Source organism: Cervus elaphus, chromosome X, assembly GCF_910594005.1.
Source record: "Cervus elaphus chromosome X, mCerEla1.1, whole genome shotgun sequence".
NCBI lineage: Eukaryota > Metazoa > Chordata > Mammalia > Artiodactyla > Cervidae > Cervus > Cervus elaphus.
The window spans coordinates 174,441,204-174,585,382 of record NC_057848.1 but is presented as its reverse complement, the minus strand read 5'-3'; the positions used below and the strand labels follow the sequence as shown (position 1 = coordinate 174,585,382).

Sequence of the window (144,179 nt, the reverse complement as noted above, 5' to 3'; positions counted from 1 at the left end):
CAAAAGACAACATTGAAAGAGTGAAGTGAAGCGAAAGTCGCTCAGTGGTGTCCGATTGTTTGCCACCCCACGGACTATACAGCCCATGGGGTTCTCAAGGCCAGAATACTGGAGTGAGTAGCCTTTCCCTTCTCCAGGGGATCTTCCCAACCCAGGGATTGAACCCAAGTCTCCCACATTGCAGGCGGATTCTTTTCCAGCTGAGCCACCAAGGAAGCCCAAGAATACTGGAGTGGGTAGCCTATCCCTTCTCCAGCGGATCTTCCCAACCCAGGAATTGAACACAGGTCTCCCACATTGCAGGTGGATTCTTTACCAGCTGAGCCATAAGGGAAGCCCCTTAAAGGAAGCTCACTTAAAGAAGCCCCTTAAAAACCCCTTAAAGAAACTCACTTAAAGGAGTGAGAAATATAAAAATTAATATATATATAATATGTGTATGTATATGCATACATACATACATACATACATATATATATATGCTGGATGTAAACAATATATGTCAGTATCAAAAATGTAGAAAACTCTATTGAAATATGGGCCTGAATAGACACTTTTCTTTCTTTCTTTCTTTTTTTTTTGACTACACCAGCTGGGGTCTTAAATTCTGTAACCAGAGCATTGACCTGTGTCCCATGCAGTGGAAGCACAGAGTCTTAACCACTGGACTCCCAGGGAAGTTCCCGAATAGACACTCTCCAGTCAGACTGTTTAGGGAATCCCTTTAGCTGTCCAGTGGTTAGGACTCAGCTCTTACACTGCCGTGGGCCTGGGGTTCAATCCCTGGTCAGGGAAGTTAGATCCCGAAAGCTGCATGGTGCACCCCAAAATAAAACCAATAATAATAAAAATAAGAAGAGTGTCTAAGTGAAAGTCACTCAGTTGAGTCCGACTCTTTGCGACCCCACAGACTATACAGTCCGTGGGATTCTGCAGGCCAGAATACTGCAGTGGGTAGCCTTTCCCTTCTCCAGGGGAATCTTCCCAACCCCAGGGATCGAGTCCAGCTCTCCTGCATTGCAGGCGTATTCTTGACCAGCTGAGCCCCAAGGGAAGCCCAAAGAGTATCAAAATAACCAATAAACATTAAAAACTTCTGAAGTTTATTAGTCATCAGGAGAAGGCAGATTGAAAACACGGTGTGATAGGACTATATAACCACCAGAATCTAAAACAAACAAACAAAAAAATGAGACAGCATCAGGTGCTTGTGAAGGTGTGGAGCAACGGGAACTCTCTCACGGGGTATAAATTGGTCAGGAAGGAAAATTGCTGAGCCATCCCCCCCTAAAGTAGAACGTATACCCTAAACGCTAAGCAATTCCATGCTTAGAAATCCACGTTTCATCCACATTGACATGGAAAGGAATTTTTTTTAACAGCACTATTTATAATCCCTTTAAGATCCCCTGGGGAAGGGCATGGCAGCCCACTCCAGTATTCTGACCTGGAGAACTCCATGGACTGTATAGTCCACGGGGTTGCAAAGAGTGGGACAAGACTGAGTGACTTTCACTTTTAAAGAAGAAGCCCACTCAAATGTCCATCCATGGTCAACGAAATAAGCAAATCTTCAGGAGATATCGATGAAGGAAGAGTCTTAAGGGCTAAGTGATGATGAGTTGAATTTCATCCCTGGAGTGGTATCAGTTGGCGGCTGTTCCTATTAGCATCATGCACGTTCCTTTAGTATAAAATGAGTATATCCTTTTGAGCTTGCATGTTTATCTACCAGCTTATTCATCGGTGTATATATTTGTTTTCCGTGGGCTTCTCTGGTGGCTCAGCGGGTGAAGAATCCGCCTACAATGCAGGAGACCTGGGTTCAATCCCTGCGTTGGGAGGATCCCCAGGTGAAGGCATAGGCTACCCACTCCACTATTCTTGGGCTTCCTAGGTGGCTCAGCTGGTAAAGAAACCTCCTGCAATGCGGGAGACCTGGCTTCGATCCCTGGGTTGGGAAGCTCCCCTGGAGGAGGAAATGACAACCCACTCCAGTGTTCTTGCCTGGAGAATCCCATGGGCAGAGGAGCCTGGCGGGCTACATACAGTCCATGAGCTCACAAAGAGTCGGACACCACTGAGCGACTTAAAGTACAATACGTATTTTACGTGCCAAGCCCAGTGCCTAGCACAGAGCGGTTGGTGTCTGTTGAACTGTCTTGAGTGCACGTCGGCTGGGAGGAAAGTGTTACAAAAGCAATTTCTCAGATGGTGGAAGCGTAGCCTGCTGCTTTCTTTCCTTGGAGCTATATTCAAAGGGTCCTTTAAACACTTTAGAAGGAGGTTTAATGACAAGAGAGAGGATCTGCCAGTGAAGTCGCTCACACTTATGTTGACTAATTGGCTTTCCCAACGGTACAAGATGAATGAGTTGTGGGGAATGACAGTTGAAGGTCTCTCGTCCCCCGTATTAAGGGACGCTGTAAGCTGGTGGTAAGAGGCAGCTCAGATAGTGAAGTCCTTGGCTGGTGTCCTTGACCTCTATTTACTGCTTCTTGGAGGGGAACTCTTCAGTGGAGGACCCTTGTCTCTGGAAGCGTCGCTGTCTGGAAGGCAAGCCAGCTGTCTTTGAGAGGAGGAGCTGATAACGATCATTGTTTGTTAAATAATAATAATAGTATGCTAATTTGGAGCTTTGAAACTATCTTCCCTGGAGTCATGGAAGCCACAGTCCTGGTACACAAAAGCTACTTATCAAGGCATCCTTGCAGAGAACAGGCGTGCTTAATTTGAGGTATAAAAATGCCTCTTTTTTAAAAACGTGTTTTTTCATTTTCTGGCCACACTGCAAGGCCGGTGGGATCTTAGTTCCCCGTCCAGTGATTGAACTCACACCCCGCTGTGTTGGAAGTATGGACTGTTGACCCCTGGACCACCAGGGAAATTCTGTTAAAAAAAAAAAAAATTTGCCTTTTTTTTTTTAAGGCAGACAGATTTATATATTCAACAGTACGTGAACTGAAAAATTCCAGACGTGCAAGCTGGATTTAGAAAGGACAGAGGAACCAGAGATCAGATTGCCAACATCCACTGGCTCATCAAAATATTTACGTGTGTGTGTGTGTGTGTGTGTGTGATTTTGTTTATTTATTGGCTATGCTGGGTCTTCATGCTGCCTGAGCTTTCTCTAGTTGCACTGAACAGAGGCTGCTAATTGTGACGGGTGGGCATCTCATTGAGTGGCTTGCTCAGAGCAAGGCCTCTCAGGTACACGGGCTTCAGTAGTTGCGGCATCTGGACTCAGTACTTGTGGTCCCAAGCCCTGGAGCAGAGCCTCAGGTAATAGCTGTGGGGCTCAGGTTTAGTGGCTCCATGGCATGTGGGATCTTCCCGAGCCAGGGGTCAAACCCATGTCTTCTGCGTTGGCAGGCAGATACTTTACCGCTGAGCCACCTGGGACGTCCTAAAAAATGCCTTAAAAAAAAAAAAAAGAAAAGAAATCCTTACATAGAAGGCTTGTGTATAATGTGAGGTATCACCACTGAAGCTGGAGATGCTGACATGTATCTTGTGATAGATTGAGTCCTCATTCTTGGATTTCCAGTCTGTCCATACCCTCTGATGTGGTCGGCGTTGTGTGATGTCTCCTTCAAAGATCTCCCAGCCCTTGAATGTGCCTTTCAAGATCTCACCTGCAGGGGAGATCAACAGCAACACTTTGTTATTCTCCTGATCTTCCCTGAATGGAAAGTTGGCACAAGCTTCAGCTGGGGCCCAGGTTGTTAACTGTTGTTCAGTCACTCATTCATGTCCGACTCTCTGCGACCCCATGGACTGCAGCACGCCAGGCCTCCCTGTCCTTCACCAACTCCCAGAGTTTGCTCAAACTCATGTCCATCGAGTCGGTGATGCCGTCCAACCATCTCATCCTCTGTCGTCCCCTTCTCCTCCTGCCTTTAGTCTTTCCCAGCATCAGGGTCTTTTCCAATGAGTTGGCTCTTCGCATCAGGTGGCCAACGCATCGGAGCTTCAGCTTCAGCATCAGTCCTTCCTTGAAGCCATCAGGTGGTCAAGTCTGATGCTGGCTTGTTTCTGGAGAGGTTGGCTTGACTCTTGATCCCTGGCAACGAGGTGAATCCTTGTGCCTCAGTTACTTGACTTGCATGAAGGAGGCACTCTGCAAGTCTTTTGCTGGTGGTCCAGTGGTCAAGGCTCTACGCCTCCAGTGCAGAGGGCGTGGGTTTGACTCCTGGTCAGGGAACTAAGATCCCACATGCTGGACAGTGCAGCCAAGATGAAATTTAGAAAAAGCACTTTGATGAAAAGTTGGCTCGACTGTTCACATTAGACCGCTGACCATGTTCAGGTCCTCTTCTGTCCACACCGGGGCAGGCTGATGACGGGGCTTAAACTATGCAGGCAACCACCTGTGTTCAGGACCCCTCATTCCAGACTCACCCCCTAAGCTCCTAAAAACTGTCCTGCCTTTTCCCTCCTCCCTGCTTCAAGCCTTTCTGTATCTTCTCTTGGAAGCTTGCCCTGTTCTCCCTAGCGAAGTCTCACCATGTGAGACATTAACCTTTTCATGCATTCCTTTTTTTTTTTTTTTTTTAAAAGATTTACTTACTTTCTTTTTGGACTGTGGTGGGCCTTTGTTGCCACGCACAGGCTTTCTGTAGCTGCGAGCAGGGGCCTCTCTCGAGTTGCTGTAGGCGGGCTTCTCATTTCGGTAGCTTCTCTTGTTGCCGAGCCCAAAGTCTCCTGGGCGTCAGTAGTCGTGATGCACAGTCTTACTTGCCTCATGGCATGTGGCTTCTTCCCGGACCATGAATCAAACTGATGTCCCCCACCCTGCATGGGCAGGTGGATTCTTGACCACTCAGCCACCTAGGAAGTCCTTCGTGCGTTCTCAATGCACGTAGCATCATCTGTCTTGACCACTAAACCAGCATGAAGGGGAAAGGATATCCAGCCCACCCCATGGAATGATTCTAGCGGTCGGTTTCAGACCCCAAGAAAAGCACGGAGGAGCCCAGTATCATTTTGCAGAACAAGCAGAACGTTACCGCTCTGAGCCAAATAAGGCACTTGCCCGTCGATAATTTGAGTAACTTGCTCTTTATTGACTTTCCAATAGCGATGCGTTTTGTTTACCGCCCTTTCCTTAGTTAGATGACCTCAACGTGGGATGTTTCAGCCTGAAGTGACCCCCTTTACCTACGAGCTCCTTGGTGTCCTATTTGTCACTCTCTTAAACAGTTAATCGGGCTTCAAAGGTGGCACTAGTAGTAAAGAAGCCTCTTGCCTCGTTAAGAGATGCGGGTTCAATCCCTGGGTGGGGAAGATCCCCTGGATCTTGACATTGACATGCATGATTGTGCCTGTCAGTGATAGGGTAACAGGCAGGAAGGCCAAGGGTCTCCAAACGGAGGACACAGTCTGCAAGTGTCAGACATTTGTTATCTCTCTCTTAAGCAGTAGGGGGAAACTAGTGTTTTATTTTTTCCCTTTCTTTGTACAAACTTAAAAAGAGGTGTCTCTTAAAATTCTGTGTTGCTAGGATGACACCTGGTCCCACCTGAACTTAACTTGTCTCAGACCTTGAGCTCACCAATGCGTTTTTCTTATGGACGTGTTTGTCTGAAGCTATGTTAATGAACTATGTATTTGCCCTAGACTCTTGTCTTCAAGTCGGTTCTGCCTAAGATTCAGAGCCGACTTGACAAACCAGTACGTTTTACTCCTACATGGCTCTCCTAATCTATGTTCGTGAAACGATATATTTGCTTGGAAATCTGCCTTTCCTCAAGATTCATGTCCATCGTTTTATGGCCCGGGATGGCTCACCAGTGTTATCCCCAAATGCACGTTATGAGTGAGGGGCCTGGTGCCATCCTCTGAGTTTTGAGACATTTCTTTTCTTTAATTAGGAGACGGCTGGTAGCTATATAGCATCTGGCTAAAGACTAGAAGGGGGGCACTCTTTCTGCCCCCTTCTGGGGTCTATGTCTATGTCTCTCTCTCTTTTATACTTTAATAAAACTTTATTACACAAAAGCTCTGAGCGATCAGGCCTCGTCTCTGACCCCGGACTGAATTCCTCTCATCCGGAGGCCAAGAATCCCAGTATCTCTTGTGGTTCAGCCTCAACCTTTCAGCAACCCACTCCAGTATTCCTGCCTGGAGAATCCCACGGGCAGAGGAGCCTGGCGGGCCGCAGTCCACGGGCTCGCAAAGACTCGGACACGACGTTCGCTTTCATTGCAGTCATATACTGAAGTGGATTGCATGTTTCTTTGATTACTAATACTGGCTGAAAGAGAGAATGGGCCTTGATTATAGCATCGCCAAGCGTGTTATGGACTTAAGGGCAGCGCTAACCTCTTATTTATGGAACAATTGATGTGTTCTGGCCATTTGGGCAGACTCGTGGCATGCAGTTATTCAAACGACTGTCATAGCAACATTATAGAGTATATATACCATTAACAAAATAGTTTTATCAGAGTACAGTTGATTTGGAATGTTGTATGGTTTAGAATGGTTTCAGGTGTATAGCAAAGCGAGTCACTTACACATATACATATATTGACCCTGTTTTAGATTCTTTTCTCATATAGGTCATTACAGAGTATTGAGCAGAATTTCCTGTGGTATACAGTAGGTCCTTATTAGTTTTCTCTTTTGTATGTAGTCGTGTGTCTGTGTCTATCCTGGGGCTTTCCAGGTGGTGCTGGTGGTAAAGAATTCACGTGTAAATGCAGGAGACACAAGAGACGTGTGTTCGATCCCTGCTTTGGGAAGATCCCCTGGAAGAGGCAATGGCAACCCACTCCAGTATTCTTGCCCGAGAAATTCCATGAGCAGAGCAGCCTGGCAGGCTACAGTCCATGAGTCTGCAAAGAGTTGGACAAAATATCCCAATTTATCCCTCCCCACTCCTTACCCTCTGGTAACCATAAGTCTCTTTTCTATATCTGTGACTCTGTTTCTGTTTTGTAGAGGGGTTCACGTGTACCTTTTCTTTTAGATTCCATATATATGTGATATCATGTATTTGTCTTCCTCCGTCTGACTTATTTCACTCAGTATGGCAATCTCTAGCTCCATGCATGTTGCTGCAAATGGCATTATTTCATTCTTTTTCATGGCTGAGTAATATTCCATCGTCTGTTTGGACCATATTTGCATACCCACTTTTTTCTTTTTAATTTATTTGTTTATTGAAGGATAATTGCTTTACAGAATTTTGTTGTGTTCTGTCAAACCTCAACATGAATCAGCCATAGGTACACATATGTCCCTTCCCTTTTGAACCTCCCTTCCATCTCCCTCCCCATCCCACCCCTCTAGGTTGACAAAGAGCCCCTGTTTGAGTTTCTTGAGCCACACAGCAAATTCCTATTGGCTGTCTATTTTCCATGTGGTCATGGAAGTTTCCATGTCACTCTCTCCATACATCTCACCCTCTCCTCCCCTCTCCCCATGTCCATACGTCTGTCCTCTATGTCAGTTTCTCCATTGCTGCCCTGTAAATAAATTCTTCAGTACCATTTTTCTAGGTTCTGTATATGTGCATTACAATATGATATTTATCCTTCTCTTTCTGACTCACTTCACTCTGTATAATAGGTTCTAGGTTCATCCATCCCATCAGAACTGCCTCAAATGCATTCCTTTTATGGCTGAGTAACATTCTATTGGGTGTATGTACTACAACTTCTTTATCCATTCATCTGTCGACATCTAGGATGCTTCCACGTTCTAGCTATTGGAAACATCTAGGATGCTTCCACGTTCTAGCTATTGGAAATAGTGCTACAGTGAACAATGGGATACATGTGTCTTTTTCAGTTTTGGTTGCCTCAGGGTCTATGCTTAGGAGTGGGATTGTTGGGTCATATGGTGGTTTTATTCCTAGCTTTTAAAGGAATCTCCATACTGTCTTCCGTAGTGGCTGTATCAATTTACATTCCCACCAACAGTGCAAGAGCCTTCCCTTTTCTCACTAGCCTGATGTGAGATTATTAGACTCTAAGCTGGCTTCCAAAGCCCTCCCCCTAGAATCTATACCCGTCTCTCTTTGTGTATACGGGCTCTGTGACTTACGTCCAATCAACAGAATACAACGCAGGATACGTAGGCTTGCTGCCTCTTCTGTGATTATGTTAGATCCGGCTGTGCGTGCTAACTCAGGCCTGTCCGACTCTTTGCGACCCCAAGGACTGTAGCCCTCCAGGCTCCTCTGTCCTTGAGATTCTTCCAGGCAAGAATAATGGAGTGGGTTGCCGTTTCCTCCTCCAGGGGATCTTCCCAACCCAGGGATCTAACCAGCATCTCTTATGTCTCCTGCATTGGCAGACAGGTTCTTTACCACTAGCACCACCTGGGAAGCCCTAAGAACAGACTGTAGGTCCGCTGTTCCTCACCGCCTTTCTCCTTTGCTGCTTCTGTGTAAGTAAGCTGCCATGTTCCAGGGACCCACGTGGCAAGAAACTCAGGCCCTCGGTGCTCAGCCTCACAAGGATCTTAATTCTGCCAGCCGCCACAGGAGCTTAGAAGTCGGTCTTTCCCCGACTTGATCCTCAGATGAGAGCTCAGCTGCGGCCGACCCCTTGGGAGCAGCCTTAAGGGGAAGACCCACCCAAGCAATGCCCGGATTCCACCCAAGCAAGTCCCACAGGAACCGGGACTTAATAATATATGTGCACAGGGTGAAGTCGCTAAGCTTATGTTAATTTGCTGAACAGATATAGATAGCTAATGCCAGAGGGTTGGCATATTTAGAGAACAGCATGATTCCTACAGAGTCTTCTATCATTTCTATCAACTTCATGACTGATCCTTTTTTATGTTTTTTTTTTTTTCTTCCCTCCCTATTCATCTTGGGCTTGCCAGGTGGCACAGAAGTCAAGAATCAACCTGCCAATGCAGGAGATGTGGGTTTGATCCCCAGGGTTGGGAAGATCCCCTGGAGAAGGAAATGGCAACTCACTCCAGTATTCTTGCCTGGGAAATCCCACGAACAGAGGAGCCTGGAGGGCTACAGTCCGTGGGGTCGCAAAGACTTGGGCATGACTGAGAGTCAGACGTGACTGAGCAATTGAGCACGCATGCACACACACACACAATTCACCTTAAAACATTGCTTCTTCAATGCACTTGATTCTCAGAATAAACTGGGGGGTTCTTGTGACGTGTACAGAATTCTAATCTTTTAGAACTCAATGAATTTGGCCAGGAGTCTGGGATTGCAGTGTGATGCCTGGGGTCTTCTTTTGTTCAGACAAAGTTGCCAAGCACTGTCATAGATTTGGGCGGTTGGTCTTGGTCTTGGTTGAGGGCAGGATTTCTATAGCACTTGGAGTGCTTTGTCTCTGGTAAAATGTGGGACCTGGGATCATTTTTATTTTAGAGGCAAGAGCCCGGTGATTTTTTTTTTTCAATATGTCTGTGCAGGTCTTATTACGGCACATGGAATATTTTAGTTGTAGCATGTGGGATCTAGTTCCCTGCTCGGGAATTGAACCCCGACCCATTGCATTAGGAGTGTAGAGCCTTAGCCACTGGACCCCCAGGGAAGTCACTGCCCAGGTTATTTTAATGTGCAGCCAGATTTGAGAAGCGACAAACTCGATGTCAACAACAGGCAAAAACTCTGTCAAGGATGCTTGCTAGTTAACCTGATGGGGATGAGGATTGGAGAAAATTAATGTTGTAGCAAATACATACTTTCCTACAAAACTGACTTCCTGAAAACAAGATCCATCCCTCCTCTTTCAGGTCCATCTTGTTAAAGTGACTCCTCGACAGGTAAAACATAATTGTACAATGTTTGCTTGCAAGATTTTGAGTATCCAAGTGAAAAAAACAAAAGCTGCTAGTGAAGAGAGTGAAAAATTTTTTTTACGTGTCTAGATTCTTCTAGAAACTTGGATGAACTATGTGAAGAATAGATATGCAGAAAGAGTTAACTACGTAATTTGTGGTGTGTGTGTGTGTGCTTGGTCATATCCAAGTCTTGTGACCCCATGGAATGTAGCCATCTAAGCGCTTCAGTCCATGAAATTCTATCGGAAAGAATACAGGAATGGGTTGCCATTTCCTTCTCCAGGGCATCTTCCCCACCCAGGGATCGAACCTGGGTCTCCTGCATTGGAGGCAGATTCTTTGCTGTCTGAGCTACCAGAGTCTTGCTATGCATCATTTGTGGAGCCCTTTTCATGAAGCAGGGAAAATAATGTTGTTAGAGGCTTGACATAGAAAGCTTTTTCTTTTGTTCCACACTCTCTGTCGTTGACTTGCCATGGTGTTTTGTATTTGCTATTTAATGTTGTTGTAAGTACAGGAAAGCTATTAGCACAAATATTACCATTCATTTTCATGTTGTACAGTGCCAGTTTTTAAATGCAAACGTTAACAGCTTTTAACTTACATACAGAATCACTGAAATGACCCAGTGTATATTTCATGGCTGGCACATGCATATGTATTTTTTTTCTTATCAGAACGATAGAAACACTGCATATCCCTACACCAGCTGTTTTTATATTGCTTCTTTCTTTTTATGCATTTATTTGGCTGGTGTCACTTGCAGCACGTGGGATCTCTGTTGTGTCATGTGGGGTGTTCATTGTGGAGCGTGGGTTCTCTGGTTGTGCTGCTCAGGATTAGTAGTTGCAGGCTTAGTCACTACATGGCATGTGGGATCTTAGTTCCCCAACCCGGGATCGAAGCCTCATCCCCTCTATTGCACGGTGGATTCTTAACCCCTGGACCACCAGGGAAGTCCCAGTTTTGCTTCTTTCTTTGTGCACATCCAACCGACATGCTCTACCACTATTTCACTGATGAGTAGAAAGGATAAAGGGCTTCCCTGTTGTGGCTTAGCAGCAAAGAATCCGACTGCAATGCAGGAGACGTAGCTTTGATCCCGGGTCGGGAAGATTCCCCTGGAGAAGGGAACGGCAGCCCACTCCAGTCTTCTCGCCTGGGAAATCCTGTGGACAGAGGAGCCTGGCGGGCTATACAGTCCATGGGGTTGCAAAGGGTCAGACACGACTTAGTGACCAAACCACCACCAACACCACCACCAGGAAGGATACAGAGACAGGAATTCTGGGCCGGCCTCTCTGTGTCTTTCCTTCTGGGTAGTCATTTTCAGCCTGAGCAGCTGGCCAGTACAAGACAGGATGTGATAGATGGGTTCCTTCATTGCCTCTGTTTCTTAGAATCTCACTGCAGCAAGTTGCAGATGGAAAGCTTGGCCCAAAGGCCTGTTAGCCTCCGTCTGTCTCCCCTTACTGAATTGCAGACTTTCCCTGCCCACCTTGCAATCACTTTGCTTCTCAGCTGTCTCACACGGTCAGTCCAGTGGAAATCTCTACTCACCATGAATCATGTGAACAAGGCAGGGATGAACGTGGACCACACAGTGTGTATTTCATTTCCTCCCGTCAAATTTCGCTTCCAAGATGCAAGTGCGTAGATGACAGTAAGAATTTCAGTGTGGGGGGCATAAATTGAGAGAGAAGCATTGATATACACACACTGCTGCTGCTAAGTCGCTTCAGTCATGTCCGACTCTGTGTGACCTCGTAGACGGCAGCCCACCAGGCCCCCGTCCCTGGGATTCTCCAGGCAAGGATACTGGAGTGGGTTGCCATTTCTGTCTCCAATGCATGAAAGTGAAAAGTGAAAGTGAAGTCACTCAGTCGTGTCCGACTCTTAGCGATCCCATGGACTGCAGCCTACCAGGCTCCTCCGTCCATGGGATTTTCCAGGCAAGAGTACTGGAGTGGGTTGCCATTGCCTTCTCCGGTACACACACTACCATATGTAAAATAAACAGCTAGTGGCAAGCTGCTGTAGAGAGCAGGGAAATCAGCTCGGTGGTCTGTGATGACCTGGGGAGGGGGGGTGAAGTGTGAATCAAGAGGAAGGGGATGTATGTGTACTTATAGCTGATTCCCTGGGTTTCAGTTGGTAAAGAATCCGCCTGCAATGCAGGAGACCCAGATTCGATTCCTGGTTTCAGGAAGATCCCCTGCAGCAGGGATAGGCTACCCACTCCAGTATTCTCAGGCTTCCCTTATGGCTCAGCTGGTAAAGAATCCGCCCGCAATGTGGAAGACCTGGGTTCGATTCCTGGGTTGGGAAGATCCCCTGGAGAAGGGAAAGGCTGCCCACTCCAGTATTCTGGCCTGGAGAATTCCATGGACTATACAGTCCACGGGGTCACAAAGAGTCAGACATGACTGAGCAACTTTTACTTTCACTGTAGCTGATTCATTTCATGGTGCAGCAGAAATGAATACAACATTGTAAAGCAGTTATACTCCAATTAAAAAAAAGGTCAGCGATGACAGAACATGATGCCAATTGTGGAGTCACACAGCCAGGAAGCCAGCCCTGAAGCTGATGTCACTGTCATGAGAATCAGGAAACAGAGGAAAGATGATGGAGGCAAAGATCGACATGGCCATCAACAGGGAAGACTTGGCTTCTGGACTTTAAGACTGCAGAGCCGAATGGATGGTGGCTACATGGGTCCCTCTGACCCTGTCTCTCAGCAGAGACTTTTGCTGTTATGGTTATGGAGTGCAGGTTGAATCAGTGGAGATTTGTGGCAAAATGCAAAGCATTTTACATGACAGTGGAGATGGAGAGTAAGGGAAAGAAGCCATGTAAACGCAGCTAGAGAAGGCAGTTAGTTCTGGTTTTCGCCAGGTCTACCTGGAGAGAAGGGCAGGGGTGTGGTCCTCCAGCAACAGCTTCGTAATAATACCTGGGAGCTTGACGACCTCTGTTGTTCAGTTTCTTAGTCATGTCCCGACTCTTTGCGACCCCACGGACTGCAGCACGCCAGGCCTCCCTGCCCATCACCAACTCCCGGAGTCTGCTCAAACTCATGTCCATTGAGTCGGTGATGCCACCCAACCATCTCATCCTCTGTCGTCCCCTTCTCATCCTGCCTTCAACCTTTCCCAGCATCAGTCTTTTCCAGTGAGTCAGCTCTTTGCATCAGGTGGCCAAACCATTGGAGCTTCAGCTTCAGTCCTTCCAATAAATATTGACCACGTCTGGCACTGCATAATCAATCAGCTCCCTTCCCTTTCTTTCTAAGCTTTAGAGCCCTGCCAATCCTGAGACTTTGTTTTTTTTTTTTTGTTTGTTTTTGTTTTTAATGCATCATTGCCCAGAACAGTGTATCCATTTGGGCACCCTACCTGATCTTGGCCCATGCATCCAGCGTAACAGACTGTGGACCATTTCTTGATGCATCTGTGGTCAGCCACAGACGTGCTTCCCACAGGACTTTGAGGCAAGGATGGTGGAGGACAGTTCACAGTCACCCCAGGCCCCTGATCTATGCAAGCGGCAGGCTCCTTGGACGCCAATTGGAAATACTGCCGAGTGAAGAAGGAATTACCCTAGGACCTGTCTGCCTTAGAGGGGCGCAAAATAAGTCAGGACCCAGCAGAGACCCTCTGACATCTGGATGCTCAGATGCTGAGGGTCGTCCCTGGGGACGGAGCATGGGGGGGCCGCTCTTTCTGCCAGGACTGTGCACTTTGCCTGCCGCCAAACACATGCTAAACCAGATCCTCACTTTTTGCTTCTTTAAGATTGAAAAGCTTGTTTGGATTTCTTTGGGCTGGCAGAAACAGATACTAGAGTCGGCCTTTTGTAAAAGCAAGGTGGCATGAAGCGCCCTTTGGAGGACTCGCCTGGTGGTTCCGTGGCTTAGACTCTGAGCTTCCCTTGAAGTGGGCCCAGGTTTGATCCCTGGTCAAGGGAACTAGGATCCTCCATGCCACGGGGCACGGGCAAAAATAAAAATAAAAATTTGATAAAGAAAGAAAGCAAAAATAAGAAGAAGAAAGAGAGCAAACTTTGGAATAAGCTAGGAAAAGGGGAGATACTGGCGTCTCATTAACTCACATCATTTTGTTCAAATAGTGTCAACCATTTATATACTGACCCTAAGCTCTTAAGAGGGTGAGATGGTTGGATGGCATCACCGACTCAATGGACGTGAGTTTGAATAAGCTCTGGGAGTTGGTGATGGACAGGGAGGCCTGGCCTGCTGCAGTCCATGGGGTCGCAAAGAGTCGGACACGACTGAGCGACTGGACTAAGCTGAAACTATTAAGACCTTTTCCTCTCTCTTGTATCTTGGTGCTTATATAAATTTGTATAAGTGTAAACTCGCTCTGAGGCTATTATATGAGAGAACATTTGATAATCCTGCAAACTCCCTTCACACATCTGACCTTCTTTTATTGCCTGGTCTTTAAAAAACCCAGGTCATTGTATTCCATTAGCAATAGCTTTTGTTATTTTGAACTCCTAATAATTAGATTTTCTTCATTAACCTGCATGTCTTAGACCTTCTGTTTTTTGTTGTTTTTTTTTTCTTTAACTATGAATTCTGCATTTGCTCCTGCCCAGAAAAGAAAATGCAAACCTAAAACTACTCTCCTGCAAGCACCTAGATTTCATTTTCTTTTCCGATTTCATTTTTGGGGAAGAAAAACTTTTCGTCTCCCCTCTGAAGTTCGTTACCTGAAAGTGTGTGAATTAAACTATCTGAAGAAAGAGGAACAGGAGAAAAGGTGCACAATTTTTATGCATGTTTGTGCGCACAGAAAAGTAGTGAAATGCAAAGAAATAGTTAAACTCAGGGGCTTATATACCCTTTTAAAGATAGCTTAGGTTTCAAGGGATGATAAAACGTGGAGACTAGGATATGGGTCAAAATGTGGTGCTGGAGAAGACTCGAGAGAGTCCCTTGGACTGCAAGGAGATCCAACCAGTCCATCCTAAAGGAAATCAGTCCTGAATATTCACTGGAAGGATCGATGCTGAAGCTGAAACTCCACTGCTTTGGTCACCTGATGTGAAGAGCCGACTTATTGGAAAAGACCCTGATGCTAGGAAAGATGGAAGGCAGGAGGAGAAGCGGGTGACAGAGGATGAGATGGTTGGATGGCCTCATCAATCAAACTGACACGAATTTGAGCAAACTCCCAGAGATAGTGTAAGACAGGGAAGCCTGGCGTGCTGCAGTCCATGGAGTCACAAGGCGTCAGACACGACTTAGTGATTAAACAGCAAAGGATATAGGTGGGGAAAGAATGCAAGATACAGGTTCTTTTAGGAAGGTCTGCTGAGGCAGACTCATCTTGTGGTCCACTCTCCTCTTGGGTGAGAGGAGTTGGCCCTCCCTTTCTGAGGGGAGGGGGTGATGAATTTTCTAAAAAGATGTATGCCCACTTCTTGGCAGATAAGGAGAGGGAAGATAAATGTTTCTGTATCTCTCTGAGCCAACATGCAAAAGTGTTGGCTCCCAATTGCCTGTAGCGCAAAGTGATCCTCAGGCTATATCTGGGTGCTGCCATATTCTGACCCCCTTCACTTAAAAAAAAAAAACAAGTATTCGTTATTTATTTATTTGGCTGCACCAGATCTTAGTTGCAGCATGTTTGATCTCTTAGTTGTGGCCTGTGGGATCCAGCTCGTCAACCAGGGATGGAACTCGGGCCCCCTGCATTGGGAGTGCAGCGTCTTAACCCACTGGACGTCCTTCCTTCTCCCTCCATCTCTATCTTCCTTCTATCATCACACAATGGGGCTTATAAACTGGGTATTTCTATCTTCATTGTGGTTTGGGTACCATACTGCGAAGCCTGAGGTCCCCAGCCAGTGCCTTCTGCTCTCTTCCATGGTTAAAGCTTCCATCTAAGTAAAGAAGGCTGAGTGCTGAAGAATGGATGCTTTTGAACTGCGGTGCTGGAGAAGACTCTTGAGAGTCCCTTGAACTTACAGGAGGTCCAACCAGTCCATCCTAAAGGAAATCAGCCCTAGGTGTTCATTGGAAGGACTGATGTTGAAACTGAAGCATCAATACTTTGGCCACCTGATGTGAACTGACTCACCGGAAAAGACCCTGATGCTGGGAAAGATTGAAGGCAGGAGGAGAAGGGGGTGACAGAGGATGAGATGGTTAAACAGCATCACTGACTCAATGGATATGAGTTTGAACAAGCTTCCAGGAGTTGGTGATGGACAGGGAGGCCTGGCGTGCTGCAGTCCATGGGGGTCACAAAGAGTCGGACACGACTGAGCGACTGAACCGAACTGAAATCTGGATCAACTCCCAAGCTCTCTGCTTCACTGGCTTGTCAACTTCTTTCGCTGTCTTGAGTAGACAGTGGGTGCAGATACGTCTTTCCTATGTCCAGTGCCAGTCTGACTTATATACGCCATGACTAAGAATGAAGGAATGCACGTTTTCTGCAGTTGTGTTCATAGCACATAGTAGGTACTGAAATAGTTCTGTACTGGATCGATGTGGTATTGAATGGCTCAGGATTTCGGGTCTTCACATAAATAATGCGTTTCTTCCTAATTGGAGAAGGGAGGGGACACTGCTCCCTGCCTGGTGCCTCCTTCGGAGGTGGGTATATCACCTGCTATTTCTCTTGCCTCCCACTTACCGCCTGCCTCCCTCCCTCTTCCCTGAGAGGCAGACTGACTTGTCTGAGTCTTCAGGAACATGCTTTAACCAGCTTCCATCTTTACCCCTTTGTCCTGGGAGTCAGCAGCCAAGAGGAAGGAGACATCCTTCTCTGTTCTGATGTGTTGTGTGTCTCAAGGGGGCGGTCATAGAGGGAAGCCTAGTTCAGACCAATGTTGGCTGGAGCCGAGTGGCTGAGTTGATACTAAGGGCTCAATACTTCATTTTCAGCAGACAAAAGCAGTGCATCCAAAAGACAATTAACCCCGAATAATCACTGCAAGGATTGCTGCTGAAGCTGAAACTCCAATACTTTGGCCACCTGATGGGAAGACCTAACTGATAGGAAAAGACCTTCATGCTGGGATAGATCGAAGACGGGGGGAGAAGGGGATGACAGAGGATGAGATGGTTGGATGGCATCACCGACTCCATGGACTTGAGTCTGAGCAGAATCCAGGAGATGGTGAAGGACAGGGAAACCTAACATGTTATAATTCAGGGAGTCGCAAACAAAATCGGACACGACTTAGCAAGTGAATAACAAGAAAACCCATGTGATCTACCATAGCAGTGACAATAAAGGTAGCATTTTGGTTTCATGTGCCTCATTTTTTTTCTTCTTAGTATTTGTTTGTTTGACTGTCTCGGGTCCTTAGCTGCGGTAGCACTCGGGATCTCTCTTGCGTCATGCAGGGTGATTCAGATTCTCTGGTTGCGGCCCTCGGGCTCAGGAGTTGCAACCTGTGGGCTTAGTTGCTCTGAAGCATGTGAGATCTTAGTTCCCGGAACACGGATGGAACCCATCACGTCCCCTGCACTGCAACGCAGATCCTTCACCACTGGACCACCAGGGAAGCCCCACTTTTTTTTTTTTTCCTTAATGACCTCAGAACTTGGATGGGGAAGTATGTGTGCTGTTCACTGCTGCCCTTTGACACTCCAAGAAGAAGTGTGGTTTCATTTCATTTTTCTAAAGAACCTTCTAGTAGGTACCCTGTAGGCATAGCAAAGCATACTTGGCATCCCCCAAACGGTACGTGTGTATCTAACGACACAAAGTTGCGTGTTTGTGTGTTTGCACACACAAGTAGGTCTGGGTAACTGTGTATTTCATTCCTAACAAGTCTAACGCTCATATTGTAAAGCTTATCCAATGAAACAGTCATCCACACATGTCCCAGACATGAAACTCTCACTGGGGTCTTACTTAGAATGCTAGTTCTTTCTTTATTTTCTCTTCTGTTGTTAAGAGAGTCAAGGAAACTGCAACCCGTGGCTTTCTTCGCTTTTCACCTTGTTACATTTATTATGCATGCGTCCCGTCCTTAAGATTCAGTAAGCCTCAGACTTAAGAGTAAATTATATAAACTTTCCTGACTGACACAAAGCTTTGTGTGTATCGGTCAAAATGTCAGGTATCTGAATAAAGCATGACCCTCAAATTGTGTTTACATCGAGGGCCACAAGCCAATAGCTCAGTTTGGAAACCCAATTTGCTTCATAGAATCAGCTGTGATGATGAATACACTTTATAATCTGCAGCTTCTTGCTGTTTTGTGGGGAGTGACTTTTGGAAAAATGTTTTAGATTAGGCAATTATGGGTTTGAAGAATCGATGCTTTTTGAACTGTGGTGTTGGAGGAGATTCTTGAGAGTCCCTTGAACAGCAGGGAGATCCAACCCCAGTCCATTCTAAAGGAAATCGGTACTGAATATCTTTGGAAGGACTGATGCTGAAGCTGAAACTCCAACTATGGCCACCTGATGCGAAGAACTGACTCATTGGAAAAGACCCTGATGCTGGGAAAGATTAAAGGCTGTGGGAGAAGGGGACGACACAGGATAAACCGGTTGGATGGCATCACTGGCTCAATGGACATGGGTTTGAGCAAACTCTGGGAGATTGTGATGGACAGGGAGGCCTGGTGTGCTGCAGTCCATGGGGTCGCAAAGAGTCAGATACGACCAAACAGGTGAATGAGTTGATTGGGTTCGAAAATTTCCAAATGTTGCAACTCTGGAGGATATACTACCAGGTTAATCATTCTGAGTGTTGATGAGATTACAGAGGTTGAGGATTATAGGATCTGATTTCTCTTAATAAGCGAGAGGTGACTGGCCTTCTTATTAAGATGCTGGAAAATAATTTGCAAATACGATCTTACAGGGCAGAAAGTTAATTGCTTCCTCTCTTTTGAGAAACCTCTCTTGTACACACATTTCTCTGTACGGATAGACTTCAGGTTTGTATTTCCTTTGATAGAGAGACTGTAGAGACTTCCCTGGTGGTCCAGTGGTTAAGACTCCATGCTTCCACTGGGGCGGGGTGGGGGGGCCACGGGTTCAACCCCTAGTCAGGTAACTAATATCCCACAGGCTGAGCAGTGCAGTCAAAGGAAAAAAGAGAGACACTCTAGGACTTAAGTTGTTGGAAATGGTCTTGTAAAACAAAGGAGGAAACAGAACACGGGCGTAGCTTGCACTGATGAACTACATACCCCAAATCACATATATGAAAATACATTCCCAAAGCTGAATTCTAAGTCAATCAGCTCTCCCTGATCTTTGCTGATGAGGAGATAAAATGCTAAGGAGGCATCAGGAGAAACTGGTGACCGTGGTTTCACAGGAGTTTTATGTTTAATTTTGGATTTAAAATCAAGTTCCCAGGGCTTTCTTTCCCCGTGGTCCAGCGGTTGAGAGTGTGTGCTTCCCATGTAGGGATCAAGGGTTCCATCCCCGGTTAGGGAACTAGGATTCCATATGCCACAAGGTATGGGTCAAAAAATACACATAAATTAACAATAGCGGTAGGAATGATAGTAATTTTTTTTTAAAGTGAATTAAATGTGATTAAAAAAAAGTTTTAAAAACTCAAGTTCCCAGTTATACTCCTCCTAAAGTGACATAAAATTTATTTTTAGTTTTTCCTACCGAGAACACATTTAACTGGGCAGAAGTGGATAAAATTCTCAGAGGCCGGTGTGCAGTTTATTGGCACTCAGACAGGGCCGAGGTTAGTCTTCCATACGTTGAGAAAATCAAGTGGCTTGATTATTTTCACTAAATAAGTATTGTCTGGCAGACAGGTTTTACACAGTGGCTTTCTGACAAATAATGACTAGCTGTCCTCAGAGAATTATAAGGAAACTAATGTCAATTATTTACCCATCAACCTACGTATTCATCATCCATCCATCCATCCATATATAGAATGAGTATCTAGCATCTGAAATAATGGAAACTTACAGACACGGTTGCGTCTTTATTATTGCATCTTTATTATTTCCCCAGACATTTCCATCCTGCCTCTACCATGACCCCCCAAAATAATTCTGGATCCTCAATTTGGTATTTATTTTTTGTCTGTTTGTCTTTAAAATGGTGCTGTGAATTAGGTATCCAGAAACAACATATAGACTTCTTTTGCATGGTTTAAAATTTGACATCAGTGCTGTTATATTATACATATCCTTCTGTTTTGTTCACCATCCCCTGCTATTTTTGTTAGAGACTGTTGTCCGTTCACGTATCTGTGGTTGGCTCATTTGATCTCCTACACAAGTCTTTCGTTGCATGACTATCCAACCTGTGATTTTGTTTTTTTCTCCTGAATGGAAAATTGAGTTGCTTCCAGTTTTATCCTGTGATAGGAAATGCCGTTAAGAAACCTTCCTGAACATGTCATGTTTAACACAGATAAGAGTGTTTCTTTAACTTGTATAATTAGGAATGGAATTTTTAGCCCAGAGGGCAGGTATATACCTATAGTGATCTCCAGGATAGAGTTTGCACAAACTCCTGGCATTTGAGATCGGCAAACTTTTTAATATTTGCCAATGTTGTGGTTATAGAGTGGGTTTTCCTGGTAGCTCAGTGGTAATGAGTCCACCTGCAGTGAAAGAGCTTCAGGAGACTCGGGTTTGATCCCTGGGTCGGGAAGATCCCCTGGAGAAGGGAATGGCAACCCAGTCCAGTATTCTTGCCTGGAGAATCCCATGGACAGAGGAGCCTGGCGGGCTGTGGTCCTTGGAGTCGCAAAAGAGTCAGACATGACTGAAGTGACTTAGCATATGCAAGTACATGGCTATGAAATAATACTTTATTATTGTTTTAATTTACATTTCTCTGACTACTGGTGCAGTTGAATACCTTTTCATATGTTTTTAACCACTTATCTCTCCTTTTCTAAGAATTTACTGTTCCCATTCTTTGCTTATTTCTTTGGATTTTGCTTTTATCAAAATTTGCACACATGTGGACAAAGATAGATATATATATGTAGTTGATACAAAATATTTTATGTAATATGTATTTTACAGTGTGTGTCCCATAATATGGATTTGTATGTTTCCTAATTACATATTACTGCTACAAAAGTCATCAGTTTTGTTCGCAGAAATCCAGTAGGTGGTTTATATTTGTGTATTTTGATTATTATTGGTTGCTAAGTTATGACTGGTATTTCCCCAGTGGCTCAGTGGTAAAGAATCCGCCTGCCAATGCAGGAGACGCGGTAGATTTGGGTTCAACGTCTGGATGGGGAAGATCCCCTGGAGGAGAAAATGGCAACTCTCACTCCCGCATCCTTGCCTGGAGAATCCCTGGAGAATCTCCTCCTCCCACAGAGGAGCCTGGCGGGCTACAGTCCGTGGGGTTGCAAAGAGTCAGTCACGACTGAGCGAATGAACAAGAAAGCCATGACTAAAGCATTTTGTTGTAGTTTTGAGGTTATCAGAGTACTAATCCTTTTCTTCTTGATTTGCCTTCTTTCTCCCAGTGATGAAACCTCTTGCTTTCAAAGCCATAACATTTTCATATATGTACTTCTAGAAGTTTTCAAGTGTTGCTTTTCACACTGGAATACAATGGATTACATTTTCTTTCAGAGTGACACTCCTTGGAAACCGCCTGGCTTCTGAAGTCTTTGATAACCCTACACTCAGATAGTTAAGCTGTGAGAAACACTGGAGGAGTTGAGGAATGGGAGATGAAATGGCCATAGCACACTCAGGCTTCATCGCTAACCCATGTGAAGATGATCACTGTGACTCTGAATTATCATTAACAGTCTGAACAGGAGGAGACGTAGATGTGAGGCAGAGTTGACGACAAGGAGAGCATTTTGATGTCAGCAACCTGCCATTTTGCAAGCAACTCGCACTCCACAGGGCTTCCCAGGTGACTAGTGGTAAAGAATTCACCCTCCAATGCAGCAGATGCGGTTTTGGTCCCCGGGTCAGGAAGATCCCCCAGAGGAGGAAATGGCAACCCACTCCAGTATTAGTTAGTTCAGTCGCCCAGTCATGTCCGACTCTTTGCAACCCCATGGACTATACAGCACGCCAGGCTTCCCTGTCCATCACCAATCCTGGAGCTTGCTCAAGCTCATGTCCATCGAGTCAGTGATGTCATCCGACCGTCTCATCCTCTGTCATCCCCTTCTCCTCCTCCCTTCAAACTTTCTCAGCGTCAGGGTCTTTTCCAATGAGTCAGTTCTTCACATCCGGTGGCCAGAGGATTGCAGTTTCAGCTTCAGCATCAGTCCTTCCAATGAATACTCAGGGTTGATTTCCTTTAGGATGGACTGGTTGGCTCTCCTTGCAGTCCAAGGGACTCTCAAGAGTCTTCTCCAACCACCAGCCCAGTAATCTTGCCTGGAGAATCCCATGGACAGAGGAGCCTGGCGGACTCCAGTCCGTGGGGTCGCAAAGAGTCGGGCATGACTGAGTGGCTTAGCACACAGGCACACAGCTCTTCACAGGAGGGAGCCTGGAGAAAGGGATATTTCCAGCCTCTTCCACATGCAAATCCCTCCTGTTTAAGGGTCTAGGACGTTTACGCTGCAGCCTCCCTGGGATCTTTCTTAAGTCACTTTCCTCTCATTCCAGCAGAAGATGCCATCGTATCCGATATCTCACTCCCCAAGCTCATCAACTCCTGCAGAGCTGGGCTGAGCTGAGCACATGACTAAACTCAGTTTCTTTCTCTTGGCTATTCTGCACACTGACATTTTTGTTTCATAACTTATTCCGTCTCATCATCATTCTGAATCAATTTAGTAGGGCCTGATCGATGCTGCCTAAATAGATAAAAATTGTATTTTCCAGCCAGTTCAGACAGTATCGATCTGAGAGCAGAGGTGATCGTATTAATCAATGGAGGCACTACCCTTTTCCCCATCTCAGTCACCGGTCAGAACCAGATGGAAGCATCTGGTGATTCAGAATGATCGGTGCAGAGAATTCTTACAATGACTTGTAAGAAACCCACGTCACCTTACCCACGAGATGGCTGGAAGCCAGTCTGGAAAGTCAGAGCGAGTGCAAACGATTACAGTTATCATTGTTCCATACCTAGCCTGTGGTTCTGTTACTGCAGTTGTGGGGTGCATTAGCTGGAGATGTTTGTGTACGGTTACAATGGCAGGGGGTGTCCAAATAGGTCAGTGTAGGTTCCTGGTATATGGAGGTGCAGGCAAGCTCCTGAGAACTAGCACAGGGCTGTCAGCTTTGAAAAAAAAAAAAAAGGACAATGTGAGTTATGAGTCTGGTTTTATTTGGGGGCAAAATGAGGACTATAGCCTGGGATAGAGCACCCTAGATAGCTCTGAGAGACTGCTCCAAAGAGGCAAGGGGGAATGTCAGTAGATACGTAATTTTGGTGAAGGGATACGACATGGTATCAAGCATGTTTTTTTTTTCCTGGAAAGTTTCTGCTAGTCTTATGAGGGTTATTGCTCGTCCTGAGGAGCAGACATCACCATGAAGGATTTTAGTGCATTTCTAGATATGAGGCGATGCAAGAATGCACGCATAAAATCAGCTCCTGAAAATATCTAACTCTCTGAAGACCTGTCCTCCCACTTTTTCCGAGAACACAGATGCCTCCTGTCTGCTCTCCATCGTGAGCTCCTTGCAGGGGGTGTTGAAAAGGCAGCGGCTGCAGCGAGCGACTGATTTAATCCTTGTAGAGGCAGATGGCAAGGGCTCTTGTTGTTGTTTAGTCGCTCCGTTGTGTCCGACTCTTTGTGACCCCATGGACCGCAGCACGCCAGGCCTCCCTGTCCATCACCACCTCCTGGAACTTGCTCAAACTCATGTCCATCGAGTCGGTGATGCCATCCAACACTCTCATCCTCTGTCGTCCCCTTCTCCTGCCTTCAATCTTTCCCAGCATCAGGATCTTTTCCAATGGGTCGGTTCTCCGCATCAGGTGGCCGAAGGTATTTGTGGTTGACAGTGCACAGGTTCCCTTCCCCACAGGCTGACCCGGGATGAGGAATCTCAGGACCCCAAGGAAGGGAAGCCAGCTACAGGAGGAGAAGGCAGGGCAGGAAGGAGGGGAGACCAAAAGGGGTGATTTCTGCCAAGTCCCAGCCTCAACCCGATCTCTGTAGCATGCTGGGATGTAAACAGTATCTTAGGGGATTTTTGTGTGTGTGTTTGCCTAAAGGCCAGGGAGCTGGGCGTGTATATTTGCCCCTCTTCAGTCATCAGCTACATAGTTTGGGGCTTGAGGATGTATTGGGGGTGGAGATTCCCAGTGGGAAGGACTTGTGGACTCCTAGCACGTCTCTCGGTTCCAGGAGCCCAAAGCCAGGAGGCCTCCTGATGGAGACACTCCAGCAAAAGAGCCAAGAGGTGCGCGCAGAGCTGGCCTGAAGGATCCGCTGGGGATGTGGCAGAGCATCAATCACATTGGCTGGAGTGGTCACTCAGGGATTGTCCGGCTGAAGACGCAGTAACCTACAGGCTCTGCGGTGATGCGGTCCGTTGTGAAATCAAAGGCTTCAAACAGAGAGGGAGGAAGGGATGGAGGGAAGGTGGAAGGAGAGAGAAAGAGGAAGACATAAAAAAGAGAAAGAGAAAGAAAGCGACAGAAGGAGGGAAAGAGGATTGATGGGAAAAATAAAAAAAAAAAGAAAGAAGCAAAGAAATAGACCAGAAATCCATCTTCATCTCAAACCTCCGTCGCGAGGAAAATATTATTGTTGATGGTTTTCTCAAGCAATCATCCTTGAAGGAAATTGCCTAGTCCAAGAAAGTCCTTTTCAAAACAGATTCTAGCAGACGTGTGCCTGATGGTGTCTGGAATTTGAAGGAGGAAAGTGAGTTGATTAGAAGAGACGGATGGGACTTAATTTCGGGGGGAATTACTGCAGAGATTTATGTCATGGCTGAAATGGTGGTAACTTGGAAGGGCTAGTCACTCAGTTGTGTCCAGCGCTTTGTGACCCTAGGCTTGCCTTGTTGCTCAGCTGGTAAAGAATCTGCCTGCAATGCAAGAGACCTGGCTTCCATCCCTGGGTTGGGAAGATCCCCTGAAAAGGGAATGGCTACCCACTCCAGTATTCTGGCCTGTGCAGTCCATGGGGTCGCAAAGAGTTGGACACGACTGAGTGACTTTCACTTTCCCTTTGTAACCCCATGAACTGTAGCCCACCAGGCTCCTCCGTCCATGGGATTCTCCAGGCAAGAATCCTGGAGTGGGTTGCCATTTCCTCCTCCAGGGGCTCTTCCTGACCCAGGGATCGAACCCAGGTCTACTGTATTGCCAGAAAAATGCTGAGTAAGAACATTTTGTTGATTGTAATGTAATCAGTATTCCAGTACACAGGTTGACCCAGAAGATAATAATATTCTGTGAAACGTGGCCCAAAAGCAATGATAGTGTTTCACTTTGAAAAGAATTCAGAAGCCCTGTATTTTTTCCGATGAAAACTTTTAACAGTTGATTATTCAGTCATTTCCCCAGATGGATTTTTACCTTGATGCTCTTTTATAATCAATCATTAGTATTATTGCAAAACTGAAACGGATCTGGCAATTAGGTACAAGTGCTATTGCATTTCTGCAGATTTATTACCTGTTCATTTCTTATCAGCATTTGGCACTGCAGGGCAGTAAGTGGAAAATAACAGCTCAGGGACTGAATCCTGTCCGCCGCCTGCTTCTGTAAATAAAATTTTATTGGAATACTCTTTCCTTGATGTATCATCTCTGCTCACTTTTGTACACCACAACAGAGATATGTAGTCATAACAAACACCTTATGACCCCCTAAGACTAAATTATTGACATCTCTCCCTTTATAGGTAAAGTTTGCTAACCCCTGCATGAGTGTATGGGCAAGTTTCAAGACCTTCAGCAGTCCCTTCCTTCCTCAACTGCTTGTTTCAATATCCTGGGAAAGTGTAAAAGATCGGAATTGATTTTGAGAAAGACAGCATGTTCTATTGCCTAATATTTTCTTTGCATGCATGTGTGCTGAGTCAGTTCAGTCGTGTCTGACTCTTTGCTCCTCTGTCCATGGGATTCTCCAGGCAAGAATACTGGAGTGGGTTGTCATTTCCTTCTCCAGGGGATCTTCCCCGACCCAGGGATCAAAATTTCATGGTGAAAGAAAAAAAAAAAAAAAGGAAAAGAAACACATCCAACTATAAATAGTGATTTACCTCTGGGTAGTAAAGTGATGGACGGATTTTACTTCATTCTTGGTACATGTATGCATTTTCCGCATTTTAACAATAAGTTTGCAAGAATGTGTGCTTAGTCTAACAGTTGTGTCTGACTTTTGCGACCCCATAGACTGTAACCTGCCAGGCTCCTGTGTCCATGGGATTTTCCAGGCAAGGATACTGGAGTGGGTTGCCATTTCCTTCTCCAGGGGATCTTCCTGACCCAGGAATCGAACCCAGGTCTCCTGCATTGCGGGCAGACTTTTTTCCTGACTTGAGCTACAAGGGAAGCCCATAAACTTGCAAGAATACCTTCTCTAATAAAAATCTGTGTTTTTATTTTAATAATTTTTCTTGGAGTATAGTTGCTATAGGATGTTGTGTGAGTTCCTACTGTATAAAAAAAGGGAATCAGCATGTATACAAATGTATACAAACAGATGTGTATGCAACATGTATACCAATATCCAACGTTTTTTAGGTTTCCTTCCCACGTAGGTCATCAGAGTGTTGGGTAGAGTGCATGTATGCATGCTAAATTGCTTCAGTCATGTCTGACTCTTTACAACCCCATGAACTGTAGCCCACCAGGCTCCTCTGTCCATGGGGATTCTCCAGCCAAGAATACTGGAGTGGGTTTCCATGCTCTCCTCCAGCAGATCTTCCCAAGCCAGGAATCGAACCTGTGTCTCTTAGGTTTCCTGCACTGGCAGGCGGGTTCTTTGCCCCTAGCAGCACCTGGACGCCCCCTGGAAGGAGTAGAGTTCCTTGTGCTACGCAGTAGGTTCTTATTAGTTATCTGATTTATACATAGCCGTGTATATATGTTAATCCCAATCTCCCGATTCATCTCATGCCCCCCCACCCCCCAAAATGTCTGCTTTTAAAATAGACAAACTTGTAAAAAAAAAAAAAAAATCACAGAATAGAATTCACTCTCCCCATTCAGTAGGTGGTCAGATTGAGTCTTGAACAGAAATCAACACTTAATGACCATCTTCATTGTGAAAGAGGAATTTACATATTGCCCCGGAAGCATGTTTTAATATTAGAATTTATAAGATAATATATACGCCTGGTCTTTGGCTGTCAATTCCTGCCACAGAGCTAAGACCCTTGGAATTTCCTAACTGTGGAGAGCCCTCAAGGCAGTTTTCTTGTTAATGAGGTGACTTTTGCAATGCACCGGAGTCTGGGGGCTGGTTGCCATGGGAACCAACCCGGAAGCGCCTAGGGTCTGAACTTTCAGTCCCATCCCCCTCCGACCTCCAAGGAGGGGCGAGGGGGCGGGACGTTGACTTAAACCCCAGTGGTCAATGGTCTTGTCAATCGTGCCTACATAATAGAGCCTCCAGGAAAGAAAAAAAAAAAGAAGAAGGGGGTTGGGGGAATTTCCGGGTAGGTGACCATGTGGCCGTTTGGGGACAATGGCAGCCTGCAAAGAGTCCTCCCTTCTCAGACCTTGCCCTGGGCACCTCTCCCAGGTGGCTGTTCCTGAGTTGTGTCTTTCGTAATGAGCCAGCAATCTAGTAAGTAAAAGTTTTCTCCTGAGTTCTGTGAGCTGCTCTAGGAAATTAATCAAACCCCGGGTGGGGTTTGTGGCAAATTCTGATACAGAGCCGGTTGGTCAGAATCACCGGTGAAACTCTGGACTTGGGATTGGCTTCTGAAGTTTACGGAGTTTGGGGCAGTCTTGTAGATATGTGTGTGTGTGTGTGTGTGTGTGTGTTAAATCGCTTGTCTTGTAGGACTGAATCTTTAACCTATGGATCTGACTGTATCTCCAGGTAGATAGTGTCAGAATTGAGTTGTGTTGTAGGACATCCAGCCTGTGTCCGAGAATTACTTGATAACTGTGGGAACGCCCGACACACATTGGAACTGGTGTCCATAATAGCGCAACAATTCTTCCCAACCCAGGGATCGAACCCAGGTCTCCCGCATTGCAGGTGGATTCTTTACCAGCTGGGCCACAGGGGGAAGCCCCACAACAATTCTCTGGGTTATTAAATAGTAACATTCTTATTTCAAAAGGCTTGCATAATTTTTCTAACACAACTGTGTTTGTGAGGGATGTTTTATGCGTTGGATACATAGCTAGCTTTAAAGCTCATTCTCTTTTCAATATTTCACCTGTAAAAATTATCAACTAGTAACCCTGACGCTGGGAAAGACTGAACTCAAGAGGAGAAGGGGGCGACAGAGGATGAGATGGTTGGATGGCATCAACGACTCGATGGACAGGAGTTTGAGCAAACTCCAGGAGTTGGTGATGGGCAGGGAGGCCTGGTGTGCTGCAGTCCACAGGGTCGCAAAGAGTCGGACACGACTGAGCGACTGAACTGAACTACAATGAATTTGGTAAATAATTGAACACATAGTACATCACCAACGCACAGGAGCTCCCTTTGGAACACTGTATATTACTAGAAAAATTTATTTCAAGACAAATATACTGGCAGATAATAAGTCCTAGGTTAATTGAAGTAATTTTAGAGTGCCAATCTCCATTACAAATGTGTCTATTAGGTGGCCATTCATAAGCAAAAAACTGAAGGTTTTTAAATATACATTTGATTATGTGCTGTATTTTCACAAGTGCCTCAATTAGGTCAGGTGCTTGCCTCATGTACTTAAAATAGGGTTAATAAGAAGATTTCATAGAACAGTGTTTCTCTAATGTTCTTCTGTTCAAGGTTAGCTTTGTGAGGGTTGGTGTTCAGTCGCTAAGTCATGTCCGACTCTTTGCAACCCCATGGACTGCATGCAGCACACCAGGTTCTTCTGCCCTCCACTATCTCTTGGAGTTTGCTCTAATTCATGTCCATTGAGTCACTGATGCTATCTAACCACCTCTTCTCCACCCTCTTCTCCTTTTGCCTTCAGTCTTTCCCAGCATCAGGGTCTTTTCCAGTGAGTTGGCTCTTCACATCAGGTGACCAACGTAGTGAAGTTTCAGCTTCGGCATCAGTCCTTCCAATGAATAATCAGAGTTGATTTCCTTTAGGATTGACTGTTTTCATCTCCTTGCAGTCCGAGGGACTCTCAAGAGTCTTCTCCAGCACCACAGTTGGTGAGATATGCAAACGGCTAAATCCACTGGAAAATGCAATTGAAATGACTTATTTCTTCATCATAGGATTTTTCAGAGCCTTTGTCAGTGTATTGTTCTCTGTGAATGTTCAGAAGACATGAAGTGCACAGGTCTTCTAGGGCTGTTCTTTGGCAAGGTCTGAAGACATGTTGACAACTGGAGAGAGGTGGTTGTATGGTCATCCAGTGGGTAGAGGTCACGGGTATTGCTAAATATCCTACAGTGCCCACAACCACCGCCCCCCCCCCCCATATCAAAGAATTGTCCAGCCCCAGATATCAAGGCGTTGGAAAGTGCAATGGTTGGGAAATCCTGGATTGGACTGTTTTTAATTTATTTGGCTGGACCCAGTGTGGCTGCCTCATGTGGGGTCTTTTATTTGTGACATGCAAAGTCTTAGCTGCAGCAGGTTGAATCTAGTTCCCGGACTAGGAATCAAACCCTGGCCCCCTATATTGAGAGCACAGAGTCTTAGCCACTGTACCGCCAGGGAGGTTCCTAGGATTGGAATTTGAAGAAGCTATAGCTTTGGTCCTTCCCTGGTGGCCCAGTGGTAAAGAATCTGCCTGCAATGCGGGAGACGCAGATTCGATCCCTGGGTTGGGAAGATCCCTTGGAGAAGGGATAGACTACCCACTCTAGTATTCTTGGGCTTCCATGGTGGCTCAGATGGTAAAGAATCTGTCTGCAATGTGGGAGATCTGGATTTGATCCCTAGCTTGGGAAGATCCCCTGGAGAAGGAAATGGCAACCCACTCCAGTATTTTTTCTTGAGAAATCCCATGGACAAAGAAGCCTGGCGGGCTACAGTCCATGGGGTCACAAAGAGTCAGAGTCTTTTAGCAACTAAACAACAAGTAGCTTTGTCTTACCCTCCTCATTTATGACGTTGTCATCAAGGCATTTCGCTGAACTCTGGGGCTGTAAAAAGTGCTGACTGAAGGATTAAACCAGTGGGGTGGGACTGTGAGCCTGGAGTTTGAGGAATATCTCCGTGGTGAATCTGTGATTTGATGAAGCAAAAATGCATGGGAGTTGAAGATTCCCCTGTGAAATAACATACAGTCACTACCTGCCAGGAGGCATTATTTCCAGGGACATCTGGTCAACCAGAGTAGATTGGGTTCAACAGGAATCTATTGGGTCAGTAGGAGTATTCTATCTAGAGAGAATGTGAAAAGTGAAAAGTCGCTCAGTTGTGTCCGACTCTTTGCGACCCCACGGACTGTAGCCCACCAGGCTCCTCCATCCATAGAATTTTCTAGGCAAGAGTACTGGAGTGGGTTGCCATAATAGAGAAAGCCAATTGCAGAGTTATAACAATCCGATGTGTATTTCAGGTGGGTCTTCCCTGGTCGTTCAAATAGTAAACAATCTACCTGCAATGCAGGAGACCAGGGTTCGATCCCTGGGTCAGGAAGATCCCCTGGAGAAGGGAATGGCTACCCACTCCAGTATTCTTGCCTGGAGAATCCCATGGGCAGAGGAGCCTGCTGCTGCTGCTAAGTTGCATCAGTCATGTCCGACTCTGTACGACCCCATAGACGGCAGCCCAGCAGGCTCCCCCACCCCTGGGATTCTCCAGGCAAGAATACTGGAGTGGGTTGCCATTTCCTTCTCCAATGCATGAAAGTGAAAAGTGAAAGTGAAGTCGCTCAGTCGTGTCTGATTCTCAGCGACCCCATGGACTGCAGCCTACCAGGCTCCTCTGTCCGTGGGATTTTCCAGGCAAGAGTACTGGAGTGGGGTGCTATTGCCTTCTCCAATATTTCAGTTAAACCTGCCCGTTAAGTGGCCAGAGTGGTTTAGCTGGAGTAGCAGAGGGAAATCGTAGATGGGACTCAAAGTGGAAGAAGGAGACGTTTTGATGCATTGATTTATTTTTGATTGCACTGGGTCTTGCTGTTTGAGAGCTTTCGCTAGTTGTGGTTAATGGGGACTACTCTTTGCTGCAGTTCATGGGCTCAAGAGCATGCAGGCTTCAGTAGTTGTAACTAAGCCATGTTGTACATGGGCTTAGTTGCCCCACGGCATGTGAAATCTTCCCAAACCAGGGACCAAGGATAGGACTCGTCTCCTCTGCATTGGCAGGTGGATTCTTAACCACTGGGCCACCAGGGAAGTCCAAAGATGGGCCCATTGTATCAAAGATCTCCAAAGCCATGCGTGGGAGGGTGTATATGTTCAAGAAACAAAACTGACACTTTGTCTTGTACATCACTCAGCTGTGCCAGACTCTTTGTGACCCCATGGACTATGTATACAGTCCATGGAATTCTCCAGGCCATAACACTGGAGTGAGTAGCCATTCCCTTCTCCGGGGGCTCTTCCCAACCCAGGGATTGAACCCAGGTCTCCCACATTGCAGGTGGATTCTTTACCAGCTGAGCCACAAAGGAAGCCCTAAACTCATTTTGGTTAACATAAAAGACATTTTTATAAATGTATTTACAAATTATTTCTCAAAATATATAAAATATTATTTATGGTCAACATAGATTATATTTGTTTAAATGCTTCCCAGGTGGCACTAGAGGTAAAGAATCTGCCTGCCAATGCAGGAAACACAGGAGATGCAAGTTCAATCTCTGGGTCAGGGAGATCTCCTGGAGGAGGAGATGGCAACCTACTCCAGTATTCTTGCCTGGAGAATCCCATGGATGGAGGAGCCTGGTGGGCTACAGTCCATGAGGTCACAAAGAGTTGTACATGACTGAGTACCTAGACACATGAAATATTTATATATATATATATATATATAATTTAATTTTCAATTCAGGTGAGAAAACATTTCTTCTTTCCTTGCCAATTTGTTTGCATTCATGCTCAGTCATGTCAAACTCTGTGACTCCATAGACATGAGTGACTTCACTTTCACTTTTCACTTTCTTGCATTGGAGAAGGAAATGGCAACCCACTCTAGTGTTCTTGCCTGGAGAATCCCAGGGACAGCAGATCCTGGTGGGCTGCCATATATGGGGTCATACAGAGTCAGACACGACCGAAGCAACTTAGCAGCAGCAGACTATAGCCCTCCAGGCTCCTCTGTCCATGGGATTCTCTAGGCAAGAATCCTGGAGAGGGTTGCCATGCCCTCCTCCAGGGGATCTTCCTGACCCAGGGATCAAACCCGTGTCTCCTGCGCCTCCCACATTGGCAGGTGCATACGTTCCTGTTAATGAACAGATGAGCCCATTGCCAGCTAAGATAAAGCTGCACACACACAAACACCCGAAACCCCATTCTCTGTGTTGTAATTTCCAATGGGGAACAACGGAATCTTAGGAGCAAGGCTGCTGGTAGCAGCTGTAACCTTGGGTCAGTGTTCCCCTAATCAGAGAGCAAATGCACTTTCCCGCAAGGATCCTGCCACGGTGATAGGTTTCCTGACTCCTTGGCAGTCACAGAACACACAGAGACGTTGCTTTGGTCAGTTATTTCCACTTCTGAGTGGGGAGTGCTTTTGTATTCATCACCCCCGCCCCAGCAAAGAGGGAGAAATAGACAAGCTGAAATGGCTTTTCCAAATCAAGCAGTGCGTGCCATCTACAGGTAAAGAGCTTAACTGACTTAAGATTCCAGGCTTCTGTCTGGAATTACTTAGGTGTGTTTATTTTGCCCCACTCCACACAGCCTTGGAGTTGTCTACTTATTGATCTCCTGCTAAATAGAGAAAAGAGAAGCTGTACTTAATACAAAGATGATAGTTTTAGAAACTCCTTAATCTGTTGTGTTGCATTGATAGGAAAGTGATTGAATCTGTCTATCTGATGTGCTAAGGGGAATGGAATTTATTGGTGGGTCTAAGGTTTGGTCAGGGGACTTCCCAGGGACTCTGTGGTAAAGAATTCATCTGCAGTTGGTTAAGTCCCTGGGTTGGGATGATCCCCTGGAGCAGGAAATGGCAACCCACTCCCGGATGCTTGCTTGGAGAATCCCATGGACAGAGGAGCCTGGTGGGCCCGCTCCAACAGAGTCGGACAGGACTGAGTGACTAAACAGCAACAACAAAGGTCACGTCAATGTGAACAAGGGTGAAAAAAGAATGAGTTTTCTGTCCCTTTTCAGTTCAGTTCAGTTCAGTCACTCAGTCACGTCCAACTCTTTGTGACCCCATGGACTGCAGCACGCCAGGCCTCCCTGTCCATCACCAACTCCCAGACTTTACCCAAACTCATGTCCATCGAGTTGGCAATGCCATCCAACCATCTCATCCTCTGTCGTCCCCTTCTCCTCCCGCCTTCACTCTTCCATCCCCTGAAGATAATAGCCCACAGACGTACCAGGAATATTTTTCTGGATAGATCGTGGAGAGTAGTCCATTCTGGAATGGTGCCTGTAGTCTGGCAAAGAGAGCTTGTCTTCGCTGAATTAGTCCCTTGAATAGTTCGAACAGCAGCGTCATCAGATTGACTCAGAAATAATATGACAATGAAAGACACTTCTCAATGTATTTATCAATACTTTTAAGCTTAAGGGCACATACAGCCTGATTGAAATACTAGTTTTTCTTTTTTCTTTTTGCTGCACCATGCGACATGGAGGATCTCAGTTTACCAACCTGGGATCAAACCCGCGCCCGCTACATTGGAAGTGGGGAGTCTTTATTTAGCGTGAGCTGGGTCTTGGTTGCTGTGTGTGGGCTTTCTCCACTTGAGGATGATGGGCTTCTCATTCTGGTGGCTTTGCCTTGTTGAAGAGCACTGGCTGTAGGCCATCTGGGCTCAGTAGTTGTGGCTTAGTTGCCCCAAGACATGTGGGATCTTCCCGGAGCAGGGATCAAACTCGTGTTCTTGCTTTGGCAGGTGGATTCTTAACCACTGGACCACCAGGAAAGTCCAGCAGTGAAGAGTCTTATTCACTAGATCACCAGGGAAGTCCCTGAATATTTCTTTAGACATCAGAAATATTGACTTTTCTTTCAAGAATCCAAATTCTTTGAATTAGAAAAAAAAATGTTAGATGTTATTTGGGGGGGGAGTTGTTTTAAACTTCTTGGTTCATAGTTAAACACAACATTTTCCCAAAATTTGATGGCATTTATAGTTCATTACCTACAAATACTCTAATTTAATTTAATAGGGTTTTTTTTTAATTGAAGTATGGTTGATTTGCAATATTGTGTTAGTTTCAGGTGTTAGAGCAAAGTGATTCAGTTATACATATATATCTATTCTTTTTCAGGTTCTTTTCCTTTGTCCGTTATTATAGAATACTGGATATAGCCCGCTGTGCTGTGCACTAGTTCCATGTTGGTTACCTGTTTTGTATATAGTATCTGTTAACCCCAACCTCCTCATTATCTCTCCTCGTCTCTTCTCTAGTAACCATAAGCCTGTTCTCTATGTCTGTGAGTCTGTATTTCCTAGATGGCGTCATCTGTGTCATATTTTAGGTTACACATAAATGTGGTATCCTACGGAAGTTTCTTTGACTTCACTTGGTATGATCATCTCCAGGCGTATCCATGTTGCTATCTCAGTAGTGTTTTCTACTGTACCTAATACACTCAGGGTTCAACCACTGAGCAAGGTGTAGAAATGTGAACAGCTGCCCATCTCTGCCCATCTCCATTGCGTGTTGCCCAGTCTTCTAGTTGTGTCTGACTCTCTCTGACCCCATGGACTGTAGCCCTCCAGGCTCCTCTGTCCATGGAATCCTCCAGGCAAGAATGCTGGAGTGGGTTGCCATTTTCCTTCTCCAGGGGAACCTTCCCGACTCAGGGGTCGAACCTGCGTCTCCTGTGTCTCCTACACCTCAGGCGAACTGAGCCATCAGGGAAGCCCTGTGTCCACTGAGGGACAGACATTTCTGTGCACACTTTCCACACTGCATTCCCCTGCACCTGCCTTATTTACTAACACTCCCCGTGGGAGAGCAGCCTGCCTCTGGGGCAGGGTCACAGTGTGTTCGAGTTTGGGAACCTGCACCACCGTGTTCACACCCTCTCCTTGTGGGGATCACAGGGGCTGCGTATTCTTTGTACTTTAGGTTTGATCGGAGGACCTATCCGTCTGAAGCTCAGCAGGGACTGGGAGGACACCTACTGGTCTGTAATCTAACCTTTACTAGAAAGGTACCCTGGTTCGATTCCTGGGCTGGGAAGATCCACTGGAGAAGGGATAGGCTCCCCACTCCAGTATTCTTGGGCTTCCCTTGTGTCTCAGCTGGTAAAGAATCCGCCTGCAGTGCGGGAGACCTGGGTTCCATCCCTGGGTTGGGAAGATTCCCTGGAGAAGGGATAGACTACCCACTCCAGTAGTCTTGGGCTTCCCTTGTGGCTCAGCTGGTAAAGAATCCGCCTGCAATGTGGGAGACCTGGGTTCAATCCCTGGGTTGGGAAGATCCCCTGGAGAAGGGAAAGGCTACGCACTCCAGGATTCTGGCCTGGAGAATTCCATGGACTGTATAGTCCATTGGGTCGCAAAGAGTCAGACACGACTGAGCAACTTTCACTTTCACTAGAAATCTGGGATTTTTGTTATAGTTAATGGACCAGCAGGAATGTGTAAACAAAGTTAAAGTAGTTCTTACCCCATTTTCTGAAGAGTTCTCATGCATTCACCCATTTCTTATTTAAAGAGATCAAGACTTATAATCATTCAGTTAATTAATAGTCAGTAAAAATGAGGAATCATATAACAAATGTGTGCATACTTCGAACAGTATATTTAACTTTATAGAGATACATAATATATTGATTTCTTGCTAAAAAAGAAAAGAAGCTTAATATAAACACATTTCCAGGAAATCCGTAATTTGTCATGTTGCCTTTATGGGGAAGTGATCCAGTTTCTCTTTCCAGTGTGCTAAGGGGAATGGAATTGATCACTAGGTGTAAGGTTAGGTCATTGTGGACGAGGGGGGAAGAAATGAGTTTCTACTACTTTTCTGTACCAATAGGGTGGGCGCTAGGCCATGGAGGTAGCAGGATAGGAATATCGCTTTGGACAGATTTTTGGGAATGACCCATCCTGGAATCTGGAAAAGGAAGCTTGGGTTCATCTAACTAACTAACTAAATATATATATAAAACTAAATTATATATATATATAATTATTTATAAACTGTTCATATATTTGCATATAACATGTAGAAGAAGGGAATGGCAGCCCACTCCAGTATTCTTGCCTGGAGAATCCCATGGACAGAGGAGCCTGGTGGGGTAAAGTCAGTGGGGTCACAAAGAGTTGGATACGACTAATTGACTAACAGTACGCACTATATAACACGTAAAGCCACATGTATGTGTGTGCGTGTGTGCTCAGACAGTCACGTCCGACTCTTTGCAAACCCAAAAACTGTAGCCCATCAGGCTCCTCTGTCCATGGAATTTCCCAGGCAACTGAAATGGGTTGCCATTTCCTTCTCTAGGGGATCTTCCTGACCCAGGGATTGATCCTGCATCTTTTATGTCTCCTGCACTGGCCTGTTGGATTCTTGACCACCAGTGCCACCTGGGAAGCCCATAAAACAATATATAGGTATAAAAATGAATAAACAAATATGTGTATACATCTGTGTGTTTATACTCAAATATATATTTATATATTTACATCGCCCAGAGTCTAGCCACAGGAGTTTAGTGTGTTAAGAAGTTAGTCAGAGTGTTTTACAGAAGGAATGGGCTCTGTTGATTAGTCTGAGAAAGTCATTAACTCGGGGTCATCTTAGAGAAATTTTACTGTGATAACAGAGCTAATAATTTCTGATTTGGGTATTTTTATTGCTTGTACTTCCTCTCAATTAGGAATCCTGGAAGAGAGCAGAGGATTTTATAGATGAGACATCTCCACTTGAAATTTTTTTTAAAAAAAATTTGATCCTGGGCAGTTTTAGTTTAATGCATAATAACTTGTTTATAAGTGTGAATTGCAGAATGAGAGATGCCCATTTTGTTCTGCTCACATGTCTGGTTTTACTCCAAAATTTTCTGGTCAAGTTTCCCAGGCAGCAAGTTTCGCAAATGTTGGGCAAACACAATTTGACATTACAGGATAAAATTCATGTTTCTATCCATCTGTTCAGTGAAAGAAAAGAGAGGGGGAAAAAATCACTCTGGAGAGAGTTTGGAGTAAGATATTTCCAAGAACGTCAGGCAGGCAAATGGCCCGTGCTTGTAACTTCTACATCCTGTGTAGAATCGCTTATAAAATGGAAATACAGACCAACATTCGCAAGTCCTTGTTCCAGGAGATGAGAGAGTTTTCTCTGATACTCTTCTCTTTAGGCTTGTCGCTTGGGTTACATGGAATACTAATTTGCTGAGCTGGGTCCAAGCCAGGTGTGAGAGACGAAAGGGCAGGGTGTGTCCTCATGCACCTTCTCCTGCATCAAGAGCCTATCCACCTGTTAGTTAAATGAAAAACCTGTCATTATCAGATGATGAATCAGATACAGATGACCCCAGAGACCTACAGAAATCTTCCTTTTCCTTGAGTTTCTCAGGGATGATAGATACGTCGTAACTCCAAGTCCTGATGACAGTTATTAGTGTAGAAATGAGCTGATCCTGGCATTAAAAAATGTGGCTCATGATTTGTGCCATGATCAAGGTCAATGCTAATAAATACAAAACCTGAATTTGCTTTTCTTCCCCTATGAGAAGAGATCAAGGATGATAAGATCAATGATGATTTATTCCTTCCTTCTTCCCTCCCTCCTTTCCTTTTATCTATCCATCTATCTGTTCATCCTGTCTCTTATCATTTTAAGTAGATTACTAGTATTTAATTGTATAAACTGTACGACCATTTGTTTAGCTAGACCTATTGATGATGCAAAGTGCCGACTCATTGGAAAAGATGCTGATGCTGGGAAAGATTGAAGGCAGGAGGAGAAGGGGGCAGCTGAGGATGAGGTGGTTGGATGGCATCACCGACTCAATGGACATGAGTTTGAGCAAACTCCAGGAGATAGTAAAGGACAGGGAAGCCTAGTGTGCTGCAGTCCATGGGGTCACAAAGAGTCGGACACGACCTAGTGACTGAACAACAACAAATTGATGAATATTTAGAATGTTTCTAAATTTTGCTTTTTCTGTTTTAATTAAAACTGTGATGAGAATGTTTGCACATCTGTTTGAACCTTTGTCTGCCTACCTTCCTAGGATGGATTTGTTGCCTAGATGGGCATGCACACTTAACATTGTTGATACTGTTGACTAAAAACAAAATATGTGCCACCTAAAACTTGACAGTTGTTTTATTCAGTGGGAACTTTTTAGGACTTCAAACCCGGGAGGCAGCATCTCGTGTGACCCTGAGAGAACTGCTCCAAAGAGGCAAAGGAGGAGCTGGATTATATAGAAGTTTTGCAACAAAGGGCAGAACCAGATACCCCAAGGTAAGGAATTTTGCTCTTTACTGTGTATAGGAAAATTCAAGAGTCTGGGCTCACTGAAATCATTCCTTTGATATGCACTTCAGCTACTGTGACTGAGTCCTAGCTCACTTCGCCCCCTGCATGACAGGGCAGTGAATCAGAGACAAGTGTTGAGGCAAGGAATAGGACTTTATTCAGGGAGCCAGCAAATTGAGAAGATGGCAGACTAATGTCTCAAAATAACCATCTTCCTGGGGTCTGGATGCCAGGTTCTTTTATAGGACAGAGGGAGGTGAGGAACCAAAAAGGCAATCAGTCTCACAAATATCTCCTGGAATGGCCAGCCTCGGGCAGGAAGTGGGCTAATTTCTTCCTTCCTCTAGCCATCCACAGGTGGACAGGGTCCTGAACAAAAGTACTCTAGCTTATTAACACTCAGGTAGAGAGGCAGGATTCTCCGAGGCTGGCCATAATGTATGATTATAGTGACAAAAGCAAAAAAAAAAAAAAAAAACAAGTCACAGAAATAGTTCCAACCTGGAGTCAGAATTGACTTTACCCTGCAACCCGATGTGGGGCCCGTATCCTGTGTTTCCACTTTCTGAGCTTCCTCCGAGTTTTCACTTCCCGAGTTCTCTTTCAGCACACCAGGTCACCATCTTTGGTGGCTTCAGTTGCTGGTGACTGTGACAAAGTTTGACAGTGCCTCATATGGTAAAGAATATGCCTGCAACGCAAGAGACCCAGCTTTGATCCCCTGGAGGAGGGCATGGCAACCCACTCCAGTATTCTTACCTGGAGAATCCCTTGGACAGAGGTGCCTGACGGCCTACAGCCCGTGGGGTTGCAAAGAGTCAGACACTTTTTCATTCCATTTCTCAATACATATTTCCAACCATTCTAATATACATCTATTGATACTATGTACTGAAAGTAGTTGGTATCTTTTTTTTTTTTCCATCATTATCAGTCTAGTTGTGGAAACAAACATGTTTTGATCCAATTTTAAAATACAACTCTTTACTTGTAAGTAAAAATTTGAAAGACGTTTTCTCTTTGCCATAAATGAACTTTTTTCTTTCCCATAGTATTATAATGATTCCTAGTGAGCTTGTAGTCTGTCTTCATCCTCCTGAAACTAAGACTTTATTTGAAAAGAAACGGCTCATAACTAGTGAAAAGAAAGAATTTCCAGGACTGTACATGTATTTATTTATCTGGAATCTGTCATGGTCTGTGCGTGGGTTGGAACAGAGTTTCCAGGCATGAGGCAGAATGAGAGGAGAGTCAAGTTTATTAGCGTGAAAGATCCTGTTAGAACAGGAGGCTGGCTCGTGGGAGAGCCGACTCCTTTCGTGGGCTAGTAGCCAGTTTTTATAGCCTCAACACAGAAAATTTGTACTGGAAGAGTGGGTGGCATTAGGTGATTGGTTAGGATCCTGTAGGGTAGGTAATAGCATGGGTATTTTACCTAATATGGGGTCAGGGGGCGGGCTCATTTAGATCTGGAGGCTCATGGCAACTGTTGCTATGGGAGTTAGTCAGTTCCGGAGATTTTGGTCCTGTGACCAAAATTGGTGCAGGGCTCCACAGAAGCTTCCAGCTCTGAATCTAGGAAACTGAACAAATACTTTCTAAATTTATTATTTAGTTAATTTATTCTGGGCTGTGGCTAGGTCTTCTTTGCGGCATGGGCTTCTCATTGCACTGGAGTCTCTTGTTGCAGGGCAGGGCTAGGGCGTGTGGGCTCACTATTTGCAGCTCTTGGGCTCTGGAGCGCAGACTTGGTAGTGATGACACATGAACTTAGTTGCCTGCATCTTCCTGAATCAGGGATTGAACCTGTGTCTCCTGCATTGGCAAGCGGATTCTTTACCCCTGAGACACCAGTGAAGTCCCAGAATTTTTACCGTAGCTCAAAAGTAGAGACTTTTGTGTTGAATGTTCTCTCCTGAGCTCCTTATTATTACGGAAATATTTAAAAATTCAGGTGACTTAAACATTTATAATTTTCTTAACAAGATACCATTTCATCTATTTTAGTCATTAATTTTCATGTGCTCTGTGTACGAGAAAAGAAGAAAGGCAGCTAAATTATTCTTTGAAAGATTATGAATTATTAGTACGAAGAAATTAAGAGCTCTAGAAAGCAAAGTGGAATTCACGGATGTTTAAAATTTGAAACATAGCGTGAGAAAGGAAGTGTTTTCTAGGCAGTAGGGTGAGAAACGGCATTTTACCCGCGACTTTTGTAGAAGTCTGTTTGCATAGTTCGGTCAACAAGTATTTAAATAATATATTTTTTTTCATACAGCGCTGATGAGTTTGTTAGGAAGGCTTAGTCTGGATGACAGTTTGTGAATTATCTCAGGGGAGTTTGCTGGGGCTCGTACAAACACAAAGCAAGGTGATTTCTGGGGAGCTGTGGCAGAACTCCTGTGTGGACACAGAGTCATTTCCAGGTGACGTAAAGACTAAAGAGTAACATTTGTGCCTGAAGGGGCCTATCCCAGGGCAGCCTCAGTCCTTGGAGGTGGTCATGAAGGGACTGAGGGTCTTCTTGCAGGCCAGATCCTGTGACTGGGGACCAGATCCAGGCAGGACCGGACAGAGAGAGAATCTCTAAAGGTTTGAGGCCAGGTACAAAACCCTTAGGGGCTTCCCTGGTGGCTCAGATGATAACGTATCTGCCTGCAGTGCAGGAGACCCAGGTTCGATCCCTGGGTCGGGAAGATTCCCCTGGAGAAGGGCATGGCAACCCACTCCAGTATTCTTGCCTGGAGAAGCCCATGGTCCGAGGAGCCTGGCGGGCTACAGTCCCTGGGGGTTGCAGAAGAATCAGACACGACTAAGCGAACAACAGTTTCACTTTCAGAGAACCCGTGAAGGATGCAGTGGACAGGATGGGAGCTCCAGGTGGGGGTAGAACAGATGTATTTACTCAGCTGCAATCTATGGTTGCTCACTAGAGATACTGGCCGCCTGTTACCAGACCTTCTGCCTTTCAAGAAAGGATTCCTGGGTAACGACGATGATGTAATGAACTGCCAACCACTTGTTCCAATCACGGTCATCCAAGACCATTGCCTTCTTTTGACTATTCACCTTTCCGTATGTGTTTCTGGACCACACACCAGTGTCAACATCCTTGGGAAGTGTGTAGACCTTGGTGACTGTCTACCCAGGGTACCCTAGGTCTTTTTTTAAAAAAAACAATATTTGTTTATTTACTTGTCTGTGCTTTGTCTTAATTGCAAGTGTGTGGGATCTGAGTTCCCTGACCAGGGATCTAACCTGGGCCCCTCCTTGCCTTGGGAGCTCAGAGTCTCAGCCACTGGGCCACCAGGGAAGTCCCTGCCTGACATCTTTAAACAAAACGATTTTGGAAAAGGAAGGGCAGACAAGGGGTTAGAGTCTCATCGGCAAACTTTTATGGTGTTTTTTCTTTTTTTTCTTTTTCTCCTGATAATTTGAATGTTATCAAAGCCACGTTTGTTTTACAAACAATAGAAATCCTCTTACACGTGCTTGACAGAGTGAACAGAATGTATTACAAGGCTGCCACAGACTTCTTTGGAGAATAGGAGGGGGGCTTCGGAGCAGGGTCTCTTGAGGAATGAGACTAGTTCGGGCAAAGATATTAGAAAACAGGCATGAGCTCGTCCTCCCGCTTCCCACCTGATCTTGAGAGGAAATAAAAAAATGCACTTTAATGAAAAAGTATGCATCAGCTCTCCTCCCCACCTTCATCCCCCCCTCCCCAACATTAAAGACCGCTGGCTCTTAGCCTATTCGTTTATCTTTGGGCTGTTTTGTATCTCTTTGTAAATTGCAGGTAACTGATAGATCTGCCAACTATCCCATTTATTTTTCTTTCCATTAAAAAAATGATTTATTTTTATCATTTATTTATTCTTGGCTATGCTGGGTCTTGGACGCAGTGTGGACTTTTCTCTCGCTGCGGCAAGCAGGGGTTCCTCTCCAGTGGTGGGTCTCGGGCTTCTCACTGCCATGGTTTCTCTTGTCCAGCTTCCATCGCAAGGGGTGCCAGTTTCATCCCTGGTTGGGGAGATCCCACATGCCTCTTAGCAAAAAAAAAAAAAAAGAAAAGCTTCCCAGGTGGCGCTAGTGGTGAAGAATTTGCCTGTCAATGCAGGAGACGCAAGAGATGGAGGCTGGATCCCTGGGTTCCCTGGAGAAGGAGATGGCAACCCACTCCAGTGTTCTTGCCTGGAGAATTCCGTGGACAGAGGAGCCTGGTGTGTTACAGGCCATGGGGTTGTAAAGAGTCAGACACTGTTGGGGTCCTTTAATGGACCGGAACCTGGTGGTACAGAGTCGACGATAAGAAAGTAAAAGAGAGAGAGACAAAAAAAAGACCCGGGGACCTAAGCTCTGTTGGAGCAAAGGTGCTTTAATGATTTTTCTATGAATATATATAGGCTGTGGTACAAGAAACTTCTTTCGGGAATGATAGAGATCAGAAAACCAAACGTGCAGCAACCGTTACCAAGGGAACAAGGGGTAATGTTAGTCACAAGGTCAGTAGACAATCCATATCTCAAGAAAGGGGAGCAAGGCTAAGCAGTTTTGTCCTAAAGGGAATGTTTACTAAAGGAGACCCAAGCCTGCCTCATACAATGACCTCAGCCCCTGGGAGCAGCGTGCTGTTTCGCTTGAAGAGGGACAGAGGACTCATGAGAGACAGCACGTAGGAATCCTCCCGTCAGACATTCCTTGACAGGACACCACAGAGCAATGGAGCACACAAAACATAAAACAGAATCAGAATTGCAATCAATGCAATAAAGAGTTTATAAAGAAGAGAGTGAGAAAGCTGGCTTAAAGCTCAACATTCAGAAAACTAAGACCATGGCATCCGGTCCCGTCACTTCATGGCAAATAGATGCGGACACAGTGGAAACAGTGACAGACTTTATTTTGGGGGGCTCCAAATTCACTGCAGATGCTGACTGCAGCCATGAAATTCAAAGACACTTTCTCCTTGTAAGAATAGCTATGACCAACCTAGACAGCATATTAAAAAGCAGAGACATTATTTTGCCGACAAAGGTCCGTCTAGTCAAGGCTATGGTTTTTCCAGTGGTCATGTACGGATGTGAGAGTTGGACTATAAAGAAACCTGAGTGCCGAAGAATTGATGCTTTTGAACTGCAGTGTTGGAGAAGACTCTTGAGAGTCCATGGGGACTGCAAGGAGATCCAACCAGTTCATCCTAAAGGAAATCAGTCCTGGGTGTTCATTGGAAGGACTGATGCTGAAGCTGAAAGTCCAATCCTTTGGCCACCTGATGCAAAGAGCTGACTCATTTGAAAAGACCCTGATGCTGGGAAAGATTGAAGGCAGGAGGAGAAGGGGACGACAGAGAATGAGATGGTTGGATGGCATCACCGACTCAATGGATAAGAGTTTGAGCAAGCCCCAGGAGTTGGTGATAGACAGGGAGGCCTGGTGTGCTGCAGTCCATGGGGTCGCAAAGAGTCGGACATGACTGAGTGACTGGACTGAACTGAGCTTATAAATGGTCTGCATCAAAAAAAATCTTAAACAAAAAAAAAGAGGAATGCCCAGTGAGTGAAACCTCCCAGTGCCAGCGTGTTTAATGGACCCATCTTAATATGTTGGGATAAGAGGGGAGAACTTCTCAAGACAGTGTGTGTTTATTGTCTGTGTATGTGTGTTTTGCGTTCACATATGAGCGCTCTTGGTGGCTGGGAATAGGTCTTGCCCACAGAGGGAAGATCCCCTGGAGTAAGAAATGGCAACCCACTCCAGTAGTCTTGCCTGTGAAATCCTATGGACAGAGGAGCTGGTGGGCTACAGTCCATGGGGTTGCAAAGAGTCGGACACGAATTAATGACTGAACAACAAGATATGCCAACAGGCGTTGATGGCTACAGATGTAAAGACTGTAAAAATATGCCTCAGAACTCCAGTACCCCTGGGAGAGACAGAGGACTTCAAATAGGCATGAGCAATGTCCATTCATTCATCTCACAGAGCTTCATTAAATTCTGTCTGTGCAAACCCATTGCTAGAGACTCTGGTGTAGATCAAGGGAAGGCAAATATAGACACAAGACCCCATAATTCAAATTAGAGTGTGACAAGTATTACAGAGAATGGTGGATGTATGTCTGTGGGAGTGTGCAGGAAGGCAAAATGATGACCTCCTAGTTGAGGGAATTAAATCAGGCTTTATGGTATAAATAGTATGTGGCATATAAATTCACTGTAGACCCTGAATGAGCGATCAGATTAAAACGTGTAGCATTAGGGGTGTCGGGGAGGAAGATAGTTGCATCTGCTCTTCTGGGTTCTTCTGGCTGGTTCCTCCAGTTCAGTTCAGTCGCTCAGTCGTGTCCAACTCTTTGCAACCCCCATGGACTGCAGTACACCAGGCCTCCCTGTCCATCACCAGCTCCCGGAGTTTACTCAAACTCATGTCCATCGAGTCAGTGATGCCATCCAACCATCTCATCCTCGGTTGTCCCCTTCTCCTCCTGCCTTCAGTCTTTCTCAGCATCAGGGTCTTTTCCAGTGAGTCAGCTCTTCCCATCAGGTGGCCAAAGGATTGGAGTTTCAGCTTCAGCATCAGTCCTTCCAAAGAATACCCAGGACTGATTTCCTTTAGGATGGACTGGTTGGATCTCCTTGCAGTCCCCAGGGACTCTCGAGTCTTGTCCAACACCACATTTCAAAAGCATCAATTCTTCGGCACTCAGCTTTCATTATAGTCCAACTCTCACATCCATACATGACCACTGGAAAAACCATAGACTTGACTAGATGGACCTTTGTTGGCAAAGTCATGTCTCTGCTTTTTAATATGCTGTCTAGGTTGGTGTAAGAATTCAATTGACTGAAGACAGAAAAAAAGCACATAAAATTTTAATCCCATGTATACCTGGGGGAGACCTGGGAAAACTGAGTCGGTTTCCAAAAATGACTGAAGCCTTCTCCTTGAATACCATCTTCAGCTAAAGACAAAAGAGGATGCTGGGGGGAGTGGGCTGGTAGTTCAAAAGGGAGGCAAGCAGTTGACATGGAGATGGAAAAGCAGATGAACTGAGGGTGTGCTGGGCCAGCGGAGACTGTGGGTCCCACGGTGGACTCTGATCTTTAAATCTTGCTGGGTTACCTGCACCACACCTGGTCCATGGTCTTTGCAGACATCTGTGGTGATGCTGTGTGTTCCAGAAAGAAGCCCTATGTGTAAATTCTTTAGGCAGCCAAGGGGAGGTGAAAAGAAAAATTTCCCAAGTCTTCTGTTTCATGAAATTACTAAGCATTAATTAATCGTCCGACTCTTTACAACCCCAGGGACTGTAGCCTGCCAGGCTCCTCTGTGCATGGGTTTCTCCAGGCAAGAATACGGGAGCAGGTTGCCATTTCCTCCTCCAGGGGATCTTCCTGACCCAGGGGTCGTGTCTCCTGTGTCTCCTGCATTGCAGGCAGATTCCTTACCCGCTGAGTCATCCCGTTGAAACATGTTAAAATAATAGTAAGTTGTGTCTGACTCCGAGCAACCCCATGGACTGTAGCCCACCAGGCTCCTCTGTCCATGGGAGTCTCCAGCCAAGAACACTGGAGTGGGTTGCCATGCCCTTCTCCAGGGGATCTTGCTGACCCAAGGATCGAAACTGGGTCTCCTGTGTTGGCAGGCAAGATTCTTTACCACCTGAGCCACCAGGAACGCCCTACAATTAATCCTCATTTCCAAAGAGACACATTTTTTGAGGAGGAGGGGACTTTGCACCCCTATAGAGATAGTGGAGTTGTGTGTTGAAGGCAGAATACCAGAGGTACTTCCATAAAAATCTCCGCATTTCCTTCAATGCACCTTGGAGGCTGTCTCATTTCTGGCACGGCTGATTGTCTTATAGATATTTGGTATCTCTTTTTGAATTGTGGCTAGCTGACTGTAGTTAGACAGTTTCCCTCTTCCAGTGAGGGGAGCGGGGGAGGCGTTGCTTCATTTGGAATTCAGTGCCTTTACTCCACGGGCGTTGTTGATGTTTTTCCTTTCCACAGATGGTCACATCTGCCTGCTTCTCTCCTATCGTAAGAGTAAAAGGAAGTCTTTAATACATATTCATTTTATAACTGCAAAGTCACAGTTTTGTCTTTTCCCGAAAGCTTTATCTTTTAACAAACGGCCATTTGTCGCCTTCTTTTTTTTGTGGTGGTTTGTCTCTTTTCCTCTTACCTGCCAGGTACCTGTCTCCTATTTCCAGAAACTGTTTCATATTTGATGCGGTCCTTTAGGTCCAAACTCCTGGCGCCAGAAGGTGGCTTCTAATTGGTCCCATTTTGGTCCAAATGTTCACCCCCGAAGAGCCCACTTTGTTGTGTGAGGGAGGAAGCTTTAAGACACAGGCAATCGTCGATCTTGCTTGGTCTTAGAGCTGGGAGTTGTGGTCTTAGACTGGAGTCCCTTCAACCTCGGAAGTTCCGAGTTAATCACTGTGCTGCTGAAAAGTCTGATTTTCAGTGGTGCAATTTGTTTTCTGCTGTAGAAGCGACGGCACCCTCCATAACACAAGCACAAGATAAAAGCAAGATAAGACTCAATTTACAAAAATCTAGAAACTGTTGTAATTTACGACATCATATTTTTTCCCCCCAAGGACACTTCCAACCTGTGAATCTGCTGTCTTAAGATATTACAAAGTAGCCTGAGATAAATTTTAGGAGAGATGTATTTGGAACTTGCTATGTCTCCAGAGCCACAGGCTTTGCACTACGGGAGTTCTTTTGCTTTGAGTTCGGTATGATAAGAATTATATCCCATGTCTGCTGGCTGTGGGTCCTCTCGGCACTACAAAACCATTTATTGTTTATTTATTCCTTTGCAATTCTTGAACCGAGGTAGCAGTGTAAGAACCATTCCTATCCCAACCTGGGAGACAGTTTGATTGCCCTGTTCCTACAGGAGCATCTTCACATTAAATCTGGATCCCGAGACCATGGCAGATTGAAACGCACCCTGCCAGAGGAAAATCTTCTAGCCGCATATCAGCTATTCATTGGGAAGTCGGGACAAAGCAAATGTAACACTCAGCTCACTGCAGCCTTATCACTAAACATCCATAAGCTAAACTAGCAAAAGCAAAAGAAAAAAAAGCAGTGGATTTGAATTTAAATAATTCCTTAACTACAGTGTAAGGGTAAGGGATGACTAAGATGGCTTTGTTGTCGTTCAGTCAGTAAGGCACGTCCAATTCTTTGTAGCCGCATGGACTGCAGCACGCCAGGCTTCTGTGTCCTTCACCATCTCCCAGAGTTAGCCCAAGTTCATGTCCATCGAGTCGGTGATGCCATCCAACCATCTCATCCTCTGTCGTCCCCTTCTCCTCCTGCCTTCAATCTTTCCCAGCATCAGGGTCTTTTCAAATGAGTCAGCTCTTCGCATCAGGTGGCCAAAGGATTGGAGTTTCAGCTTCAGCATCAGTCCTTCCAGTGAATATTGAGGACTGATCTCCTTTCGGATGGACTGGTTGGATCCCCTTGCAGTCCAAGGGACTCTCAAGAGTCTTCTCCAACACCACAGTTCAGAAGTGTGGCTAGGAAGAATGAGAAAAGACAGGGGTCAAACCTCCAAAGCGTGATTTATGACTGCTGAATCACTGGGCTGGCAGTTTAAAGAAAAATTTTGAAAGCATCAGTTTCTGACTTCAGCATGTTTTTACTTCAAGTGGGTATCAGTAAGCAACTGATTGACTGAGCACACATATGTAGGTATATATTCCTATTATATATATGATACAAAGCATGCTAAGTCCCTCAGTCATGTCCGAGTCTTTGCAACCTCATGAACTGTAGCCCACCAGGCTCCTCTGTCCATGGGAGTCTCCAGGCAAGAATACTGGAGTAGGTTGCCATGCCCTCCTTCAGGGGATCTTCTGACCCAAGAATTGAACCCACGTCTCCTGAAGGTCCCACGCTGCAGGCAGCTTCTTTAGCTCTGAGCCACCAGGGAAGCCCCATATGGTGAAGAATATATATATTATTTCTCATATTGTTTTTCTTTATGGTTTGTTACAGTAGATTGAATATAGTCCCCTTTGCTATACAGTGGGGCTTCCCTGGTGGTTCAGCTGGTATAGAATCCGCCTGCAATGCGGGAGACCTGGGTTCGATCCCCGGGTTGGGAAGATCCCCTGGAGAAGGGACAGGCTCCCCACTCCAGTATCCTGGCCTGGAGAATCCCATGGGCTGTATAATACATGGGGTCGCAAAGAGTCAGACACGACTGAGCGACTTTCACTTTGTATACTGTAGGACCTTGTTGCTTATCTATTTTATACATAGTAGCATGTAAGTAGTGTATATCTTTAAGATTCTGTCAGTAAACTGAGAAAACCCAATAAATAGCCTTTAGTAAAACTCTTCTGGTACCCTAGTATGCTCTGCTGGGTGGCAAGGGCTTCTAGAATTGGTGGCGCATAGAGTGTCCATTTCCTCTTTGACCAAGTTATGATAAGAGAAGAATATTTTAAGAGCAGGAGCATTCCTGGGAGCAGTGAGGATTTCCAGCGTAGCCCCTCGTAGGTAAGCAGACCAATTTGACAAACAGTTATTGGTTCTGCTGTAGTTGTTTGCTTTGCTGGAAGGGCAGTCCTCTCTCTGAGATGCAGTGGGTGAAGGGGACATAGCCAGGATGATCACGCGGGTTATCCCCAGTGATGGAGTGGGTACCACTTTATGAGAGTTTGTGGGCATCCTGGTGAGGAGCTTGAATTATATTCTAAGTCAGGGGACAAGTCTGCTGTGGAAATGAGACACACGCCTTTATCCATAGCCCCGTTGATCCTGTGGATTTATCTCAGATGTCCCCAAACGTGTTCCCAAACGTGTGGAGGAAACAGAATGAATAAAGGACAGAAGGAGTAAAGAGAGAGATGTTCAGACCAGGGAATTACGGGGTTGTGATTCACCTGGAAGACCAGCATAAAATTGGATGGTGGAATCCATCAGTTGCGGTACCCTCAAGGGCAGCGGCAAAGGAGAGAAGGTGACGCCGTGTGAGGTTTTCATCTTAACCCTGATGAAGGAAACTAAGATAGCGTCTGAAGTGATGCATCTTTTTCTCTGCAAACATTTAAGCAAAGGGGTTGGGCTCAGGGTAGGGAGGATGTTGGTAAACGGAGGTGTTTGGGAATGAAGGGGCGAATATAGGGAGCTGGGCTTGCTTAGGGAAGATGGGAAGATAAGAGTGTGAGATCGGGCCAGTTGAATGTCTGTCTCAGTATCAAGGCGTGCGTCAGAGAAGCACCAGTGTTGACAGAGACCATTCTCCTTCCGACTGAGGTAGGTAGGTTTTGCGTGCATTTCCGTTGCTGTGGTAACATAACACGTGAGAAGTGGAATGTTGCCTGCCGTATCAGTAAGCAAATGATGTCTCAGTCTTCAGCGATTGCAGCCACTCCCGACGGTGAGCTGGTGAGCCCCGAGGGAACTCAGGAGGGAAAGAATACCTTGTCTGGAAACAAAGCCTGGAACCTGAGCTATCATCTTGCGTGCGTGTTAAGTCACTTCGGTTGTGTTCCGAACCTTTGCGACCCCGCGGACTGTAGCCCGCCAGACTCCTCCGTCCATGGGATTCTCCAGGCCAGCATACTGGAGTGGGTTGCCATTGCCTTCTCCAGGGGATCTTCCCAACCCCAGGAATCGAACCCAGTTCTCCTGAATTGCAGGTGGATTTTCTACCATCTGAGCTACCACTCAACCAGGTCTGATTGAGGGGTGGTGGTTGTGGTGATGGAGACGTAGTCGTTTCCTCATCTCTTCATACGTAAGGACCATATGCAGATTTTACCTGGAGGGAGTTGGGACTATGAGAACACTGTCTGACACCCACGTCTTAGCTCTGGGCTTTCCACGACTATTTAGTCTGTGTAGGTAATATCTCAGTGTTCATAGGACGATCCATAAAGCCCAGCAGCAAAGAGTTTCAGACCTCGGCTGTGAACCTAGGAGTACAGAAGGAGAAAGACTTTTCTCCCTCCTTGCTGAAGCCACCTTGGAAATGTGTGCATGAATTCAGCCTTTTCATTCACCCTGCCTGAATTGTAACATACATGTGCGTAATTTTCCTAATTTTATGATTTTGGTGGCTTTTATTTCCTCCTGTCTTAAAAAAGAAACCCATCACCCTCATTTTTCTCATGGAAGCTGTGCCTCAAGGATATATGAATTTTCTAAACTTGTCTGGAGATGCATTGAATGTCCTTAGAACAAAGAGGGCGAATAAATTGGGTTTTTTGTTTTGGTGTAAAGTATCAACTCTGCTTGTTTGAAACCCAGAAGGAAAATATGGTGGGGAAATGAGGTCAGTGGAGGCCAAACCTTTCTTAAGCCCCAGAGAGAATTGGAAGTTTTTCTCCACTATTGGAACTACTAAGAATAGAATTAAAAGAAGACATTTTTGTTAAATTTTTCTCTTCATCTCTGGGACTTCCATTAGCTAACTAGTGGAGGAAGAGATATTGGTTCTATGTACAGAGAAAGAGGGAGGATAATTCAGCCACACGTGGAAACTGCCAAACTTAAGAACTTCTTGGGTAAGGTATTGAGATATACATAGATATAATATACATAGGTATAAAAAATATATACATAGATATTAAAATATAATAGATTGAAATAGAGATTATATACTAAGTTGACATGTTAGATGATACATTAGTATAATGTTTTATATAATATATATTGATAATGTTATAAATTATTGAAATGCTAGGTGTAATATATATTATTATATAACAATGCATGTATCACATTACAGTGGTTTTGGGTATAATGTGATGTCATATATTCTGTGTAGGCTTTGTGCATACACCTGCTTGTATGTATATCTTATTTAGGTTTATTTAGTATGGTGGACAGCAATGTCTTTTGCAATTTTTGTCAACTATCACAGAAAATTCAGGCTCTAAGCGGATCATCTTTAAAGCCATTTGCATGCCATTTAGGTAAATGTTTAAGTAGCTTTCTGAGAAGTGGGCCACTGAGGAGATTTTTCTTCATTTGCAGGCTCTCTCTTTAAATCTGTTGTTGTTCAGTCGCTTAGTCCTGTCTGACTCTTTGTGACCCCATGGACTGCAGCACGCCCGGCCTCCCTGTCCATGACCAACTCCCGGAGCTTGCTCAAACTCATGTCCATCGAGTCAGTGATGCCATCCAACCATTTCATCCTCTGTCACCCCCTTCTCCTGTCTTCAATCTTTCCCAGCATCAGGGTCTTTTCCAGTGAGTTGACAGCAAAGAGAAGAATTCCTGGAACACTCCCTGTAGATAAACTCAGTGTTAGACCTTGTATGTCTACATGCAGTATCTTTTTACATTTTCCACGTGGAACGCTCTCGTGCCTAGAAAAGAACCTCAGAGGGGCCGACCTCCTCCCTCCAAACTGCATCCTAGCAGTCGTGTTCTGGTGATAGGTTTTTCGGGTCCAGCTCCCAGGCAAAGAGCTCGGGTCTCCGCGGGCAGCCTGGGGTGTTCAGACAGAGCGAGGCGGGGGTCACCTGGGGTCCTGGCTCTCCGTGTCTTGGGGAGATGTGTGCTTGGACTGGCGTCAGCTGCGTTGTATGTTGTGCTCTGGGCCCGGGGCCCGGGGTGTGAAGTCACAGTATTTGTGGTGGCTGTTTGCAGAGAACACCCCTAGCGAGGAAGAACCCTGGAGCTGCCAGCCTCCAGAGAAAGCTATGGGCCAGTGCCCATCACCTCAAGGCTCCTTAGTCTCATGGGTGGGAAGTCCCACCCCCAGCCAGGCCCTCTGGGGGAGAGAGATGGAGGCTCTGGCCCCAGGAGGTCATGGTTAAGAAAACAGGAAGCCTTTGGCTCTGTTATCCCATGGACAGTCCATTTGTCTCTCCACGTTAACGTGCGTAATGTAAAGACATAAAATGAGTATTTGCTGTTAGTTCCTTTAAAAGTATTGGTCATTCATGGCAGTAAATTACCCCCCAGGTTACCTGCAGAAGAGGTGATCGCCTGACCCGGCTTTCCCACGCATGCTAATATAACACACACTGACCCAAAAGAGTTCTACTCATCTTATTAACATTGAAATTCAATATATGAGTGTTCCTGGAGAGAGTAATCTTGATGTAAGAAATGCATCTTGCAAGGTTTCATGAAATGACTTCATGGGTGCAAAAGAGAAAATGAATGATAAATAAGTGTTCTCTTGGGACTTCTCTGGAGGTCCAGTGGTTAAGACTTTGCCTTTCAATGTAGTGGGGTGTAGGTTCAATCCCTGGTTGGGGAACTCAGGTCCTACGTGCCACAAAACCAACAAAGCAAGGGTAATACAACAGAGACAATAATGTAACAAAGTCAATAAAGACTTTTTAAATGGCCTACATAAAAAAAAAATCTTCAAAAATATTAATAAGTGTTTTGTCTGTTGGCAGGTGGTAAGAATTGTCTCAGGGAGTACCTCCCATGGGGGGCTTCTCTGCAAATGGGGTGTTCCTTTACAAATACACATGTCCTTTACAAAAGGGGAAATTCATACACTCTGTGTTGAAGCAGTTAGAGGTTGGTCAAGTGTTTTGGTTTTCTTTCTTAATGCTAAGTCTGCTGATTCTCAGTTGCCAGCAGTTGAAAGAAGAATTCTTTTAGCTCAAAAGAACTTGTATGACAAAGGGGCTGTTTTGGGGTGTCATGTTCTATGACTCTTCAACTTAAGCTCTCAGGACTTGGCAGAACTCAGGAACTGCGTGGTAAAAATGCAGAATCTGGTGAGAATAGGATTTGCTGCATTCTATCAACATGTTTACTGAGCAGCTACTGTGTGAATGAGAATTTCCCTGGTGGCTCAGATGGTAAAGTATCTGCCTGCAATGCAGGAGACCCGAGTTCAATCTCTGGATCGGGAAGATCCCCTGGAGATGGCAATGGCAACCCACTCCAGTATTCTTGCCTGGAGAATCCCATGGACAGAGGAGCCTGGTGGGCTGCAGTCCATGGGGTCACAAAGAGTCGGACAGGACTGAATGACTTTCTGGTGGTGGGGTGGGGAGAGGTCATACAGCATTGTACAGAGTGACATAAATTCTTTAGCTTCTTCAGAGCTAAATTTACTGTATGTATATGAGGGGATGAACTTATTCACGAAGGTATAGCTTTTAATTAAAAAAAATGGCTTTTAAAAAATATATTTATTTATTTGGCTGTGTTGAGTCTTAGTTATGGCACTCGGGGTCTTCGTTGCATTGTGCAAGAGCTTTACTTGCGGTGCCTGGACTTCCTAGTTCTGCCTGGAAGTCTCAATAGTTGCAGCATCCTGGCCTAGTTGCTCTAAGGCATGTGGGATCTTAGTTCCGCCACTGCGGATCGAATCCAAGCCACCTGCCTTGCAAAGAGGATTCTTAACCACTGGACCGTTGCAGAAAGTGAACGTGAAAGTCACTCAGTCGTGTCCGACTCTCTGCGACCCCATGGACTATACCGTTCATGGAGTTCCCCAGGCCAGAATACTGGAGTGGGCAGCCTTTCCCTTCTCCAGGGAATCTTCCCCAACCAGGGATCGAACCCAGGTCTCCCGCATGGCAGATGGATTCTTTACCAGCTGAGCCACAAGGGAAGCCCAAGAATATTGGCGTGGGTAGCCTCTCCCTTCTCCAGGGGATCTTCCGGACCCAGGAATCGAACCAGGGTCTCCTGCATTGCAGGTGGATTCCTTACCAGCTGAGGTGCTAGAGAAGCCCCTGAGATGGCTGGAGAAGTGACCATTTTTGTGTGTGTAGCTTGCTTCTGTGTCCTGGCCTGAGGCTGGCTATGCGACAGTGTTGCTTTTGCTTTCTTATTTCTTTTGTTGGGAGCTCGCACCCGCTTTGAGAATCTATTTTGAATCTCCATTATCCACTGAGCTCTCTTTATCTTCTACGGTTTTCTTGGTTCTGCATTTCTGTATCTCCCTGGGATGAGTAAATATCTTGTATGCTGTGTAAATATCTTGTATGCTGTATATATATGTACACATATATATATATATACACTTTTTATGTTGTGTATAAAAAAGAAATGCCGCTTCATTGTTTCAGAATGGGATTAAAAAGCATCTACTCACAATGACCTCAGGTCTGGCTGTCAAGGTGCATTTGCAGTGTAATGTATTTTATTTACATTAGAGGAGACTTTGAGGTGGGCCAGAGACGGGCCCCTAGCGCAAGCCTGCTTAATCAGAAAAGGAAATATCATTTTCCTTCTACCCTTCTGAGCTCCTGGCTGAGCTCCATTGTAATAAAAGACAGATCCACAGGAGAAACACAGATTATTAATCTGTCTACCTCGTGTCTATGTGGGAGGTACCCAGTGAACATGAGTAACTCCCTGAGACTAATTCACCAGCGTAGATACCATCTCAGCTGAGGATAGAGACAGAGAAGTGTGTGTGTGTGTGTGTGCGTGCGTGTGTGTGTTTGTGTGTGTATGGCAGGGCAGTCATGGGGGGGTGACCATGGAAATTGCAGTAAAGAGGGATAATGTTTGTTACGAAGGTTTAACTTGGTATCTGTTTCTATGATGAGATTCTGTTCTGATGTCCGATCATTCCCTTTCCCGGTACAGAGCTGGGGGAGCACCCTTACGGATGATTTCCTATAAAGGTAAACTTCCCTTTCAAAAGAGTCATTTCTGCCCTGTTTTCAGAGATTCTCCCCTTTCTGCTATTTCACACAATACTCAGCTCAAGAAAATCCTTATGCCACGGAAGCGAACTTGGGGTAGTCTGTTCTGTTCCCCGTTCATCACTCTCTGCTTCTGTACATGAAACTTCTCTGAAGGACACTTGTTAGACCTGCCATCGTGATGTTCCCCAGACAGCATATTAAAAAGCAGAGACATCGCTTTGCCAACAAAGGTCCGTATGATCAAAGCTACGGCTTTTCCAGTCAGTCATGTATGGATTTGAGATTTTGAACCATAAAGAAGGCTGAGTGTGGAAGAACTGATGCTTTCGAACTGTGATGCTGGACAGGACTCTTGAGAGCCCCTTGGACTGCAAGAAGGTCAAACCAGCCCATCCTAAAGGAAAGTAACCCCGAAGAGTCACTGGAAGGACTGATGCTGAAGATGGAGCTCTGATACTTTGGCCGCCTGATGCGAAGAGCCGACTCATTGGAAAAGACCCTGATGCTGGGAAAGATTGAAGGCAGGAGGAGAAGGGGATGACAGAGGATGAGATGGTTGGATGGCATCACCGACTCAATGGACATGAGTTTGAGCAAGCTCTGGGAGATAGTGAAGGACAGGGAAGCCTGGCGTGCTGCAGTCCATGGGGTTGAAAAGAGTCAGGTGACTGACTTTTTAAAGAAGGGTTTCTAATGACTCATGAGAAGACAGAGGTCAGGAAAGTTACCAGTCCTGTGGTCCAGTGGGCTCAGCTCCAACGCCCATTTCTTGTTCAGCAGTCTTGGTCGACTGTCTCCTCCCATGCTGGCGAGTGGTCCAAAAAAAAAAAAGACTTGGTCCCATCAATCCAAAAAGCTTATCCTTTTTTTTTTCCCCCCCCCTGAACGTGCTTATTTCAGGTTGCAGGGAAGTGTCCCATGGCCCTAATAGACCAGGGGTGAGGTCCACACCTCTTTACCATCTTACAGTCTTAGCTAAACTGTTGTCATGTTTTCAACGCACCTTCATTATCAAACAGTGAGCTTTAAACCTATAGACTGGTGATGAGAATCGCCCGACACGAATTTGCCATGTCCTTCATGCCAGCATGGTTCATTTTCTCACTGCAAAATATGCACCACGAACCCTGACAACCGCATGAGATGTTATGAAACCTAAGAGGCAGTCACTTTATTTTATATTTAAATTGAAGTGGAGTTGATATTCAGTGTTGTGTTAATTTTTCTGTATAGCACAGTGATTCAATTATACATATATATACACTTTCTTTTTCATATTTTTTCCCTTTATGGTTTGCATGCCTGCTATGTGCTCAGTCATATCCGAGTCTTTGTGATGCCGTGGACTGTAGTCCATGGGATTCTCCAGGCAAGAAGACTGGAGTGGGTTGCTATGCCCTCCTCCAGGGGAATCTTCCCGACCTAGGGATCGAACTTGAGTCTCCTGCATTGGCAGGTGGGCACTTTAATGCTGAGCCATCAGAGAAGTCCATTATTGTCCCTCCCAGGGTTTTCAGGATTGTTCCCTGTTTATCCATCCTCTATATAATCGTTTGGATGCGCCAATCCCAAACTCCCAGTCCTTTCCTGTCCCACCCCGCCCCCCGACAGTCATTTTCTTTACTTGTATTTGAGCAGAGTTTTCCTTGTAGCAGAACGCACAGAACAATGTACACTTAAGTGTCCAGCTTGATGAGTTTCTGCAAAATGAACAGACTTGGGTCAGCACCACCGAGATAAGATAAGTAGAAAGTGACTGTGTTCCCAAAAGCTCTGTTCGTGGCCATTCTGAACAGGTCAAGACAGCTCAGGGCGTCTCCCCCTAGCTCGAAGCAGAGGTAACACTCTGCTGGCTGGTGTCGCAGTGAATTCCTTCTGCCTGTTGTGTAGCTTGGTATCATAGAGCAGAAAATCTTTGTGAGTGTATGTGTATATGTGCCTAGCCACTTCCACTCAACTTGGTGTTGGTCCATCCATGGTGCATCCAAGTAGCAGCCGTAAAAACTAGTACTTTGCCGAATATCCACACTACTGTCCTTTGAATGTTTTGTCTCTCCCTGTACTTTTGTTTTTTGCTAGAACGTATCCCAAGGATGTGCTTTTATGAGAAAAAGTGCCCTGTGTACTAAACATTACGAGCCCTTGAGTTTTGGGCGGGGGGGAAGTTCTGATAACTGTTTAACAGTTTGGTTGTCAAACTCTGGTGCAGACGTTTTCCTTCAGAACTTGGCAGTCTTAGCTTTATGTGTTTGAGTCCCCACGGAAGTGATGAGGCGTGTTTCTAAGAAATACTGTCTTCTCCTTCTCTCTCTTTCTAAGCTTTTCGCCTTTTCGTCTCCACCCTTGTGGTTGTGGGTGTTGGTTCATCAGAATGTGTTGCGGTTGTCGCCGTGGATTTATTTCACTGCCTTCTTCTCGTTCACTCCCAAAGTCACAATCATTTCTTCTCCAAATGGTTAAATGATTCCAAGATTTGATTTCTGGCCTCTCTCTCCGTCTCTAGTTTCTTGATTCCCTTATCTGGAAATCCTGTGAGCTTGTTATGTTACTTTTCTTCGTCTCCCCTCTGCCTCTCCAGTTTACTTTCTCTCTTTGTCATGTTTGCTCTCTGTTCTGAAATATATTCTTATAAATTTGTTTTATTGAAGTAAAGTTTATTTACAGTGTTCTGAAATGTATCTTTTTATAAATTTGTTTTAGTGAAGTAAAGTTTATTTACAGTGTCGTGTTCAAAACTACCGTACAGCAGAAGTGATTCAGTTGTACATATATTTGTGTTCTTTTTCATGTCCTGGGGAGATTTACTCAGGGAGATTTACTCAGATTTTATGCTATGCATTGTACATCTGTCTTCCTTGTGTTATGAGGCTTTCTGTGAAGGATCTCATAACTATCATTCACTCTCCCAGTTTTTCAGATAACATTATGTCTCTTTTCTATGCAACATCCTTGTGAGTCTCCCTGAAGATACTAATTGGGTTTTTTAAAAGTGAAAATCACTCAGTCGTGTCTGACTCTCTGCGACCCCATGGACTATACAGTCCATGGAATTTTCCAGGCCAGAATACTGGAGTGGGTAGCCTTTCCCTTCTCCAGGGCATCTTTCTAACCCAGGGATTGAACCCAGGTCTGCCGCATTGCAGGCGGATTTTTTTTACCAGCTGAGCCACAAGGCAAGCCCAAGAAGGCTAGAGTGTGTAGCCTATCCCTTCTCCAGAGGATCTTCCCAACCCAGGAATTGAACCAGGGTCTCCTGTATTGCAGGTGGACTCTTTACCAACTGAGCTACCAGGGAAGCCCTTTTAGCTTTTTAGAGGATTTTCTTTACTTCTTCTGTTATACTGATTTTGTATATATATATATTAAAGCTTTATTTATTTACTTTTGGTGGTGCTGGGCCTTGTTTAACCACTGGACTGCCAGGGAAGCCCTCCCCATTTTGTATGTTTTCAGTTGTTCTGGGGCATCTTGAGAATGTCCCAGGCGTATTTCCAGTCTGTTTGTTGATTTTCCTCCCAAGCTGTGTGTTTCCCTGTTTCTATTGCTGGGTAAGAATTCGGTTCATTGCAGGTGGCTGCGGTGATTGCTCTTTCGCAGAGTGTGACTCTGTTTCTAAGGGGCTTCTGTCAAAATGTGGGAGTGACCAGCCCTGTCCACAGACACAGATTTTCCTCTGGGGGCCCGTGGAGGTCACACAGGCACCCGTAGGATCACAGCAGAGGCAAAAGGACAGTGAGCAACCTGTGTGGATCACCCCGTCGTAAACCTTCCCTCAATTTCTTTTTCTGTGTCCGTAGAGGGACCTCGTATCACCTTAGTCTTTGTTCTTCTCCTCTTCTTGTATCCCTCAGCTGCATTGAGAGCTTCTCCGTGAAAAATCTCTGACTATAAGGAGGCAGGTCAGGGGGCCTTTACCCAGAACAGATACTGAAGCTGGTTTATAACCATAACGGGGTGAGCGGCTATCTGGTAAACCTCCACGTCCCGCCGCCTCTGGCCATGATTTCAGCTGCAGACTGTCTCTGGGTCCCCACACACATCACATTCGAAGGTTCACTTGTCAATTTTCTACCTGGAGAGTCTCATTTCCATTGAACAATGTTAAGTGCTCTGGGAAGTCAGCTGTACCCTTTCTTCTTTTGATGCCACCGTGGTGTGGTCATTTGTTTTATCTCTTCTAACATGCCTGTTACTTCACTAACATATGAGGATGTAAGGAGTCAAAGACGTGGCTACAGTCTGGGTGGCTCACGGGTGCTCAAACTTCAGGAGCCGTGGGTTCGAGCCCTGGTCGGAGAAAGTGGAAATCCAGCGTGCCAAGGCCTGGCCAGAAAAAGATTTTTGCAGCTTCCTTGGTGGCTCAGACGGTGAAGAGTCTGCCTGCAACGCGGGAGACCCGGGTTCGATCCTTGGGTCGGGGAGATCTCCTGGAGAAGAGAATGGCAACCCACTCCATCATTCTTGCCTGAAGAATTCCGTGGAGGAATTCTGGTACAGTCCACAGGGCCGCAAAGCGTCGGACTGGACTGATGGACCAACACTCTCCATCACGATGTTGAGCCGGAAATCGAGTTACAAAGCAACTTCCAGACTGGTCAGATGGATGACATATAGCTTCCTGAAATTCCCCTTACAAAATATGTATCCTTAAACTAGATGATTGGGGATTATTATTTTATTTTTAAATATATATATATATATTTTTTCTTGCTTTCCTGATAGCTCAGTTGGTAAATAATCGCCTGTAGTGCAGGAGACCCCGGTTCGATTTCTTGGTTGGGAAGATCTGCTAGAGAAGGGATAGGCTACCCACTCCAGTACTCTTGGGCTTCCCTTGTGGTTCAGCTGGTGAAGAATCTGCCTGCAATGCTGGAGACCTGGGTCCGATCCCTGGGTTGGGAAGATCCCCTGGAGAAGGTATAGGCTAGCCACTCCAGTATTTGAGCTTCCCTGATGGCTCAGCTGTTAAAGAATCCTCCTGCAATGCAGGAGACCTGGGTTCGATCCCTGGGTTGGAAAGATCCCCTGGAGAAGGGAATGGCAACCCACTCCAGTATACAGACTGGACTGGTCGGCGAACACTTTCAGACACCATATTGAACCAGAAATTCCATCTGCAAGTTATAAAGCAACTTCCAGACTGGTCAAATAGATGGTATATCACTTCCTAAAATTCCCCTTACAAAATATGTATCCTTAAGCTAGATGATTGGAACTTATTATTTTATTTTTTAATATTTTAAAAGATTTATTATTATTTTTATTTGGCTGTGCCAGATCTTAGCTGCAGCATGCAGGCTCTTTAGCTCTGGTGTGTGGGATGTAGTTCTCCAAACAGGAGTCGAATCTGGCCCTCCTGCATTGGGAGCGCAAGTCTTAACCACTGGGCCACCAGAAAGCAGTAAAAGAAAGTGTTAGTCACTCAGCCGTGTCTGACTCTTCGTGACAACATGGACTGTAGACCCCTGACTCCTCTGTCCATGGGGATTCTCCAGGCAAGAATACTGAAGTGGGTTGCCATTCCCTGCTTCAGGGGATCTTCCTGACCCAGGGTTTATTTATATGACCAAGCTGGGTCTCTGTCAAGGCATACAGGATCTTTAGTTCCAGCCTTCGAACTCATAGTTGTGGCATGTGAGCTCTAGTTCCGTGACCAGATTGAAACTTATTTTATATCCCAGGTCAACAGTGATTTAAAAAATATTTAGTCAGAAGTATTTGTATTTGTTGGTCCCCAAACAAAAAATGGAGCGCACCGAAAAAGGACCTTCTTTCTCAGAGCTGCTTCAGTGTTTTTAGAAGTTTGACCTTCATCCTCTTTTTTTTTTTTTTTCTTTTTTTTTTTCTTTTTTTTTTTTTTTCTTTTTTTTTTTTTTCATCCTCTTTTATATTGACTTATATTTTAGAATCAGTTCTTTGACCCATTGACACGGAGATTCTATCTATTTCACTATTGTTTCTTTCATTTTCTTAGTCTATTTTTTATTTTTATTTTTTGCTGTTCTGTTTCACCAGCCCAACTGTGCGTACAGGGTATGAGTGATTATTATTTAGCGGTAGAAGATTGACCTTGTCTCCATTAGGAAACTTAAGTGTTATGTGTAGTCTGATTCTCTTTCCATTAATGAGGAGACAGTTAAACATCACTTCATTTGCAAGTTCTTACCCTTCCTCAACACTTAAACGAATTATGTGACTTTGTCACGTGGAGCTATTTCCCACTGTTGAATTCCTTAGTTTTGTTCAGAAACTTTGAGCTAGACAAAAGGGCAGACATTTTCTAAGGTCCTTTTCTTGTTGCGTTTATGAGGTTATGAGGCATTGTGCGTAATGCCTGAAGCAGATTAATCTTTATAAAAGTGCTTTAAAATCACATCTCATTTTATTTTTTATTATTTTTAAAAATTTGTTTATTTGTGGCTGTGCTGTGGAAACAGTGAGAGACTTTATTTCTGGGGGCTCCGAAATCACTGCAGATGGTAACTGCAGCCTTGAAATTAAAAGACGCTTGCTCTTTGGAAGAAAAGCTGTGACCAACCTAGACAGCATATTAAAAAACAGAGATATTACTTTCCAACAAAGGTCCGTCTAGTCAAAGCTATGGTTTTTCCAGTAGTCATGCATGGATGTGAGAGTTGGACTATAAAGAAAGCTGAGTGCAAAAGAATTGATGCTGTTGAACTATGGTGTTAGAGAAGACTCTTGAGAGAGTCCCCTGGACTGCAAGGAGATCCAACCAGTCCACCCTAAAGAAAGTCAGTCCTGAATATTCATTGGAAGGACTGATGCTGAGGCTGAAACTCCAATACTCTGGCCACCTGATGCGAAGAGCTGACTCATTTGAAAAGACCCTGATGCTGGGTCTTTGAAGGCAGGAGGAGAAGGGGACAACAGAGGACGAGATGGTTGGATGGCATCACTGAGTCGATGGACATGAGTTTGAGTAAACTCCGGGAGTTGGTGAAGGACAGGGATGCCTGGCATGCTGCAGTCCACGGGATCGCAGAGTCGGACACGACTGAGCCACTGAACTGAACTGAGCTGATTTATGTAGGGTCTCTGTTGCTGCACATGGGCTTTCTCTAGTTCCAGATTGCAGGCTTCTTCCTTCAGTGGCTTCTGTTGTTGCAGAGAAGAGGCTGTGGGCCATGTGGGCTTCAGTAGTTGCAGTTCCCAGGCTCTAAAGCACACGCTCAAAGCCATGGCTTTTGCGCACAGGCTTAGTTGCTCCTTGACCTGTGGGATCTTCCAGGACCAGGTATCGAACCTGCTGTGGGCAGGCAAGATTCTTTACTATTGAGCCACCAGGAAAGCCCACATTTCATTTTTATAACACCGCCCCTTAGTCAGAGCATTTCACACACACACACACACAAAAAAAAACAAATTCTGGACACCGCTCAAATGATGACTGTTTCTTAGAAGTTGGAATATTTCAGTAAGAAAAACACTCTGTAAGTATTTCATCATCACCGAGGCGTATTCTGAATCCGTTTGACCCAGAATCTCAACAGTTGAAAGTTTTACTCACCAGTGGATTTTCAGCTTGTAAATGTAGCTTTTGCCAACTAACAGTGCTGGCAGAAAAAGCAATTCCCTCAAATTATGAATTTCTTGATTTAGCTCATCTCGCAAAGAAGAGAGCAAATCTGTTTTGAACTGAAGTGAGAGCATCATTTGGATTAGAAACTAATGAGTTAGAAGACTCCCTATTTCTACGTTCAGCTGTGAGAAGAGCAGAGTTGGTGGTCAAACCCACCAACATTAAATATTTTGTGCTGTAGACTGGGGCTTCCCTGAATGCTCAATGGGAAAAGAACCTCCCTGCCAAGGCAGGAAATGCAGAAGACACGGGTTGATCCCTGGAGAGGAAAGATCCTCCGGAGAAGGAAATGGCAACTCATTCCAGCGTTCTTGCCTGGAAAACCCCATGGACAGAGGAACCTGATGGGCTATAGTCCATGGGGTCACTAGGAGTTGGACCCAACTGAGTGTATGCACACACACAGGGTGAGGGGTGAAGAAACCCATCCAGGTTTGGATAAAGATGATTCCCCGCTTGATTCTCCAGTGTGGTGGGATTAATGATGGAATCGCCTGCTCAATCCTAGAAAGTTCAAGTGTTGTTCGCTCAGTCATGCCCGACTCTTTGCGACCCCATGCATAGTGCATGGGATTCTCCAGGCAAGAAAACTGGAGTGGGTTACCGTTTCCGTCTCCAAGGGAATCTTCCTCACCCAGAGATTGAACCCGGGCTTCCTGCATGGTGGGTAAATTCTTGACCATCTGAGCTCAATCCTAAGAGCTCATTCAAAGAATAGACAAGTCATGAGACTTCTCTCGTGGTCTAGTGGCTAAGACTCTGAGCTCCGAATACAGGGGGCTCCCGGTTTGATCCCTGGTCGTGGAACTAGATCCTGCTTGTGGCAGCAAAGACCCCAAATAAATATTTTTTAAAAGAAGATTCACAAGTGTTTCTGGATTCTCTTATCATTAGAATTCTCAGTTACAGAGCTTCCCTCCTCATTAGAACCTCAATCAAGACAATCTCCTGAGCCTAGTTCTGTATCTTGGCATTGAAAATTCCAAGTGATTTTTTAAATTCCCCCTTAAAGTCTGAATTGCGGAAAATTACAGTAATATAAACACATTTTCATGGCGAGATGCTTGCTGCAGTAGACTCATCCATCACATTTAAGACCTGCCCGAGAGACAATGTGACGGTGGATAAATGGAATTGCTGTCCCCGTTTCGAGCAGTGCCATCAATAGTTAGTTAAAAATCATGCTTTATCATTTTTGGAATCAATAATTTCGTATTATTCCAGCATACAGGCCAGTTCTTGATCAATGATTCTATTGAACCTCTGAAATTTCACATGAAATAATAGATACTTTTAAAAATCTTAATGTTTAAAGGAGATGTCTGAAAGCTTGCTGTTATAAATCAAGTTGTTGGGTGACCTGGGATATCTTATTCTTCAGATGCTATTTTGGGTCTTAATACATCCTTCCGTGGAAACAAATCTTGAGAATACTAAGGAGCATTAAAGTTTTCAGAAGCTACAGTTGCATGGAAAAAAGGGAAGCATCCCCTGAATTTTCCTCTTAAGAAACAATGTGAGTTGTCAATATCACAAGGTAACAAATAGCCTAGTCTATTCAATGAAGAAAATATATGTTTCCTATATTAGGAAACTGGTTCAGGAGTACGCTTTGCATTTGGATAAGGGGTAAAACACAAAGACTTCAAAGAGAAGCGTACTATGAATAAACCAGGCACTCCCAGGAGCTGCTAGCGGTAAAGAATCTGCCTTGCCGATGCAGGAGACGCAAGATAGGAGGGTTCGATCCCTGGGTTGGGAAGATCCCCTGGAGAAGGAAATGGCAACCCACTCCGGTATTCTTGCCTGGAGAATCCCCACGGACAGAGGAGCCTGGTGGGCTACAGTCCATGGGGTCGCAAACTGAGTCGGACACGACTGATTACCCACGCTTGCTTGCTTATTCAAGCAAAGATGATAGAATGTGTTCTTAGAGGACGGGTCAAGATTCATAAAATCACCTGGGCCAGTTGAAGGGGAAGTTTATTCAGATGGGTTGAATGGTGATAGCCACTTTTAGGCTGCAAGCCTACTGTGCGTTAAGGGGCTTGACTGACATTGTCCTTCTTCCCGATGGCCGCCCTGCATGCGGATCTTGCTGTGTGAATTTCGCAAACGAGGAAATGGATGTTGTGAGGTCAGAGTTAAACTTGTTGGAAGTCTAGCAAGTGGCTGCCTCTCTTCCAAGACGCCTCTGGGTGCCTTCCGTGCCATTTGTATGAAACGCCCTTTGTCAGGAAGAACAAGATTTTCTCTTGCTGTTTAGTAGCTCAGCTGTGTCTGGCTCTCTGCGACCCCATGGACTCTAGCCCACCAGGCTCCCCTGTCCATGGGATTCTCCAGGCAAGAACACTGGAGTGGGTTGTCATTTCCTTCTCCAAGGGATCTTCCCGGCCCAGGGATTGAATGCACGTCGCCTGCTTGGCAGGTGGCCTCTTTACCAGTGAGCCACCTGGGAAGCCCAACAAATGATCAGGGGCATGTAAATTGTGAACATGTACCACACAGGCCCCTGAAAGGTTATGCAAGGATTTTAATTTTTTGAAAAATATTTATTTGGCTGCTCCAAGTCTTAGTTGCAGCATGTCGGATCTTTGACCTTCCTCGTGGCATGCAGGGTCCTTTAGCTGCAGCTCTCGAATTGTTTACTTAACGCCATGTGGGATGTAGTTCCCTGACTAGGGATCAAACCCAGGCCTCCTGCATTGGGAGCACAGAGTCTCCAGCCACTGCACCACCAGGGACGTCCCTGGAAGGATTTTTAAATTTTGCTCAAAGAAGTGAACAAGTGCAACCAGTGTCCGTTCCCCTTCCTTCTTACCTCCAAAGGATTCTGGAAAGAAACTCATTCAGCTGCCTTTATTCATCTTTTTTTTCCTTTTCAGTTTTCACTGTAGCTATTCATGCAGGCACGCATTCTTTTATTCATTTTTCATTCATTGGGTAAATGTCGTTACGTGTTTATGAGGCGTTAGGGTCCCAGCCTTCCTCTTTCTGCCTTGTAGCCGCATCAAGAATTTCTTTTAATGTGGGAGATTTTTGTTTTGTTTGTTTCTAAGGGCAAAGAACCCACTTCTTGCTACAGCGGCATCACTCTGATCACATTAAGTTGATATTGGTGTCTGAGTTCTTAAATCGCACGCCGCATTGTTTAGGCTATTATATTGAGTATGCCTGTTCCTCCTGAGTGTGAAATAACATCTCTCATCTTTTCGACACCTCACGCAGCAATATGCTGCCACTTCCCTCTCCTCTTGTAATTACTTTGAGATTATTGTCTTGAGACCCTGTCTTGAGTGTTTTGAGAATTCCGATTTCAGACAGCAAGCGTGAATTTGGAAAGTGAACATGTACGACAGTGCTTTTGGAGCAGGTGTATCTGGTCGGGGGTAGAAATCAAGGGAGGTGTCTCTCAGCACGTCACAGACCTTATCTGCCAGTTTCAGGCCCCTTCCTGTCTTGGATCCATTGAGAGATTCTGGCTTGTGATTTCATCAAGGAAAGAGTTGATGGAGATTTATTTAAACGGGATGGTTGTTTAGTCTTGTAAGTCGTGTCCACCTCTTTGTGACCCCCATGGACTATAGCCATTCTTTAAATCGAATCTCTTTGTGACCCCAGGGACTATAGCCCGCCAGGCTCCTCCGTCCATGGGATTCCCCAGGCAAGAATACTGGAGTGACTTGCCCTTTCCTTCTCCAAAACGAGGCGGGGTCGCTGCGAATTTGGGCTATACGGTGTGGCTTAATTCCAGAGGAGTGGACCAGAGGTGGAAGACGGTACAGTCTCTGAGCTGGAAGCCATGGTTCCTAATCATTGTGATTGTAGATGGAATAATAATTATTTGAGATCCCTTGCTAATCAGGGAAACCTTGGAACTGGCTGCTGACAAGCAGGAACAAGCAGGTAATTAAAGTGAATTTGCATGCATTTACACTTCGATCATTGTCTGCAAGATTCCTTCTCTAAAAATAGACTTTATGTCTTTCAGGATATGCAGGAAATCAAAGGAAGGGGAAGAACTAGGTGCAGTGCATCAATAATGCTTAACACACACACACAAAAAAAAGATCTCTCCCTCACACAAGACAATTTATCCAATGATGCTCTCATCTTTAATTACATGATGGGCTCATCGAATGTTTTTAGGTCATCAACTATAACTGATTCATTGTTGCACTTTGCCATCTTTGCTAAATAGTGAAGCTGGGAGCTTTGCAAACATATTCGATAGGCCTGTCAAGACTGTGTTATTATCCGTCATATGTTAAGTCAGAGTCTGCATACGTTTGTGGAATGGCCCATTATAACACGCAGAACTGGATATCTGTTTTACATCAGGAGCCAAATAGTTTACATTTAGTGAGTCGCAGTAGTGAAAATCACTCAGTTGCGTCCAAATCTTTGCGACCCCATAGACTGTACACTCCATGGAATTCTCTAGGCCAGAATACTGGAGTGGGTAGCCTTTCCCTTCTCCAGGGGGATCTTCCCAACCCAGGGATCGAACCCGCGTCTCTTGCATCTCCTGCATTGACAGCCGGATTCTTTACCACTGTCCCACCTAGGAAGCTTCTGCTAACCCAAAACTGCCAGTCCATTGCCCTCCCCTGCTCCCCCATTCCTTAGGAATCACAAGTCTGTTTTCTATGTTTTGTTTCTGTCTCATATGTTTTCTATGTCTTTGTTTTCTTTCAACAGTCTCTTTCTGTTTCATACATTGGTAATCTTAACTGATGTGTCTTTGCAAATGATCTTGAGAGACTGCATACATGGTCAGGCAATGGACAGACCTTATATGACGATAGAGCTCAGATCAAACATATCCTCAGTAAGCAACTCTACATACCTTCTTCCAAGTCATCCCAGTACGGTTCTCTCTGGGTTCTTTTTTTTTTTTTTTTTTGGCCTCTCTGCCTGCAGAGGACCCACCAGAGAAGGGAAAATAACCCCCCCCAAACTGACACGTGATGTCCCTCACTTCTAGTTATCTGCCTCCAACTCCACAAGCTAAGACTCTCCAAGCAGGGGACATTTGAATCCATCGCTTTTCTCTCTGTACTGTTTTCCACTCTCTGCCTGCCTTTCAGAGTCTGTTGCAGACTCAGGCGTCAGTGGTTGGCTTCCTTTCTAGTGTGTTAATCGCTCAGTCGTGTCTGACGCTTTGTGACCCCCTGAGCTGTAGCCCGCCAGGCTCCTCCGTCTGTGGGATTCTCCGGGCAAGAATACTGGAGTGCGTTGCCATTTCCTTTTCCAGGCCCAGGGAGGAAACCCGGGTCTCCTGCATTGCAGGCAGATTCTTTACGGTCTGAGAGCAGCCTGTTTGCATTCATGGGATGGAAGGGTGCAGGGTTGGGGGGCGGTCTCTCTGTATTTCCCCAAACATGAATTGGTTTGTAATATGATGGATACAATAGGGGCAGACTGACCGCATCTCCAGGATTGCGGGTGACATGGGTTAATTTCCATTTTGCACTAGACTCATGTCTATTTAGGGCTTCCCTGATAGCTCAGTTGGTAAAGAATCTGCCTGCAATGCAGGAGACTCCTGTTCGATTCCTGGGTCGGGAAGATCCACTGGAGGAGGGACGGGCTACCCACTCCAGTATTCTTGGGCTTCCCTTGCGGTTCAGCTGGTACAGAATCTGTCTACAATGCAGGAGACCTGGGTTCGATCCCTGGGTTGGGAAGATCCCCTGGAGGAGGGAAAGGCTACCCACTCCAGTGTTCTGGCCTGGAGAATTCCCTGGACTGAAGAGTCCATGGGATCGCAGAGCGTCGGACACAACCAAGCAACTTTTGGTCTTACTCTCACTGTCTACTGGCGGCAAATGGGAATAATCCATTTAACGTCCTCTCCAAGAATAAAAAAATATATATACATGTTTTTTGTTTTGTTTTTTCCATTAATAATTGAGAATCACTTCTGCAGTAACCCCAATGTTGTTAGTTTTTATTCTTCTTAAAAAAATGTTTTCACATGACATACATCTCCTTTAAATGTTTTGTTTTATTTATTTTTTTTTGGCCACTCAGGCATGTGAGATCTTACTTCCCTGACGAGGGATCAAACCTGTACACCCTGCATTGGAAGCCCAGAATTGTAACTGCCGGACCGCCAGGAAAGTCCTCTAGTTTTTCTTCTGTTTTATTCCCCAACCCCCCGCTGCCTCTGATATATTTGAAAAGCTGAGCAGACACATCAGTCAGTGAGACCAGAGACGTGGGTGGAGGATTTTGGGAGTTGGGAAAGCAGGGGTCCGTGACCAGCCCATTCCGGTTGACTGTGTGTAGACATAAGCTCTGAGGGTGATCTCTGATACCACCGCAGAGGAGGTTGCAGCAATGGGAAGGCAGTCGATCAGATGTTTTTGGAGAAAGGACAGGATTCAGGACAAGTCTCTACAGCTGAGTCGCTTTTCTCTACAATTGGCTCCGTCAAAGGGGCCAGATGCAGATCAGTGTAGGTCACTGCAGGGATTCTTTGTGTGGGGTGATTTTGTCTGGCTTTTTAATCCAGCCGCCTCACATGACTGTAGGCATCGACCTCTGAAGGCTCTCTTTCTTGTAATAATGGTTTTCTTACCTGTGGGCCTCTCTAACAAAAGGAATAGAAGATGAAGCAGTCTGGGTAGACACGTGTGATGTCACGGCATCGTGTGTCCTCCAAGTGTCTCAGAGAAACTGTGAAGTCCCTTTGGTGTTGTCGCTTCTAAAAGACGCCCCTCGGTCTCCCCAGGAATCTCACCGGAGCGGGAGGTGGGTGCTTTGAAGCAGCAAGGCAATGTTAGGAGTTTAATTCTAAGGCCGTGTCAGCAAAGAGAGACTCCGGTGCAAGTTGGGAATTTGATTGCCTCGGAGAGGAACAGACAGTGTTTCTGAAAATAAATGCTTTTGAACATAAAACAGAAATTGCGCAAAACCAATCTTCTGTGTTTGATGGCAATTTCCGTTTCTGTTTCAATTGCTTTGTTCAGGTAAAATTACAGTGGAGCTGGTGTTCCTACTTAACTGATCTCGGAATTCAGGGAATTCAGCCCCCCCACCAGATCTTCAGCTGTTGACTTTTGAAACACCGCTTACAGAAAAGGCACTTGTCAGGCATACTTCTCTTGTATTTCTTGATAAAAAGAAAGGCCAGTAGGACATTAAAGTCTATCTATGTAGCCGATCATACTGCCATTTAACTTTGAAAATGGATCAGAGAGAAAGAGGTCGTGGTTGACGGCCTCTTACAAAAAGGCTGTTTTGGGCAAAATCTTCTGTTTAGCAAGGATATGAACTTGGGGGCGCTTATCCGCCGATTTCCCACATCCTGTTAGTTTGGAGGGTGGTCCCCAGGGTGCTGACTTGAGGGCCTGAAACTCCTGTGGTGTTAAGTGGGCGTGGGGGGAACCGTGGAGATGGCGCGAGATGATCAAAGGCGGATCCTGGAGCTGTCCAGTCACACAGTGCTGAAATCAGAGGGGAAGACCAGAATTCAGTGTCGGGTCCTTGCACTCACAGGCTCTTTGGATGACATTCTATGGATGAAATACACGTTTTCTGTGTCTGAGAAAGTCCTGAAGGAGGGCATTAAGTAAGGCACAGTACACTCAGAAGGGAATTCGTTATCTGGTTTGCCAGTTGGGATGCCTGCAAGTCAAAACAGGGACCTAATGTCGGGCTTCCCTGGTGGTTCAGAGAATAAAGAATCTGTGTGCAGTGCAGGAGGCTGGGTTTGATCCCTGGGTCGGGAAGATCCCCTGGAGAAGAAAATGGCCACCCACTCCAGTATTCTTGCCTGGAGACTCCCGTGGACAAAAAAGGAGCCTGGCAGGCTACAGTCCATGGGGTCGCAGAGTCAGACGTGACTGAGTGAGCAAGCACACATGTGCAAGGTTGGAAGAGTGAGCCTGGGGTGGGCCTGGATTTCAAAGTCATAAAGTCTGGACCTTGTAGGTGAGCGAGACTTAAAGTAAGGAAATTCAGAATTGTAAGAGAATGAGCATTATATTCTAATCATTAAAATAGGGAAGTGTTTTTATCTATGCCACTCCGGTAGAATTCCAAGCCGGAGAAGGAGTAGAGACAGACAGTGGGCTAGAGAAAGGGGGAGACTAGTATGATGGAGATTTTTATTACGGCAGAATCCGATGAAGGAGAGTCAGAACAGCCTTAACGAGAAACTTGAACCAGTTTTAAATCTCGAAGGTGAAGCGAATCCGTTCTGAGTTAGACGATTCCGTAAGTGACTTTGTGAAGAGAGAGTGTGGGCTTTTAGTTATTCACGAATAAAAAATGCATGAAGCCTGCTCTCTTCTTGGATCAAAAGCATTTTCTAGGAAGTCAGCCCTTTGGTCTTTTGCGGAATGACAGTATAGGCAAGAAGTAGCCAGCATGCTTGTCCATCTCTTTCTGTACCGTGAAACGTTTTGAAGTTCTCTTGATTGGAGTGACTGCACCATTAAAATTGCCATTAACAGGTGTATCGGATAAGACTTACAAGTCAGCTGTGTGCTAGCTACAAAATCGTTTGTCATGGCCGATCCTATGAGATTAGGCAGTGACCAAGGTGTATAATCCTGAACGCATCTCCACCCAAAGGAGGAGGGGCACGCTGAAACTCACAGCGTTTGAAAAGCTCTGAAGGGAAACCGACTTCTGAGATGATAATCATGGCCGTGGTGGCTCCACGGTAAAAGAATCTGCCTGCAATGCGGGAGATGCAGGAGACGTGGGTTCGATCCCTGGGCCGGGAAGATCCCCTGGAGGAGGGGATGGCAACCCACTCCAGTATTGCCTCCTGGAGAATCCCATGGACAGAGGGGCCTGGTGGGCTATAGTCCATGAGGTCACAAAGAGTCAGATGCAGCTGAGGTGACTGAGCATGCAATATGCACATTATCATGGAATATAATGCTTGTATCCCTAATGCAGTGTGTTGAAAGACTCGGTGGTCCATTCCCTCTCGCTTAATTTGCCTTTTAAATGAAATCAGCATGTTAGTTACTTCGTAAATATGTTAGGTTCTGTCTTTGTGGCTCTCCTGTCAAAGCTTTATGTGCTTTGCACGCATTTTGTTAACATTTCGCCCATTTTTTTATTATTTACTGGCATATCCTGCCCCTGAAACCGCAGACAGCATTGAGCAAGGAAAGTGTTTGTCACTCAGTCATGTCTGACTCTTTGTGACCCCACGGACTGTAACCCACCAGGCTCCTCTGTCCATGGGATTTTCCAGGGCAAGAATACTGGAGTGGGTTGCTGTTCCTTTCTCCAGGGGATCTTCCCCATCCAGGGATTGAACCCTGGGTGTCCTGCACTGGAGACAGATTCTTTATCATCTGAGCCAGCAGAGAGGCCGGTGTTCAGTAAGGAAGGCCACCTTTGTTTTCCTGGAACGTGCCCCGCATTAATTAGTCTTTGCCTTTCTCTGAGGGTCAGCTGAGTGTTACGTCCCAACCAACTGTCGATACCGTCTTCTGTATTGATTCCCACTTGAGGTTGTACTTGACTCGCTGCCGGGGGTTGTTCTGGTTCTTCATCTCCACTCCTTTCTCATCCAGCTCTTATTTACAGACTGTCAATAGGATGCTTGGCACTCTAGCACAGCTAACCTGAGCTCTGTCGGCGTTTTCAAGATTCCTGTCTTTTAGCATAAGGGCGTGTTTTTATGATAACACATGTCTGCAGTCGTGTCTGACTCTTTGCGACCCCGTGGACTGTCGCCTGCCAGACTCCTCTGTCCATGGGATTCTCTAGCCAAGAATACTGGAGTGGGTTGCCATTCCCTTCTCCAGGGGATCTTCCCAACCCAGGGCTGGAAGCTGGGTCTTCCACTTTGTAGGCAGACTCTTTACCCTCTGAGCCACTGGTCCACAGGATGTTAGCTTGACGGATGAAGGATGTAAACACAGTAAATACTGGATATGCCCCTTCTCCCAGCTCTTTATAATCTTTTACAAGTGTGGTGGACAATAACAGGTCCAGTTAGGTACATAAATATGTTCTTGCTCTCTGTCCGAGTGAACAGGCCATGGAAAAGGTGTTAGAGAAAAGACTGCCTATAAGAGAATTCCTTCGCTGGAAGATACAGTCCTCGCCATTCTGTTCACAGGATTTATCGTTCATGTTTTTCGTGTTGAGCTTCCTGTAACCCTCATCAGAATGCTTCTTTTTTAAAGAAGAGCTTTTTCTTTTGTATTGGGGTATAGCTCATTAACAATGTTGTGATGGTTTTAGGGAGACAGCAAAGGGACTCAGCTATACATACACATGTATCTGTTCTCCCCCAAACTCCCCACCACCCTGTACCTACCCGATCTCATCTGATCCCTGAAATAGCTTCAGGGTCAGACCTGGTTAATACTTGGATGGGAGGATGCTTCTTGCTGTGGGAAAAAAAAGTCAAACATCCTTCATCCATCAAGCTAACACTGTAGACGGTAAAGAATCCACCCGCCATTCAGGAGACCCAGGTTTGATCCTGGGTCGGAAAGATACTCTGGAGAAGGGAATGGCGCTGGACTCCAGTATTTTTACGTGAAGATTCCCATGGACAGAGGAGCCTAGTGAGCTACAGTCCACGGGGGTCACAGAGAGTCAGACACAAATGAGCCGCTAACCCTTTGACTTTCTTTTCACTGTAGACCCCAGGTCATGTGTCCCTGGAGACCTCAAGCAATGGACCTCAACTTCCCCTAGAAGAAGCAGAGACCTAGAGATTAGCCATAACCTCAAGTCTGCCTTGGGGCATTCAGGCTAGACCCAGTGTGTGCAAGGGAGTGATGTACCTTATTCAAAATCCTCCTGTCCTCAAAACGCTATAGAACTTCTGACTGATAACTCCACAGCTGAGGACTTGGTTTTTTGCTGTTGTTATTGTTCGTTGCTGTTCTGTGTCTGACTCTTTGCGACCCCATGAACTGCAGCATGCCAGGACTTGGTTACACCCAGTCTGTTCACTCACCCCCGCTATGATGAGGCTTGAATCTCCATCCTTCTTGTGTGTTTCTTGCTAGAGCATCCCTCGTTGTGGCTTGGGAGGGCCTGCCAGAGCCCTGCCTCCGTGGCAAGCGTTTCACTAAACAATTGTCAACCAAGAGCCTTTAGGGCGTGAAGGATGAGGCTTCACGTGCCTATTTAGAAGCTGAGGACGGACAGGAACAGTGAGGGAGCTGAGCCAGTTAGTTCAGCTTTGCTTTGGCTGCTGCCTTTTCGTGCTTCAAGAACCACCCGCAGGAGCTAAGTTCATGCCCCAACGTTGACGTGTTCAGAGCATAACTCATAGGTATCCTTGTATCAGGAGTTAATAGTAACCTTTAATAGACCTAGGAAGGGCTGGGACCTCCCAACATGTTCAATGACAGATGCTACGAGAGAGACTCTCCTGGCGGTGCAGTGGTTAAGACTCTGCACTTCCATTCCAGGGGGTCATGGGTTCGATCCTTGGTCAGGGAATTAAGATCCTGCATGTTGTGCAGGGTGGCCAAAAAAAGGAAAAAAGAAAAAGATACTTGGAGAATGTTCTAGGGACTTCCTACTTTGGAATAAATGTCAGCCTCATACCCTTCATCTAAGTGTTCTTAACCCTTTTGAAGTTTTTTAAACCATCTAAGAATTTCCTGATAGTGATAAAATTATGCGTGCAAATGTGTGCATCGCAAAGAGCATTTGCTGTTGTTCAGTTGCTGAGTTGCGTCTGACTCTTTGCAACCCCATGGACCGCAGCACTCCAGGGTTCCCTGTCCTTCACCAGCTCCCGGAGTTTGCTCAGACTCATGTCCATTGAATCGGTGATGCCATCCAACCATCTCATCCTCTGTCGTCCCCTTCTCCTCCTGCCCTCAACCTTTCCCAGCCTAAGGGTCTTCTCCATTAGTCAGCTCCTCACATCAGGTGGCCAAAGTATTGGAGCTTCAGCTTCAGCATTAATGCTTCCGATGAATATTCAGGACTGATTTCCTTTAGGATGGACTGGTTTGATCTCCTTGCAGTCCAAGGGACTCTGCTGAATCTTCTCCAGCACCACAGTTCAAAAGCATCAATTCTTTGGCATTGCGCCTTCGTTTTGGTTCAACTCGCACTTGTTGAAATTCTCAAAAGCATACGTGTACGTAGAAGAAAGTGCCCACGGTGGTTCCGAAGAGTTCCTGACTCTTCTCTTGGCTGATTCTAGAGGTAGAGACCGTGCCTCCCTTGGGTCAGAACAAAGGGACCACCTCGAAACGGGTTGATCTCCAGGGTTGTTTAGAATCCAGCTTCTCTCTTCCACGGTTCCGCTAAGCGTTACCATGTGTTACTACGCTGCAGGTTGGGAGGGTTCCTTGGGGTCTATCTATCGTAACGTCAAGAGAGGGGGAAACTGATGAGTATGTAGGCTGATGACACGCATGCTGGGGCAAAAATGTAGAAAAAAACAAGTCTTTTAAGCATTGATTGCCGCTAGGTAAAATCTCCGTGTGATGCAAGTTGTTAGGTGACCGTGCTCATCAAAACACAAAAGGGCGATCAGAGAACCTACTAGAGGTTTTCAGTTTCTCTTTTTCTGAACCTCTTCTGCCTTCCCCCTGGGATTCATCCTTAGAACTTGGTTCTTTTTTTGTAAGGACTCAGTTCCAAGTGTTCTCCTGGCACCGCTAATCTCCTTGAAGTCAGCCAGTGACAGATTAACACGCAGGCTGCTTCCTCATTCTGGCCTTCCCTGAGTGGAACCTCATTCAGTTTCTCCAGTCATGTGATCTTTCTTGGTAGCCCGGCTCCCTGGTCAGTCACTGGGCGATCAGTCTGGAGATGCTGCAGTTCCCAAGAGTGTGACTCTTGTTCATTCCGGAGACGGGAAGATGACAACGCAGTACAATGACCGAGTTCGTTTTTCAAGAAGCTCTCGTGGCCTGAAGGGACCGTAGCAGATTTTGCAAATGCAAACCCTTCGTATGTGGTCGGAGATCTGGCATTCATCAAGAGGTCTTTCCAGACATCAGACATGGGCCTTTAAAAAAAAAAATCTAAAAAAAAAAAAAAATCTAAAAAAAAAAAAAATCTGTCCAATGCAAGAGCAATTATGAGCTAATACTTTGCAAGGGAAAAGAAAACGCACACCTCATGCAGGCAAAAATACTAGTGGGGACTGGGCCGTCCCAAGATATTAGCTTGGGGATTCTTATTGTCCTTCACGGACCCCTAGAAGTCTTTGTGGTGCTCGTGGTCAAGAACCCGCCTGCCAGTGCAGGAGATGTAAGAGACCTGGGTTTGATTCCTGGGTTGTGAAGATCCCCTGAAGAAGGGCATGGCTACCTGCTCCAGTATTCTTGTCTGGAGAATCCCATGGACAGAGGAGCCTGGCGGGCTACAGTCCATGGCGTCGCAAAGAGCTGGACATGACTGAAGTGACTTAAAACTCATTGTCCTTCACATACCCCTAGTAGTAGTAGTAGCGAGTTGCTCAGTCGTGTCTGACTCTTTGTGACCCCACGAACAGACAGTTTTCCCCGCCCAGGGATCGAACCCAGGTCTCCTGCGTGGCAGGCAGATTCTTCACCATCTGAGCACACCTAGGAGTCTTCAAAACTTCCTAGTGGTTAAGTCAGAACTCTTTCGCTAAGAGCACTAAGATAATATTTGCCTATTTTCACTGGGTTGATTTATTTTTTTTAATTACAGTGCCAAAAGTTGTGGGTACCCTAGCATAAATTAGTTGAGTGATATTAAGACTGTGTTAGTAATTGTTTTATTCTTTCTGCTTCTGTAGGTAGCTTTCAACACTGTTTCCCTTAAGAATGTCCTGGGTGGAGTAAAAAACGAAATGTGATCCTCTGTCCTGGGGTACATGTTTTCTCCACCTTCTCTATGACAGAAGGCGAAAAAGTGAAGTCCTGTCTGCAGGAAGTCATGTTTACTTATTTATTTTTTGTGTAAGGAGGCGCTTTTGCTGTTATTTGAGTTGTGTTCTAAACTAGACGCAAGTTGGGACACCCTTTTTTTTGTTTTTTTCCATGAAATACCATTTTCTCTTAACTGCTAGAGAGACTTCAGGATTTAGAAGACATAATTTTTGTTTGTTGGTTGGTTTTTGGCTCCAATGGGTCTTTGTTGCTATGCATGGCCTTTCTCAAGTTTTGGGGAGCGGGGGCTACTCTCTAGTTATGGCGTGCAGACTTCTTATCGCGGTGGCCCCTCTTGTTGAGGAACAGGGCCTCTAGGGCCTGTGGGCTTCAGTAGATGTGGCTCATGGGCTTAGTCTCATGTGGGATCTTCCCAGACCAGGGATCAAACCCGTGCCCCTTTGTTTTGCAAGGGCGATTCTTAACCAGTGGACCACCACGCAAGCTTGGAAGACATTTTTGGGTGACCAGCATGAGCTGATCACCCCAGGGATAGCAGCAGATGTCACTTATTCTTAGTGATAAGGTTTGACAGCTTTTCAATCCTTACAGACTCTTCAGAGAAGATTTGTGGTGATTTTAACAAATGAAATCTTTAACGCTCCATGATACAATGTGTGAATATATTTAGATTTGCTGCGTGGCATTCTGAAGCACTGTTTTGTAAATGAATCATGCATTCTGTTAAAAAAAAAAAATCCATTTCTGCTGAAAGATCCATTCAAAATGCAAGACAGAGCCACGGTTTAGAATGAAACAGGATGTGAAAAGATCATTAATCCTACAGATTCCAGATTTCAAGCCGTCTTTAAGAAACGATCCATTTTTGGAATTTGGGTTTATGAGAATTTAGACGTTTAATGGCATCCAAGAGGAATGTCCATAGTACTCTGAGGAGAAAAAGCTTTTCCAACTAGATATCCATGCAACATTGCATTTTATTCTGAACCCCCAAGCAAAGCAGCGTATGGCAACAGATTGAGTGCAGGGACGCACATTTGAATCCAAGTGTCTTCTAGGAGGCCAGGTGTTAAAAAGGTCAGCAAGAGCCAGGAGATGCTTGTCGAGTCTTCATTTAGTTTGGTAAAATCTGTTTATTTTCCACAACTATGTTATTTGTGTTTTGACAGAGCATTGCTCAGTAAACACTACAGGAATGTCTCAGTTTTATTTGCACCATACTAAACCACATGGGGGGCTTACCCGGTGTCTCAGAGGTAAAGAATACCAGCTGCCAGGGCAGGGGACACAGGAGACATGGGTTCGATTCCTAGTTTGGAAAGATTCCCCTGAAGGAGGGCATGCACTCCAATCTTCTTGCCTGGGAGATCCCATGGACAGAGGAGCCTGGGCAGGGGTGGGGCTCCAGTCCAGAAAGTGTCAAAGTTAGTCGGATGTGACTGGAGCGACTTAGCACGCATGCACGCAGACCACACGAGCTGTTAATTTCTGAAGCCGCTGCTAACGACGTCAAGGGGTCCTGAGACAATCAAGTTTGAGAACTGCTGCAGAAATCGTGTTGCTGAAACCGAGATGACCTTGAACCTCAGCGGGGGAGCTTGGCACAGACGGCGTCTTTGGGTTCATCTGAAAATTGTAATTCTGGGGCACGGTTTGGGCCAGATACCCGGACCCCCCCCCGGCTATAGTTTGGTGAAGTCACTGTGGGGATGTGAGGAGTGACTTTGCAAATAAAAATTCGGACTACAGACAGCACCGTGAATTTTTTTTTTTTTTTTTGAAAATCCCAAAATAAATGCCACTTTTTGCTTTCTACACCTCCTGGTTTTTAGATGTACTGATGTAAGTGGCTGTGGTGGTTATTTTGGAAAGTTGTGAGTGACCTGTTAATTGTTGTTTCTTGGGCCTTGGGTTGCTAAGGTAACTTTCCAAGTGGGGAAATTGATCTCTTGTAGCATGGCCATGTGTTCTGTGGACTTGGAAACATGTGGCTTGGAACTAATGCTCTGAATGTAAAATACTTTTTTTTTTTTGGAAAATCTCCACTCATTTTATTCAGCCGGGCTTAAGACACAAATGTTCTTATTTACCAAAGTAGTGATGAGTAAACAAGAACAGCTTGTTAAAAACCATCATTTCAATGAAGGAAAACAACGAGTGCCATTTAAAGGGCATAATTTCTTTACAGTTCCTATGTTGTTCATCTTTAACGTGAAAGTATTGAAACTGAGAAATGGACGTGTCCAAATTCTGTCATCATCCAGAAAAAGACTAAAATAGCTGTGAACAGTGGTAGGGACCGGGCTGGCTAGCGTGACTCCAGGAGAATTTCAAGAGGAAAAGATTTATAATGGGGATCTCAGAGAAACAAATACATCCTGGGGAAAAAAAAAAAGAACCAATATACCATTTGATTCAAGACTCGCTGACACAATGTGTTATACCCGATGACCGTGACGGAGAGATGCTCAGAAGAGCGCTGCTTTCTTGGTGTTTGAAACTTTTCAAGACGAGTGCAAGGGTTGGAAATCTGGAGAGAGACACACACAGTTCGAAACATGCTAGAAGAAGAAGTTTTTGTAAAACGTGACTGTGAAGTGGCATATTGTTGTTCAGTTGCTAAACCGTGTCCGACTCTTTGTGACTCCGTGGACTGTAGCCCGTCAGGCTCCTCTGTCCATGGGAGTCTCCAGGCAGGAAAACTGGAGTGGGTTGCCATGCCCTCCTCCGGGGGATCTTCCCCACGCAGGGATCGAACCCGCATCTCCTGCACTGCAGGCGGATTCTTTACTACTGAGCCACCAGGGAAGACCCCCGAGTAGCATGGTAACATGGACATAAGGATAAACAGTGGAAAGAGTTAATAACAGCGATGCATGAAGACTTCAAAGTCTGGGAGTTAACAAACGCCGTAGGGGCAGGACTTCCCCGGTGGTCCAGTGGTTAAGAATGTGCCTTGTAATGCAGGGAACGCTCATTCGATCTCTGGTCAGGGAACTTTGATCCCGCGTGCCGAGGGGCCGCTAAGCCCGTGCACCAACCACAACTACTGAAGTCCACGCACCCTATGGCACTCACGATCTGCAACAAAACAAGTGACCCCAGTGAGAAGCCCGTGGCTGCAGCTAGAGAGTACCGCCCCACCCACGATGGCGTCTAAAGCCATCTCTGGGATTAACCTCTGTCGTCCGTGAGAGCGCTGGAAATCTGTGTCCTGCTTTTTAGGCAAACAGTGGAGGACCCAGGGTTTTTCTCTTCTCCACTTCTTCCTGGTTGTCTTCAGCTCACGTGAATTCTGCCCGACGGGCGTGTCTGGGGGAGGAGGCGTCCTGCGGTTCCCTCGAGTAGTCAAGATGCCTGTTGTCTGATTTCACCTTATTCATGGTTGTGGCGTTCATTGACAGACTGGATGGTGTAGTTTAAAACAGCAGCATAGAATCACGTCCTTCATGAACGCAGGTGAAAAATGCTAAACACAATATTGGCAGACCTCGCATACGTCCAGACCCAAAGGATAATATATGATAATAAAGTACAATGTATTTCATGAATGAAATAAATGTTAAACTTCAGAAATTATATCAAGGGACTTCCCTGGTGGTTTCAGTGGCCAAGACTCTGCACTACCATTGTAGAGGCCCAGGTTCACTCTCTAGTCAGGGAACTACATCCCACAAGCTGCAGCTAAGATCTGGTATAGAAATTACATCAACATAATTAACGATAATAAGAAGTGTAAGAGAAAAACCCATGTAACTACATAGGCATTTGATTAAAAACATAGTCCTTACAAATTAAAAAAAAAAAAAAAAAAACTAAGTAAAACAGATACGGAAAACAAACTGCTTACATATGATAAATGGTATTAAAATAACAATCATCAATCCAATACTGAGATTTTGGAAAATTGCTATTCGAGTTGGGTGCAGAACTATGACATCAATTTTCATTGCTGTCATTAGACTCTCTTGGTTAATTTACAATAATAAGACACAGAAGAAGATAATCAAATGTATTTTAATATTAGATTAAGAGACAATTATTTGTTTTTACAGACTGGAGACTAATAAAAGCAAACTAGAATTAAGCCAATCTTATCAGGGTAATTAATATCAATGCAAGTTACATACACAAATCAATAGTTGTTGGTTTTTTTTTTTTGTCTGCAGTTGGTAATAATGTCTTAGGAAAGCAATGAAAAATTGCCAACTGGTAATGATGTTGAAAATGACTAGTTCATAGACATAAATTTAATAAGAAGGACTTAGAATTTACATGTATTTTGTTAAGTACAAAAGAAAGCCTGACTATATGAGAGCTAGTCCATTGTCCTGGATTTGAATACTTAATTGTATAAAAACACAAATATGTAAATTGAATGCACCCTGGTAAAATCCTAGCGCATGGGGAGGGAAGGAGGAAAAGGATTAAATATTCTTCACATTTTGTTAACAGTCAAGGATATTGTGAAAAAAAAATAATGTTTGTGCAACGATGCCTGTGTGTTTGTATGGGGGGGCTGGTCTAATTTACCAGAAATTCCAATCTACCTTAGTTTTGTTAATTAAAATACCCAATACTAGTGAGGAAATGGATAAACACATAAGTGTTCTTGCCTGGAGAATCCAAGGGACGGGGGAGCCTGGTGGGCTGCCGTCTATGGGGTTGCATAGAGTCCGACACGACCGAAGTGACTTAGCAGCAGCAGCATTAACAGTAATTAAACAAAAGAGATTATTGATAGGTGTGTATATACACACACTTACACTTATGATGCGTAACAATTAAATATATATGTAATTAAGGCTGCAGTTTAATTTAGTAGAAGCAGACCGATTTCTTTGATAAGTAGTTCTGGCATCATGGACTATCTGTATAGAATAAAAAAGAGAAAAACTACATTCCTATCTACAATCATATTTATAAGGAGGTTTAAATGAGTTTAAGAATGAAAACTGTATGCTATTAGAAGAAAATTGACCCGACTAATCTGTTAATGCTGGAATCACTTTATTACAAGTTTGCTTGTTATGTAGCTAAGACGTTTTTCCAATGTTGGATTTTGTTTTTCCTTGCCACACCATGCAGCTTGTGGGATCTTAGTTCCCCTACCAGGGATCGAACCAAGGCCCTCGGCGGTGAAAGCACAGAGCCCTAACCTCTGGGTCATCAGGGAATTTCTCATTTTCCCCAATTTTTATGTCACTTTGTTTTGGGTCTTCCAGTGTTAAGAGAAAGCATCCTTGTTGCTTGACTGGAGAAGGAGAAACACTTTCTGAGCCTAAGTTTTGTACTCAACAAGTTGTAAAATTATATTTTAAGAAGCTTGTATTAATCTTGGGGGCTTCCCAAGTGGCACTATTGGTAAAGAACCCTCCTGCCAATGCAGGAGACTCAGAAGACATGGGTTCAATCCCTGGGTCGGAAAGATCCCCTGGAGGAGGGCATGGCAACCCACTCCGGTATTTTTGCCTGGAGAATCCCACAGACAGAGGAGCCTTATGGGCTATTGTCCATAGGGTCGCAAAGAGTCAGACATGACTGAAACGACTGATCTCACATCTACAGATGTATAAATTATATTTTATAAACTTCTAAGTTATATTTTAAGAAACTTGTTTACATACAGGTTATTCACAGACAGTTGAATTCATATTCATTTAAGGACAAAACCCGAGACAGTACTTCCAAGTGATTTGATACCCAAAAACCTCAGCAGAAAGACTATTTAATTTTCTCACCCTCTGAAGAGGTCTCATCCATGTGATTTGTGCCTTAGGCGTGAGAATAATACAAAATAGAAGTGATAGGGGAGGGATGCTAATAAAAGGATTTGTGAGTCCGTGCAAAGAGGAGAAGAAAAACAGCAGGAAACAATTTACAACTTTCCATAATGCAGAAAATGCAGTAGGCAATAGATTTTGTTGGCAGGGGTAGGGAACAATGCGATAAAGGGGCTTTTCTTTGGGATTTTGTTTTGTTTTGTGAAAACCATGATGGATTCCTGACAAGTAAATTAATGGCCTTGGGATTGCTCTCAGTGGTTGAAAACTCTTTGCTGAATATCCCCGGAGTGGCAGACTGTGTGTTGAGCTCTGTGGTAATACAGAAGAAAACTGATTAACTATAACATAAATGTGCTGGGCAAGATGAATTACTCCATTTTTGAAGAACATTGCATCTGAATGGTTGTATTAATTTGATGCTCATAGGTTTTAGCACCGATGGTTCCTATTTGTAACAGACCCCCTATCCTGTGACAGGGATCAGTTCAGTTCAGTTCTGTCGCTCAGTCATGTCCGACTCTTTGAGACTCCATGGACTGCAGCACGCCAGGCCTCCCTGTCCATCACCAACTCTCGGAGTTTACCCAAACTCATGTCCACTGAATCGGTGATGCCATCCAACCATCTCATCCTCTGTCATCCCCTTCTCCTCCTGCCTTCAATCTTTTCCATCATCAGGGTCTTTTCCAATGTGTCAGTTCTTTGCATCAGGTGGTCAAAGGATTGGAGTTTGAGCTTCAGCATCAGTCCTTCCAATGAACATCCAGGACTGATCTCCTTTGGGATGGACTGGTTGGACCTCCTTGCAGTCCAAGGGACTCTCAAGAGTCTTCTCCAACACAACAGTTCAAGAGCATCCATTCTTCGGATCAATCTATGTAAAATCTCTGGTGGGAGGAAAGGAGCCTTGGTCGAAGGTCCACTGTGGATTCCATCCTTTGTGAGGTTCTGGAACAGGCAAGGCAAATGTCTGTTGGAGAAAGTGTGAGTTCAGCGTGGCCTTGGTTATGGTGAGTGTAGAGCTGAAGTGGAACTTGGCGGGGGGCGGGGGGACCATCTCGAAGGCTTGTGGTCTAGACCCTGATGGGCTTTGGTCCACACACCTATGTGCTCTTTTGTCCTTATCAATGGCATCCTCAATACTTATCTCAAGCATAGCTGGTTTTCCCGGACCAAGTCATTCACTGCCGGCCGTGTGGTCAACTGTTTTCCCTGCAGTCACTTGACCATTGACTGTTTTTTCCTGGGATGACGGATCACCCTGTCATGTGGTCATGATAGGGACCCCTGGGCCAACTCCGTATCGAATGCCCCTTTCCTCAACTGACTCCTGCCATCAATTATTTATTCTTGGACTGACTTGGTTATTGACTCCTTTAACCTGGACTGACTTGGTCTTGGACTGTGTTCCTTGCAGTCATTCCGTTGCCGCTGGTCTTCCCTGGACTGAGAGAAACATCATCATTTTCTCAACTGTGGTTTTTGTCTTGTTTTCGTTTGATGTTTTGGACTGATGCTATTGTTGTTATCCTATATTGGGGGGGATAATTTTTAATTTGGTCATCCAGGCTGTCTGTGAATTTATTTCATAATTTATTGCATTTCATAGACTGATTTGGTGATAGACTCTTGGCCCCTGAGCTGACTCAGTTATCGGCTATTTACCCCTGGACTTCCTTGGTCATGGACTCTTTACCCATTGACTGACTCTGTTATCTACCCTTTTCACTACACTGACTCAGTTCAGTTCAGTTCAGTCGCTTAGTCGTGTCCAACTCTTTGTGACCCCATGAACCGCAGCACGCCAGGCCTCCCTGTCCATCACCAACTCCCAGAGGTCACTCAAACTCATGACCATTGAGTCAGTGATGCCATCCAACCCTCTCATCTTCTGTCATCCCCTTCTCCTCCCACCCTCAATCTTTCCCAGCATCAAAGTCTTTTCCAGTGAGTCAGCTCTTCGCATCATGTGGCCAAAGGATTGGAGTTTCAGCTTCAACATCAGTCCTTCCTAGTGAACACCCAGGACTGATTTCCTTTAGGATGGACTTCAGTCCCTTGCAGTCCAAGGGACTCTCAAGAATCTTCTCCAACACCACAGTTCAAAAGCATCATTTCTTTCCTGCTCAGCTTTCTTTATAGTCCAACTCTCACATTCATACATGACTACTGGAAAAACCATAGCCTGGACAAGAGGGACCTTTAGTCATCACTTATTTTTCCCCTGAGTTGACTTGGCTATCTACTTCCCCTCGACTGATGGGTTATCAACTCTTTTCCCTGTACTGACGTCATCATTAACTGTTTTCCTTCTAGTAAGTGGGTCATCACTTGTTTTCCACAGGCCTGGGGGAACCCTCCTTAACTTCGGATTCACCATTAGCTCTTTCCCTTGCACTGATTTGTTCATGGGCTTTTTCCTTCCCTCTGCTGAGATTTCAGACAGTCATCTCCATCATCAGCTGGACTGACCTGATCATTGACTGTTTTCCCTGGACTGACTCGGTCATTGACTATTTACACCTGGACTTATCGGTCATCATCTACTTACCCCAATCTGTTATTGACTATTTTCCCCTGCCTTCCTTAGTCGTAGGCTATTTATGCCTGGACTGATTCGGTCATTGACTATTTATCCCTTGACTAAGTAATCAGTGAAAAGTTATGACCAACCTAGATAGCATATTAAAAAGCAGAGATGTTACTTTGCCAACAAAGGTCCGTCTCATCAAGGCTATGGTTTTTCCAGCAGTCATGTATGGATGTGAGAGTTGGACTCTAAAGAAAGCTGAGCGCCAAAAAATGAATGCTTTTGAACTGTGGTGTTGGAGAAGACTCTTGAGAGTCCCTTGGACTGCAAGGAGATCCAACCAGTCCATCTTAAAGGATAACAGTCCTGAATATTCCTTGGATGCTGAAGCTGAAGCTAAAGTTCCAATCTTTTGGCCACCTGATGCAAAGAATGGACTCATTGGAAAAGACCCTGATGCTGGGAAAGATTGAGGGCAGGAGGAGAATGGGACGACAGAGGATGAGACGGTTGGATGGCATCACCGACTCAATGGACATGAGTTTGAGTGAGCTCTGGGAGTTGGTGGTGGACAGGGAGGCCTGGCGTGCTGCGATTCATGGGGTCACAGAGTCAGATACGCCTGAGCCGAACTGAACTGAATATGGCGTAGGTCCTCATGCAAAAAGAACTGACCACAGGGGAGATGGTGAAGTGGGAAAGTTTATACATCCAAATAAAACAACAGACGGGCTTGGCAAGGAGACAGTGTGACCAATGAGTTCCCCCTGAGAAGCTTAACAGATGACTTCTCTAGGACCAATAACAAGGTAGGCATGAATGTCTGTTTATATCTATGCTCAGAATATCTGTCTCTGCAAGAAATCATAGGCTTCATTCCAAAGGGCTCTACTTGCTCAGACATAAACTCTACCCTGGAGATAACCTTCCAGTTCAGGTCAGAATATTCATCCTGTGTAGCCATCCAAAGCACAGGGCGATGCTTTATTAAAACACACCAAAGCAATGGGATATTCCTCATGGTACTTTGGCCACTTGATGGGAAGAGCCAACTCAGTGGAAAAGACCCTGATGCTGAGAAAGATGGAGGGCAGGAGGAGAAGGGGATGACAGAGGATGAGATGGTTGGGTGGCATCACCGGCTCAATGGACATGAGTTTGAGCAAGTTCCAGGAGTTGGTGATGGACAGGGAAGCCTGGCGTGCTGCAGTCCATGGGGTCGCAAAGAGTCAGACACGACTGAGAGACTGAACAACAAGAATTCCACGTGAAGTGTTTACTGAACTGAGCTACAAGAAAAGAGATTGATGAACATCAAATGCACAACTTTCACTTACTCTAAATTTTCTAGTGATGAAGTCTCAGTAGTTCAACATTTGAATATTACACATGATTCATGTGATTTGTTTTTTTTTTTTTCCCTTCTCATCTACAATATGTGCCTCTGTTTTTCTCATCCAGAGAGTCGTGCCCAGAAAGGCAGTCTGTTGTTTTACATTCCTTTCAACTGCCAAGAAGCAAAAAAAAAAAAAAAAAAGAAAACACTTTTACCTTCTGTTAAAAATCTGTGAAATTCTCACACAGAGTGAATTTTTAAAAAATTCAATTCAGTCCAATTCCTAGGAGAATGATTTGTGCATGATGTCGGCTGAGAGAGAACAGAAATATTGTAATTCACGGTTTTTAATTTTGCATTCTGGATTTCTCCGTTTTTAAAACAAATAGCAGCGTTTAAAGATCACATACCAATATTACAGGAAACAGTTTTAACGCTTAATTTTAAAACCGGTGTAAGTTGGGCTATGTAACGCACTTAAACCTTTTAATTCACAAAGTGCTTGAAAACTGAAGTGTCAGAGCCCACACATACGAAATGGTAATTATGCCCTAAAGAGGATAAACGCTGTAAGATTTCGGGAAGGAGTTAATATGAACTGTGGGCTTGACCGAGTAATTAGAGGAGCTGGTTTTTAGTAACAGCAGGAGAGATGCTGTTTATACGTTGTTACTGGTGTTTAGTTGCTCAGTGGTGTCTGACTCTCTGTGACCCCATGGGCCATAGCCCCCCAGGCTCCTCTGTCCGTGGGATCCTCCAGGCAAGAATACTGGAGTGGGTTGCCATTTCCTTCTCCAGGAGATCTTCCCGACCCAGGGATCGAACCCACGTCTCCTGCATCTCCTGCGCTGGTAGGTGGATTCTTTACCACTGAGCCACCAGGGAAGCCCATTTATACATAGATAGAAGCAAAGAAAGCATGAAATTAAGAACCTATTAGAAACAGTTGAGCAATGTTTATCTTGGTGAGCTTGAGGTTGACAGTTTGCAAAATTTTCACATTTTCAGTGTTAACAAAAACCGGTGCAACCTGAGATTTTTGTTAAACTTTGGTTGTCCTAAATTTGAAAGGTGTCAAGCATTACAACTGGTAACCGAAAGACTGATTTCTGCTTCTTCACAGCATTATTTTCAGATGACAATTTCATCCGTGTGGGTGAATCTCAGCAGACCTCGGGCAGAAAACCCTCTCCTGAATTTTACTTTAGTTGGTTACACAAGGCAGCTCCTTATAAAAATATTATTCAGATTTTAATGTACTTAATTTTCATTTAAACTCCAATATTCTTTGGGAGGAAAATATATATTGAGGTACACTGTGATGTATGTTTCACATTTCCAGTATTTTCTTTTTTTAAAAAAAAAATGAGTGTTTTCTTGGAGTGGTGGATTTCTTTGTCATTGTACTAGAAAGTTTTGAAGGCACTGCTAAGCTTGTGAGGATATTTTTTGTGTGTGGGGGAGGGTTGGGACATCAGTCCTAAAGGAAATCTGTCCTGAAATCAGTCATTGGAAGGACTGATGCTAAAGCTGAAACTCCAGTCCTTTGGCCACCTGATGTGAAGAGCTGACTCACTGGAAAAGACCCTGATGCTGGGAAAGATTGAAGGCAGGAGGAGAAGGGGACGACAGGTGATGAGATGGTTGGATGGCATCACCGACTCGATGGACATGAGTTTGAGTAAACTCCGGGAGTTGGTGATGGACAGGGAGGCCTGACATGCTGCGGTCCATGGGGTCGCAAAGAGTCGGACACGACTGAGCGACTGAACTGAACTGATGTCCCTGGAGTTGGTCCTGCCATCCAACCATCTCATCCTCTGTCGTCCTCATCTCGTTTTGCCTTCCATATCTCCCAGCGTCAGAAGGGCGGTGTCCCTGGGTACAAATTGGGTGCGTGAGTCTTGTGCATAAGGTGCTAATGTTTCTACTGCTGCTTTCACCGCTCACTGACATTATTATGTCCAGCAAGTGTTTTCACCTCTTGGTGCCTCAGTTTCTTAGTTTCCAAAGAGTTTCCTTCTTTGGAAGAGTTCAGGTTCCTTTCTCACATGGACGTTGTGAGCTCTTAGCCTGAGTTACCCACATAAGTTGCCAAAATGATGCCTGATACACAGTAAGCATTGCTGAGCATTGGATGAGCGAGGCTCCACACACCATATCCCGGGTGGGGGAGGTGATGTATGGAACGTGGATCACAGGGAAAGCCCCTGGGGTGGGGGGCGTTTCCACGCGCCCATCCTTGTAGAAGTTCGGAAAGCATGATGGCGAGGTCGACGAGACCTGTGAAACGGATGTCAATGAAAACCTACCAGATGGGGCTGACGGAGCTGTGATGCACCAACCATCATCGACTGTCCCATCCTTGTCACTCCGGGATAACGATGATTCTACCCGTACCTTCCCCAAGATAGAAAGCCCAAGGGAAAACACTCAGCTTCACTCTTGGAAGATGCTAGATGTGTGGTTTTTTTGTGTGTTTCTTACATCTTAGCTGTAGAATAAATAGATACCGGAAATACAAACAATAAAACCGCAAGTCCTATTATAATAGTTCGGGACCAGATGCAGGAGTTCTGGGTGATTCACGTTCCTCTTCAGTGCATCATGTGAGCCCCAGATTTTGATGTGAATAGCAGAGGCAGTCGTCCTTAGGAGAAAATATCTCAACGGTGGCTGAGACATTCGGGAAGGTCTTCCAGTCCAGACTTGAGAAAAATGTAGTTTTGCTGTGGTCATCCTTGATTGAGTGTGTAGTCCGTAATTCGTGCCATGAAAGGCTATTGCAAGCGCTTCATTTTTAAATATTCATGTGGTTGCACCACGTCTTTAGCTGTGGCACGGAAACTCTTAGTTGCTTCTTGTGGGATTTAGTTCCCCGACCAGGGATTGAACCCTGGCCCCTCGAATTGGGAGCCTGGAGTCTTTAGCCACTGGACCGCCAGGGAAGCTCCTACACGTTTTTCTTTCAGAGGTCTTCTGGCCCTTCTCTGTCATATTGATCGTCGTGGGGGCTGCTTGATTATCCTACCAAGGAAATGGAAGGAAATCCTACCAACTTTGGAAAAGCTCTGAAATTTAGTAAGAATTTCATAACACAGTTCTGTCTGGCTTTGATGATCACCTTCACCATGGATGGGCTTCCCTTGTGGCTCAGCTGGTGAAGAATCTGCCTGCAATGCTGAAGACCTGGGTTCGATCCCTGGGTTGGGACGATCCCCTGGAGAAGAGAACGGCTACCCACTCTGGTATTCCGGCCTGGAGAATTCCATGGACTATGTATATAGTCCATGGGGTTGCAAAGAGTCAGACACGACTGAGCAACTTTCACTTCACTCACTTCGCCATGGTATGTTATAGCCTATTTCTTGAGCAAAGGCAGACTGTGGAGAATATGGCAAAGTTGTACTCAATTTTGACCAGGCAGAGAAGCAAACCGTTCCTGTATATACAGACATGTTCCTGGTCAAAGACATGAGGAGGCTCAGAGCCAAGAATCACCAGTTGCCCTCCAAGTGTGGGCTTTGAACAGACCCCAGCAAGGCTTAGAAAGGATCAAGGACGCGATAGCCCTCTCGCCAATGGGCTGTGTTCATTTCTCATTAACGGTGCATGAAATTGATCGGCACCGCCGCCCACTAGCAGGACCTCAGATGAAATAGATGTCTCCCATGGTGGGCATTGCCGTGACTGACAACTGCAAGCCAGTCTTTCAGAAATGATTTCAGAGGACAGGCATTTGGCTGCCAAAACAGCTTGCAAATGGTCTGCTAACACAGGGAAAGAAATTAATTCCTTGCCCATGGATTGCCCCAGGGTGTCCTACATTGTGTGGAGTAATTCTTTCAGTAGAGCTGTGAATGACGTCTTCAAAAAAACAAAATAGAAGATCCCCTGATAAATTTGGCTCAGTCCCAGTTTCCCTCCAGATGCCACGCACACACAAAACTCTGTATTGTTTTCAATGGCAGTTTTGCTCATGTCCACCTTAATCTGTTCCTGTCTTCCTACGATCTTTTAATTCCAGCCAGGACCTGGAAAGCAAAACATGCCTGTTCAACAACAGAGGCACCTTGCATTGGCTCCACTGTTGATTTTATTTAAAATGTGAACACGTTGGTGATGTTATGTGTCGTAACACCCGATACGGTGTGATGCTCTTATAGACTATGTGCTTCCTAAAGATATATATAATTTGGTTCCCTGACAAAAAAAGGGACTGTCTTTGGGGAAAAGAAGAAAACTGTATGTATTTGCACTGTGGCTGTGGCTTCTGATTTTTTTTTAAAGAGTTAAATCTTTCTTAAAAAAATCATAAAAATGAAAGTAGGCATGTGTTGAGTGTAGGAGCGGATGTTGGCAGAAGGCAGTTGTGTTACTTAGAGGAAGGCACATGGTCAGATGCTGCGGCTACTCGCCTGCCTTGTGGTTGGGGAAGAAGTTGTGACCCAGTGAACAGGGCAGATAAACAGTGATCTCCTCCGCCTCCTTCAGGCAGAGAAGCCAATTGATTCATCAGTTGCTCAGTCGTGTCCAACACTTTGCGACCCCATGGACTGCAGCACGCCAGGCCTCCCTGTCCATCACCAACTCCCGGAGTTTGCTCAAACTCATGTCCACCGAGTCAGTGATGCCATCCAACATCTCATCCTCTGTCATCCCCTTCTCCTCCTGCCTCCATCCACTCTTTCCCAGCATCAGGGTCTTTTCCAATGGGTCCGTTCTTCGCATCAGGTGATCAAAGGATTGGAGTTTCAGCTTCAGCATCAGTCCTTCCAATGAATATTCAGGACTGATGTCCTTTAGGATGGACTGGTCGGATCTCCTTGCTGTCCAAGGGACTCTCAAGAATCTTCTCCAATGCCACAGTTCAAAAGCATCAGTTCTTCAACACTCTTTGACTTTACACCTAGAGAAAACATTCTTAAATGCAGGAAGGAAAGTTTGCCCCCTGAGGACATCTGGCAATAGCTGGAGATTTTTTGGGGGGAAAGAGAGAGCGAAAGAAGCCTTGCAGTGGAACATTTAAGGATCGTGAACTCCACTGCCTCCAGGTTTCTGGTGTGTGATATTCAAGGATGCTGAGGGCTACAGAGTGCCAGAGACTAGTCAGTATTGCCGAGGCTGAGAAACCTGGATCAGAGCAAAACTTTCATCCGCTATGAAGTCACGGGCTTCCCTGATGACTTAGCTGGTAAAGAATCCGCCTACAATGCAAGAGATTGCCCACGATGCAGGAGACCTCGGTTCAACCCCTGGGTCAGGAAGATCCCCTGGAGAAGGGAATGGCAACCCAGTCCAGGATCCTTTTCTGGATCCCATGGACAGAAGAGCCTGGTGGGCTACAGTCCATGGGGTCGCAGAGAGTCAGAGATGACTACTGCTAAAGCACCAATCATCCACCACCATATACTCTGTACCGTATGACAGTAAGGACAATTTCAAGGTCTCCTAAGATTTACCCACAGAGGAGACTTGTTTGACTTATACTAGACACATCATTAGTATGTATTTGAAAGTTTAAAAAAAAAATCACTTCCATGGTTTTGAGAAAACATAAAGTATCTTACATAACCATTTTAAACATTCACCTCTGTTTTCCCTGAAAGCAAAAACTGCTTCTTTCTCTTTCTCTACTTTTTTTTCCCCTCATTTCTTATCTGCCTTTGTAATACAAAAGCTTTGATCACCCCCCATTAAGTTTATTTATGCTCACCATGCAGACTTCTTATATCCCACTCCATCTTGGAAAGTCCTTTGAGTTTCAGAGGATAGGTTAATTGCCTGAACAGCAATTAAGATTTTAGCCATCAATCTAGCAGCCTTTCTCTCAAGGGCGTATACCAAAAGCCAAGTCTACAGAGTTCCCCGGGATAATGTAATTTGTTTAAGAAAGATACAAATAAGAATCACCTGTCATGACCATCCCAGGCAACCGTTTCTCTTCGAAAGCTCCCAGGAGAAAAACACACCTATTGTTCATCTTTAAATCTACAACCTTAAAGTTAATGGCCATACGCGGTGAATTGTTAGCGATATTAAGATCTATGTGCCGGACAGTCTTTGAAGCATCATCTTTTCATTTCAGACATCCTCTCGTAAATCCTGACTTTGCACCATCAATTGTAACAAGCAAGCAAGACAGAGAACACCCATGTCTAGCGTCTTCTGTGGTTAAGGTGCCAACGTAGGCATCTGTTGACGACACTGGAGGCATGATTCATGAGGGTGGCTTTTGGTAGTCGCTTACTGGTGGAGCCATGTAACTGCTCCTCCTTCAGGCCAGTTCATCACTGTGGTCCTAGGAGATTCTCTTGGAAATGTATCTTTGGGTCTACTTTTGCATCCTCATTCTGAAGACCGTGAGCTGTCTATTTGCCCCATAGATCCTTTCCTGCTTAAGTTCTCTGCAGTAGATAGTGTTGTCTGCAACCAATTGCGGAGAACAACCAAAGCTACCATGACCTAGATGTCCATCGGCAGACGAATGGATAAGAAAGTTGTGATATGTATACACAATGGAATATTACTCAGCTATTAAAAAGAATGCATTTGCGTCAGTTCTAATGAGGTGGATGAAACTGGAACCTATTATACAGAGCAAAGTAAGTCAGAAAGAAAAACACCAATGCGGTATACTAACGCATGCATATGGCATTTACTAAGATGGTATCAATGACCCTATATGCGGGACAGCAAAAGAGACACAGATGTAAAGAACAGAGTGTTGGACTCTGTGGGAGAAGGTGAGGGTGGGATGATCTGAGAGAATAGCATTGAAACATGTATATTACCATATGTGAAACAGATCACCAGTCCAGGTTCGATGCATGAGGCAGGGCGCTCAGGGCTGGTGCACTGGGATGACCCTGAGGGATGGGATGGGGAGGGAGGTGGGAGGGGGGTTCAGGATGGGGAACACATGTACACCCATGGCTGGTTCATGTGAATGTATGGGAAAAACCACGACAATATTGTAAAGCAATTAGCCTCCAATTAAAAAAATAATAAAGCTACTGTGATATGAACAGTAGCAATGACAGCAAAACTAAGGTTGTTGAATGCTTTGGGCAAAAGTGAATACCCAAGCCGTCCCTCTTGTGTGCTAAACTTGACATCTGGGCATGTATAAAGTAGGTGACGCTAGCAATAAAGAAGGTGCCTGCCAATGCAGGAGACATGAGACATGGATTCGATCCCTGGGTCAGGACGATCCCCTGGAGGAGGGCATGGCCACCCACTCCAGTAATCTTGCCTGGAGATTCCCACGGACAGAGGAGCCTGGCGGGCTACAGTCCATGGGATCGAAAAGAGTAGGACACGACAGAAGCGACTTAGCATGCAAATGGGAGCACTGCCCACAGAAGCCTCAGAGTTGATTCTGTGAATCAGAGAGGTCTTGTTAGGAGACGGCTTGCGGGTGTGACGATGGCATGAATTTTCCAGTGCAGCCCAATCTCTGTCACCTCCTATTCTATTATTGCTCCTGGCATGCTCTCTCATACCACCTCCCTGAACACGGTAGGCAGCCTTAAGGATCTGCGACTCTTAACTGTTCCAGGGAAAGAACGCTTTTTATTTTCTGATGAGGAAGAAAATCCCAGAGAGGGCAAACAAGCCTTTTAAGATCTCACGGTTTGCCAGTGACACCAGTGAATAAACTTTCTACGCCTTCCTTCTGTCTGCATTATCTACCGGCAGAATATTGCATCGTCTAAAGGCAGTTACGTGTCGTGTGTGTACGTGTAGGGAAGATTTTTTTTTTTTTTGCCGCAGATGTGTTCATAATGGATCAGTGCACTGAAGCAGTTGAATATTTTATGTTTTCTTTTTAAATGTTGAGAAATTGACGGGTGGGGGAGGGAAGGGTGGGGAGCTTGGGATTAGCACATGTAAACTATAATATTATATATAGGATGGGTTAAAAACCCAGGACCTACTGTATAGCACAGGAAATTATTTTTCATATCCTGTGATAAATCACTATGGAAAAGAATATGAAAAATTATATGTATGTGTATAAAACTGTATTGCTTCATTGTAAAGCAAAAATGAGCACAACATTTTAAATCAACTATACTTTGATTAAAAGGAAGAGTGATTTTAAGGCAAATGTTAATACAGATGATGACAGTGCATAACGCACAAAAAAGAACCGTTTATTCACCAGGAAAAATATTAAAAATTTTGAACTTCCAACTATGCAACCCATGGTATTGCTCAAAATGAGGAAATTTAAAAAAACAGCAAGGAGACAACTAGAGAAACGAAGGAAATACCAAAAAAAACATGGATAGTGGAAATGGAAAAGACTATGAAAAGGAATACAGTTAGAAGGGTAATATAAATGGTTAACTGAGTCGCTTTGCTGGACAGTGAAATGAACACAGCCTTGTTTTAGAAATCAACTCCGTTTCGATAAAAATTTAAAAACTTGACAACGTAACATTCAGATTTCTAAGGCGATAGTTTCCAAAACCTGCATGTCTGGAAGATCATTTATCTCTGATGGTCTGTATGTGGTATTATCCCCTCTCTTCAGTCTTTGCCTCTCTGACCCACGCAGGAAGGGTTTAGTCAATATATCTTTCGTGTTCCACATTCCACGTGACGGCGTTATATAAAACCACCAACCGAGCCACCTGGATTCGGTTTCCTGAGATGCAGAGGAAATACTTCCTTTTGTGGAAATAAGAATCCCACAGAGTAAGCCAGGAGGCCAATGAGGAGGATCAAGGGACTTGAGGGTTTGCAAGTCAGATTTTAATCAATCCCCTGTATGTCTGAAGCCTATTCCTCCTGGTACTACACCCGTCTGCTTCTCTCAGCTTGGAAAGACTCTTGTTTTGTCTGAATTGGGATGTGAAGTTGGCTTCTGTGAGCAGTGCTCCCATTTGGTAAATTCCTTCGAGCTTGGACACTTTTTCCCCCCCACATCCTAAGCTCACAGAACAAGGCCAGATAACCTCTCTACAGGCCCAGATATCCTCTTTTTATCCTGCAGTGGGACCTCTTTCCCACAATGTAGAGGAAGTCTATTGCCCTGGAATCCACAGCGAAGGAGGGAGTCTCATTCATCTTCAGAAATGCTTTAGGTGCATTACAGATTCACACCTGAGCTAAAATAGACCATCTGCCTAAATCGTCACCTACACCTGCTTATTCTATCAATGAGAGTCACACTTTTTTTCTTTATGTTTTCTGCATGAACGGTTTTGTGCTGCGTCTATTCAGTCATGTCCAACTCTTTGTGACTCCATGGACTGTATCCTACCAGGCTCCTCTGTCCACGGGATTCTCCAGGCAAGAATACTGGAGTGGGTTGCCATTTCCTTCTCCAGGGGATCTTCCCGACCCAGGGATTGAACCTGCGTCTCTTATGTCTCCTGCATTGGCTGGCAGGTTCTTTACCACTGTTTCCACCTGGATGATTTAGTAGTAGGTTATTCAAGAACATGTAAGCTAGTAAACAGTATGAGATAAGGAATGAACTGGCAACCAAAAAACTTCAGTATGTGGTTCCTTACTAAGGAAACTTACTAATGGGGCTTCCCTGGTGGCTCAGTCGGTAGAGAATCCGCCTGCAATGCAGGAGACCTGGGTTCGATCCCTGGGTGGGTAAGATCCCCTGGAGAAGGAAATGGCAACCCACTCCAGTATCCTTGCCTGGGGAATCCCATGGAGGGAGGAGCCTGGTGGGCTATGGTCCACGGGGTCACAAGAGTCTAACAGGACTAAACCAGCATCATACTAATGAAACAACTCTTATGCTTTCTTTTTTTTTTTTTAAATGTTTTATTTGTTTATTTATTGTCTGCACTGTCCAACAAGTGGAATCTAGTACCCTGATTAGGGACGGAACCTGTGTCCCCTGCAGTGGAAGGCAGAGTCTTCACTACTGGGCCACCAGCAAAGTCTCAAGACAGCTCCTATGCCTTCTTCCTTCATTTGCTTCCTTAACACCTTTGCAACAAAGTGGCTTGGAGTTTTGGAACCCAGTGTCAGATTGCACGTGTCTTTCACCAGCGGTTTTCAACTGTGGCCCGATCCAATGGAAGAAGGATGGAATAGTCAACCTGAGGAGTTGTCTTGTCTTCTGAAGCATTCAATTTTCCCAACCAAACACCGAGGTTGAAGCGGACAGCCTTCCGGTATACTGGATTCATAGAGGACAGAAAGGAATCATTCTTTTAAGAATTTTTCTAAAAAAATTCAAGTAGTGTTGATTGACTATGTTGTGTTACTTTCAGATGGACAGCACAGTGGTTTGGTGTTGTTGGTTTTTTTTTCAGGTTTTTCCCCTTATAGATTATTATACAATATTGAGTATCATTCCCTGTGCTATACAGTAGGTCCTTGTTGGTCATCTATTTTATATATAGTCGTGTGTATCTGTTAATCCTAAATGCCTCATTTATCCCCTCCCCACCTTTCCGCTTTGCTAACCATAACTTTGTTTTCTATGTCCGTGAGTCTATTTCTGTTTTGTAGATAAGTTCATTTGTACCCTTGCTTTTAGATTCCAGGCATAGGCGATGTCCGAGATATTTTTCTTTCTCTGTCTGACCTACTTCACTCAGTATGACAGTCCCTAGGTCCATCCACGTTGCTACAAGTGGCATGATTTCATTCTCTTTCATGACTGAGTAATATTCCACTGTACATATGTACCATGGCTTCTTTATCTGTTCATCTGTCGATGGACCTCTAGGTTGCTTGTATATTTCAGAATTTTAAAGCCAGCGAATACAGCCATACACGCCACTTCAGTTCAGTCGTGTCCGACTCTTTGGGACCCCATGAATGGCAGCACGCCAGGCCTCCCTGTCCATCACAAACTCCCGGAGTTTACTCACACACATGTCCATCGAGTCGGTGATGCCATCCAGCCATCTTATCCTCTGTCATCCCCTTCTCCTGCCCCCAATCCCTCCCAGCATCAGGGTCTTTTCCAATGAGTCAACTCTTTGCATGAGGAAGCCAAAGTATCAGAGTTTCAGCTTCAGCATCAGTCCTTCCAATGAACACCCAGGACTGATCTGCTTTAGGATGGACTGGTTGGATCTCCTTGCAGTCCAAGGGACTCTCTTCGGGGAGCTAAATATGAGCTTATCTCACTGGTAGGCATTTCTCCATTTATTTTTAAAATTTCCCTCCCTCCTGACACTTCAAATACAAACAATAAACTCAGACGTTTTAGTCGTACAGTTCAATGAATTTTGTTGTACGAAAACCCTGTGTAGCATCCACCCACATGAAGAAATAAATATGAGATTTCCCCCTACCCCCCAGAGGTATTGTCCGTGGCCAAAATCCCCACGTAGCCCCTCCTCCAACTTGAGCTTGAGGTGTGTGTTCTTTCACTCTTGGTCTTGTTGTTACTATTGCCTTTTATAGTTTGAAAGGTTCCAGAATGCATATGCACCTTGTAGAGACTCTATTGTTGCAGTGGGTTTAGAATGAGAAAAGGAAATGAGACTGTGAGGGAGGGAAGGAAGGAAGTGAAGGAAAGAAAGAAGGGCTTTTAAAAATTAAGCACTCTGTTCAAATCTGGTCTTCCCCGGTGGCTCGGCAGTAACGAATCTGCCTGCAATACAGGAGACTCAGGTTCGATCCCTGGGTTGGGAAGATCCCTTGGAGGAGGAAATGGCAACCCAGTCCAGTATTCTTGTCTGGAAAATCCCAGGGACAGAGGAGCCTGGTGGGCTACAGTCCATGGGGTTGCAGAGAGTCAGACATGACTGAATGACTAACACTCTGACTTTTAAGTCATGCATTCTTATTCAGATCTATGTCTTACGCATCTCCTTTGAAGGATCTTTGGAAGGTTAAACTAGTTTGATTCCTTTGAAAGAATTACATGGTATAAGCTCACGACTCATGATGGCATCACGACTTAAGAAAGAATTCTTGTGCACCTATTTCTGCTCTAAAAGCAGGTCCTTGTCATGCCTGATAATCACATCTATTTCTGGGCTCTGCCCTCAGGCAGCAAGAACCTTCAGTGTTTTCCTCCTCTGTTGCACTGTTTTCAGAGAAAAATCTCAGTGACTGGCTCCCTGTTGTATCCCTTTAAATTCTTCAGAAACACCCACATGCTGGTAAATATAGTTTGTGGTCTCACGAGTACACACGTGGCCATCTTTTCTCTGATACGGCTAGAAGTAGGTTCCAAAATGGAAGCAGTTGGGGGAAGACATTATCTTTTCTGTTACTTTGACGTGCAAACGTGCTCTTGTGACGTATTAAAAGAAAAAGGAGAGGGTATGTCCCTGATGGTCTAGTGGTTGAGACTGCAGGCTTCCCCTGCAAGGGGCCACAGATTCCCATCTGTAGTCTTAGAACTAAGATCCCATATGCGAAACAGCACAGCCAAAAGTGAAAAAATGAAAAAAAAAAAATAAAAGAAAAAGACAGGGATGCTGAAGCTTCAGTATTTGCCTGGTGTATTGGAGTGAATTTGAATTGCCTGAGTTTAAGCAAATGTCCCTTGTTCAGTCATGTCCGTTAAATGAAAATGTACTCATGTTAAATTAAATTATGCATGGTCTTGTAAACACACCCAGTTGGGTTCCTTTAATGCAGTACTGTTGATAACCCTCTCTGTTCTGGAGCATCTGGGTGGGTTTCCATTTCCTGAGACCGGGTTTAGCATGGTCAGCGTGGTCTGGTGGCCACGCTAAGCCCTCCTCCCTTGATTCTTGGTCTTCAGCGCAAGGACCCTGGCTTTGTGTCTGGTTTCCTGAGTCTGGTTTAACAGGCAGGGGGAGGAAAGGAAGTCATGGATCCAGAGCTCCGTCAAGTGCCCGTTAACTCCAACACGGAAACTTGGCTTTTTTAGATTCCTGGAAATAAAAAGCCAAATGGTCACTTGAGGTCAAACCAGTCCATCCTAAAAGGACATCAACCCTGAATGTTCATTGGAAGGACTGATGCTGAAGCTGAAACTCCAATGCTTTGGCCACATGATGCGAAGAACTGAGTCATTAGGAAAGACCCTGATGCTGGGAAAGATTGAAGGCGGGAGGAGAAGTGGACGACAGATGAGATGGATGGATGGCATCACTGACTCAATGGACATGAGTTTGAGTAAACTCTGGGAGCTGGTGATGGACAGGGAGGCCTGGCGTGCTGCAGTCCATGGGGTCGCAGAGAGTCGGACACGACTGAGCGACTTTCACTATTCTTTCAGTAAAGTGATATTTAGGCTGAAAGATCCTTATTTTTCCATAATGCAGAACAAGAAATAAAGCTGGCCAAAGTCTAACCCGAGTGAGAGTCATAGAAGCTGGGGTAGGTCTCCTACAGAAGCTGCCTCTCAGTATGTTATTATTGATTGATATGCCCGGTAAGCACTTTCCATGAGGTTCAAACGGAGATGAAAAAGGTGTTCACACTGGGGACACTCGACATGGGTCCTGAGAGTGATCACTTTATTTTAGCTATTAAGAGGTTGAAATTCACGGTGGTCTTTGCAGGACATTATGGGATGCAGGTATTTTAATCAGATGAAAGTAGCTGAGCGAAATTCTGTCATCAGAAAATGTGCCCTTGTTTTTCTATGCTGTGTCAGACTCAGCCAGCAGGCACGCTGATCTGTAATAGACTGGTTCTGAGTTTTTCCCCAAGGCTGTTTATTTGCTTCTGTTAGCATGATTTGTCTTTTATGAGCAGACTTGCAGTTAGCGGATTGCCATGACTTGAGAAAAGGTTTAGGGAGAAATGGTTAGAATAGACAGCTGTAAGAAAAATTTTTTTAAGTGTAATTGATGTACGTTATTGTGTTTCAGGTGTATAGCAGAGGGATTGCAGTATATATATGTATAGTTATATACATATATATATATAAACGTATGTGGCTATATTTAGTTGTTCAGTTGCTTAGTCATGTCTGACTCTTTGATATCCCATGGACTGCAGCACACCAGGCTTCCTTCCTCGGTGACTCAGATGCTGCAGGATCCACCTGCAATGCAGCTGTTTGATCCTGGGGCAGGAAGATCCCCCTGGAGAAGGGAATGGGAACTCACTCCATATTCCTGCCTGGAGAATCCCATGGATGGAGGAGCCTGGCGGGTATAGTCCATAGGGTTGCACAGAATCAGATACAACTTAAAGAGACTTAGTGTGTGCGCACACACACACACACACACACACGTGTATATATATATTTGTTTAGATTATTTTCTATGATAGGATTTTATAAGATACTGAATATGAGGCCCTGTGCTGTATAGTAAGTCTTGGTGGTTTATTTTGTGTAAAATAGTGTGTATCTATTAATCTTATACTGCTAATTTATCCCTTCCTTCTTCTGCAGTAAACACAAAAGTGAAGTTGCTCAGTCGTGTCCGACTCTCTGTGACCCCATAGACTGTAGCCCGCCAGGCTCCTCTGTCCATGGGGATTCTCCAGGCAGGAATACTGGAGTGGGTTGCCATTTCCTCCTCCAGGGGATCTTCTCAAACCTGGATCTCCCACACTGCAGGCAGACTCTTTACCGTCTGAGCCACCAGCGAAGCCCTATGCTAAATGTAAGTTGGTTTCCTATGCCTGTGAGTTTGGGTTTTGTTTATACTTTCATTTGTATTATTTTTAGATTCCACGTCTAACTGATGTTATATAATTGTCCTTCTGTATCTGAATTTGTCCACTTAGTGTGATAATCACCAGGTCCATCCGTGTGACTGCAAATGTCATGATTTTATTCTTTTTTTATGGCCACGTAATAGTCGGTTGTGTATATGGACCACATCTTCTTAAGCAAGTCATCCACTGATGGTTGTTTCAGAACGGACAAGCCTTGACCCTGGTCTTGCGTGTCGCTTCCTCCTGTGAGCTGGGATAGGACGTGGTTTTCCACGGTAGCTGCACATTCCGGACCTTCAGTCTAGAGGCTGGCTTCTGTGGCAGCCGATCGGCATGCCGTGGAGGTATGATCAGAACAGAACGCCAGCTGGTAAACGGCAGCAATCTCTCTGTCTGATGGTCCCACGTGCATATTTCTGGATTCATGCCCAAATTCAGGACCTGTTTTTTTTAACTCACTTGATGTTCACGTACTTTGCTCGAAAGTACGAAGGGGTACACGCAAGAGAAGGCATAGCATGCTTGGAGCCTAACAGGAAAGAATAAACAGTGAAAGAATCAATCGGATAGATAGATAGTAGACAAATAATGGATAGAGAGCTGATAGAGTAGATGACAAATGATAAATAGATAGATACTGAAAGAATAAGTTAGAGCCTAATAGGAAACAATAAATAGTGAAAGAATAAATTAGATCAACCAATAGATGCTACATAGATAATGCATAGACAGATAGCTGACGGAGTAGATGACAAATGATAAATAGATAGTCAATGAATAAATAAGAGCCTCATCAGTTCAGTTCAGTCGCTCAGTCACGTCTGACTCTCTGTGACCCGGTGGACCGCAGCACGCCAGGCTTCCCTGTCCATCACCAACTCCTGGAGCTTGCTCAAACTCATGTCCATTGAGTCGGTGATGCCATCCAACCATCTCATCCTCTGTCGTCCCCTTCTCCTCCTGCCTTCAATCTTTCCCAGCATCAGGGTCTCATCCAATGAGTCAGCTCTTTGCATCAGGTGGTCAAAGCATTGGAGTTTCAGCTTCAGCATCAGTCCTTCCAATGAATATTCAGGACTGATTTTCTTTAGGATGGAGTGGTTGGATTTCCCTGCAGTCCAGGGGACTCTCAAGACTCTTCTCCAACACTACGGTTCAAAAGCATCAGCTCTTCGGTGCTCAGCTTTCTCTGGAGCCTAAAAGGAAAGAAAAAATGAGGTACCCAGATGATAGATAATGGATAGACAGCTGATAGAATGGATGATGAATGATAGTGAAAGCATAGAGTCTCATAGGAAAGAATAAACAATGAAAGAATGAATTAGATAGTTGATAGTTATGTAGACAAATTATAGATATATAGATTGACAAGTGCTCTAAATAAATAGATCATAAATGAGAGTGAAAGTAGATTAGATAAATGGTGAAAGAAGAAATAAAAAAGTTAAAGAAGAAATAAGAAAGAGTGAAAGAAGAAAAAAGAATGAAAGAAGAGATAAAAAAAAAAGAGTGAAAGAATGAGTTAGATGGATGAAGGATAAATTGGAGTCTAATATTAAGAGGAAAGAATAAATGACGAGCCAGCAAATAAATCAGCCCATCTTGGTGGGCTCCCTCTCTACCCCTCCCTGCATCCCGGGCGTGGTCTCCTTGGAGACGGTCTTGGAGATGGTCCTTGGAGATGGTTGACCATCACACCGACTAGTGCCAATGACAGAAGTCTCAGCAACCTGCAGTAGTGCTGGCATAGTGGGCCGAGCAATCTCCCCTTCAGACCCCTCCCAACCGTCTCCCTCCTCGCTCGGGGCCCCCGGGCGTCTGGCCGCATCAACAGACCCCTTTGTCCTCCACTTCCCATCCGCTGGGCCAGTGGGGAAATCCTGGTGTTTCCCCTCCCTCACCCCTCCTAAGTCAGTTTCCTGCACAGTCGTGAGGAGGCCCTCATTAAACCTTAGCGACTTGTGTCTGAGGATGTTGTCTTTGTATGCTATTAACATTTTTTTTTAATTTGAAAGCCAAGCAAAAATTTTTTTTTTAATATTTAATTGGAGGATCGTTGCTTTCCCATGCTGTGTTGATTTCTGCCGTACAACATTGAGACTCAGTCATAACTCTATATATCATATGTATGTACATATGTATATACATGTATAACTGTATATAGGTGTGTGTGCGTGCACATGCATGCATGCTAAGTCACGTCATTTGTGTCCGACTCTGCGATGCCTGGAGGATTCCATGGACTATACCGTCTATGGGGTCACAAAGAGTCAGACGCGACTGAGTGACTTTCACTTCACTTCACTGCGATGCTATGGAGCCCGCCAGGCTCCTCTGTCCATGGGATTCTCTAGGCGAGAATACTGGAGTGGGTTGCCATGCCCTCCTCCAGGGGATCTTCCCAACCCAGGGATCGACCCCAGATCTCCTGCATTGCAGGGTCGGACTCTAAAGTCTGCGTCTCTAAAGTCTGGTGCGTTGGCAGGCAGGTTCTTTACCACTGGCGCCCCCTGGGAAATACATAGACACACAGACACACACACAGACACATACACGCATACACACATGTCCCCTGCTCTTAAGCCTTCCCTCACCCATAGCAGGAGGCTGCTGTATCTTGACTTTATAAATAGCATGCACAAGAGTGGAAAATTCTCACCGGGCACCCAGTGCAGCCTCCCCCCTCTCTTTGGACAAGTCCTTCTTCTTTTTCTTATTCCTCCCTTCATATCCCACCCTACCTCCTTCCTTCCTTCTCTGGCTCTTGTCTTTAGAACAAAGTAGCTAAAAGCCGACAAAATGTAGAGTATTTCAGTTCCTTCACTCTAGGAATGCCACATCCACACGCAGAGGACTTATCAGAAACACTGTGTTCTCCTGGGAAACCATTTGTATTCCAGCCTGCCCAGGACAACATTGTTTCAGTCATTTGCACGTTGAAATAAAAAATGATAAGATACAGGTTTAATCTATCCAGACTGAAAAATGTTTCCATTTGTTTCAACTCCAACACTTACTGGAGGTGGGGGATGAAGACGACTAAATAAATGGAAAAACAGTAGGAATGCCACGTCTCCCCGGACTTCTCTGCAAAATAGTGTTTTTGAAGTCTGACTTCCCACCAACTAGTGAATTGCGTATCACTCCCATGCTCAGAACTCACTACATCAAGCTTAAATTAAAAATGGTTCCAGTTCTCCGGCTCTCGGTGGCATCTGGACTTCCAAGGTGGCATTTCCTCGCTTTTAGCAACAACAACTTTCTGTGCCCCTGTAGGGATTTCATTCCATCGTGTTGGTTATGCAGAAAATGCCGTCTGTAGCATCCGAGGGTTTGTGTGAATATCTGCTTTAATAACACCCAGTCCAGGCGTGGGAACGATAGACCCAAGAGGAGGGTTAGCAGTGCAGTGGAGGGGTGTACGTCCGGGGACCCATGTGAGGGGACAGGTTCTCCTTTATCTGATGCTGACAATTCAGTGACGAGGCTTCCTGGGTGGCTCAGTGGTCAAGAATCCACCTGGCAATGCAGGAGATGCCGGAGACGTGGGTTTGATCCCTGGGTTGGGAAGATCCCCTGGAGGAGGAAATGGCAGCCCACTCCAGTGTTCTTGCCTGGAGAATCCCATGGATAGAGGAGCCTGGCGGGATACAGTCCATGGGGTCAAAAAAAGAGTTGGACATGACTGAGCATACAGCAAACACACATACACACACACAAATGCCACTTACTGTATACCCCACCCTGACTGTGTTCTCCTCGTCTCATACCCTAGACGTGTGCGCTGCCCTAAACTATTGTTTGACAGCCTCATTCACACCTTCATACTTTTGCAACAGAGACGTTCAATTCCGAAACGATTTTTGTGTTTACACATTTTCAGTGTTTATAAACATTGTGTGATACCATATATTTTTCCTGCAGCTCAGGCTTGGAGTTTTATCCTTAAGGCAGCAGGGACTCCTTGTAGCAATTTCAACAGGAAAAAAATGGATGTGATGAGGTTCGCATTTCCTAAGAGCTCCGTGAAATATTTTAGCCTCCTGGCTCCGTGGTATAGAATCTGCCTGCATTGCTGGAGACCCAGGTTTGATCGCTGGTGTTGGGAAGACCCCCTGGAGGAGGAAATGGCAACCCACTCCAGTATCCTCGTCTGGGACATCCCATGGACAGAGGAGCCTGGCCTCCATGGGTTTTGCAAGAAGTCGGACACGACTGAATGACTAACACTGACTCTATAAAGAGGAGGGACTTCCCTGGCCATCTGGTGGTTGAGACTCTGTGATACCAAAGCCGTAGCAGAGGTTCAGTCCCCGGTGGGGGAACTGAAATCCTGCATGCCGTGTGGTACAGCCTACAACAAAAACTCTGAGCTGATGGAGACGAAGAGAGTTTGAGGACTTCCCTGGAAGCCATGCGTCAGCAGAGCGAGGAGAGGAAATGAACCAGGTTCCTAAGCTTTGGCAGAGTCTCGGTGTTTGGGGCCAGCTTGAGAAGACAAAGCAGATGGGCGGGACTGTCTGAGATGGGGTGTCTTCAGGGGCCCTCCTGGCTCGGTTCTGGCTGGCAGACAAGGAATGGCCTTCCTCTGTGTGTGTCTGAGTTACCTGGGGAGATCTATGTGGAGGCGTGGGTGGTAACGGGGACATTCTATCCTTGAAAGCACATCAGCAACAGGTCCCGGAAGTAGGAGGGCTGGTCCTCCTCTTTCTAGCATGTTCTGGGCTGGTTCCTCTATCAGATGGGCTGGGGTCATCCTCGGGGCACTCTGTTTCCTGTAGATTTCCGAAGAGCACTGCAACGCCTTGACTGTGAATTTCATCTTCTCTGCCTTCGGGCCGTCTGCTGGGAGGGAGCTTATGACTTTGGAGGGGTCCTACTTGAGAGTTCCCAGATAGCTTTCTCAGATGGCACTGGGGTTTAGGAACCCACCTGCCAATGTGGGAGACATAAGAGATGCGGGTTCAATCACTGGGTTGGGAAGAATCCCCTGGAGGGAGGCATGGCAACCCTCTCCAGTATTCTTGCCTGGAAAATCCCATGGATAGCGGAGCCTGGGGGGGCTACAGTCCGAGGGGTCGCAAAGAGCTGGACATGACTGAGTGACTTCACTTTCTTTCTTTCTATAGTTCCTTTTGGAGAAGGAAATGGCAACCCGCTCCAGTGTTCTTGCCTGGAGAATCCCATGGACAGAGGGGCCTGGTGGGCTGCAGTCCAAGGGGTCGCAAAGAGTTGGACACGACTGAGTGACTTCACTTTCTTTCTTTCTATAGTTCCTTTTGGAGAAGGAAATGGCAACCCGCTCCAGTGTTCTTGCCTGGAGAATCCCATGGACAGAGGGGCCTGGTGGGCTACAGTCTGTGGGGTTGCAAAGAGTTGGACATGACTAAGCAGCTAATAACACACACACACACACACATGATGGACGGTACCCAACAAGGTCAGCCTGACTGGACTTGCCTCTTCCAAATGTCCTCAGCTATGATCCCCGGTTCAGAAATTCTGAAAGGAACTGGGTGGTGTTGAGATTCTGACAGCGCCATCCAAAAAGATCACTCTGACAACTATGAGGATGGAAGAATCTTTAAAATAGACATGTAGTTCCGTCAACCAGAGGACCGCCTCACAAGGAAATGTGGTTGGAAAGGGGGTGACAAAAATGCTTTACTTGCTGGCATATAAAATCTCCAGAAAGCTGTTAAGTAAAAAACATAAAACAGTGAGGAACAGGGGGGTTTATATAGTATGCTACTTTCTGTTTAATAGTTTGTGTTGAATATAGAAACATTACAAGGACACAGAAAGAGTGGTCAGAAGTGAAGGCGAAAGCTGAGGAGGCAGAAGACTCCGTTTAATAAATTTTTGCTTTGAACCAGATAGGTTTTTAACCTATCAAAATACATCTCAACAAATAAGATCTAATTTAGTTGATATTTAATTGATGTTAATCCCTCATAATTGATGTAAAATGTCAACATTGGGCTTCCCAGGTGGCTCAATGGTAAAGAATCCACCTGCAAGGCAGGAGACCTGGGCTTGATCCCTGGGTCTGGAAGATCCCCTGGAGGAGGGCATGGCAACCCACTCCAGTATTCTTGCCTGGAGAATCCCATGGACATAGAAGCCTGGTGGGCTACATAGTCCATGGGGTTGCAAACAGTTAGACAGAACTGAGCAACTAAACAACAAATTGTTAACATTAGAGAATACAGGGTGAGGGCAGAAAGGTAATTATTATTTTTTGCAACTTCTCAGAAAGTCTAACATTAGTTCAAAATTAAAAGTTTTTTTTTTCTTTTTTAGTGATGATACACAAACAGCTGGTAAGCACATGAAAATGTGTTCAACATCAGTGGTTATGTGAGAAATGCAAATGGAAAGCTCAGCAAGACACTATTTGAACAGGAAATAGAATGGCTAAATTTTTTTTTTAAATGACGACAACAATTTAATGGGAGAAACTGACTCGCTTCTGTCCAGCAACATCAGAGTGAGGTTGCACAAGTTCTTCTAAAATGAGTTAGGCATCTGGCTTTTGACCCAGCAGTTCTGTGTTCAGGTATTTATCAGAGAAAAGTGATTATGCAAGAACTGTCCTAAGAGCTTTAGTCACATGTGCCCCAAAGTGGAAAGAACCCAAACCCACAACAGGGGCAGGGGTGAGCTGTTTGTCATATTCATCTGATGTGTATGTTTATTGTATGTTCATGCATTGCATTCGTGCTCAGCAGTCCCAAGGGACAAACCACTGATAACATCCTACAACTTGGATGAAGCACAGACCGAACGATAAATCAAATAATAAGTCAAGGCTATGGTTTCTCCAGTGGTCAGGTATGGATGTGAGAGTTGGACTATAAAGAAAGCTGAGCACCGACGAATTGATGCCTTTGAACTGTGGTGTTGGAGAAGACTCTTGAGAGTCCCTTGGACTGCAAGAAGATTCAACAGGTCCATCGTAAAGATCAGTCCTGGGTGTTCATTGGAAGGACGGATGCTGAAGCTCCAATCCTTCGGCCACCTGATGCAAAGACCTGACTCCTTGGAAAAGACCCTGATGCTGGGAAAGATTGAAGGCAGGAGGAGAAGGGGATGACAGAGGATGAGATGGTTGGATGGCATCTCCGACTCAATGGACATGAGTTTGCGCAAGCACCAGGAGTTGGTGATGGACAGGGAGGCCTGGCGTGCTGCAGTCCATGGGGTCACAAAGAGTCGGACACGACTGAGCGTCTGAGCCGGACTGAATGCTAAATACTGATACTGAAACCTGCTACTGAAGAGTTGATGCCGTATTTATGTGAGATGCTAGAGCAGGCAAACTAACCTCAGGGGAAAAGAAATTCAACAGACGGTGCCTCTGTGTTGAAGGACTGACTGGGGAGTGGCAAGAGCTTTCTGAAGAGATGGAAACATTCTCTGTGGTATTAGAATTCTGGATCATGGTGCTTCATGCCGTTCTCAAAACTGCGCTGTTGATCTTTGTGTATTTCAAGATATGCATATTTTACCTCAGAAAAATGATGGCAAAAGTGCTAACTATAGTGACTTCCCCTGGTGGGCCATTGGTTAAGAATTGCCTTCCGATGCAGGGGTCGTGATTTCAATCCCTGGTTGGGACACTAAGATCCTGCAACCATCACGGTCCAGCAAAGTAATACTAATAACAGTAAAAGTGTTTAAATGGTAGCTACATGGAAGTTGGGTGTGGGCAGAGATATAGATGACAGATTGGCAAAATATCCATACTTGTTGAAGTGGAGAGAAAGCTTCTTGGGATTTCACTGTATCGTGCGTACTAAGTCGCTTCCGTCTCATTCAACTTTTTGCGACCCCGTGTGGACTGCAGCCCGCCAGGCTCCTCTGTCTGTGGGATTCTCCAGGCAAGAATACAGGAGTGGGTTACCATTTCCTTCTCCATTCATTACCTAATTTTCTTTAATTTCTATATGTTCAGTATTTTCCACAGTGACAGCTAAAGATAATTTTTAAAAAGATAAATACTCTTTTTTTTTTTTTTCCCCCAAAAGAAGCAGTCATTTGGAGCAATAGCTGGCTCTTTTCTCTTATTGGGGTGGGAGTTTTCTGGTGCGTTTTGTGATGACAAGAGTCATAGGGTTCTGGGGTTGAGAAGACTTGTTGCAACATGTTTCTGATGACGCTGAAAAGGAAAAGAACGTCTTCAGATATGCAATGTTAAGATCATAATAAGAGGACACCCGGAACGCTGCATCCCAGGCTTATGGAAAATGCTTGGGAACCCTAAACAGTAGTTTGGAGTTAGCCTTTGGGTAGGAAAAGCAAGCAGACCCAAGCCCATTATTGAGAGCAGATGGTATATTAACAGATAGAAAGAGTCCAGGACTGGTATTCACATTTTAAAGTTAAAAGCAAATAGCTGCTGCTGCTGCTAAGTCGCTTCAGTCGTGTCTGACTCTGTGCGACTCCATAGACGGCAGCCCACCAGGTTCCCCCGTCTCTGGGGTTCTCCAGGCAAGAACACTGGAGTGGGTTGCCATTTCCTTCTCCAGTTCATGAAAGTGAAAAGTGAAAGCGAAGTTGCTCAGTCATGTCTGACTCGCAGCGACCCCCGGGGCTGCAGCCCACCAGGCTCCTCCGTCCATGGGATTTTCCAGGCAAGAGTACTGGAGTGGGTTGCCATTGCAAAAGCAAGTACAGTTGGATGGAATTTGATAAGTGAGGAAACAATGATGGGACATAGCTTTATAAAATAAATTCAAACTCCGGGACCAAGGCTAGTAGCTACTTGAGTCGTTGAATGATCAAGGTTCATAAGAAAATTTGAAAGAGTTAGAAATAAGTGAGTATTGACCTGGTTTCTTTTTCGCTGTTTCTTTTTTTTTTTTTTTTTTAAGCCAAGGATAACATCTGGAAATTACAGTCTGGTCAGTTAGATGATAAATCTTAATGTTCTGGAAGAGATCCTCAAAAAGATGATGATAAATGGAATCGTGATTTCTAGAGGCTCCACGGGTTTGTTTGCTAAGAGCAAGTCTGTGCCCGACTAGTTTTATGAAAATCAGTGGACATAATTGGTCTGGTCGTCTGCATGCAACTTGACAGTTTTCCTTTTGTTCTTCTGGAGAGTACGAGACTCCTGTATAAACGGATGAGGATAAAGTCAGAAGCTCCTGTATGTTTGCAAGAGTTTGAACATTCCTGGTGAGAATTTTAACTCACCGCAGGGACGCTTGGCTGAATCTCACACGCAGAGGGGGCCCTGAGGCTTGTGTGTGCAAATGACGTGTTACCGTTTGCATCTACCCTATGTTTACATAACCATGCTTGTCTCTGAGGCTCCATCTACCTACCTACGCATCACAAAAGCAAACCACTTTCTTATTTACATGTTAAAAATGTAGCCACTTGCTCTACTCGGAGACTGGAGTGGCTCGTTGATTCAAATAATCTGTTTAAACTATGGAAATATTTTCTTTCTACTCTTGGTCTTTGCAAATAATCCAAGATTATATCCTCAGGGCCTTCCAGTCCTATTTTTTTTTTAAATTTTATTTTAAATTTATTTTTTAACTGAAGGGTAATTGCTTTACAGAACTGTGTTGGTTTCTGCCAAACAGCAACATGAATCAGCCATAGGTATACATATATCCCCTTCCCTCTTAAACCTCCCTCCCATCTCCCGCCCCGTCCCACTCCTCTAGGTTGTCACAGAGCCCCTGTTTGAGTTCTCTGAGTCATCCAGCATATTCCCATTGGTTATCTACTATTTTACATACAGTAATGTGGGTGGTTCCGTGGTACAATTCTCCCCTGCCTCCCTGCCTCATTAAACAGACCGCATATAGCAAAAGTTATCGCATGCTTAGAGATTCCGTGTCTTGCAAAGCATCAAGGATGTTTGAACTTTGGTTATGGGTGGGGACGGTGCAGAGGAGGAAGAGAGGACTGGACACAGGGTAGAATAAATAGTGGCAACTTGGAGTTTGTTACTAGAATTAGATTTTCATTCATATCTTGTGCTTTTCATTCCTTTCTGTCTGAAAAGTGAAACCCTGAAGTCATTCTTGGAGACTTCTAGATATCTACCTTAAGAACCACCTGTGTTTTAGTAAAAGTATTTGTGATGGCTTAGAAAAACTCACTTAAGGAATGTGGAGAGGTGGACTCATCTAGGATGTGGAGAAAAGGGGTACAATGAAGACTTGATACTCTCTTTCACATCCTGTCATACTTGAAATTTGTATTACTGTGCACATTAGCCCCTTAGCTAATAATCCCTGACAGATTAGAAAACCAGGGAGTTGATGCTGGCAGTTCCAACTCCCAGTGGTGTTTTGAGTGTCCCCAGTGATCCTGCAAAGATAAGGTTGAGGCAGATTGCTGAGAAAATAAATAGCACCCTCCTAGCCTTCTCATATTTTTTCCATTCACATGGTGCTACAGTTTTAAGAATCGTCTCTCTTTCGTTATCAACCATTTGGGGAGGAAAATCAATTCTGGTTTTGAGACCTCTTCCCACTTGCCGCTCCGATCTCTTCTGACCTGCACTGATTATTTTTTGGTGTGGGATACTGTTGGCGGCCTTTAAGAAGACGATGATTTTGTGACGCTAGGAGTTACTTCTCTAAAGTTTACCTGAGTTGTACAAAGTGTAATCTGTTGGAGAAAAGGCACAGTATTCTGATCATTTTTGGTAGTCTCAGTCTGAAATTTAATTATGATGGAAGTGACTCAAATAGAGAGTTTATGATAGCAATCTCAATCATTGTTATGGTGATGGAAAAGATGTGAGATTTAGGGTCAGAAGATCTGAGCATGCACCAGCTCTGTGACTCTAGGCAAGTCACCCCCCCTTTTTCAGCTTCAGGGTTTTTTTTTTTCCTCTACACAGGTTGGAGAAGGGTAATCATTTTGCAGAATACTGCAGGAATAGTCCAAGATAACGCATGGGAAACCTCCGTATACAGGGTACATACATAGGGACTCCTTGGCCTGCCTTCATGTTTTATCACCTCTGTTCCATCTCATTTTCTTCATTTCTTTAAAATTCCTTGCAAGACATGTGGTCCTGTCCAAAACGTCCATGGAGTCAGTTGATCCATGCCAAAAGTTGTTGGATATTTGGTCATGTTTGGTTCTGTCCAAAATGTTCATGCAGGTGTTTGGTCCACACCAAAAGTTCCTTGATATTTGGTCATGTTTGGTCCTGTCCAAAAAGTCCATAGAGATAGCCGGTCCTCACCAAAATGTTCTCGATACTTGGTCATGTTTGGTTCTGTCCAAAATGTCCATGGAGTCACTTGGTCCATGAGAAAAGGTCCTTGATATTTGGTCATATTTGGTCCTGTTCAAAAGGTCCTTAAGACCTTTGGTCCACACCAAAACATCCTTGATATTTTCTGCTGCCCAGAACCATTGTCATGGACCCAATACACTGTTGGATGTTTTGGACATGATCAAATATCAAAGATGTTTTGGCCTGGATCAGAAGTCTTAACGGATGTTCTGGACATGACCAAGTGTCTGCTGATATGAATAAGGTTCTCTTCTCTTGCTATACTGAAAACAAAAGTTTCCTTAGTTTGCTCTGTAGACAGTCTTTCAGGATTCAAATCTTTTTATTTTATTTGACTACATCAGGTCTCAGTTGGCACATATGGCATCTTCAACGCATCATGTAAGGTCTTTTGCTGAGGCGCACAGACTCTAGTTGTGGCTTGCGGGCTCAGGAGTTGTGGTGTGAGGACTTACTTTCTGCGTGGAATGTGGGACCTTACTTCCCCAACCAGGGACTGAACCTCTGTCCCCTGCACCGCAAGGCAGATTCTTAGCCAGTGGACCACCAGCAAGGTCCCAGGATTCAGGCCTTCACCACATAATTTCTAAACTCATGCTCCAATTTGGCTTCCCTGGTAGCTCAGCTGGTAAAGAATCCTCTTGCAATGCAAGAGATCCCAGTTTGATTCCTGGGTCAGGAAGATCCCCGGGAGAAGGGATAGGCTACCCACTCCAGTATTCTTGGGCTTCCCTGGTGGCTCAGAGAGGAAAGAATCTGCCAGCAATGTGGGAGAACTGGGTTTGATCCCTGGGTGGGGAAGATCCCCTGGAGGAGGGCATGGCAGCCCACTCCAGTATTCTTGCCTGAACAATCCCCATGGACAGAGGAATCTGGCGGGCTACCGTCCATGGGGTTGCAAAGAGTCAGACACGACTGAGCCACTAAGTAACGCATAGCACAGCGCACCCTCCTGTTTATCTATCGTGCGCAACTGGGTGTTCAGAAGTATCAGAAAAGCAAGATAAAGCCAAGTACTTCAGAGAAGACTCTTGAGAGTCCCTTGGACTGCAAGGAGATCCAACCAGTCCATCCTAAAGGAGATCTGTCCTGGGTGTTCATTGGAAGGCCTGATACTGAAGCTGAAGCTCCAGTACTTTGGCCACCTGATGCAAAGCGCTGACTCACTGGAAAAGACCCTGATGCTGGGAAAGATTGAAGGCAGGAGGAGAAGGGGAAGACAGAGGATGACATGGTTGGATGGCATCACCGACTCAATGGACATGGGTTTGATCAAACTCTGGGAGATAATAGAGGACAGGGAAGCCTGGCGTACTGCAGTCCATGGGGTCACAGAGTCAGACATGACTTAGTGATTGAATGACAATAGCACACTTCAGAGACATGGATCTTATGAATTTGATTTTGATTTTCTGAGGCCAGTGCACGTGGAAAGTCTCAGAAAGCAGAAACAATAAGGAGAGTTAGGATCAGTTCACTTCAGTCGCTCAGTCGTTTCTGACTCTTTGCAGCACCATGGACCGCAGCACGCCGGGCCTCCCTGTCCATCACCAACTCCTAGAGTTTACTCAAACTCATGTCCACAGAGTCACTGATGTCATCCAACCATCTCATCCTCTGTCGTCCGCTTCTCCTCTTGCTCTCAATCTTTCCCAGCATCAGGGTCTTTTCCAATGAGTCAGTTCTTTTCATCATATGGCCAAAGGATTGGAGTTTCAGTGTCAATATCAGTCCTTCCAATGAACACCCAGGACTGATTTCCTTTAGGATGGACTGGTTGGATCTCCTTGCAGTCCAAGGGACTCTCAAGAGTCTTCTCCAACACCACAGTTCAAAGGCATTCATTCTTCGGTGCTCATCTTTCTTTATAGTCCAACTTTCACATATATGACTACTGGAAAAACCATAACTTTGAGTAGGTGGACATTTGTTGGCAAAGTAATGTCTCTGCTTTTTAATATGCTGTCTAGGTTGGTCATAACTTTCCTTCCAAGGAGTAAGCGTCTTTTAATTTCATGGCTGCAGTCACCATCTGCAGTGATTTTGGAGCCCAGAAAAATAAAGTCTGACACTGTTTCCACTGTTTCCCCATCTATGTGCCTTGCAGTGATGGACCGGATGCCATGATCTTAGTTTTCTGAATGTTGAGCTTTAAGCCAACTTTTTCACTCTGCTCATTCACTTTCATCAAGAGGCTTTTTAGTTCTTCTCGCTTTCTGCCATAAGGGTGGTGTCATCTGTATATCTGAGCTTATTGATATTTCTCCTGGCAATCTTGATTCCAGCTTAAATTAGGATAGTAGAATAATAATAATAATTAATATCAAAATGTAGATGTAGGAATGTTAACAGAGAAAACATTTATTAAAATAGCAAAATTAGTATTAAAGGTACCAGTGCCACAGGCTTTTTGTATAAGATCTCTCAGCATCTTGCAATCAATTTCTCTGAGAATTTCACTTTCACACCTTTATTAGCAGGTTTATGACCTGAATGCAATATAAATTCAAATTTTTCTTAACCTTAGGCAGAGGATGAAATTCTTTCAAAGAGTGGGTTAGGCTTATTTGTTTCGTGGGTTTAACCAATAGCAGAAATAATGATTTCTGTGCCTTGGTGTTTACTTCTGACACACTTCAGCAGGCTTGAGACTTTGAATGACTTTATACATATTCATCTAAGACACTGCCTCGGCTCTGGTAGAGTCTGTTGGAGTTGCTGATTAGATGTGCTGAATGCCTAAATTTAGAAATGACCCATTGCATGTCTTCTGCATCCTTGGATAATGAAAGAATGGATGATTAGTCAGTCAGTGTTCCTGTGATGGTTAAGAGTATCATCAGCTTGCGTGGACCATGAGGTGACTAGATATTTGGTCAAACACTATCCTGGGTGTTTCTGTGAGGGTGTCCTGGGTGAGATGAATGTTAAATCAGTAGACTGAGTAAAGCGGATTGCTCTCCTTATCCTGGTGGGCCTCATGCAGTCAGGTGAAGGCCTGGCTAGCGTAAAAGTCTGACCTTCCCCGAGATAAGAGAAAATTTTGTACTCGGTGATATTGTCACTGGTGCCTCTCCTGGTTTGGCAGTTGCTTCTGGCTTTTGCATTTGAACTGGAAATTAAGTCTGCAGATTTTTGATTTGTGTCTCTCTGTAATCATGTCAATCCATTCACTATAGTAATAATATATGTCACTGGACATGGGTTTGAGTAAACTCCAGGAGTTGGCGATGGACAGGAAGACCTGGCGTGCTGCAGTCCATGGGGTCGCAAAGAGTCAGACACAGCTGAGCTACTGAACTGAACTGATAAATATATATATATGTATGTAGATATATAGATATAAATATATATTATGTATGTTCTGTTTCTCTAGAGAATCTTGTTTAGTTTCTTTTTAGTTTAGTTTCTCTGGAACTACCCTCTCAGCTTACACAGAGTTCATGGATATGAGTTAAAGTCTTTTCCAAACACCATGTCCTCAGTATGACATCAATCCATGAGTATAAATGACTCTTTTGGACCTCACGTTGGAATGGAATGGCAGAAATCAGACTATCTGCTTAGGAACAAAGATCATCTCATTGATTTCATTGATTATCTTAATTTCGTGCTCATGTTTGTTGTTATCGTTCAGTCTCTGAGTTGTGTCTGAGTCTTTGCGACCCCACAGATTCCAGGAAGACGGGTTCCTCTGTCCTTCGCTATCTCCCAGAGTTTGCTCAGATTAATGTCCATCAAGTTGGTGATGCCATCCAACCATCTCATCCTCTGTCGCCCCCTTCTCCTCCCACCTTCAATCTTTCCGAGCATCACGGTCTTTTCCAGTGAATCAGTTCTTCACATCAGATAGCCAAAGTATTGGAGTTTAAGCTTCAGCATCAGTCCTTCCAATGAAAATTCTGGGTTGATTTCCTTTCAGATTGACTGGTTTCTTATCTTTGCTGTCCAAGGGACTCTTGAGAGTCTTCTCCAGCGCCACACTTTGAAAGCATTTAGTTTCATTTAAATCAACAAGCCGAATCTCTTCCTAACATGCATGAGTGAGATTATCATCAGATACGATTCTTGCATAATTGCACTGAGCTGTATGAAGGGAAATAATTCTTGGGGGTCTTGGGGAGAGGGTCTGACCTGGAAATCAACAGGGGTCAAGGTCAGACACATATCTTCTTTTGAGAAGTTGCTGAGAACTGAAGTTACCCTTTGATCATGAGAACAAGCAGAGAGCTGTGTTGAGCCTGTGTCTTTTCACCCAGAGCCCCATCTTTGACCCGAGAGGCACAGCTGGACAAACCCCAGGACAGATACAAGAGCTTCTTATTCGGGCTCAGAGAACATTTTGCAGAAAGAGACTGAGAGTAAACATTCTAGGCTTTGCTGGCCTGTGTCCATCGCAAAGAATTCCACAATTTTTAGAGTGGAATTGACTGTGGGCAGTTCATGAACAATGAACATGGCTGTGATTTGCTAAATATATATTTATGGACTCTAAATTCTATATATCTATCACATGTTATAAAATCAGTTACTGATTTTGGGGGAAAACTAAATATATGAGAGTCATTTTAGGGCACAGGCTGCCCAGAATCAGGCAGCAAGCTGGCCATAGACTATGGGGGACAGCTTGTAAGCCCTATTCTGTAGAATACGTGTCACTGGAAAATGTTTTTGTTTTTGTTTTTTAATTTTTTATTGGAGTATGGTTACTTTACAAAGGTGTGTTAGCTTCTGTTATACAATACAACAGAGAGAGTCAATTATACATATACATGTATCTCCTCTCTTTTTTTGGATTTCCTTCCTATCTAGGTCATCACAGAGCATTGGGTAGGGTCCCCTGTGTCATAAAGTAGGTTTTCATTAGTTATCTGTTTTATGCGAGCTAAGCCGCTTAGCACAGTCATGTCATACCCTTTGTGACCCTGTGGACTGTAGCCCGCCAGGCTCCTCTGTCCATGGGATTCTCCAGACAAGAATACTGGAGTGGGCTGCCATGCCCTCCTTCAAGGGGAATCTTCCGGACTCAGGGATCAAACCCGAATCTCTTACATCTTGTGCATTGGCAGGCGGGTTCTTTACAAGTAGCGCCACTTGGGAAGCCCTTAGATTCCACGTATATGTAATAATATACCGTATTTTTCTCTTTCTGACTGACTTCACTCTGTATGACATTTTCTGGGTCTGTTCACGTCTCTGCAAGTGGCACAGTTTTTCATCCCTTTTATGGCTGAGTACTATTCCATTGCATACTGTGTATACCGTACATTGTGTATATCTACCACATCTTCTGTACCCATTCCTCTGTTGATGGACATTTAGGTTTCTTCCGTATCCTGGCTATTGTAAATAGTGCTGCTGGGAACCCCAGGGTGCATGTATATTTTGGAATTTGGAACTCTCATTTATTAATTCATTAATTCTCACATGTACTATTCTTGAGAAAACAGCTTGTGTGCTGTGTGCTAATTCACTTCTGTCCTGTCTGACTCTTTGTGACCCCATGGACTGCAGCCCACCAGGCTCCTCTGTCCCTGGGATTCTCCGGACAAGGATACTGGAGTGGGTTGCTATGCCCTCTTCCAGGGGATCTTCCCAACCCAGGGGCTGAGCCCATATCTCTTACGTCTCCTGCTTTGGCCCCTAGCCCCACCTATAAATTCTGGCTACATGAAGCACAATGTCTAATTGTGAAAATCTCAGGAAATGTATTTGAAGTCTCCCCAGAAGGGGCTTGAGTGTCTCTAATGCACAAAGGGCCAGTCCTGACCTTGTCCACCTTTAGTGAGTGGTTCTTGTGGCTTAGCTGGCAAAGAATCTGCCTGCAGTGCAAGAGACCTGGGTTTGATCTCTGGATTGGGAAGACCCCCTGGAGAAGGGAAAGGCTACCCACTCCAGTACTCTGGCCTGGAGAATTCCATGGACAGTCCATGGAGTCACAAACAGTCAGACACGAATGAGCGACTTTCACTTTCACTTTCTAGGGACTCTCTTCCATACCAGGGGCTTCCCAGGTGGCTCAGATGGTAAAGAATCTGCCTGCCATTGCAGGAGATGCAGGTTTGATCTCTGTGAACAGAAGTGTGGTTTTGTGTAAACGGTTTGCTCGGTGGAATGGTGTCTGAGTGGCGTCCATGGATCCTGTCTCCCCGGGAAATGCAGTGTGAAGGGTGATGAGGTGATAAGGAAAACACAGACGCAACAAAATGACTTGCGGAAGCTGCTGAATTCACAAAAATTAAAACTCTGATACTTTGGCCACCTGATGGGAAGAGCTGACTCATTGGAAAAGACCCTGATGCTGGGGAAGATTGGAGGCAGGAGGAGAAGGGGACGACAGAGGATGAGATGGTTGGATGGCATCACGGACGTGATGGACATGAGTTTGAGCAAGCTCCGGGAGTTGGTGATGGACAGGGAGGCCTGGCGTGCTGCAGTCCGTGGGGTCGCAAAGAGTCGGACAGGACTGAGCGACTGAACTGAACTGAACTGAAGAAGAAAACCTTTTCCGTAATGAGACCCAGTGGCCGATGATTCAGTCCTCTGTTAGGTCGGTACAGCGTGACGGGGAAAGTTTCGTGGACATGTACGCCACATACAAGAGCTCAGTGAGACTGTCTTCAGGTGTTTCAGGCAGGTGGTATGTGAAGCTCTTTCCTTGAATTGCCTCCTTCACAACTTGGAGCTTACAAGAATTGCAGCAAGTCAATCTGTACTTCTAGGTTGGCTGTGAGTGTCCGATTTTCATCCAGTTACGTCCCATCGTGGTTGGTAGGAGACTGCATGCTGATATTTGAAATGCTGATATTTGAAACACTCACCCTGGGATGCGTTTTTTTCCTAATGATCCCTTGAAATGCTTAATGTAAAAATCTTAAAATCAGTGAGTGGCTTGAGTTATGCTTTAATGATCTCAGATTTTTGACGTATCAGCAAAGCCTGAAGGTGTAATTAACTGATGTTGTTAAATATTTATTCGGTTACTTGATTTCAGGTTTCCACCACTGGATCCACATTAATTTGTTATCTCAGCATAGAGTATTGCTGTGTGGTAGGGACTTAATAAATACTTCTGCAATGAATTTTAGAGCAATGAATGAATGTTGTATTTGAATGTTACATTAAGCTGTCCCTTATTGGAGTAAAATAACCAGTAAATACATATATATATATATTTTAGGGAATTATTCTTTTCATTGGAAGATACTTGCTGTACAATGTTGTATTAGTAACAATTTCTGCCGTACACTCGCATAAGTCAGCCACAGGTAGACGTATGTCTCCTCTCTCTTGAACCTCCCTCCCACGTCACACCCCATCCGACTCTTCTGGGTTGTCAGCAGAGCACCACTTTGAGCTACCTGAGTCAAACAGCCAATTCCCACTGGCCATCTGTTCTCCGTATGGTAGTGTATATGTTTCCACGCTGCTGTCTCCATTTTTCCCCTCCTGTCCTCCCCTGCCCCGCTGTGTCCACAAGTCTTTCCTCTGGGCCTGTGTGTCCATGGCTGCCCTGCAGACAGGTTTTCATCGGTACCATCTTTCTAGATTCCACACATCTGCCTTAAGATGAAATATGTGCTTTTCTCTTTCTGACTTACTTCTTGGTTCATCCACCTCGTGAGAGCTGACTCCAATGCGCTCCTTTTTATGGCTGAGTAATATTCCATTGTATATGCCTACCACGACTTCCCTAAAAGTTTGTTTAGCTCATTGATGTCCTGGCTCTTGTGAATAGTGCTGCAATGAACATCGGGGAACGTGTGTCTTTTTTTTTTTTAGTTATGGTTTTCTCAGGGTATTTGCCTAGTAGTGGGATTGTTGGGTCATATGCTTTAGGGATTGAGATGGAAACTCCTTGGATTCATATTCTTTTATTTCTAAAGTGCTGCCCAGAGGAAGCACCTGAAAAAATGTCTAAGATCCTTTCAGATATACTAACATTTGCAAATAGAAGTCCAATTTTTGTGTGTTCAGTGTTTCCTGTTTGGTTCAGGGTCTATAAACATGCCAAAGGTGTTGGAAACACCTCAGTTCTTTCATGGTGACTTTTTAAAAAACAGAATTGGTGAGGTTATTCAAGGAGAGCAGTTAGAACAAAAAAAAAAAAGAAAGGAACAAAGTGCAGAAAGTGGGTGTATTGTATACCTTAAAATTTTAAACATGAGAATAAATAAATATTTGTCACATTCCCAAAGGTCAGGGAACAAAGTGAAATAAAAAACAAGGCAGATTCAGTGAGTCCCAAGAGTGAGAATGGTGTGGAGCATTGGATAGAAATTGCAGCCAGGTCATACTAGATCCCAGAGAAGGTAATGGCACCCCACTCCAGTACTCTTGCCTGGAAAATCCCATGGACGGAGGAGCCTGGTAGGCTGCAGTCCACGGGGTCGCTAAGAGTCGGACATGACTGAGCGACTTCACTTTCCCTTTTCACTTTCATGCACTGGAGAAGGCAATGGCAACCCACTCCAGTGTTCTTGCCTGGAGAATCCCAGGGACGGGGGAGCCTGACAGGCTGCCGTATATGGGGTCGCACAGAGTTTGATACGATTGAAGCGACTTAGCAGCAACATCAGCAGCATACGAAATCCAATGAAAGCAACATAAATCTTCAACATTCTATTTTTTGTCATTTGTTAATGTTTATAGAAGAGATGGTTTTTCCAATGGTCACGTATGGATATGAGAGTTGAACTATAAAGAAAGCTGAGTGCCAATGAATGGATGCTTTTGAACTGTGGTGTTGGAGAAGACTCTTGAGAGTCCCTTGGACTGCAAGGAGATCCAACCAGTCCATCCTAAAGGAAATCAGTCCTGTGTGTTCATTGGAAAGACTGATATTGAAGCTGAAACTCCAATCCTTTGGCCACCTGATGCGAAGAGCTGACTCATTTGAAAAGATCCTGATGCTGGGAAAGATTGAAGGTGGGAGGAGAAGGGGACGACAGAGGATGAGATGGTTGGATGGCATCACTGACTCAATGGACATGGGTTTGGGTGGACTCCGGGAGTTGGTGATGGACTGGGAGGCCTGGCGTGCTGCAGTCCATGGGGTTGCAAAGAGTCAGACACGATTGAGCGACTGAACTGAAAGCCTTTAAAAAAAATAAATGAAGGGAAAATAGAGAAAAACATTGGGTTAGCCAAAAAGTTCCTTCGGATTTTTTGTGGCAATGGAATGAGTTTTTTGGCCACCTCAAGACGACAGGAAAAAAATAAATTAATAATCTTCCCAGGTAGCCCCCCAGCCCCTTCGATTTGCCTTGACAAGAAGTCAGTATTTCTGTCTGATTGCAAGTGGGGCCCTGGTGTTTGCTTTCCCCAAGCCCAATGTATGTTTCCAGTTCAACAGTTGAGGAGTAATACAGTAACTTCTCAGGGTTTGTAAAGGGCATTTCATATCCATCACTATTGGACTATGGTGCCCTTCATTATGTAGGGTTTTATTTTTTGCCAGTGGAAAGGCTAATATAGTCATGCAGGATAAGAGGCAGTTATAGGATTTCCTTGGAGCATTCGTTTTTCTAATGAATGCACGCTTTCATTGTAATGGACTGACCTTTGAACACTAATGTAAATCTCATGGCCGCTTGTTGTATTAATTGCTAGGACCTTGCTCCCTGGGCTTGTCAGTTCACCCTCAGCAAGGACCACCTGCAATTAATCTTTTTCTGATTCTTGACACCGTGGTTTACAATTATCGATTTCCTTTTTTTTTTTTTTTAAACCAATTAGATATTTTAAGTCTTTTCCAAACTGGTGCAAAACGGCCGGTCCTTAAAATGATTCGCGTGTTTTCAACAAAGAGCCCCTAGCGACCCCTGCAAGTTTGGTCTCTAAAGCGTAGATTCATTGACATGCGGAGGTAGCTTTAAGTCTACCCTGAAGGCAACCTTTGCAAGGATTCAGGTCTTCCACTCACAGAGCTGTATTTGATTTGATGTCTTTGGATCCACAGGATGGTGACTGACAAGGACAATCCAGCCCGGCCTTGTAGCTTATAAATTAGAGCTGACAGGAACAGATTTCAGCCTTGACTGACTGTCCCTGTTGTTGCATGCCCAGGACAAGGAAGAGCAGAGAAACTCCCAGGCACCCTTGACACAATTAGTGGTTTATTTTCTGAACGACTCTGAAACAAAATGGTCCCAGACAATGCGAAAAAGACTGTGCCTCGTGGTTGCTGGGTACATTCGTTTCATATTTTCCTTTGCTCACTTTGCTTTGCTCGTGTGAAATGGAGCCTTGGGGGAAAAGAAAGAAAAAAAAAAGCAACATCAAGTAAGGCAGTCAATGACCATTCTGAGTGAAGGAAGACAGGGAGAGAAAGTTAGTGTTTTCAGGATTGATACCCTACTGGCTCTTGAACAATCAGCCTCTTGTTCTGTCCCTGCTTAGCTTCTGGTGACCCTTCAGTTCATCTCTCGGACTTCCCGAGAGGTTTTCCTGGCTGATTTACTGCTTTAGTGTTCTGTCCTTTGCCTTGGTATCCTGCTGAATTTCTTTTTCCCCTTCTTTCGCCCGCACTGGCATTTCTGGGCACATCAAACTTTTTGTAACTGAAGTCTTCTGTTAGGCTGCCAAAGCCACTCCAGCTGAGATAGCCTAGTAGTAATCTATCAGTTCTTTCCTCAGGTGGGTCATAGTGAGAACGGACTTGCTTCTCCTTGTTGCCAGATAAATATTTTGCTGTTGATTATGTCTTCTCTATTACCTGGAGATTTAGGGGGAATGTTTTCTATGGAAAAAATACCTTTGGCCTTATGATTTTTCCTCTAAGATTCAAAGTACATTCTAGTTAGTTTTATATAGCAATTATTATTTGTCTTTACTAGAAAATTTGGCATTCTTTTTTTTTTTTTTTTTTAATTTGGCATTCTTATACACTGGATCTTTGAACAACACAGGTGCTAGGAATGCTGACACACAGCAAAATCAGAAATCTGTGTCTAACTTTTGACTCCATAAACATGTAATTGCGAATAGCTCCGTATTGACCAGAAGCCTTACTTGATAGCATAAAGTTGGTTAGCTCTTATTTCATATGTTGTGGCACATATGCTTCCCAAGTGGCACTAGTGGTAAAGAACTAACCTGCTGTTGTAGGAGATATAAGAGACAAGGGTTCGATCCCTGGGTTGGGAAGATCCTCTGGAGGAGAGCATGGCAACCCTCTCCAGTATTCTTGCCTGGAGAATCCCATGGACAGAGGAGCCTGGTGGGCTGTGGTCTTTACAGTCTGGCAAAGAGCTGGACACAACTGAAGTGACTTAGCACACGCCCATGTCTAACTGCATATATTTTATGCATTCATGATATACCAAAATTTTTCTTAGTTTTTTCAAAATTTCTAGGCTATGTGGTTCATCTGAGACTTTTTCAAGTTACTGCAAATCTCTAATAAAAAAGTTTTTCCAGTGTATTTATTGAAAAAATCTGCATACAGGTAGACCCACCCAGTTCAGACTCTAGTTGTTCAAGAGCCAACTATAGTTAACATATAAAGCATTCATATGATGTGTTTATTTTTTAAAATGTATGTTGCTCAAGTATAGTTGATTTAAAATGTTGGGTTAATTTCTGCTGTTGAGCAAAGTGATTCAGTTTTAGATACACACACATTTATTTGTATTCTTTTCCATCATGGTCTGTTATAGGGTATTGACTACAGTTCCCTGTGCTATACAATAAAAGCCTTGTTCCTTATCCATTCTCTATATAATAATTTGCCACTGGTAATCGCAGACTTCCATTCAGACCTCCCCCACCCCACTTCCCCTTGCAACTACAAGCCTGTTCTCTGCTTGTGAGCCTGTTTGTGTTTGATAGATAAGTTCATCTGTGTCCTATTTTGGGTTTCGCATATATGTGACACTTATGATTTATTTTTAAATGCCTGTTTATTCTCTTAATCCATTCTACTAAAACTTTTGCCACTGTCAACAATACTTGCCTGGTCAGGATCACCTGTGATCTTCCTATTATGAAATGTAATGATCAATTCTTAATCCTCTTCTTATCTGATCTACTAACACTGTTTGACATGCGACAGGTACCATGCATGCAGCTCATTTAATCTCGTAAGGCCAAAATGAATTTCAGGATATTTGCTGAAGCATTGTTGACTGTCCTACTTCTGTGTACTTGGGCAGATCAAGATGTTTATTATTTAATAAATAACCAACGATAGGAAATAATAATTCAAGATACATTTTTCTGTTGTTAGAGAGATAGGAAGAAACATCTGATCCATGCCATAAGCGGTTAGTCGCTCATAAGTCAGGGAAAGCTAGAAAAACTGGCTTTTTCTCATGAAAGCCAGGTGAGTTGGTTACAGATTGGGGAGAAAACTGGTCCATCAAGGATTCTCACTGTTTCTTCTTGCCAAGGTGTTTACAAACAGTCTCCACTCAGAATGCTGTGAGCTTGAAGAGAACTTTGTTGTCCTTCTAATTCTTTGGGTTATGATTCAGTTTCTATCTTTCCTGACCAACAGGCAAACTAAAATACTCCAGCTAAAGAAAAAAAAAATTTTATCCCAAAGTAAATGCAAATAATTCAGAAGCTTCTAATCCTTCGAGATAAAGTCTCATTGTTTCACATTTCCCAGGGAAATACGACTGTTTCATGGCAAAATGAGTGTGATACACGTAACAAGAGGTACATACAGCTTGTGTTCAGTACAGACACAACTGTTATTTATGCAGATCATGAACAGAAGGGCAAATGAAATCTCTAGATAATGAGAAACAATGTTATCCAGCACTCACTCCCTGCCATCTCAGTAGATGGATGAGGTTTGTTACCAAGTAACCAGATTCACTAGATTCAGTGTTGGCTGTGTTCATTTCCATAGGAGGTTCATGGACACACCGCTATATTCAAAATGGATAAAGAACAAGGACCTGCTGTCCAGCGCAGGGAACTCTGCTCAATACTCTGTAATAACCTGATGGTCACCAGGGGGAAGGATGGGGGAAGGGATAGTCAGGGAGTCTGGGATGGACATGGACACACGGCTGTATTTAACATGGAGAACCAGCAAGGACCTGCTGGACGGCACGGGGAACTCTGCTCAATACTCTGTAATAACCTTATGGTCACCAAGGGGAAGGATGGGGGAAGGGATAGTCAGGGAATCTGGGATGAACATGGACACACTGCTGTATTTAACGTGGAGAACCAGCAAGGACCTGCTGGACAGCACAGGGAACTCTGCTCAATACTCTGTAATAACCTGATGGTTCCCAGGGGGAAGGACAGGGGAAGGGATGGTTAGGGAGTCTGGGATGGACATGGACACACTGCTGTATTTAACAGGGAGAACCAGCAAGGACCTGCTGGACAGCCCAGGGAACTCTGCTCAATGTCATGTGGCAGCCTGGATGGGAGGGGAGTTTGGGGGAGAGTGGATACATGCGTATGTGTGACTGTTCATCTAAAATCACAATATCGTTGATCAACTCTGCTGCTGCTGCTGCTGCTAAGTCGCTAGGCCAATAGAAAAAGACAAAGAGAAAGTTTAAAGTTTGGGGAAAAAAAAAATGGCCTCAGTTATTTATGATATAGGTAGTTAAAAGACCCACTTCTGGAATCGCTGAAATAAAAACAGGCTACTCTTGAGTTCCCGCAACAATAGGAGGATGGTTATGGAAATGATGCTATATATTAAATGCAGTGCTGTACAGTCACAAATACATGTGATTATTAATCCTACAGCCACTGTTAATGTGCTCGCAGAGATAAAAAACACAACACGACTTGTTTACTTGCCAGATCACCCAGTGTTAATTAATAGCAACACACAGGGACACGTGGTGGTTTGATTGCCACTTTGTATTTTAGGCACATTTTTACTCTTGAGCCAATCAAAGTGTCTAAGAGTGAGTAGCCCTCATAGTGAGCTGGGACCTTGGACAGCTCCATGCCCCTTGCCTCTGCAACAGAAGCAGGGTGTTCCTGAAAAGAGGTCTCCGGAGCTCGGAGCGCATGCATGTGGTCTTTGCATGAAAAACGGGTGAGTGGATCATCTAAATCTTCATACTCGTTTAGACCTTCTCTCTCAACTCAAGGACAGTAAGAAAATGAAAATGATCAAGAAAATATTGGAGCGTGGAAGTGCTGGTTTGGTCGCTAAGTCGTGTGTCCGTGGACTCTTGCAACCCCATGGACCGTAGCCCGCCAGGCTCCTCTGTCCATGGGAGTCTCGAGACAAGAATACTGGAGTGGGTTACCGTGCCCTCCTCCAGGGTATCTCCCCAACCCAGGGATCGAACCCACATCGCTTATGTTTCCTGCATTGATAGGCGGGTTCTTTACCGCTAGTGCCACGTGGGATGCCCAGAGTACATGCCTGCCGATGGTGGAGACATAAGAGATGTGGATTCAATATATATATATACACGATATATATATATATACACACGATATATATATATATGTATATATATATGTATATAATTATCACCAGTTTACATTGATGTTTGGCATAAAGCAGCATAACATCATAAAAGAAATTTTCCTCCAATTAAATAATAAATAAAAGATGCTCTTACATTATACTACTTTGTATTGGGTTGGCCAAAAATTCGTTCAGCTTTTTCTGTAACATCAACTGGAAAAAAAAACAAAAGAACTTTTTGGCCAACCCAACATTTTCCTTTCTCTTCTTATATATATATAAAAAAATACTTTGCAGAATAAAACCATATGTTTATTAAGGTTATTTGCTATAGAACATGCCAATAGGTATGTTTGATGGATACCCTATGATTTGAAGCTACCTCTAAAGGATAATTTTCTCTAAACATAGAGACAGCCATGGAAATGACTGTCTTCAAGCAAAGTGGAATATTTCCATAAAAGCTGACATTACCTGTATATTGACAGAAAGAAATTCTGTGGTACACCAGTGGCTTCCCTTGACTCCCCCCGCTCTGTAATAGCAGTGCAAATCTCACCATGCAAAATATTTACAGTGAGCCAGGATCCGTTCTTTCACATAGCTTGCCTCTCCTTCTCAGAAGTAAGCTGTTTGTACAAACTGTCTCATCTTCCCTGGGCCAGGACACACTCCGAATGATCTGAAGTGTGTTTACCGACAAGGTGTGTAGAGAGATGAATTTCCCTGATGGCTTAGATGGTGAGGGAAAAAAGTCTGCCTGTTATGCAGGAGATGTGGGTTTGATCCCTGGGAAGAGAAGATTCCCTGGAGAAGGAAATGGCAAGCTACTCTGGTGTTCTTGCCTGGAGGGCCACAGTCCGTGGGGTTGCAAAGAGTCTGACTCAGTGAGTGAGTAACACTCACGTAGGGAGATGGGTGCCTACCTCATCTTGATCCTTCCTGGTGTCCAGGTTCATAATCTCTGTACCAAAATGTACAACAAAGCCAGTAGATGTGTGCAGTGGAATATTACTCAGCCATAGAAAAGAGCACATATGAGTCAGTGCTAATGATGTCCATGAAACTAGAGGCCGTTTATACAGAGCGAAGTCAGTCAGAGAGGGAAAAGCAAATATTGTATGTTAACGCATATAAATGGAATCTAGAAACGTGATAGGTGAAAGGTCAGGCATGTTGAGGCATGCCCCAGAAAAGTGCTGCAGACAAGTTCCGGAGGCTGACTAAACTTCCGGGGGCCGACCCCCTGCAGCCTGGTCCAATCAGGTGCCGACACGGAGCCCTTGGACACCAACCGCCGCTGTAGCCCACGCTTTCTTCCTTATATGGGAAGACCTGGCTTGGACACCGGCCCTGGCTATAAAACCTCTCCCTACCCCTCATACTCGCAGACTCCCTTTGTCTCCTCGCTCATCCGCCCCCAGGAGTTCTGCCCGAGAGCGACTGCCCAATAAAGGCCTTCGTCAACGGTCCTTAGAGGTGGCTCTTTCTTCCCGCAGCGTTTTCTAACATCTGGCGCCCAACGTGGGGCTCGAGGTGAGGGCCCCCGGCACTCGCTGTAGAGGTCCCCTCGAGCTCCACCGCCGCGGTAGCCCCAGACCCAGGCGGCTGACCAACCCCCCGGACGGCAGGATACAGGGTAAGTCCCTTCGGCTTTGAGGCCTGCCCTCCCTGGCGACCACCTCCTAGGGCCCGGTAACGGGTGCACACTTACTGGGCCCTCCTGGTCACCAGCTTGTGGGGAGACGTCCCCAGCGGCTGAGTAGACCTCCGGCTTCGGCCTTTTCCGGTCACCAGCTCGTGAGGGAGACGTCCCAAGCGGCTGAGTAGACCTCTGGCTTCGGCCTTTCCCAGTCCCCAGCTCGTGAGGAAGACGTTCCAAATGGCTGCACGGACCTCCGGCTTCCCTTGACACGTCCGAAGATGTTCGGGCGGCGGGGGTTGCCTCCACGCCCCGTGGTCGCCATGGGATTGACAGCCTCCAAACCCGATCCCCAATACTCCACACCCTTAGAGTGCCTGCTGGCTAACCTGCGGACCCTAAGACTAAAGGGATATATCCGCCCCAAGCAGCTCACTTTTCTGTGTTCACAGGCCTGGCCTCAGTATTCCCTAGATAATGGCTCACAATGGCCAGCCACAGGGACACTAGACTTTGACATCCTCCATGGTTTAGATAATTACTGCCAGAGAACGGGAAAATGGTCTGAGGTCCCCTATGTTCAGGCCTTTCGGGCGTTGCGCTCTCACCCCACCCTGTGCACCAACTGCACTCCCAGCCAAATCCTACTCACCATGGCCCCCCCGACTCCACCTTCCCGGGCCAAGCCAACTCCTCCCGTCTCTGAGTCCTCTGCTTTCTCTGTTCCCCCGGAAGATCTGGTGGCCCCCCCTCCCTATGCATCTCCCACGGCCCCCACCCCTTCCTCTCCGGCTCCTGCCTCCTCCCCCTCCACTCCGGCCCCTTTTGCCTCTGCTCCCGCCCCCGAGACTCCACCACCGGCCCCTTATCCTCCAGCTCTTAACCCTATCTTGTATCCTCCCCTTCCCCCTGTCACTCCCTCCCCTTCTCCGGTTAGCTCCCACACTCGCTCCCACAGCAGCCCTCCAGGTGCCTCCCCTACTCCTCCCCCAGTCCCGCTACTCCCTCTGCGACAAGTAGCCGGAGCCGACGGCCTGGCCCAGGTCCATGTCCCCTTCTCCCTCTAGGACTTAGCACAGATTGAGGCCAAGCTGGGATCCTTTTCCTCCAACCCCACTCAGTACATTAAGCAGTTTACTGGTCTGACCCACACCTACGCCTTAACATGGCAGGACATATATGTCATCCTGGGGTCTACCACCACCCCCAAAGAGAGACAGGCCATTTGGACGGCAGCCAAGGCTCAGGCCGACCAGCGGCACTGTGCCAACCCCTCACCCAAGCGCCCCCCGGGAGCTCAGGCAGTTCCTGACACCGACCCTGATTGGAACTACCAAGAAGGGGGTGGCGGCCAGCAGCAGGTACGCTATATGATAGAGTGTATCCTCGATGGAATGGAAACGTCCTCTCATAAGGTAGTAAACCTCTTCAAACTAGATGAGGTGACTCAGGGGCCCGACGAAAACCCAGCCATGTTTCTTAATCAGCTGACTGAGGCCCTTGTTCAATACAGCAGACTGTCCCCTGAGTCCCCCATTGGGGCAGGTACCTTGACCAATCATTTTATCTCCCAATCCGCACCTGACATCTGAAAAAAACTGGCCAAGGCCAAGGACTTCCCTCAGACCCCTATTCGAGACCTGGTAAAAATGGCCTTTAAAGTTTACAACGCCCGTGAAGAAACTGCTGAGGCCGGCCGAAAGGCAAGGCTCAAACAAAAGGCCAAGTTTCAGGCAAGCCTCCTAAACCAGCAAACCCAGGCCTTGGTAGCGGCCCTGCGGCTGGTGGCGGGCTCGGGGCCCCAAAACCCCCCTCTGGGGGCCTGCTTCAAGTGCAGCCAAGAAGGACACTGGGCCAAGATGTGCCCCAATCCGTGGCCTCCCTCCAAGCCGTGCCTGTTGTGCAAACAACGAGGACACTGGGCTAGTGACTGTCCCCAGGCCTCTCGGGCCCCGACCTCTAGGGGCTGGGGACCAGAGCGCCCCAGGGAGACCTCCTGCCCTCCTCCGGCCTTGGAGCTGCTGAGCTTCAATGATGACTGACGCCACCCAGACTCGGGAACCCCGATAACCCAAGCCAAACCCAGGGTAACCCTCCAGGTAGTGGTTAAGTCCATCAACTTTCTAGTTGATACGGGGGCTACCTATTCGGTCCTTCCCTCTTTCGGGGGCACTTTATGTCCTTCCCAGGTTTTGGTTATGGGCATTGATGGCCAACCCTCATGTCCACTCCAAACCCAACCACTATCCTGTCAACTAGATTCCTGCCTATTTACCCACTCCTTTTTGGTCATCCCCTCCTCTCTTGGGAAGAGATATACTCGCTAAGCTGAAGGCCACTCTTCACCTAACTCCAGGATCAGCTCCCACGTCAGGGGCCTTCCTAATGCTACTTGTTGACCCTCCAACCTCTTCTGTTAATCCTGAGGTCTGGGACACCCGAGTCCCGGTGGTGGCTCGGCACCACCCTCCAGTCCTCATCCGGCTAAGGGACCCCACCTGTTTCCCAGCCCGGCCCCAGTTTCCTTTGTCTACTGGTAACCTCAGGGGGCTAAAGCCCATCATCAACCGTCTCATGGGACAGGGTCTCCTGATCCCCACGACTTCCCCCTGTAACACGCCCATCCTCCCTGTTCGAAAGGCTTCAGGAGACTAACGGCTAGTACAGGATCTCCGCCTGATCAACGCGGCGGTGGTCCCTGCCCATCCACTTGTCCCTAACCCCTACACCCTCCTTTCTTCCATACCTCCCAAAACCTCTCATTTCACCGTTATTGACCTCAAGGATGCCTTTTTTACCATCCCACTCCACCCCGACTGCCAATTCCTCTTTGCTTTCACCTGGACTGACCCCGACACCCAGCTGACCACACAATTCACATGGACTGTACTCCCTCAGGGGTTCAGAGACAGTCCCCACTACTTCGGGCAGGCTCTGTCCCAGGACCTGGCCAGATGTTCGCTCAGCCCTAACACCCTCCTCCAATACGTAGACGACTTGCTCCTTTGCAGCCCCTTGGAAGAGACCTCCCAACAACATTCTGCAACTCTTATTAATTTCCTCCGTTCCCAGGGTTACAGAGCCTCACATTCCAAAGCCCAGCTGACTCAGACTTCTGTTGTCTATCTAGACCTCCAAATCACCCCTACCACTAAGGCCCTGACAGCAGATCGGTGTAGCCTCCTCAGGTCCATCTGCCCTCCGGCCAACGGAGACCAGATATTGTCCTTAGGACTGATGGGATTCTTCCGACACTGGGTCCCAAATTACGCCACCCTGGCCAAACCCCTATATGCCGCCGCTAAAGAGACTCCCACAGGACCGCTGTATTCCCCCACCGAAGTGGCTCAGGCCTTCCACGCTTTACACTCAACCCTATTGGCTGCACCCCCTCTCTTTCTCCCAAATCCCAACTATCCGCACCATCTATACGCTGATGAAAAGGGAGGGATAGCCTTTGGAGCCTTGGTGCAACCGATTGGCCCCAAACTGCTGCCTATTGCTTACATATCCAAACAACTTGACCCCACAGCCAGGGGATGGTTCCCCTGCCTGCGGGCACTAGCGGCAGCAACAACATTGTATGCTGATGCTAAAAAGCTGATTCATGGTCAACCCCTGACCATCTTCTCACCTCATCGCCTTGGCGATCTTTTAGCCTCTAGATTTCTCTCTGGCCTCAGCGAGTCCAGGCTCCAACAGTTTCACCTGGTATTTTTAGACAATCCGCAAGTTTCTGTGGTCGTTCTCCACAATTAAACCCGCTTTCTTCGTTGCCCTCCCTCCCCCTCTCCTCAGAACCCCCAGCCCACTTATGCTCAGAGGTCCTTGAGTCCCTTATGCAACCACCTCACAACCTGTTTTCCGAACCTCTACCAGATCCAGAGCTAACTTTGTTCGTCAATGGGAGCTCAAAGCGAGATCCCAATGGTAACTGAAGGGCGGCTTATGCTGTGGTAACCACCCGGGAAGTCCTAGAGGCTCAGCCCTTGCCACCCGGGACGACCTCTCAGAAGGCTGAACCAACAGCCCTAACTAGAGCCTTACATCTAGCAGAAGGAAAAAGGGCCAATATTTACACAGACTCCAAAGATGCCTTCTTGATTGCCCATTCTCACGCAGCAATCTGGAAAGAACGGGGCTTCCTGACCACTAAAGGATCCCCCATCTGTAATGCCCCCTACATTACTCGACTGTTAGATGCCTTATCTCTGCCCAAAGAGGTCGCTATCATACACTGCAAGGGACAGCAAAATACTCATGACACTGTCGCTCTGGGTAATAATGTGGCAGACCAAGTGGCTCTACAAATCACCTTACAACAAGCCCCCGAGCCCTTGCTGACTTTGAGATCCACCCTCAACCCAGATTATTCCAGCGAGGAAGCCAGAGCCTTGCTGGCACAAGAAGGGGCTCAGAGGAACCCCTCAGGATAGATACTACTCCATAATAAACTGGTGCTTCCTGAGCGCCAGGCTAAGGCCATAGTATCCCAAATCCACAATACCCTCCACATCGGGCCAAGGGCTCTCTTTTCCTTTCTCAGCCCTGTCTTTTCTCCCCTACATCTCAGACAGACCATATATGTGGTCCACCGCTCCTGCCTAACATGTGCTTCCACCTCTCCTCAAGGAGAACTCCAACCCCTACAGGAGACTCACCAGCTAAGGGGACATATGCCCGGACAAGATTGGCAGATAGACTTCACTCACATGCCCAGACATCGAACCTACCGCTATCTGCTGCTCTTGGTGGACACCTTTTCAGGATGGGTCGAGGCCTTCCCCACCGCCCGAGAGACGGCAGCGGCGGTGGCAGAGGTCTTGACGACCCATCTCATTCCCAGATTTGGGTTGCCAAACTCTCTCCAGTTTGACAATGGGCCTGCATTTATCTCACAGATCTCCCAGCAGGTGGCTACGGCTCTGGGCATCGATTGGCATCTCCACATCCCCTATCGGCCCCAATCGTCAGGCAAAGTAGAACGGGTGAACGGCATCATCAAGACGCACCTGACCAAGCTTGCCTCAGAACTGCGGCTGTCTTGGGTCGACCTCCTTCCTCTGGCGCTCACTCGCATTCGCACCACACCACACTCCAAAACAGGTTTGACCCCTTTTGAACTGCTCTACGGCAGGCCCTATCTCCTGACTCACCTCCCAGAGGGAGAGGCTCCCCCACTCGCGGGGTACCTCTCCCTCTTCTCCCTCCTACGATCCTTGCTGAGAGAACACGCAGACTGGGTCCTGCCACAACCGACAGACGACGAGGGGTCAACTCAGCCTCTGGCCCCGGGAGATCAGGTACTGCTAAAAACCTTGAGTCCCCGCCCGCTACAACCTTGCTGGACGGGGCCCCATACTGTAATCCTCACCACTCCCACGGCAGCCAAACTTCTGGGACACGAGCCCTGGTATCACCTGACCCGGCCCAAACGAGCTCCCCCGGGTCTCCCAGAGACAGGGGTAGCCCCGGCCCAGGCCCCTCCTCCCAATTACTCCTACCGCTCCACCCTCACAGGGCCGACCAAACTGACCATCACCCGAACCCCTCTGTCGTCGATCCCAGAATAATTGAGGGACCACATCACGATATCCGATGCTGACCTGGCATCACCCGCTGTGGCTGCTAACAATCACAGCTCTGGCCATACTTTTTGCCATTGGATTAGCGGCCGCGGCCCCCCGCGATTGGTCCTCCACTCTTCGACTGTCCCTGGCCCTCACATACCTAGCCATCTGCTTCCTACTCCTGGGGTGCTATTCCCTTGGGACACCCTGACCTGGTTACCAGCTCCATCCCTACAAGACCCACGAGGCTGGTTGTCCGCCACACCCCCTTCACCCCAACCTCAGAACAATGCGGGGCTCTCTACTCTGGGTTACTCTGGGGGTACTGGGGGTCCTGGAAAAAGGGGGGCACACCAACCAAAACCCCCACCAGCCTTTTCAAGTCACCTGGATTTTAAAAAATGGAGAGACCTACGAGGAGCTAAACCGGACCACAGCCACCCAACCAAAAGATAAGTGGTGGCCGGACCTATACTTTAACCTTACAAAGTTAATCAAACAATCAGGATACTCCAAGTGTAGGGTCAGGTCCCTCGGGTTTTATGCCTGCCCGGGACATCAGCGGGAAAACATAAAGACCTGTGGGGGAATGGTGAGCCGCTACTGTAAATCCTGGGGCTGTGTCACTTCCAATGATGGGTACTGGAAGTGGTCGGTGACCAAGCCAGACCTGATCAATATGTCCTTCACGGGTCCTCTTCCAAAATCAGATTGGCAGGGACGACCCTCCAACCCAGGGCAGTGCAGCGACCAGGTCCGACTATCATTTACACAGCAGGGACGGACTGAAAATAGATGGATTTCCGGGCTGTCCTGGGGGGTAGTGATATATGATACCTATGGCACGGGAAGCAATAGCGCAACGTTATATGTCCAGCAAGTCCTGCAACCCGCCCAGACCCATGCTGTGGGGCCCAACCAGATTATTGCACCTCCCCACCCCTCACCACAAGGGACAAACGCCACAAATGTTGTGACCTCGCCTACCCCTACCCCCTCTCTTCAGCTGATCCGGACAGACCCAACAGAAACCCAAGAACCCCTGTGGGCCTTGATCAAAAAAACCTACGGGGCCCTCAACCACTCCAATCCTAATGTGACCCAATCCTGCTGGCTTTGCTACACCTTACACCCACCTTACTACGAGGCTGTGGGCTTAAATGCCACCTACAACTTATCCACTCTCTCCAACCCACCGCAGTGTTCTTGGGGAGACCGCAAGGTGGGCCTTACCATGAAACAAGTATGGGGTTCGGGGACCTGCTTAGGCACGGTTCCTACAGATAAACAAACCCTGTGTGCCCAGACTGGCTATGACACCAACTTCACCAATAAGACCTACGTCATACCCGAAATCGGGGGGTGGTGGGTATGCTCACGGACTGGGCTGACGCCCTGTCTCCATTTGGCTGTCTTCGACCAGAGCAGGGAATTCTGTGTCATGGTAGTGGTAGTACCCAAGATTACATACCACCCAGAAGAGGTCCTCTACAACTTTTGGGACCGAGACACCCCAGCTCCTAGACATAAGAGGGAGCCCGTTCCAGCTATTACTCTAGCAACGCTGTTCGCCCTGGGGGCAGCCGGAATGGGTATGGGCATTGCTTCCCTGACCACACAACATCAGGGCCTGATCACCCTGAGAGTCGCCATTGATGAAGACATTGCACGAATAGAGAAGTCTATGATGGCCTTAGAAAAATCCCTAACCTCTGTTTCAGAGGTGGTGTTACAGAACAGACGAGGCCTAGACCTAATCTTTTTACAACAAGGGGGCCTCTGTGCAGCCCTCAAGGTGGAGTGTTGCTTTTACGCAGACCATACAGGGGTAGTAAGGGAGTCCATGGCCAAAGTAAGAGAAGGACTAGAGTGCAGAAAGAGAGAACGGGAAGCCCAGCAAGGTTGGTTTAATCATAGTTCCAAAACTCCTCCTGGCTGACCACCCTGCTCTCGACTTTAATGGGACCACTCATAATCCTCTTGTTGCTCTTAACTTTAGGACCCTGTCTCTTAAATAAGCTCTTGGCCTTTATCAAACAACGGCTCAACACAGTCCAGCTGATGGTGTTGCAACAGCAGTACCAAGGGCTTCCAACAAACACTCCGTGACTCACTCCGTGACAAAATTAACGGCAGACGCTCCCTGTCATCCCGGCCACACCCTACCCCTCGCCGCCCCCGTTCAGCAGGAAGTAGCCAGAGAGAACCGGCGCCCCTTGTCCTATAACAAAAAGGCCGGGATGAAAGGTCGGGCATGTTGAGGCATGCCCCGGAAAAGTGCCGCAGACAAGTTCCGGAGGCTGACTAAATTTCCGGGGGCCGACGCCCTGCAGCCCGGTCCAATCAGGTGCCGACACGGAGCCCTTGGACACCAACCGCCGCTGTAGCCCGCGCTTTCTTCCTTATATGAGAAGACCTGGCTTGGACGCCGGCCCTGGCTATAAAACCTCTCCCCACCCCTCATACCTCGCAGACTCCCTTTGTCTCCTCGCTCACCCACCCCCGGGAGTTCTGCCCGAGAGCGACCGCCCAATAAAAGCCTTCGTCAACAGTCCTTAGAGGTGGCTCTTTCTTCCCACGGTGTTTTCTAACAATACGGATGAGCCTATATGCAGGGCAGCATTGAAGACGCCAACTCAATAGGCATGAGTTTGAGTAAGCTCTGGGAGATGGTGGTGGACGGGCAGGCCTGGCATGCTGCAGTCCATGGGGTCGCCGAGCGTTGGACACAGCTGAGCAACTGAACTGAACTGAACTGAACTGATTGAACACAGACATAGAGATGCGACCTATGGACCCCCGACGTGGGGGGAGCAGAGGGTTGGATGAACAGAGAGATGAGCAGTGTGAAAGCGCATGGATTACCACACGTGAAATAGATAGCCACTGCGAATTTGCTCTGTGGCTCGGGGAACTCACACCGGCGATCTGTGAAAACCTTAGAGGGATGGGGGGTGGGAGGGAAGTTCAAGACAGAGGGGACGTGTGCATCCCTATGGCTGATTCATGTGGATGTATGGCAGAATCCAACACAATATTGTAAAGCAATCATCCTTCAATTAAAAACACATTAGAAACTTTAAAAAGTACCACAAAGCACGCAGGAGGACTCTTGAAGCCCAGTGAGGAATTTCCAGGGTCTAGGCATGAGGATTCCCATAAAGATGAGAGTGAATTCAGGCAGTTATAAAGTAACAAATAACGGTCTCCGTGAACAACCTTGAAACTCGCCACTTCTGTTAATAGAAACATCTTGAGGAGTCGAAACGGAAAGGTTATGCCCCGAGTTATAGATTCTGTTTTTAAACCTCCAAGTAGAGTGTGGCAACTCTTTTATGGGCAATGTTTTTAAGTATTATGCACTCAGGGAATGAAAAGCAATTTTCCTAAGTAAGAAAAGCAATAGCATTGTTTTAAGGAAAGCTGTTTCATCTGTCTTGGGCAGAAAGGGTAGATGAGGGAAATTAATTAGTCCTCCCCTTCCAATTACTTTGTGTTTTATTAGGTTTACTGAAGGCGTCCTGCATGTATGGTCTGGTACCCTCCACGATAATGCTATTATTCTGCGGCACTGCCCTGATGTCTGACCGCATTTTGGCGACTGCTCATGTTTATTTATGAGTCTTGCTTCGGAAAAGATGTGTGAGGTCTGGCAGGGAGTCCACCGATGGATGCTGACTCTTCTTCTGGGTGGGGTATAACCAGGACTGGCCAGAGTGTAACGAGCCTCCAGAATGGATTAATGGCAGCCTGTGCCATTGATAACCAGGCAGTAGGTGCCCTCAATATTTAATATTCATGGCGGTGATGGGGAGATCGGTCCTGGGAATGTTCCCATTCTGCCGGATCCACGGCATTCAAGCAACTTGGAAAAGCAATTCTTGGCACAGTCCTCTCAAAGTAGGAGTGACTATGGGGGGAAAACACACGTTGACCTCTCTCCTGGACAGGGAATATGACATGAGGCAATGCAAGTGTTCTCTCTGCAGCTGAAGTTTGTTCTTTTTTTTTTTATTATTGTTTTTAATTAATTTGTTTATTTTAATTGGAGGCTAATTACATTAAAATATTGCAATGCTTTTTGCCACACATTGACATGAATCAGCCATGGGTGTACATGCGTTCCCCATCCTGAACCCCGCCTCCCACCTCCCTCCCCATCTTCCTGAGACTTGCTTTCTTCCTTTAGCAAAGAGCTGTATCAATGCATCTGTGTTCAATCGTGTCCAACTCTTTGCGACCCCATGGACTGCAGCCCGCCAGGCTCCTCTGTCCGTGGGATTCTCCAGGCAAGAAGACTGGAGAGGGTTGCCATGCCGTCTTTATGTTGTATCGGCAAGGGTTCTTTGAAACAATAGGAGACAATAGATAGGTGGATAGATAGATCGATAAATAGACAGACATACATATGCATTACTTTATATATTTATACTATATATACATTTTATATAGATACTATATATTTACTATATATATGCAAATATACACAGATACAAAAATATATGGACTTGTCTGGTGGCTTACACGATAAAGAATCCATCTACAATACAGGAGACCCGAGTTTCATCTCTGTCGGGAAGATTCCCTGTAGAAGGAAATGACGACCCACTCCAGTCTTCTTGCCTGGAGAATCCCATGGACAGAGGAGCCTGGAGGGCTACAGTCCATGGGGTCGTAAAGAGTTGGACACCACTAATGACTAACACTTGCTCTTTTTTTTCCTACAAATATATATATGAGAGAAAGATTTATTTGAAAGAATTGGTTCATGCGGTTGCAGGGTCTGGCAGGTCCAAATTCCATAGAGTAGAGGAGGGTAGGTTGGAAACTCAGGCACGAATGGGTGTTGCCATCCTGAGACTCCTGGAGTCTGAATTGTGTCTTCAGGGAAGACACTCAGGCTGGAAAACTCTGGGGACTGATACGGTGGTCTTGAGTCTGAAATCCAGGGCAGGCTGGATTTCTCTATTACAATCTTGAGGCAGAGTTCCTTCCTCTCCAGGCAACCTGGGGTGTGTGACACTCCTGTAGCCCTCAGCCGACTGGGTAAGGGTCACACTTGTGCTGACTCAGTCGTGGGCAACTCATTGTGACCACACGGGTTGTCACCCACCAGGCTCCTCTGTCCATCGGATCCTCCAGGCAGCAGTACTGGAGTGGGTTGCCGTTTTCTGCTCCAGGGAATCTTCCCCCACCCAGGGATTAAACCCATGTGTACCTCGTCTGCTGCACTGGTAAGCTGGATTCTTTGCCATCTTATTAAAGAGGATATTCTCATTGGCTTAAAGTCGGTAGATGGTAGACGTTCACACATCTATCAATACCAAGTACCTTCTTAGCAGCATCCAGATTCATGTTGGACCAAACCGCTAGGCACCACAATCTAGCTTTGTGGACTCAAAATTTAACCAGCATGAGAATCCATGCCATCTTTAAAAGTAGCTTTCCCGCCTCCTCCTCTGCCACCACCCCCCCCCCCCCCAAATAAAGCCAAGCATTTGGAAAAAGGCAGTTCTTGAACAGTAGCTGAATCTTTTCTCCTTGAACAGTGCGCAACACGAACTCCCGTTCAGTGGCCCTTCCCGAGCACGCTGCCTCGAAAAGGTGAACTGGCTTAGGTAGGATTGGGTTTATATATCGTGCTCTGACATTTCTACCCCATGACATAACCACCTAGAATTTTTTTCATTATTTCCTGGAGTCACCTTGTATCTGCTTGGGGACCATGAACTGGCCTTCTTTGTTTTTAGCTAAATAACCTACCTGAAAGCGCTTGATGGCTATTTGCTGAGAACATGAAATAGTCTGCTGTCTTAGGAAGTCTCCTTATGAATGTCAGCTTTCAGAAAGTGGACTTTGCATCTGAACCTCAGATAGATACATCTCTCCCCATCCATTTCTTCCCCCTCCCCTTTTTTTTTTTTTTTAAATGCGTCTTTCTTTGGCTGTGCTGGGTCTTAGTTTTGGCACGTGGGAATCTTCAATCTTCGCTGTTTCATGTAGGATCTTTTTATTAAGTTCTGGCATGTGCGATCTAGTTCCCCAACCAGGGATGGAACCCGGGCCCCCTTCATTGGGAGGACAGAGTCTGAGCCACGATCACCAAGGAAGTCTCTCTCCACCCACTCTGTCATCAGTTGAAACAGCTTACAAAACACAAGTCTCATGCTGGTTTTAGTGGAAGGCCTGTTGGCCGGTCACCACAGTTTACAATCAGAAGGGGGGTGTGTGCTCCATTGTGTCTGATTCCTTGTGACCCCACAGACTGTAGCCCGCCAGGCTCCTCTCTCCATGGGATGCTCCAGGCCAAGAATACTGGAGTGGGTTGCCGTGCCCTTCTCCGGGAGATCTTCCAGACCCAGGGATCAAACTTGTGTCTCCTGCATTAGCAGGGGATTTGTTACCATTGAGCTACCAGTGACTACATTGGTGTTCAAAAGCAAGATTGGTAAAGCGGGCTTCAACCACGTCAGACATTTCTGTCTGGCTTGAAAACATTTTGTAAAAAAAAAGTGGCTACTTGAACAATCCGTTTATTTTGTTTGATGACATAATTAGTCCACTTTACATTTTTAGGTAGACATATAGGACTTGTGATTTAAAAGGTTTTGATTGGAAGCAAATAAAAAAGTAAAAACCTCTTGATGTGAAACTATTCTTAAACTTAACGTTTTAAAAATTGTAATGAAATATATTAAATTTTCCATCTTGGCTATTTTAAATGGATAATTCAGCAGTTTCAAGCCTATCCCCATGGTTGTGCAACCAGTCCCCAGAATGTTTTTCACTTTGCAAAACTGAAATTCTAAGTGAAAACTCTCCACACACACTACCCCTACCAACTGTTTGCATGGGGCTAGTGTGGACTGTACCCTACCAGGCTACCCCGTGGACTGTAGCCCTGCCAGGCTCCTCTGTCCATGGGATTCTCCAGGCTGGAATACTGGAGTGGGTTGCTATTTCCTTCTCCAGGGGATCTTCCCGACCCAGGGATCAAATCTGGTCTCCTGCATTGGCAGGCAGATTCCTGGGAAGCCCCAGCTCCTGGCAACCACCACTGGACTTTATGTTGCTCTGACTTTGACTGCTCTAAATAGCTCATATAAGTGGAATTTCACAGTATTTTTTTAACTGTCCCCCAGGTTTATGCATGTTTGGCATATGTCAGAATTTTCTTCCTTTTTAATGCTTATGGTATTCCATAATGTGCGTGGACCACATTGCATTTCTCCATGCATCTGCTGATAGACACTCGCATTGCTTCCACCTCTTGCTGTTGCAAAAACTGTGGCTGTGAACACGTGTATACAAATACCTGTCAAGACCCTGTTTTCCTTCCTTACAGTCCATGGGGTCGCAAAGAGTCGGACACGACTGAGCGACTTCACTTCACTTCCCTTCACTTCCTTCCTTTTGGATCTCTACCCACCAGTGGAATTGCTTGATCATACAGGAGTGCTACTTTTAATTGTTTTGTGGAATTGTCATTGTGTTCTTCATAGCGCCCACACTGTTTTACATTATCCTGCCACGAGTACGTAAGACTTCCGATTTCTCCACCTCCTTGCCAGCACTTTCTATTTTTTGATAGCAGCTATTCTAATGGGTGTGAGGTGGTATGTCATTGTGATTTTAAGTAGCATTTACCTGATGACTAGGGATGCTGAAAATCATTTCATATGCTTGTTGGCAATCTGTTGATCATTGGAGAAATGTATGTTCAATCCTTTGTGCATATTTTAATAGAGTTATTTGGGGTGTTTTCATTGTCAAGTTGTAGGAGTTCTTTATGTATACTGGATTTTAACCCCTTATCAGAGGTATGATCTGTTATTATTTTCTCCCATTTCATAGGTTGTCTTTCATTCTGTCGATTATGCCCTAAGATGGTCAGAAATGTTTAATTTTGATGTAACCCAATGTGTCTATTTTTTAATTGCTTTTCCTGTGAGAATCTATTTTTTAGGAAATCTGAAAACACTTCTAGATGTAGCCATTAGTCGAAGTTGAAGGATAAGAAGAAGTAACATCACTGATTCGAGCGCATGACATGTTACAGTCTCCATTGTGATGGGTGGGCATGGTGACCACTGACGGTCCAGTGTTCTCAAGCTCTGATTGAGAAGCTGCCCTGCACATTCATTTCTCATGATCTCTCCTGTCAAGCAAACACTGCATTGTTATGTCTGGCTCAGCCCTGGCCAAGTCACGTTGTTAAATTTGATTTAACACCTGTGTATACGAAACGAAGCCTCAAGCCTCTGTGCGCCAAGCTTTCGTGTCTGTGATCCACACTTTCAGTTTAAAAATAAAACTCATCTGACCCTGAGTGAAGTTCTTGGCAATAAGCAAGGAAACAAAACCAGCCATCCCTCATACTAAATCAAAGTAGCAGAGATGATTAAGGTAATGACTTTAAAAGTGAATATCCCTCTATCACAGTAGACAACCATGCCAGAAGATGCATTTGGAACTGGCCCAGTGGAAATAGGCAATAGAGCCAGAAATTATCATTCAAAAGATCTGAACGCAAACCCTCGAGTGTCATTCAGGCAAGTGGCTTTGGAGGAGCAGTTGGAATACAAATAGCTGTCTCTGCCACTCAGCCTGGAAGCCTAGGTTTTGTCTCTTAACGGCTGCATTGTCACTTCTGGAAAAGTCTGTTTGTACATAAGCTCCAGTGGGGTCCTTTGGGCTTGCTTATAAAAAGATGCTGGCTAATGTGTTACATTCTCCTCTCTGGGCCCCAGGGATAATGAGCTGTCAGTATGATAAAGTCCTAGATGCCTCTTAAATTTCCACAGTTGCCCCATCCCTTCTGCCTGAACTTCGTGGGGCCTGCCTCAGCCTCTCACTCCCATCCTGCACTAATTATTTTAATTTGTTTTCTTTTTTTTTTTAGCCACTCAAGTGGCATGTGGGATCTTAGTTCCCTGACCAGGGTTTGAACCCTTGCTCCCTGTTTTGGAGGCACAGTCTTCACCACTGGGCCTCCAGGGAAGTCCTGTGAATGGGGGTACTGTATTTTGAATTGTTTTCTCTGTCTAGAATCTATATAAAAATCTAGTTTTTAGGTACTAGATACAATTATTTGGTGACTCTTCTGAATTAGCCCTTTTTAATTTTCCTTGTGGAATTAGAAATCAGTTGCCCCATTCTTTCATAGAGCAGGACCATGAACTTTGCGTAGCAGTCTCTTCATGTATTGCTTATTCAGTATGCTTTCCCTTTCTCCTGTCTTTGGGATCTACGTCTGTTCTGTCCCTTGTGGTCCTGGTTGGACTCTCAGTCCAGTAGGTAAGTGAATCTGTGTGATTATGCTTCAGTAATGCTTTGTTTACTAAAGAAGGTGGTGACAGAAGTTGGCTCCTGGGTCATAGCATGTGCATTTCTCATCTGAAATCATCAATGCATCACGCAATGTCTATTGATAGTGATACATTTTAAAAGAATTCAAATCCAAGTTTCATGACCTATCTCTGATGGGGAGATTCAGTGAGCCCTACTCAGAGATGCAACTATGTCTCATTTCTCTAATGGAATTTTAAGCTGCTCAAAGGTACAAATGTGAGCTGGACCATAAAGAAGGCTGAGTGCCGAAGAACTGATGCTTTTGAACTGTGGTGCTGGGCAAGACTCTTGAGAGTCCCCTGAATAGCAAAGAGATCAAGTCAGTCAATCCTAAAGGAGATCAACCCTGAATATTCATTGGAAGGACTGATGTTGAAGCTAGAACTCCAATACTTTGGCCACCTGATGCAAAGAGCTGACTCATTAGAAAAGACCCTGATGCTGGGAAGATTTGAAGGCAAAAGGAGAAGGGGGCAACAGAGGATGAGGTAGTTGGATGGCTTCTTTGACTCAGTGGCCATGAGTTTGAGCAAACTCTGGGAAATAATGAGGGACAGGGAAACCTGGCATGCTGCAGTTGATGGGGTCACAGAGTCAGACACGACTTAGGAACTGAACAACAGCAAAGGGTACAGATCACAGTTTCATGTTCTTTGTACCCTTTGCACTGACAGTATAATTCCATAGAGAAGTTAGGGTGATGGAGGCTGGGGCACCCTGTCCAGAGACCCCATCAGGACCAAGGCAATTGCTGTGTGTCGTGTTCACAGATCTCAGTTGACTCTCTCCTCCAGAATGGACCTCAGTTGAAGAGAGCTGCCTCATCCAAGGTAGACCCCCCAGTTCACAGGCAGCCTGCATGCAATACCTGGTCCTCACAGGGCTGTAAATGCTGATCCTCCCCCTTACTTTGAGGATGGACCACCCTGAGGAGCCGTCCCGATTGCAGAGATCTCCATCAAATCAGCTGAGGGCATCAGTGAAGACCTTTGCCATCAACTTCTTCTTTCTCTGCCTGGCCCTTTATCTCTGGTCCTATATCCAGGACCTATATCTTGGTCCTGATCCTTAATTGGGAAATTTTGAGTATGAATATTGGTGAGATAGATGAGGGGTAGGGATTGGAGGTGTCATCAAGGAGGCGGGTCAGGAAGTATCATAGAAGGACTGTCAGTGTCACAAGTTGGCATAGGGATGGGGACAGGAAGTGACATAGACTTAAGGAGAGTGGGCAGGAAGTGACAGCAACGTAGGG

At 45.5% G+C, this 144,179-nt stretch overlaps 1 long non-coding RNA gene across 1 annotated transcript; it reads left to right on the top strand.

The window, feature by feature from the left end:
* The first annotated feature begins 27,350 nt into the window (after window positions 1-27,350).
* Window positions 27,351-133,208, top strand: LOC122689261. The gene is made up of 3 exons (XR_006339780.1): window positions 27,351-27,457; window positions 127,861-128,000; window positions 132,905-133,208. It is a non-coding gene; the product is annotated as an uncharacterized LOC122689261 (long non-coding RNA).
* Window positions 133,209-144,179: the final 10,971 nt, after the last annotated feature.